General features: G+C 35.4%; 2 protein-coding genes across 2 annotated transcripts; both read left to right on the plus strand.

Moving 5' to 3' along the window:
• Nucleotides 1–36,753: 36,753 nt before the first annotated feature.
• LOC144348756 (protocadherin Fat 4-like) lies at nucleotides 36,754–55,380 on the plus strand. The gene is made up of 26 exons (XM_085490863.1): nucleotides 36,754–37,186; nucleotides 37,733–38,535; nucleotides 39,681–39,785; nucleotides 40,252–40,389; nucleotides 40,860–41,604; nucleotides 42,060–42,125; nucleotides 42,211–42,749; nucleotides 42,889–42,996; nucleotides 43,119–43,302; nucleotides 43,419–43,507; nucleotides 44,430–44,667; nucleotides 45,861–46,148; nucleotides 47,554–47,690; nucleotides 47,783–47,987; nucleotides 48,104–48,315; nucleotides 48,922–49,107; nucleotides 49,920–50,034; nucleotides 50,761–50,908; nucleotides 51,551–51,636; nucleotides 51,841–51,897; nucleotides 52,241–52,325; nucleotides 53,156–53,189; nucleotides 53,423–53,504; nucleotides 54,434–54,484; nucleotides 54,935–55,149; nucleotides 55,234–55,380. The coding sequence occupies exons 1-26, from the start codon at nucleotides 36,754–36,756 to the stop codon at nucleotides 55,378–55,380; spliced, it is 5,496 nt and encodes a 1,831-aa protein (XP_085346989.1).
• A 12,275-nt stretch (nucleotides 55,381–67,655) lies between these two features.
• Nucleotides 67,656–72,132, plus strand: LOC102803943 (15-hydroxyprostaglandin dehydrogenase [NAD(+)]-like). Its single transcript, XM_085490864.1, has 7 exons — nucleotides 67,656–67,755; nucleotides 68,281–68,403; nucleotides 68,654–68,760; nucleotides 69,476–69,572; nucleotides 69,688–69,764; nucleotides 70,030–70,178; nucleotides 72,012–72,132. The coding sequence occupies exons 1-7, from the start codon at nucleotides 67,656–67,658 to the stop codon at nucleotides 72,130–72,132; spliced, it is 774 nt and encodes a 257-aa protein (XP_085346990.1).
• The last annotated feature ends 72,047 nt before the right edge of the window (nucleotides 72,133–144,179 follow it).

The following is a 144,179-nucleotide window of genomic DNA, read 5'->3' on the forward strand; positions in this document are numbered from 1 at the left end:
TGATATACTGGTGAATCATTTGCTCATGTTGTTTGCTTTAAGGACAAATAGGAGGTAAAGTCCTGTTTGTCTGACCCTTCCTCTCTCTCTGACTAGGTCAAATCGTGTTTAAACAAGCAGAATTGGTGTTGATCTTCGACTTCCGCTACAAATAAAGATTCGACACTCAATTTAACATAAACTGTACATAATAATTACCTAGTTTGAATACTAATTATCTACTTTCAGTGTTTGCAATCAAGCTGTGCAAAGTAATTAGCAAAATTGTGTGAATAACTTATTTATTCATTCATTCATTTTTTCGGAACAAAAGTTTCTAACAGTAGAATTTGGTAATTTGCAAATTAAAACTGATTATCAATTTCTTCACAGACTTATCCAATAATTTCAACATATTGGGACTCTGGATTCAATGCTTCAACAATATATACTCTATCTGGTGATGGTCATGAAAAGTTTAAAATAGATAACAAAACAGGTGTCATCACAACAACTGATGATGAAGTTTTAGACTTAGATCGTGAAGAACGAGATCGTTATAATTTGGAAGTGATAGTGCCTGATCGTGATGGTGTAGATGATCTGAGTCTTAATTTCAGTGTTCCATTAATTATTGTACTATGTGACGTGAATGACAATTATCCACAATGTACGCAGGATGAGTATTATTACAAAATCTGGGAAAACAAGTCCACTGGATACGAGATTGACGTTACTAATGCCACGGATGAAGATATTGGAAACTATGCCACGATTAGTTTTGCGATTCATACGGGCGCTGATGGTCATTTCGAAATCAACAGAAACACTGGCGTTTTGAGCGTAACAAACACTCTTGACCGTGAAACCTAAGCAAGATATACCTTTAACATATCGGCGAGTGACCATGGCGTACCTATTCTAACTAACTACGCTGAAGTAATTATTGACTTACTCGATATCAATGACAACCAACCAACATTTACGCAAAGTGCGTATAGAGCCCAGCAAGAAGAAAGTGTTCCTATTGGAACAAGCGTGTTACAAGTAACAGCTGTGGATGCAGATGCAGGTTTGAATGGCCAAGTGATATATTCGACAAACACCAGCGATTTTATAGTTAATAATATTACAGGTAATACTATTATGTCACCAGTGTGGTCAATATTTTAACTGAAACGCTGTATTCCATCAGATAACTTGAAAAACATACAAAATAGTTGTTTCCTTTATATTTCAGAATCAAATTGAAATTGTGAACGGCGCTTATTTCGCTCGCTTACACGTGTTCATTAGTGGCAGTGAGGGCGCATTCATTAAGAGGTTGTTCGGAGCCGAGCATACTGAGTTGCGCGTTTACTTACAGGGGCAAGGCGCTTTTCCGTCGTCGTGAGTTCGAATTTCGTGTATGCGTGGTTGTATGTTTGTAATATGCCTGAACAATGGTGTTACGGAAAAGTTTCGCTGGCACAACTTCTAAAAATAGTACATTGACATCACTATCAAAATACAAAAGCAACATGTACTTATCTCAGTTATAAAACAATAACAAAACTAACGTATTATCCATGACATCTTTTTGATCATTTTAGGTGAAGTGACGACACTTGTTGCGCTTGATTACGAAGATTCAGATGGCAGAGTTTACACAATTGACGGTAAGAATGTTAATGTTATAATGGAGCTTGTGAACCCCACTCCCACTAGTTTATACTGCAGTGTTTATTATATTGTATATTTCAGTATTTGCCGAAGATTGCGGCGAACCGTCCCATATAGGTTCCAGTCAGGTTACAATCACCGTCACTGACATCAATGACAATGCGCCACAGTTTGCAAGCACGTACGAATGCACTATTGATGAAACCTTGATTGTAGGTGACATAGTTGTGATAGTAGAGGCTACAGATGCTGACAGTACTACCAACGGAGAGGTGACATACTCTCTTGACAACAATGACTTCTCAATTGATGACAAGGGTGTGATTACACTTGCTAAATACGCCAGGTTTATTATCTGTGCAAATGGAAACTCCTGTGCTGAGATAAACGTTACTGCACGGGATGGCGGTGAACATTCTCTCTACACAAGTACTGACGTGTTTGTGTCAATGACCGAGGGAGATCGTGGATTGGAATTCAATCAACAGGAATGCCGTGGTAATGTTTCAGAAGAACAAGACCCACCCATATATGTGCTAACAGTGTCAATTAGTAACGACGATACCGTGGATTACCGTTTTTTAGTTATGTGAACAGGTTTGAGATCAACTCAACAACGGTATGTACACATGTTATACACGTGTTATACCTAATTAATAAGGCGGTGTGGTACGGTGCATTGCGTTCTCGCTTGCACTATGGGTTTGAAATAACATGCAATTTTACCATACGTCTCATAATTTTATCAAAAGGGTGAAATCTTCACTGATATAAAGTTAGACAGTGAGCAAGAAGCAAGGTATTCATTTACTGTTGCGGCTACTGATCCTGATGGAGATTATTATGAAGGCTTTACTTTGATAATGTATTTTTGTTTCTTTAATTTCTTTTCAAATACAGTAACTAATATTTCAGTAGGACAATTTAGCTACTTGAAAGTGTTTAATAGGTAATGGATATTCTTGAATCTGATTTCAACAGGTAAACATTTTGGTTAATAATATCAACGACAACAGACCAATATTTGACAAAACGGATTACTGTAGTGAAGTGGATGAGGCAAATTATACTACTTGGTATGCCATAGTGACTGTTATAGCAACTGATGCAGATGCGGGTCCCAATGCTGAAATAACGTACAGAATAACAGATGGACATAATGGTATGTTGTTTATTGGTGGATGATTTGTAATTATCACTTATTAAATTATCTTTCGTTGATTTCTTGCATTGCTAAATTTGCTGTGCACATACTTTAATAAACATCTCTATTAGGTGATTTATTCATTGATTCGAATGGAACCATATATGATGTAGGTAATATTGACAGAGAAGAAATTGCTTTTTATACGCTAACAGTTATGGTATGTATTGTTTAAATTGGGCATTTGTTTCGAATTAGCAATTGTAATTGTGTTACCCCAACTTGTTCGTGTCCACGTGGTCGACAACTCCACGTGATGCTGCGTTTTGCCTTTTGTTGACGAATTTTTGTATTTTTGTCACAATTTTTGTATTTGTATCTAGCGGCAAAAAGTCTCATGTCTGAAATAATATGACTCAATTTTATGTGTAAACACCAAACACAATAAGATCATTTTTAATATATTATTACAGACCACAGACATTGGCGACAAACCACACAGAATAGTACTGTTCCTGTAGACATCATAGTTACTGATCTCAACGTTAACACGCCTGCATTCACCGAAAGTCACTACAATGGTTTTGTTGAGGAAAATGTGCAGTATTACGTAAAAATCGTCGAAGTGAGTGCAACTGATGCAGATGAAGATTCCAGTGCTGGAGTGTACTACACAATTTTGTGTGGGGACGACGGCGACTTTGTAATTGACAGTGAGTAACCATACTTTTATGAAATGAAATATAACAAACAAATCTTAGATTGACATATTATATACGAATGGACGTATTTCCTGTGTAAAAACTCCCCAAACAGACCAATTGCTATATCACGAGGACAACGTACTTTAGTGGTAACATCTGAGCGGATCGAGACGACATTGCAACACTGTTTCTGTTTATATGACAAACGAGTCACATTACTTTCAGCTAACATGGTAATCTCATACAGAACTTGAGTGGAAACAAATATCCAATCGTGGAATTACTGGTAAATCAGCGTGGGAGAGAATATCGTCCTGGAAGCATTGTCAGTGCATACATTGGTTGGCTCCAAGTGAGCGACATTAGTTATTATTTTATTAATTATATACGGGTATGCAAGGCACAATCTTTTGATGAAATGACTAAATGCACAACCTCGAAACAAGTTTACAAAAATACACACGATTAGATAAATATAGTAATACCATATTTACGCGGCAATTTATAGACTGTTCACATCCACTCACACATCCGCTTGTCGTTCTATCTCGCTGTTATCATTCATTCATTCATTCATTCATTTATTCATTCGTTCGTTTGTTCGTCCGTTCGTTTTTTCTTTCGTTCGTTCGTTCGTTTTTTCGTTCATTCATTGACATAATTTTTAGAGGATAATAGTGTCTTTTTATAAGGGAACTATTTTGGTAATTATTCATTTATCACTGGATACTATATATTCACAACATTACAATAATTAACAAAAACATGACGTAGGAGTAGGAGACAAAGAGTAGGTAGTAGCTAACTATCACCTATTACCTTGTTTTCATATTCTTGTCTTTCTCATTCGTAACTGTTTTATTTTCATTTTCAAGTTGTTTGAGAAAGTGCCTGTAGCTAGAAGTCTCAAAATGTGTGTTCTATTACTGAATAATGAAAATGTGAAAATAACTTTCAAAATGACGATCAGCCTCCTTGTTTGGCAGATAACTTGTTTTGAAATTTTGTATTATGTCTCACTCAGCAAGTTCAAATTTTTAGCTCAAATTTTTAACAGTCTGGTGTTATTACGACGAACGCAATATTTACTATTGATGTAGCAGACACGGAGTATGTGGTGAGACTTGCTATGCACAGTACTCTATTTGTGATAATTATGTGACGTATTTGATAATCTGAATGTGTGGGTGTTGCGTGAGATGTAGAATTGTCCATGTTACAAACGTCCTGCTACATCATCGAGTTACAATAAGATCGTGTTACGTAAATATCCACGCCCGAATTGTAACTCGATGTTCAATTAACAGATTTTCACGTTTTGAACAACATAGTTTATTTTGATTTTTTGAATGTTGCACGTAATTTGAACAGCGATGTACAATTTAAACAATTGAGACGTTGCTGACAGTTCCATATAATTTTTTAACATGCTTAGATTCACATAGATTCACTCAGTTTTGAATTAATTTGTGCTGCAGTATTTCGGAATTCGTTTTTGTTCACTGAAAGCATACTAATTTAGAATATCAATTAAAACATAGTGAATGCTCTCAGAAAGCAACTTTGAGCTTTGCGTCGAGGGCGTAACAAAAGTTACTCGTTGATTTTTATACTTTTCGACACGAATACTATTGTGAAACATTCCTGCTGTTCAAGTTGGTGTCTGTACAAATAGGGTGGCTTAGTCAGAGAAAATATGTGTGCTTATCCACATGTGTCGATTGCCTAAATTCATATGTGCTGATTGCCGATCGTCAAAACGGGTAATAGTTTACGGAAACGTTGCAAGTAGATGTTGGCACGTGTATTATCATGTTATATTGTTTTGAAATTCAAACTCATAAACGTTCGCATTAATGTCGTATTGTAGTAATAATCATAAATACATCTCATAAAACGAACAAATTTATATATTATAACCTTGAACTTTCAGTCGTATGTTATAGCATTAGACGGAAACTCCGACCTTGAACATATCGACACTGGGTCACGGTTAAATTACGTTATAAAGATCCAAACACAAACAGTCCGGTATTTTCAGAAGGTGAGCAATTCAACATATCAATACGTGGCATTGTACTGAACAAAAACTAAAGTCTGTCAAACTATTTAGGCAGATTATTACTCGATCCGGTTACAACGCGTATTTGACACTGGAACCGCATTCGACTTCATTCGTCCGTTTCTTCCTTACAGCACGAGGCGTTACTGAAACCATTGAAATAATTGGTTTAACCCTTATATTCCTATCAGTTCACAGTTTTAACCCCGGAGACATGCTGTAAATGCAGCTACTGTGTGTTCAAACATGTGACGGTTAAAAATATATAAGAAAATCATATTATACTGAGAGCATATAGCTTGTATAATGCACACGAATATTACCGCGCATTTCACTGTGACCGTATTTCATTATTTTGTCAGTGTAGTGTAGTATCTGGGAAGAAAATCGTCCACTGTACAACTATAGCAAGCAATTTTTAATATGCGTTGGCCATATAGCATCTGCCAAGGTGCAGTGATGACCGAATAAACGAACCTTTGCCACAAGATGCCACGATGATTGCTCCCATAAATTACTAACGCTCAAAACTGCGTTTTAAATTACATAATTCCATGCTTGAGACAATGTTGGCTTATGGTACATATTATTTGGAGATTTGTTGTTGCAGGTATACATGACGTAATGACATTATATATCCCACAGATGAATACTCCACAGTGGTACCCGAAGATCTACCACCTGGTTCAATTCTAGACTTAGACATTATAGCTATTGATATCGATGATGGTGACGATGGAAATGTGATGTATTCACTTGCATATGAAGGAAATGAGAGGGTAAATTGATCACTGTAATTAGTGTGTGTCACCGACGAGGCGATTGATTTCGTGAAAACACGTGGTTTACTATTGCTCACTTATATTCTAATCATAGTATTGACCCTCTTTATAAGTACACTTCCTCCATAACCATGTAATCGTGTGTTCTGGTATGCAGTGGTATGCAGGGAATATTTGAGATCGATCCAGTTACTGCCAATATATCCACTGTTTATTCTCTGGACCCCTTCGAGGTAACACCATTTTATAATTTGACTGTTATCGCTTCTGATGGAGGAGAACGACCTAAGTCAAGGTGGGTGATGATACTAGAATATTTCATACAGTACACGTGTCAGATTTACAGTACAATCGCCTGTAATGCATGCATATTTACAACTTTGAACGCATGCACAATTTGAATGAATATATTACATCATAAACATTTTGGTATTTCATACATTTTGCAGTCACATCTTTGAAATGCACGGGCAAAATGCCCGAGTCTTGACCCTCCAAGTTTTTCAAAATAAGTGAAAAAATTTGCTTTTCGCATCCCAAGTTTATAAAAAGGCAGATTGTTGGAAAACTTTGTATATTTATACAACATGTCGAGACTCAATTCAAATCGTTTTGTTTGCACAGATCTAATCCTTAATGGCCAACGAATAATCACTTAGTTTTAAAAAAATTGTCAATTCAGAGCAATATCTCAGATATGTCATTATCGATTGTGCTGCAAAAACGTAGCATGGATTAATGATTATAATTATTAATTTCTATTTGCAGTACTGTTCCTGTATATGTTACTGTCACAGACGTAATAGACCCAACTACACCAAGTGGTTCGGAATGCCTGTCTGAAGATGACACATGTAATACGAATTTTTACTTTAACAATAATGATATCTCATATGGCCGATTTAAACGGCAATCATTTTAAATCATAATTCATTGAAATATATTTTATTAAGTCATTTAATCATGCGGAATAATGATAATTACATATATTTGCATGTTTTTGTTAACGTAATTCCTTGCAAATAAATGCAAATAATGATCTAGCAACTGCAAATATAAGCATTAATGTTGTCAAGTTATATTTTGAGTGACTTAACAATATATTTATAAATATTTATGTTTTTCGTTACAACTATTACCAGATGTATCATTTTCCCAAACAATAATACCACTCACACCACGACTAACATACATTTTAAAAGAATTTATAATTGTATGCAATGTTTGTATATAAAGTATCTAAGCATTTTGTTTTGTTCTTTTTCAGGTGGCTGTCAAATATTAGTCACAGTTATAATACTGTTATTAGTTGTTGTTTCTGTTATTGCCCTTTATTATTGCTGTCGGTAAGTATAAATAGCAGTGTGCTTTTCAAAAGATTTTTGGTAAATGCTCAAAGTTGCATTCTGAGAGCATTCATAAGGTTTTATTGTTGTAGGAGCAAGTAGTCGTTAATGCTATGATATATACATGGATTACACATTGTTTCTCATTGTTAAGAATGTTTTTTATATTACAGACAAGTATGTCAAGAAAAAGACAGATATAATGTAAATAATTTATATAACTCAAAATTTACACACCTATAATCATTAGGTCTTAAACGCTTTAATCTTGGGTTACGTTATCTCTCTTCAATAATAGATAAGCATTGTAAAGCTCATTTTTGAAGAGAGATAGTAGAACGTCATATCGAAGCTAAACAATTTCTAAACTATTTACAATTTCGGGATGCACATGATTTAACTGTCGTAATAAATACTGTATGATCTATTTAATTGACAGTTGGGATGGAGAAAAATAAAGGGCAGTTCGAAAACATCTGAAGACGAACAGGTACCACACAAAAAAGGTAAGCTAATTGGTTTATTAATCGTTCGATGTGGCATTGCTGCTGCAGTTGTCACAATATATTCACCTATCATGTTTCTTACTTGGTCTATTTAAATGTCAATATGTATTTACCTGAATTGTGCAACACTCGGAGAGGCGTGTGGTGTAAATGTAATTTGGTAATACAATGGTCATGTGTTCTGAACTAATACATTACTGTATTTGCATGGAAAATAATCTTCGGTGTTGGTGAACAGCCATACATGATAAAGGTGACAATAACGTGTATTTGGTCGTGGATGAAGACTACATAATGTTTATTAGTTACTATTCTATGTTGATCGTTGATTGCATTGGCTTTTAAATAAGTCTGTTATAAGTTTTAATTTTAAATCCGACTTTCATTTCATAATAGATATGTTATTGCATGCATGCACATTTTTACAAATAAAATGAACATTTATAGGAATATATAGTTTCTTGACAGATACACAGTTAACATGTAATATTAATGATATTCATATTATATGTGGTATTGTTTGATACTCGTCAGGTGCAGCATTATAGAAGTGTGTACCGGTAGGTTATGTGACATCATTAACTAATCACAAATACAATTCCCAGAGGTCAATTGTTGATACACATTTACTACTAAGTGCATTTGATTGAGAAGATCTACATAAATTATTAGTTTAATTTGACACGTGACCTCATTAACTATGAATATTTATCTATTATAGAACCATATTTACTATTAAATAGACATTGTTCAATTGGATGAAGACAGTTTGTAAATGAGCTATTGAGCTACGAGCTAGTCATGTGATCTCATTAAGCACTCACGTAATTCCCAGAAATATAATATTATTCACATTGTAACATTCATAGTTTTTCAGAGCGTTCAACAAAAGCCTTATAAAGAACGCCACTTTGCAACGGGGTTTCTGTCATCAATGTAGGAGTGTATTTCCCATAAACACAATCTTATGGCACAGTTGTTATTTATTAGAGACTCCGGGAAATTGAAATCCGTGATGTAAGGAGGCAACCCAGTGACGAAAATTTGAGATAATTAAACAACAATGAACGACCGCGGGTACTTTGTGCGACATATATGTACGAGGCGTGAGCTTGAGTCCATTATGGGTTGTCGGGGAGTTCATTATTGTCATTATTTTGTAGCGTTGTCAATACCGGTGGATTTGTTGCCACTTAAAAGCGGAAAATTTTGAAAAAAAAATTACAGTGAATGAAACAGTTCACTGGCCAATGAATCTGAATAATATGAAATATCTTTCTGGATTTGTTTTTTTTCACAATCTTAGATGACAACTAAGAAACTAAGAAAGAAACTAGTTTTAATCCATCAAATATTATTGTATTTAATTCATTTACATTGCGAGTGAACGAGTGACTGACGCGTAGACTGGAACAGCATTGTAGTGATCACCCGAGCGAACGGCACACCCCCGGGGCACACCGTGAATGGTACGCCGCGGTCTTGCATTCCTGGCTTGCACAACGCTACGCTAGATCGCCGCCGTGGTCCAGTTGGATCGACTGTGCATAGGGGTGCGCACCCGGGATACATTTACGTTGTCGTATCGTTGCCCCATCTCACGAGTATTTTCAAACCATTTAGGTAGATGTTATTGGCAACTGTCTGAGTAATAGTTATTTTCAAATTCTACGGGAGGCCAGTGATTTGGTGAATACTTTGAAGGCTAACGAAGCTTACAGGTGTAGCGAACGAACAAACTCATTCGATCGTTAGTTCCATGCATATGAGATAATATTTGCTTTTGTTTAATTAATTGTAGCGGAGCATATTTTGCAGTCGACTATTACGAAGGACTAGTGGATGGTAACTACCAACTTGATGATACTCCCTAGAGAAATGATGAAATCCCCATCTGGTACGTGATAATGTTCAGATACATGAGCGGCATATTTCCATATCAATTTATTAGTGAACCATTTGCTCATGTTGTTTGCTCTCTCTGTCTGTGTCAAAACGTGTTTGAACAAGTGTTTTGACCATCAACCCCGAGCAAACTTTGTCCTTTTACACTACAAATAACGCTAGACACCCACATACACTGTACACAATAATTGTCTAATATCTGGCATATTAATTGAAACATTCTACTTTGAGTAGATACAACTATAGTCTCTAACAATACAATACAATAAACCCCTGCAAACTATAATTGATATAATTGGTAATGACCACTGGTCGGAATCAAAGTGATCTTGTGAACGGCGCCAATTTCACTTGTTTACTTATGTTCATTTAGTCGCTGTGAGGGCACGCTAATTAAGAGGTTGTTTGGAGCCAACATATGCAGATCGATGATTGAGCGTACTGATATGCACGTTTACTTACAGTGACAGGGCGCTTTGCTGTATTCGTGCGTTTTATTCGCATGTACGATGTTGCTTAGTTTTGTCGCCAGAGGGTGCTACTTCTGAAAATGGTGCATTGACATCACTATCAAAATACAAGAACAGTGTGTATTTATCTCAGTTATAAAACAATAACAATATTAATGTATAATCCATGGCATCTCTCTGATCATTTAAGCTGAAGGAACAACACTTGTGACACTTGATTATGCAGTTTAAAATGGCAGAGTTGACGGTAAGAATGTTAATATTATAATGCCGCTAGTATATTCCTCTCTAAATAGTTTTTACTGCAGTGTTTATCATATTGTATATTTTAGTATTTGCGAAAGATTACAGCGAACCGTCACACACATAGTCAAGTCAGGTTACAATCACCGCCACTGACATCAATGGCAATGCACATCAGTTTGCAAGCACGTATGGATGCACTATTGGCGAAACCATGATATTATGTGACATAGTTGTGATAGTAAAGGCTACAGATGCTGACAGTACTACCAAAGTTGACGTACTCTATTGACAAAAATAACTTCTCCATTGATGACAGTAGTGTGATTGCACTTGATACAGACGCCAGGTTTATTATCTGTGAAAATGGAGACTACTGTGCTGAGATAAAAAAAATACTTCACGGAATAACGTTGAACCTTCTCTCAACTCTAGTACTGACGTGTTTGTGTCAATGATTGACGTGAGTCGTGGATTGGTGTTCAAGCAAAATGAATATCGTGGCAATGTTTCAGAAGAACAAGACCCACTCATATATGTGCGTATAACATTGACAGTGAGTAACGACGATACTGTAGACTAATGCATTACTAGTCATGTGAACGAGTTTGTGATCAACCCAACAACGGTATGTACACATGTTATACACTTGTTATTCTTCCATTAAGGGGTCGCGGTACAGTGCATAGCGTGCGTGCTTGCTTGCATTATGCAAGTTGTATATTGAAAATGAATGCAAATTTACTATACGTCTCGTAATTTGATCAAAAAGGTGAAATCTTCACTGTTATGAAGTTGGACAGGGAGCGAGAAGCAATGTATTCATTATCTGTGGCGACTAGTGATCATGATAGAGATTGTTACGAGGGCTACACTTTGGTATTTTTTTTCAAATACTAATATTTAAGTAGGACAGTTTTACCACATGGAAGTGTTTAATAGACGACTTTGAATCTGATTATAACAGGTAAATATTCTGGTTAATAATACCAATGACAACAGTTCAATATAAGACAGACCGTCTTACAGCGGCGAAGTAGATGAGATGAAATTATACAACGTATGTTGCCATAGTGACTGTAATAGCAACATATGCAGATACGGGTCCCAATGCTGAAATAACGTACAGCATAACATATGGACATAATGGTATGTTGTTTATTGGTGGATAATTTACTTTAGTACACATCTCTATTAGGTGAGTTCTTCATCGATTCGAATGGAACAATATATGCTGTATGTAACATTGACAGTAAAGAAATTGCTTTGTATACGTTAACAGTTATGGTATGTATTGCTTAAACTGTCGCATTTGTTTCTAATTAGCTTTTGTCTATATCTTAGCCGAAATTGGTTGTGTCTCCACGTGAGCTGCAATGAACCATTCGTAGACGTTATTAACATGTTTATACTAATGCATTTTGAGAGAATTAATTCCTCATTTCTAAAACAGTATGACTAAATGTTTTGTAAAATTGAGCATTACAATGTCAGATTATTTTAAAATATTCTTTACAGACCACAGATAATGGCGAAGAACCACAGAATAGTACCGTTTTTGTAGACATCATAGTTACTGTGGCATTTGTTTCTGATTAGCATTTGTTACTGTCTTACATCGAAGTGTTCATGTTCATGTGGTCGAAAACTCCACACAATGCTGCATTTTACCATACGTTGACGTCATCAACATTTTTCAATTGATGCATTCTAGTGGAAAGAATTTCACATTTCTGAAACCACATGACTCAAAATTGATGCAAAATTAAACACTGCAATGTCAGATTATTTTAAATATATTGTTCACAGGCCACAGACAATGGGGAAGAACCACAGAATAGTACTGTTCCTGTAGACATCATAGTTATCGATTTCAATGACAACACGTCTACATTCACTGAAAGTCACTTCAATGGCTTTGTTGAGGAAAATGTACAGTATCACGTCAAAACCGTCCAAGTGATTGCAACTGATGCAGATGAAGGTTACACTGCTGATGTGTACTACACAATTTTGTGTGGGGACGACGGCGATTTTGCAATTGACAATGAATAACCATGAAGTGAAATATATAACTAACAACTCTTGGATTGCCAAAACAATCCTTCCTAATTGTCATATACAAATGGGCGTACTGCCTATGCTCAATGCTATATTATGTAAACAACGTACTCTAGCGGTAATGTGTCAAACAAAATTGATAGACGCTTGGGTGCCTTGCACACCCGTTTGAAAATTCCTACTAGTGATTCTCGACCAGTGAAAATTGAGGGTGATCAGCCGGGTGGTTGTATTAGTCTATAGAGGTACTATCACCACTCACAGCTCAAGAAACCATTCAAACCAAACCAAAGCTGTACTGAGCTTCAGACCGAAAATGCCCGGCCGCATGCCTTGCTGACGTTGCTGTTTCATTGCAAACATTGTCTGTGGAATAATCATATCATTATTCGCTTACAATTCAATAATTATCGGAGACTACACGGAGTAGTCGTCTCGTTCCACTCAAGTTTCACCGGTAGTAATTTACACACATTTTAGTATTATCCCAGATAATTGTGGAAAACTATTTGCTGAAAGTGATGTCGCGACCATCTTATGTTGCGTTGAATTGCGTTACGATTAGTTGGAACATATACCATAATTTTACTTAGGAGTCTCCAGACTTTGCACTCAATTTTGTTAATACTGCTTGTATAAATTTCGATGCGTTAATCTATTAATGTCCTATCAATATATACTTTAATGACATATTTATGTACCATTTATGAAAGTGCTCTCAAGATTTACAGTGTAGGACTTTGGACATTTCTAGGTGTACACTGACTCACAAATTGTCGGAATCTATGTAACTGATGGGCGACACAAGCACATGGGCTTGGCAATCTTAGTATGATGTTAGAAACGACAGTTTTGCCAGGAAATGATAAAAACGTCCAAAAGTGTCGATGCTACGATTCATATTATGTCGGTGGTCACAAGAGAAAACAAACTTTACAAACGTGTTTTAAAAACGGTAAATGTGATTTTGTTACTATTTATGAACATATGACAAAGTTTTTAATACATTTTAATAATTCACCATAATAAACGTTTTTTTCCTAACGCTAGCAACAAATTAAATGTAGGCCAGGTTTGACGTAGCACACAACTCTTGTAGATGAGCCGCACACATCCGTTTGCTAAAAACTACAAAACAATACAAAAATGAGCAACAGTGAAGGATAAAATGTGGACACAATTTACAAGTTACATTTATAAATTACAAGATTAACTGACAATTAAACACGGGAAAAAACATTACGATATATCTATAACTATACTGCTACTATGTGGTGATGCTTTCTTATTTCAATGCAAAGTTTAATCAATTTTACCGTCAAGATCAGTGCAGAGAAAGTATTCATTAGATAAATAAATTAACTATGAACTGACAAATTAATGAATTTATTTATTTGTTTGGTCATATCTCCAACTAGAGACAAGCATTGATTGTACAATGTTTGTAGGAGTTAAATACGCGTTCATTACGTTCATTACATAGTAAGCTGTACTATAGCGAAATTTATATCACGATTTGGGTAATAAGTGATATTGTGCAAGTGGTAAAGAAAGATGATCAAAGCAACATAAAAAGCGAGTATCACGAAGCCAATAAAGTTCAACGTCGGTTAAAGTATTGAGTAACGATTAAATGATGGAAACATAACGGAAATAATTATATTTTTTCAAATCATTTACATAAAACATAATGTACGAATACTGAATGGCTGAATTATAGATATAAACGTAGTATCTGAATGGTCATAGAAAATCAACCTAAGTTAAGCAGGAAGAAGCCCGAGTAGGGGATTCCCCTGATAACCTGACTCGGGTCAAACACCTCCGGTCGCATAGCGTACCGAAAACAGAACAGGGTACTAATCTGTTCTATATTAGTGTACATGGAATTATTATATCCCATGCTCATTGCATGGGTTTGGTATTAGAGAATTAATAATAAAATTAAAAGGACTGTTTCAAACAGCTTGTCAGACATATGTCATAAATACATTTTGTTTTTCAAATTGATCATTTTGGTTTGTGTTCCGGTCAGATTAACTTTTTTTTACATTTTGATACTCTAATATAAATATATGTTCACCCAGTATTGTCAAATGCAAGTTTTTGTATGTTCTTAATTTATTTTCTCCCGTTAGGAGTTTGTTGTCATTGTAAATTTCTTCTATCTGATGTGACATGAAGAATACTTTGAGTAGATGAATTTTTCTTATTTCCTTTACTTTTGCGTTTGAAATTACGCAAATTTTGTGTTTATAATTACAGTTTGATGTACAATTACAGTTTTCATTGCAAAGAATCATATGCTTTTTATTGGTTTATTCACTTGAATGTGTGTTTTTGAGTAGTAAAGTGTCTTTAGGTATTAGACAGTTGTAATATTTAATTTTTTACGAATAAGTCCAGTGAAAATCTACCCAGTCCTCCATAAATACCCATTTTTAGTTTTTCTTTAGAAACACCTAGAAATATTTGAATTAGGTATGGACCTCTTGAATGACAGGCTTGTGTGAGCATTCCTGCCCCCATACATCACTAACATAAGCTAGAATTGACTGGAATAATTGATCAAAAAGTAAAATAATGTAGTTTATTTTATATTTTGTGTATATGATATTCTTTTCTTTTACCCTCTATTGTAGATAGATATTGTAGATAGTTTTGAAATAGTTATCACAGATTTATAGTTATCTTTGAGTGTGAATAAAGCTGGCACTGTTGGCAAATTATAACACCCGGTATACATTATGAGCGCATATGAATATTACCTCAGACCACTTTATTTAGTGAACAAACGGAAAGGTAACAATTGAAAGGTAGATTGGCTTTATTTATAGATCTACGTTCAACATCTGCTGAACCTTTACAAATATAAATGCAAATAAAACTTCTGCAAGGGGGATGGGATAACATAACCAATTTATCCATTTTAAGTCAAAAGCTTTTCTCTGAAATCGCGTGTGTGCAGTCATTTTAAAAATGAAACATGATAAAACAGCAAATGTACTCATGTTTAGCGATTACTACATAAAAGTTGAAAGTTCGTAATTGCCTATGCACTATTGATCGTGAATCTGATTTATAATATATGAATGAGGTTCATTGGAAGTTTGATCAGTTGTAAGAGTTTTATGTTTGTGTTCTAGTGGGAATTTTTTTTTGGACTCGAGGGATAGTTATAACATGCGCAATGTATTCAATCAGTAGATACGGTACAATAAGTTGATACAAGGTTGTTACTGTGTTAGAGTCTGAAGATAGATGCACGAGTACTGGAACAACTAACCAAGACGAGCGACTGACGACGACCTAGAATCTACTGTGTACTTTCAAAAAGCAGGGGTCGTGGGTCACATGGTAGTCTAAAAGAACTTAGATTGGCTAAGTATACCCAATACGTAAATATAATAGTAATTGACATATAGTTGTATGTCATTGAAGCAAATCGTGATCGATGCCACAGACTTGGACTTTGAATGGTTGTCTGATATTTATCGTTTTAATGTACCCAAGGCTTGTAATCAGTTGATAAATATCCATGCATGCCACGTGATTTTGTTTACTGTTCAATCCTTATAAATTTCCAACTTGTCTTAAATCTATACCCTCATAATTAGAAGCACTGTGTCAAACCCAATCACTTACTAAACCGTTATAATACTGTGACATAAATTGTACGTGAAAAGAACTTTTAGAAAACAGAGCCCTTGGTGTGAGAATGAAAAGCACGTGTTTGGATACTTTGCAACAACGAAGTGCACATGTTTATTTTTAGACTACTGATACAGTCCCTGGATTGTGTTGTCAGCAGAATTTGATATACATGCATCCTGTCTCCTCCTGTGGCATAATGGTATGTCCCAGACAGTAGCGCGGGGATTGTTAAATACCTTGGAATCAGCTGAGCCCAGCGTCGTTGGCAATGATAATATATATGACATCATTGACCGGAGTCTCATACTTGATAGAGCCTGGATAAAGAGTGGTTTATTCCACTACCAAAATTGGCATCCTTGATACACTGATTTTTCTGCTATTTCGAAATAACCAATCATTTCGTTGGATACATTTTATTGTTGGCATGGTCATATTTTAGTTGTAGTAATTAAGTTGAGACATGTGTGAAAAACTTTTAGTCAGGAAGGTGACATGACTAGATCCTGTAACATCCTGTGATGCTGATTCCTGCCTCCAGCGAGCTGTAGCGTGTGCAGAGGTACATGTGCAGACGTGCTGTGCAGTAGTCCCTGCTGATCAACAGGAACAAGTGACGCTCACTGCCCGAATGGCTCCCGTTGTACAGTGCTACTAGTATCAGCAGATAGCAGTTTAGTTGCCGATACTCCTTTAACAGACCACTAGTTTAAATTGTAGTGCAGCTGCAGTGTTCCCTGCAGCATCGATCAGGTTCTAAGTTGTATTTGTTCACTGTATATTGCCTTTCCTTGCTGCTTCCAATGACTAACACCTCGTATATTTATTTACTAAAGTGAAGGAAACCTTATACATTGTGTTATTGTATTCATTACCGATATATTTCCTTTCTTGCACTGCCTCAGTTGTGGTGATATACTTTCACCAAACAATCCCCACCCTGTATAGTGAAGGAGCTGAAGGGAGAAGACGCATAAGATTAGAACGCCACCAGAGATGTATATTATTAGACCTGCATTGAGGATTAGCTCCCAGCTCCTGAATAAAACATTTAAAACACACATGGACATCGTGTTTTAACAACGGAGTCAACTAATATTGCGAATAGGTGTGTAGATAATGTCTCTTTTTGGATTAATGCTCAATGCAGTATTAGGTCGTAGCAGCGACATTTCTAGGTATTCATCACATGTGAATCCCATAGTTATTTTGTAATATGTCTATTGACAAGGGAGTTTAAGACGTTGATCAGGGGATGCCATAGCGCTAAAGAGAATGGCCTACTGCCCGAATAGCAATTTCAGGATGGAATGTGCAGTTCTAAACGAAGACGGGACAATGTTCACATACAGGTATGCGCACGATTCAATTTAGTGCGAAAACAAGTGCACATTGGTATCGCGTCACTGCAGTTAATTCTCCCAAATCAACTGCAGTTGACAAAAACGTAATTTGACAGGCAGGTATATTCCAACACAGTTTACATGTCTGTCGAAATTGCTAATAATCAAGGAGTAACTCTACGACTCATTGCAACTCAATTTCAACAGTACATACCATAACTGCATGATGCAATCAACAAAATATAATTTAATAAGTGACAGTTACAAATTAACCACCACCAATAAATAACATACCATTATGTCCATCTGTTATGTTGTACGTTATTTCAGCATTGTGACCTGTATCTGCTTCTGTTGTTATCACACTCACTATGGCCACATGCCACATTGTGTAATTTCCCTTTTTCACTTCTCCGCTGTAAGACGGTTTGTCAATATATTCATACGGACATATGATAGCGAAATAGATATGTGTACATACAGTGGAAGCTGCTGACGGAGTTAAAGAACGCGTATCAGGTAAAAAAACACCCTGTTTATAAATAGGTGTGTGAGGAGTAGCTTTTAACAATTATTTGAAGATCATGAGTGGTCAGTAATTGTGTAAACCAATCATTCGACATGCATCATCAATAGAAAATATACACTCGTCAATGAAAGAAAATGAGAACATGTCGTGATTTAATCAGTCCCTGTTTAGACAATGTTGCCACTGTGTATCGCTTGTGCATTGGATGTTGGTGTATAGTGAAGTCCAATTTATAGGGAGCCACGATGTAGAAGTCACGCACTCACGTAACTATTTTTTTGCTTTAGGTCATATTGGGATTTCAAATACCCGACTGACGATGAGACCTAAAGTTATTTTACGTCGATCAGCTTTGAACTGTGAACCGTTAATACTTGGTGGGATTTGGAATGGACACTGCATTTTTTGAGTGATTTAAATGTAATTTAATATCGGTTAGATTCAAACGATGTTGTTTTAAAATGGTAATTTTTGCCACTTGAATAAATACTTCTAATTATTTGCGTGTGATAACATGCCCCCTAAATAAAAAAGTTTAATGCAAGTTTTATCTAGAGTGATTAACTAATCGCAAATTCCCCGAACCAATCTATCCGAGGAGATAACTTTAATAATGAACTCAACAAGCCAATAAATCAGGGCTCTAGAGCTAGCCGATCTAAGGCTATGTGTGTATTGTATATTGAGAACCCTTGTAACAGTCAAAAGGTGTCGAGCAATAGTGGTTGAGAAACAGGTGAAGCATTGCAGTTTATTTTAACAGGAGAAGAATATGACGTTTAATTGTGGGTGATATGCATTCACACATGTGAAGTTTCCTACTTGCCGAAACACAAGGTTGGGCTTCAATTAATACATACAATCTCTTTTCCAGTATTATTACATTTCAATAAGACGTGATGTGCAATTAGTTCCGCAAAATATCACTATGATTTTTTAAGATAAACACAACAATCCCAGACTATAACCATGCATAATATTATTATATTTGAAATATTGAGATTTAGGACATTGATTTTTTTGTCAGTAATAATACGCATGTTATATTTGAAGTTTTCGCCAGTTATAAAATAAAAAAGGACAAAATAAGCATACATCCTGAAAATGTAATTTCAGAAGAAACTACTTCATACTACAATCATGTGCGCATCCATTAAATCAAATTCAAATATTATTAGTCCTACAAATAACGCACTTGTTTGATCAAAACATAATCATGTGTTTAACAATAAATAGAAATCTTGGTCAGAGAAGACGGTGTGTAGTAATTCCTTTCTCATAGCAAACAATTCGTTGGATTTTGGAGTTCCTCACTCTAGCACCAAGTGTCATTGCCAGGTGTCTTGGTGCATATAGGTATGAACTTAATTGTTTCTAGTTTAGTTATTGTGTAATTCAAAATGACGTGACAAAATAATGTACGTAATTGCTGTTATTATTGGTATGAATTGTTTTAGCTAAGAAAGGATATTAGTCACTTACAGTGATCCATCAACACAGTCGATCAACTACTAAACTATTAAATCGATCAACTACTAAAATCGACCTACCTTACAATTTCTCAGCTACTTGAAAATTGGTTCGCTACTTATCGGTTTGCTACATGAAACAATCGACTCGGTATTTGATATAGGTAGGTGTGTTGAAATGAACATAGAACTAATCCGAAATAATACTTGATCTAATAGTAAAACTGGTTTAATTGGTTCTAGATCTAGTGTTAAAATATACACAATACGGGGCATTGTTTTTTGTATTTTCAACGACGTTGAGAAACATCGATGGGATTTGTGCGTGTATGGTGGCCTGTGAATGGATCTGTTGCTGCCTTGAACTAGAAAAATAAAAGTGAAATCTCTTCTTGTTATCAGGTCGTTAAAGCACACTAAACCAATGGTAAATGTTCGTTCATTTAGGCCTGCTGTTACATTGTAACAAACATGACAGAAAGATAATATAACCAACAACGGTGCCAGTTACGGGTGAAAATCTGTGAATTATTTTCAATTACAATGACTAACAATATATAAAACTGAATCCAACTGAGTATAAAGTTGATAGTGAACGTGTAACTACGTTACAACAGTGAATGTCAACTTCAAAATAATCTAAAATATGCCCACACAATTACTGTAGAAGGTTTTGTGCGTGGTGGGTGTCTGGAAGAGGGGTTGTTTCCTACTCTGGATAATACTTTCTCGCCGGTATTTGTAGCTTTCCATTGAGTATAATAATGCAGAGCATTTGCCATTGATCAACAATAATAACACTTAATATTAATAATTAACTTGTTTTCGTTTATGTTGTACTTAATTCGACTTCAGTTGTGCCAATAAAACTAAGTCTCGGGATACATATAATTTCTACCTTACAACGCGCAATATCATTATGCATGAGAATATGCTGGTCAGATATTTCTCTTATAAATATTTCGAAATCGACGCTTTTTGGTCACCTTTTGATTCTGCTTTGTTCTCTTGGACTTGGGAGTAAAAACGACTGACCTCCGTATCAATTACGACTCTCAAATAATTTAACGCCAGATCGATAGTTCATGCCCCTCGAATTGTATTGTGTTAATTATTAGTGGAGAGTCAACACTGCTACTTAAGGACATACCGAATACCGTGTGGCATTCGTTCAAACACTTATCAACCACATTGACATGCCTATCACGCTGTCTATTTAGTTAAAGTGGCAATCGAGACTATATGGAGTGTTGTAAGTGTATTAAAATACGTTCGAGTTCGGCTATTTAATTTAATATGAAATATCAAACTAGGTTAACACTGGACATCATTTGTCGCGAATCTCATGGTAGACCGACGACCTACTAAACAATAACACACGAGTGACCCGAAATTACTGTTTGAATTTAGAAAAATCACGCCCTCTTCCCTGTGTTTTTATTCAAAATACAGCATTTTTGGCAGTGACACTGCGAACTGGGCGTAGTCAGTAAGGAAGCTTTATTCGCTTGGCAGACAACTCTTACACTGTAGGAATATCAGGTGGATTATTTCATTACAAAAAGTCCAGCTTTATTCAACCAAACGGTAACGCCTCGCTGTCCACTTCTATTACCAAATCTTACATACTTTTCAAACAAAACTCTAAGGCCCGGGAGACTAATCAACATATCTGCCAATGACTGCACTCGTTTAAATGATCACGTGCTTACCAGGGATGTTTGCGGTGTGTATTTGACAAGTCACGGACTTAGTCGACTGAAATCACATACTTTGTTTTTCTCCATTTGGGGTCGTATCAGTATTTAAAAAAAAACAGCTGACGGTGAGATCTAAGGTGATTTAACGTCAATCAGCTTTGCTATGCCGGCTGGGCTCTGTGAGTGCTTGTCGATTTATTTATACTTGATGAAATTTTGAATGAACTTGCATTTTCTGCTATTCGGCTATATAATTTAATATGAAATATCAAACTAGGTTAACACTGGACATCATTTTTCGCGAATCTCATGGTAGACCGTCGACCTACTAAACAATAACACATGAGTGATCCGAAATTACTGTTTGAATTTAGAAAAATCATGCCCTATTCCTTATGTTTTTATTCAAAATACAGCATTGTTGGCAATGAAACTGCGAACTGGGCGTAGTCAGTAAGGAAGCTTTATTCGCTTGGCAGACAACTCTTACACTGTAGGAATACCAGGTGGATTATTTCATTACAAAAACTCCAGCTTTATTCAACCAAATGGTAACGCCTCGCTGTCCACTTCTATTACCAAATCTTGCATACTTTTCTAACAAAACTCTAAAGCCCGGGAGACTAATCAACAGATCTACCAATGGCTGCACTCGTTTGCATGATCACGTGATTACCAGGGATGTTTGCGGTGTGTATTTGACAAGTCACGGACTTAGTCGATTGAAATCACATACATAGTTTTTCTCCATTTGGGGTCGTATCAGTATTTAAAAAAACAGCTGACGGTGAGATCTAAGGTGATTTAACGTCAATCAGCTTTGCTATGCCGGCTGGGCTCTGTGAGTGCTTGTCGATTTATATATACTTGATGAAATTTTGAATGAACTTGCATTTTCTGAATAAAAAAACCTTGATTTTATACCCAAAAATCATATTTAGCTTCATGGACAGTGAATGTGAAGGCAGAAAATGGTAATTGTATGAATGTTTGTGGTTTCAACAATGGTGTATGTTTGCTGTAGAATTGAGCATTCAAAATCCCTCACTAGCGTGCAGTTTTCTTGTTTTGTCGACACCTCATTCAATGAAAATATGTCCTTGAAAATGGGGTTGTGCTGTAAATCACAAAAGGATTTGAATTAAAAAAATATATTACAATTTCCGAGCTCCTGTGAACTTCAATGGGATTTGTGTGAATTTGCATGTGAATAAGTCTGTTGCTCAGTTTCACAATGAACTTGACACAGAAAAAAATGAACTGTCTTTTTGTTATCATGGCGTTGAACTTTAGGGAGAAACTGTCAGCCAATGGTAAATGTTTATTCATCCAGGCCGGCTGTTACATTGTATCAAAGATGACAGGAAGATAAATAATGAACACTGAGGTCAGTTACCGGTCAAATTGCGAGAATATTTTACAATAACAACGACGCGCAACATGGAAAACTGAATCCAACTGAGTATAAAATGGGTATCGATGAAAGCAGACGGTGAAAGTGTAGAACACTTAGATCAATGAATATCGACTTCAAAATAACTTAAAATATGCCCACACAACTACTGGAAAGAATTCTGTCTTGATAAATTTTCCTCGCCGTTATGTAGCATTGTAACGTTCCATTGAATACAATAATGCAGAGCATTTAACAATCAGCGTCCATAATAATTACTTTTAATACTCAACTCGTTTTCTGTGAGTTTTATTGATTGATCGACTTGTGCCAATTGAAACTAAAGCATTCATTCATACACTCATGAACCACATTGACATGCCCATTGTGCCGTCTTTCTCATTGAAAAGGCCATCTAGATTATATGGAGTATCGTAAAATGTATTTAAATATGTTTTGTTCCGCTAGTTTTTGAAATATCAAATATGGTTAACACTGGACTCATTTGTGACGCTCAGAGGTCACAACATGACCTACTGAACAACAAAACATGAGCGACCCGCAAATACAGCTTGAATGTTTGAATCATGCCCAGGGTTCCTATATTTGTAATAATTCATATTCCAGCGTTGTTGCCAGCAACCTTGTGAACTGGGCGTAGTGTGTATAGAACTTTGATTTCCTTGGCAGAAAACTCTTACACTGACGAAATACCTGGTTTGATCTAAGGAAATACAGATAGTCCAGCTTTATTCACCCATACTGTCGGGTGACTAGGTAATGCTTCGCTGTCCACTTCTATTACAAACTTTACAAACATTCCACTCAAACTCGTCATCAGTAGCGACATTACTGTTGTTATTATATGTAGTTATTATATTGCAAGTATTTTCGATAAACTTGACATTGTGGCCGGTACTATATCTGTAATTCATATGCTAATTATATTTGAAAATAGTGAATCATTTGATTGGGTCTTTCATCGGTCAACCCTCAATTTGTCTGTCTGAATAGAAAGCGGTGAATTAAGTATTTTAGCTGCTTTTCTGAGTCAGTCAAAATGTGTGTGTTTACGATTCAAAACTGTATATCGTTTCGTGTGTAATGACAGGTTAGGTAATTCTTTCAATCATTTTTATGATCCAGCCATGTCATTTAAATATTTTTGATCATAGAAATGTAGTATGAAAGGCTAGTTAATAATGTGTGTTATGGTGTTTACCTATTTTAAAGGTATGTATATACATATGGTATTTATCCATAATGCACATTCTTGAATTGTGGTGTTATTCCTGGAGTCGCAAACCAGTGTCCATTGCGCATTGTAACTGTGGATTACAATATTTCTTTCTCCGGTGCCCAAAAATTAACGAATTGTGATCTGGGTTTATGATGTTACATTGCATAATTTCTTTATATTCATTTTGGCGTCATCGTGTCAATAATGCATACATGATGCCACGTGTGTGATTCTCATAGTGACCATGATTTGACCATGTTTTTACCGAACCTCTGGTACACTTTCTGTATTTCGCTATTGAAATTCTGGATGCTTAACCCGCTATCATTGTTTTTCCTAAAATAATCGAATATTTTTTTTTAAAACGCCCACTAGTCACTTTGTTCTTGTCAAAGTCGATTCTTTGTTTAAGTCTGTAGTCTGTAGTCTGTTTTTATATATAAATGTTTTCATTACTCCTAGGAAATGGTTTGTCTCTGTTGCGGTAATATTCTCTCAAATTATTAAAAGATAGATCGAGGTTTGGGTATTGTATTTTATTACGTTGGCGCATGCGTCGTAGTAACTTTAAGCGAATTTTAGGCGTATCATTTGAATGGGCAATCAATCGTTCTTGTAAAAAATTTTCTTTAGCATGTAAACTCTATATTTCTATTATCTGTAATAATTGAAGGCGTTGAACGCCGTATTTGAACACTAAAGGAAAGCCTTGTCGGATGGCAAACATGTTTTGCCCTTAAGTTTGCAAAACTTGTTCGGTTGCAGAATATAATCCTTCCTAGTTTTGGTTGTGCCCCGCATAAAATATTTCATGTTTATTCATGGTGACATATACTTTGTATATATTTTGTAGAATGAAAATGTTTGTAAACTAATTTCTCAAAAAAGAATTATCAATTGATTTTGTTTTCTATAATAGCTTCCGTTTTTTAATTTTATTATTTAGTTGCGATTTGAATATTGTGACCTACAACTGACTCTTTCTCTAAAGCCAGCGTTGTTCGTTCGTCAACATTATTTTCCACGTATTCTGTGATTTTGGATACCGATTTTGGATTATCTTTTCGATTTTATTTTATTTTATTCGTTGTTTTGTGAATTCTGTTTTGATAGAGTCTTAACTATTTGATAATGTTCTAGTTTTTGTCGAGTAAATTGTTTTGTTTTTTATCCTCATCAATGGAACTTGTTGCATTTACTGGTTCACTAAATTATGTTTGTAGGGAGGCCTTTTTAAATTTGTTGACGTGTATCAGATTTCTAGTTGTACCGTCACTGACTCGTTGTAGCTTAAAGTTCAGTGTCGATTTTTTGCATATAATTTGAATGGTATGGACCATAAGTTTAGGCATGTTTAGGCAACTATGTTTTCTACTTCAAAATTATTTTCTTGTTCTATTTGAGCATAATTATGTTTCATATTTCTTGACCTTGTCATATATGTTTAATATTTGAAAACTGTGGAAAGAAAAGTTTGTTTTTTGATTAATAGCAACGGAGCTATGTATAAAACATATGGTTCACTTGAGTTCATGTGTAATTCGCCAGTATCCCAACCGAATAATCTGGGCAGGGGAGGGGTCACCGTATGTTACCGTTAATCAACCTTCTGCAACAGGTCAATAACTCCCAAAATAAGTCAGGTGTTAAGTGAAAACATAATCATTTGATTGTCAACAAATACAAATTATGACCGGAGGGGGTCAATGGGCACTTGGATTTAGGGGCAGCCCCTCCTTCAGGTCGCAAACAAAATTACAAATCAATTGACTCAACCCACGTCAATAGAAGCGTCCCCTTACCGAATTTCTGGATTCGCCAGTGCTTGGGAATGTTGTGTCATAATATCCGTGACTTGAAAATCAGTGAACTATTTGCTGGTTTTCGAAGTTCCCCACTCTAGCGTCAAGAGATAGTCTTGGTGGACATTCTATGTAATCGAGGGATGTATACAATTGTTGCAAGTTCAATTATTTGAATCTTTTCGAAATTATGACGTCACTTTATTTACTTGACTTGACAAATTATCGTACGTAACTGGTGTATTATTGGAAAGACTAAAAAATTACTTATCCCAAGCGATTAATTATTACCCAATAATTACAATGTCAATATTGAAAATTGAGTTAATACTTACCCTAATAGATACAATGTGTAGTATGTGTTGATACCTATTCATACGGTCCCTGGATAGCACAAGGGATAGATGCTTCTAATGGGATTGCAATACGCTTTTCAGGTAAAAAAATAATGTTTTAATAGATATCTACGCAGTCATCAATGTAACAATATATCATATGTCGTGATTTGTGTGAAGTATTATATTGTGTTTTTTCATCAGTTTCTCTTTAGACAAAGTTGCCACTTTGTATTGTATGTGTATTAGATGTAACTACATAACCTATAACTTGGGAGCCACGTTGCAGATTTCGTGTCGCAGAGTCGTGTCGTTGATTATTGTCGCATGACTATCTTTCGTTTGAGGTCATATCAGAATAAAAAAAAACGACTGGCGATGAGATCTAAGGCTATTTGTTATTCTGTCTGGGATCTGTTATCCAGTAATTAATACTTGGTGGGATTTGGATGTATGTTTCATTTTCTGAGTAAAATAAACGTTTTGCATGGTGGTTTTTACCGGAAATATAAATAACATGACTGTTATAATATCTAGACTGATTAATTAATTGTAAGTTCTTTGACCATATAAATCCGGAAAGATCAAGCAAATCAGTGAAGGCATTTGCACTAGCCTAAGCAAGTCTAAAATAATTACAAATCTTGGCCAGTGTGTTATTTAGTTTCTTAAATCTCATTACACTTAAGTTTGTATTGGTTTATGGCGTTATACTATCCGGGACTTGCCAATCAGCAGACTACTCAGACACAACGAACTAAGCATTGGCTTTTGGAGTTCCTCATTCTAGCATTAAGTTACCATGTTTGGCGGCTTTGCGGTACGAATTGTGTCGCCTAAGAATGGATACTTATCCCACGCGGTTATCATTTACTCATGTCCGTTTTGAAATAATCGGTTAATACCCTAATCTAATTGTGACATATATTTTTTGACCGAACTGAGATAGTGGAATTTGTTGTGCCCACTTTGAGTTGGAAATCAGGAGAACGCGTGACAGACAAAAAACAAAAAAAGCAAAAACATTTGTATGAATGACCTTGAGATTATTATTATACATCTGTCACTGTAATGCTATAAGTTACATCGTGCCATAATTTTGTGGTATTGCACTGAGTATTTCATCCTTTGTGGGTAGTGGGCATGCTCCTTGAGCTTGTATGAGCAGTTCTACGTTCCCGCCCCACGAGTCTACTATCTTGTGAGCATGTCACAAGAATAGCTGGTGTGCTGCCAGGTCTAGGGTTTGTCTCCCTGTATGTGGAGACTGGACTGCACTGCGCGCTGGAAACCAGCAGGTTCAATTGGCAGAAAGGTGATTCCAAGCAACGTGTAGTGGAGCGTAGGAAGGCGAGGAAGCTGCGGTCATCCACTGCACCCAACTCCATTTACAGCCGTCTCGACTATGTCTTGCTGCCGGACCAAGGTGGCTTCTGGGCGAGAGTTAGGTCGACGAGATGCGCAACTATTGTAAGTCACTGAGCAAGTCATCTTATCATCATCCATCATCACCAAATCCTGTGGCGACAGGCGAGCGATGAAACGACAGGTGTGGGTACACTGGCAGTCGTAGCTGCAAACTTGCACACATGCGGCTCAGGCCATATGATCGCTAATCACTGAACCAGAGCAGCAGTGGATTTCAGCAGCTATCTGAGCAAGTGAGCAGCCATTATTAGGTACCCACTGCTCACCTCCGTGACATAATGAGCGGACTAGAAACGGTGTCCTAAACATTGCCTGCTCTACCTACTCTACCTACCAGTTTACCACGACTGGAAGGGGCCCTACAATTTAACGCCAGACTCGACAAAGCAAGTTCTGTCTTTGGCAGATTACACAATAACATCTGGAACAGGATAGGGATCACCACGTAGACAGAGATTAAGGTGTACCGGGCTTTTATTCTCACAGTATTTCTCTATGGCTGTGAAACATAGACAGTTTATCAGCGTCACGCCAGGAAGCTGAACCACTTCCACACTACCTGCCTCAGAAAATGTTTCGGCATCAAGTAGCAAGATAGGATCCTGACACTGAGAACACGTGCTGAACTGCCGAGCATCCACACCATCCTGATGCAGTCTCAGCTTCGCTGGGCAGGTCATGTAGCTCGCATGTCAGACGAGCGTCCCCCAAAAAAACTACTGTTCAGAGAGTTACAACAAGGTAAACGCTCCCAAGAAGAAGCATTCCATGGACACGCTAAAAGCCTCACTGAAGGCTTTCAACATCGGCCATGGGCACGTGGGATCAGGCATTCCAAGACAGAGGAGCATGGCGATCAGCTATACACAAGGGTGCCAAAGCATACAAGGCCAACAGGATCGCTGTTACTGAAGATCGCAGGCAAGCCAGGAAGAACAGAGCCATCAACCCTGCAACAGATGCCACCATTTCCTGACCGTACTGCCAGAGACTATTTCGGGCCCAGATTGGCCTCACCAGTCATCTGCGAATCCAAAGAGCATGACTTCCCCAACCCCATGATGACTAGATGGTCCTTGTCGCATCGACGGATGAACAACTATTTCATCCTTCCATATTTGGAAACGCAAATTCCAAATATGGAACGATTACGCGCGTAAGCGTCCTCTAATAATAAAAACAAACATGGCTACCCCCATGGATTGACTGGGTCCCACACAAAGAAGTTCGCTAAATATGTTCTAAACTTTTTGGATTTCGGCATTTCCGTCATGTATTCCTATGAGGAAGATGTATAATAATAAGTTTGGCTTTGCGTTGATTTGTTGTACAGTCCTTATGCATACCTTGCAGTATACACGTAATAACATTAGATTAATAGTTTAAAATAAGAAGACAGCACCAATATGTCAGACACAGCAAACTATTTATTGGTTTTCAGAGTTTCCCACTTTAACGTCAAAAGATTGTATTTGTATTATTTCAAAATGATGACGTTTGTTACTTAATACTTTACTTGACGAATTATTATAAGTAATTATATTATTATTATTATTATGAATAGAAAGTTATTCTTGGCTCGCCAATTATAGTGTCAGTATTGAAATAATGAGTAAATAGCTAAACCCAGCAGGTGTATTTGTGTTTTGATATATCTATTCATACGAACCTAGGATAACCGATGACATCTGACGGGGTTTAAGAACGCTCTTCAGGTAGGAAAGATCAAGAAAGCTGTATCTCGTGCAAGTGATGATTTTTTTTCTTAAACTTGGTAGGATTAAGCCTTGTAGTCAGCTTATTTGTTTCTGACAAATTATACTTCAGACATGTAAATCGTACAAGCAATTTTATTTTATTTAGTTTATTTTAGTTTATCGATTTTCACATACACGAGTTGGCTATGCTCACTGTAGTATCCTATGGCAATTTCACTATCTCTGTTGCTTAACGATGAACACACGATCTTTGTATGTACTACTGTCGTGTTGAATCCCGGCAAACATACCACAGTAGTTAAAGCTGAATATGTTCATAGTTCATACTCCTACAATCTCGGACAGTAGAACACTATCTTGTGGTCATAGTTTATCTCATAGTAACAGAGTGTGTAACTCCCACTATCACCTAAAACATCACCAATAAATCACTCTCGCACGGTGGTACCTAAGTCACGGCGTCACGAACTCCCACTAGCGAAAATAGGGCATTCCCCACTGTAGACACGTAAAACTAAAGTCAAATTCAGTAGTCATATATCCTGTACTTTGTCTTATAAGTTTCTTCGTAGATCAAATACTTGTATATTTACAATGTCCCTATGAACAGATGATTTGGAATAATGACACGTTTGTTAAATTTAGTTCGTGAAGCTTAACGGACTATATCTTCAAAATTATGTTACAGTTAATAATTGATCTGACAGTAAGTCTAAACAAGAGTAATTCCCATATTCGCATGCAATTTCATCTTTCAACCCAGCACTATAAATGGTGCGTCTGTCTAGATTTTGTACAGCGCGAAACATGAGCGAACGCAAGCACCATTTTATTCAAACAAGTTACAGGAATACGCATTTGGTTCAGCATTTACGAAATTATTTGCTGTGATTCGGTTCAAATATAAAAAAAGAAACATGCTACGTTTGGTATAACCGTAGTTCTATTGCGCTTTGGTCCGGATAGGACTTCGTGCAACCATATTCGCAACACGGTGAAGTTGAAAGGAGTGTAAATATGGGGTTTACCAGTCCTGTAACTGGCTGAAAGAATTAATTTTCGATTTTGGTCTAACAAAATACCTTCAGTTGTTACTCATCAGCAGCTATTGAATATAAGTTTATCTTTTGAATAAGGGAGTTTCTCCAACTGGCCGGCACCTTGTGATTGTGAACTTGTTCAATTTCTACAAGGAAAAAAGTTTATTAAAGTCGTAATGTGTATTTTAACTACAATTTGAATACAAATACTTTTCATTTTGAATAAATAGTTTATTATGTGACTTACTACGTTAATTTCGTGGCTTGATACGTCATGATACCCATTTATTATGTTTATTATCGCGTGTTCCCACCCCTCTCCCAGATAATGATACGGTCCAAATCGACCACACACACAAACCCAAGCGTACGTGCTAAATTTTTTGCGAATCAGTTATCTAGATTGCCAATTAGACAGCAAATTTGACAGCCATTTTGCAAAACTGTATTTTCACGTACACGTGCCCCACCAGAGAAAACATTCCCAACTCTTTTTTGCTATAGTCATTTAGTTATTTGAGGTCATTTTATGGTATCTTGAAATACCTGGAGATCTTGTATTTCGTTTTATACAGAAATTAATTTGTATTTGTGACAAATATCGTTTTGTTATTCACTCTGATATGTAAATTAATAAAGCGTAACACTTTAATCCATATTATATCAAGTATTTGAGCAGATGTGTAAATTTGTATAAGTTATACACAAACGAAGATTACAGGAAAATGGCAAAAACATTTTCCCTGTTCTGTATTTGATCACGAAAAATAATATCATTTTTTAGCCAGCTTTGCACACATAACTAAACAGTATTGACCTATATAGTGTATACAATAAGAGAAACACTATTATATGTGATTATGCAATCAAGTTCATTACGGGGACAACCCGCTAATAACCTAGCCACAAAAGAACCCGAATTGCTGAGGCAGGTACTCGGGTGCGATAAAATGTCGATGTCAAGTGGAGTTTTTTTTTTTTTTTTGGATATGGGTCGTAAACAAGTTAGATAAGCTAGATTAGAAGGCAATGCCTGAGACGAAGTACTCATACATACTTTCTTACGCGTGTAACTATTTTTGTTTTGTTTTTCACGATGTGTTCTTTATATACTCTATATTTATGACAATAAACATATACTATTGAAAATGTTATTTAGTTTAGAGCTCCGTGGAGTTGTCTTTATCGTCAAATTTTAACATGAGTATTCAATCTGGAACGGCCTCTTCACTTCGCTCTTACGCGTAGGGATATGAAAATGTGACCTTTATGCAGTCTTAGTCTTATAAAAACAACTGGTGTCCAGTTGAATTTTCAGTTACGGCATTTCGTCGAACTTTGTAGAAGCGTACATGATTTGCTAATTTTCCCGTAATTATATCAGTATGGCCACTTTCACATATGAACGGGGAGACATCATCGAGACAGTAGATGGAGCGAGTCGATGGGCAATCAGTCGCCAACGTACGACAAATCATCACAGACGGTAACACGGAAGTGACTTTTCCAGGGTGGTCGAAACGTTATAATGTGTCTCTCCCCCTGATATTGTGCGCCAGAAAACTCCTGTAACTGAGAGAAATTATAATACTTGTACTCTTTTTCGTTTATATGATCACGAAAAATGTGTATGATTACTGTACGATCGTGCTATAGTAACACAAACGCGCACTCCCCGTGATTTTCTCCCTGGGGCACTCAATATTAAAATCTTACACCATGTGCGTTCTTGCCAAAAAGAACAATAGGCCCCTCGGGCTGGCAGCACATTGGCAAACCATACCCCCTTTTGCGGACGCAAGGTAAATTCAGTACCCCCTAGAGAAGACATATTGATGAAAAAACACCCCCTATTTCAGGCATATATTGAGAACATCCTACCCCCCTATTGCGAGGATTCTCTGCCGTTTTTTGCACTCAAGTGGAGTGTGATAAACTCAAACAAGTTACTGTGTATTCAGCTCGTGTTGGTGTCATTTGTTGTTTGATGAAGAAAGATTAGAACTATTGACATGAATGTGAATTTATTTATTTATTTATTTATTTATTTATTTATTTATTTATTTATTTATTTTATTTATTTATTTATTTATTTATTTATTTATTTATTTATTTATTTATTTATTTATTTATTTATTTATTTATTCATTGTTGATATTTAAATTTGTACATGTGTTCATTTCATTTCATTTGTTACACATATAAATCTAAGAGCATTGTACAAAATATAATTTGAAATAGGTATTGGGGAATAGAAATAGCTGCAGCTAATCTAGTCTGTTCCCCAGTCAAAACAAATATTTGAATAAATAAATTACAGAGCGAAAAGTAACTGTACATCATTGTATTAATTTGTAATGAATAAACATATATATGATATATATATATGTATATATATGTATATATATATACATAATATACATATATAAATATAATAATAATAATAATAATAATAATAATAATAATAATAATAATAATAATAATAATAATAATAATAATAATAATACAAACTCTGATGTATAAACAGAACAAAATATATCAGGAGTAGTTAAAAACTGGAAGCAAATACTAAATATGTACACTCCACATATTAGCTGTCATTTATTTGAGAGTTTAATGCACAATGCACACAACTATGCCAGGATTATTATTCCATCATATACCATTACGCAATTTTATGTTCAGCTCCGAGTGACTTTGGCATGAATACAGGGCCGAAAACCCAGAAAAAAAAACAGGAGCTGAATGCGAATGAGGACGAGGCGCGAAAGAAGTTTCGGAAGTGTGGATGACTCCGGGGGATGACTTTCTGTATGCGGTTTATCGTAATCGACGAAACGAGACGAACCGGGATAACACACATAATGGAAATTAAACTGTAATCAGTGAAAATGGGTTTTATACGCACACTGTTTACAAAATATTTGCCGGAAATAATAATATTTAATACGCATATGGCTCGTTTCGCTAATTACAGATAATCGAAAATCTGTAATAAGCGAAACAAGGGTCTGACACGTACAATACTCACAACTGTATATTTACCTTTCAGTCGTGTATTTAAAACACCATGAAACATTTATCGAAAATAACGGGATTTTAATTAGTGACTAGTTCGTTTCGCTAATTATAGATAATTGTTTTATAAAGTTTTATACACGACTGAAAAGTAAAAATACTGCGCAAGCTTCGTCCGATAGTTGTGATTATTGTACCTGTTTCGCCATGTGATTGCAAATTTCCGATTATCTATAATTAGCGAAACGAACCGTTTACTAATTAAAATCCCATTGTTTTCGGTAAATGTTTTAGGGTGTTAAATACACGACTGAAAGGTAAATATACTGGTTGAATTGTGAGAGTTTCTTTTTTTATATTTTCTTTAAGTTTTAAAAAGTTTCATATTTCGTACTTCCTTTAAGTTTTAAATTCCCTTTTTGTTCATTTATATAGTATGTGCTTTTTCTAATAATTTTATTGCAGCTCCTAATTACTAGTTAGTGAGCCCCTGATGTAAAAGGGTAGCAACAAATAAATAAATAAAAATACTGGTCAAGTTTCGTCTCCGGCGATAGTTTATTGCTTATTATTTTCAGCAAATATTTTGTTAATATTGTGCGTATTAAACCCATTTTCACTGAATACAGTTTAATTTTTAATATGTGTGTTATCCCGTTTCGTTTCGTTCCGTTTTTTTTCTTTCTTCGATTAAAATAAGCCTCCATATGCTCGTGTTGGAAGTGGCGGGAAAGTCCCGGGGGGGGGGGAGTTCAGGCGGACGTTTGCGGCCTGGTCGGAGCTATGGGCCCGCCGTTTCGGGGCCTGGGCGGTGTATTGGAGTGGTTTTTGCCTACAGCCGGCGCAGCAACCCTGTGAGTTTATTTCTGGGGCCAGGGGCGGATCTAGGATTCTGGAATAGGGGGGGGGATAAATTGGCCGAAGACCAAGTTCGCGAGCGCCGATGGCGCGAAGTCCCCTCTAAATCCGCCAATAGGGGCCTATTGCAGACATTAACATTTTAAAGGGGGCCTATTTGCTTCCCGCGCGGGCCCGCTTTAGAAGGTGAAAAACACCCCGATTTCCCGCTAAATTTGGAACGCACATGGGGTAGTAACAGCATGTAAAGTGACCCCCGGGGTTTTTCTGAACTGGCAGGTCAATCAATGTCTAAAAGTAGTTCCAGTCAGTACACATTTGTTTACACATTGTTATGTGACATAAGATAACAATCTTTATAACTAATTAAATAAGACTAATGTTTTGACCATAAACTGATAACCAAGTGAGGAAGTGAAGTTACACTGTTTTAATGGGCTATTCACGTAATGTTGAGCTATAATATTATATGAATACGGATATTATATTATATTGAACTTTATTAATCTAAGCACATCTACCCAATTAATGAATTATTTCTAAACACTTAGAATTTTTATCCTACAGTTCGATGTGGACAACTTTTAAAAACATTGGAAAAAATCATCATGGCACGGAAACTACTGTTGTCTTTTGTTAAACTCTGTACAGTCGCAATTTTCCTTTCGTGGATTCAGGGTGAGTGTTCATAAACGCTGTTTGCACGTTGGTGATAACAAAGATAATATTCGAAACGCCATATACGTTATATAATTAATTTTCAGAAGTTATTTGATATAAAAAATATAATCTGTTGTATAATTTGCACTTTAAAGATGTTAGAGTAAGCTGCCAAGTGACTACAGAACCAACTGAAACTACAGAACCAAATGTACCTACGGAATCTATGGTAACTACAGAACCAAATGTAACTACAGAATCAATGGTTACTACAGGACCAAATGTGACTACAGAACACAGTGCAACTACTAAACCCAATACAACTACAGAACCAACTGTAACTACAGAACCCGGTGTAACTACACAGCCCAATGTAACTACACAACCCAAATGAAATCACAGAACATATTGCAACTACAAAACCCGATGTAACTACGGGGCCCATGGTAACTACAGAACCCATGGTAACTACAGAACCAAATGTAACTACAGAATCAATGGTTACTTCAGGACCAAATGTGACTACAGAACCCAGTGCAACTACTAAACCCAATGCAACTACAGAACCAACTGTAACTACAGAACCCGGTGTAACTACACAGCCCAATGTAACTACACAACCCAATGAAATTACAGAACCTACTGTAAATAAAAAAACCGATGTAACAACAAAACCCACGATAACCACAGAACCCAATGTAACTACAGAACTCAGTGTAACTACAGAACCAATGATAACGACAGAACCAAATGTAACTACAGAACCCAGTGTAACTCCAGAACCAATGATAACGACAGAACCAAATGTAACTACAGAACCCAGTGTAACTACAGGACCAAGTATAACTACAGAACGCAGTGTAACTAAAGAACCCAGTGTAACTACATAACCCAGTGTAACTACAGAACCCAGTGTAACTACAGAATCAATGGTAACGACAGAACCAAATGTAACTACAGAACCCAGTGCAACTACTAAACCCAATGCAACTACAGAACCAACTGTGACTACAGAACCCGGTGTAACTACACAGCCCAATGTAACTACACAACCCAATGAAATCACAGAACCCATGATTACTACAGAACCCAATGTAACTACAGAACCAATGGCAAATACAGAACCCATTATTACTACAGAATCAAGTATAACTACACAACCCAATGTAACTACACAACCCAATGAAATTACAGAACCTACTGTAACTACAAAACCCGATGTAACAACAAAACCCACGATAACCACAGAACCTAATGTAACTACAGAACTCAGTGTAACTACAGAACCAATGATAATGACAGAACCAAATGTAACTACAGAATCCAGTATAACTACAGAACCAATGATAACGACAGAACCAAATGTAACTACAGAACCCAGTGTAACTACAGAACCAATGATAACGACAGAACCAAATGTAACTACAGAACCCAGTGTAACTACAGAACCAATGATAACGACAGAACGCAGTGTAACTACATAACCCAGTGTAACTACAGAACACAGTGTAACTACAGAATCAATGGTAACTACAGAACCAAATGTAACTACAGAACCCAGTGCAACTACTAAACCCAATGCAACTACAGAACCAACTGTAACTACAGAACCCGGTGTAACTACACAGCCCAATGTGACTACACAACCCAATGAAATCACAGAACCTATTGTAAATACAAACCCGATGTAACTGCGGAACCCATGGTAACTACAGAACCCAATGTAACTACAGAACCAATGGCAAATACAGAACCCATTATTACTACAGAACCAAATATAACTACACAACCCAATGTAACTACACAACCCAATGAAATTACAGAACCTACTGTAACTACAAAACCCGATGTAACAACAAAACCCACGACAACCACAGAACCCAATGTAACTACAGAACTCAGTGTAACTACAGAACCAATGATAACGACAGAACCAAATGTAACTGCAGAACCCAGTGTAACTACAGAACCAATGATAACGACAGAACCAAATGTAACTACAGAACCCAGTGTAACTACAGAATCAATGATAACGACAGAACCAAATGTAACTACAGAACCCAGTGTAACTACAGAACCAATGATAACGACAGAACCAAATGTAACTACAGAACCCAGTGTAACTACAGGACCAAGTATAACTACAGAACGCAGTGTAACTACATAACCCAGTGTAACTACAGAACCCAGTGTAACTACAGAATCAATGGTAACTACAGAACCCAGTGTAACTACAGAACCCAAGCTAACTACAGAACTCAGTGTAACTACCGAACCAAGTACAAGTATAGAATCAATGGTAACTACAGAACGCAGTATATCTACAGAACCCAGTGTAACTACAGAATCCATTGAATAAACTGACTAGTAACTATCGCAATCTGTTATAGCGACTGTGATATATTTTCTATCTAGAACCAATAGAATTCTTGCGTGATCAGTGTTTATATCTGAACGTGATAGTGTGCATGATTGCATCTACTCATTCAAAAATGATATCGTCAATGAAATTGACATGTATGTGTAAGTGCTTACATAACATAGTAATTGAAAATCATTTGGGTATTTCAAAAGAACATAAGGCATATCTAAATCTAATGTTCATGTTTTTAATTATGTTACATTGATACTTGAGTGTTGGTTATGTGGCATCTTTATAAAACATTTCGTTTTTTCAACAGATGTCTCGTGCGCGACCAACGTTACTTGGTATGGGAGTAACTTTTATCAGTTCCAAGTAGAAGAACATTCTCCCCCACACACGTTTGTTGGTGACATATCGGTAGAAGCGTACGATTTAGATGATCCAGTTTACTCAATATTAGAAGACTATGCTGACAGTGTATTCGACGTGACTGATGATGGTTATATTGTCACGGATGGTGATATAGACAGAGAAGTGAATCAGACCATAACATTCACTGTTGTTATTCAGAATCAATATAACACTGTCACAGTTAAATACGTTCCTGTGCACGTAACTGTGTTAGACATCAATGACAACATCCCCATATTTTCACCCACAATATATATTACAGAGATATTGGAATACTCAGCAGCGGATACCTTCATTTCCCCTGTGTATGCAACTGATTTAGACACGGGAAAAAGAGGTGAGGTCAACTACGGAGTTTACCTTGAAAACTATTTTTGGATGGACGACAATAATGTACGAAGTGCTCAGAAACTTGTCATCAGTGAAATGCTTGATGCTGGGGTGACCGTAATTAACGAAGTTGTGGATATAGATATCTATGCATTCGACGGCGAAGGACATAGAGGTCGCAACAACGCGACGGTTAGAGTGAAACTAACAGGATATACTGAAAACCACAATCGAACATATCTTGACGAATGTGTCTTTGAGAACCAGCCAGATGGCACCTATGTAGCGAATGCTGCAACAGATGCCTACGAGTCTTACAATATTCAATATGCATTTGTAGAATCCAACGTTACCGACTTCACAATTGATTCAAATACGGTAAGTTGGATAGGTTGTAGTGGAAATTTACTCATCACAAGGCACCGTGATCCCACAAAATCCTGACCAATTTCGAACCCCGACACTTCAATCAACCTTTTGAACCCACTTTTAGTTTCCAAATTTATTTTATTATTACAATTCCATTCTGTATTTGTTTTCATTTCGCTGCAACGCTGTTATATAATTATTGTCATGAATGGCACAAATTTTAGGCATTTTTGGTATTACCAACTTTGTCATTAAACCCAATAAACATTAAATAATTCTTTTTGCATTCACGAGCGACTTCGTAAAAAACACTCCTGCATGCTGGTTGTTTCATTTATTTGTTTTCACACTTCAGCCGCAGTGAAATATAAACAAATATGTCTCGACAGATATATAACTCGAATACTGTTACCATTTCTTAAGTATTTACATCCAAACTTTGTACAATTCCACCCTGTGTTCAATAACGTTCATCCTAACTGCAAAAAACAAAAGTCCCTTAAACCTATAGAACCTATTCTAGCTGCCAATGTTTGACAGAAATGTTTTGCATGTCTGTTATTCTATGTCAAATTGTGCATACATCATGTATTAATAGCCACGCACATTCGTGGTTAAACCATCAATAATTAGTGATATATGTCTTGTAAATAATGAAACCTTGTATATTATTTCTCATTTAAACGCTGCTTTAAATACAATTGTTTTTCGTCAAGCGTCTCGATATATGAACTTAGCTCACTATGTGAGCGTTCTTTAATTTCGGTCGACAATTAAATTAATTTGTGCTTGTATTCTTTGGAAGTTTATCTCAGTATGCCTTTTTTCGAGTCTTCGTTATAAGAATACGTTCACAAGCACAAGTCGATGGAAGATCAACGCCCATAAATTCACCAACAATTAAACACAATCGACAAACAAAACAATGCAGCGTACTATTTTCCTGGTTGAATAACAATTTTACGTGATTTTTTGGTAAAATGTTCGTATTCTTTTGACAAACCAAGTTCCCATTGAGACATGCTTTTTGCCTTATCAAGTCAGAGTTTTTTTGGAACAAAGAAAATGGTTTGGTTTCTCTTTCACATTGAATGCACAAGAATGAAGTTAGATGTTGTTTCAAGTTTAATATTGTTGTATGTCCATTTCATCAGGGAATAGTTACAACAGCAAAACCGCTCGACAGAGAAGACAGATCTTCATATCGATACTCAATTATGGTCTATGTTGAAGATGGATCTATATGTCTCGTGGATCCGGTGAGTAATCGTTACGGTTGGGAATAATTTGATGATAACATCATCCTGCCCTTGTTGCGCCCTCTGCCGAGGAAGTGCTTTTTTCTGACGTAAATGGGTGTTATGAGGCCGTTATATGCGTCGATAAGAAAAATCGTTATTGCTATTACTATTTATATATATCTATGACTATCACTGACATTGGTCATGCCTTAAATACCTAACCTCTGTGGTGGAGATTTGTCTAATTGAAGATTTTCTCAGTGTTGATCTTATTTGAAGTTGTTAACGATTCCCTATACTTGTGTGAACACAACTAAGCACAGTCGTCGTTTTAAACTAAATAAATTTCACCTTTTTACGTTTATTTGACGTCACATACACGTTTTGGCGTTTTGTGGTACTTGATTCATTGTAGTGGGCGCATGAAGTTCATTATTCAGAGAGTTCCATGTATATGAAATAATATTTGCTTTTGTCTAATTAGATTGTAGCGGAGCTTAAGGTCACGATCCTCGACGAGAATGACAACTCTCCATATTTTTTAAGTGATTATTATGAAGGTCTAGTGCATGAAATCAACCAGTTTGATGAGACTCCTCAGGGAAATGAAGAAGTCGAACTGGTATGTGATAATGTTCAAACACTTGAGCGCCATATTTTTCATATCAAAATATTGGTGAATATTTTGCTTGTGTTGTTTGCTTTAAGTCCAAATAGGAGGTAAAGTCCTTATTTTTGTCTGTCCTTTCCTCTCTCTGTCTGGGTCAAATCGTGTTTGAACAAGCTAAAGTGTTGTTGACCTTTGACTTCGAGCGAACTTTGACCTCTTCGGCTAAAAATAACAATTAGACACCAGATTTAACATGAACTGTACATAATAATTGTCTAATTGGCATACTAATTAACTACTCTTAGTGTGTTTTGCTTAACCTTGAAACATGCATACAGCTTGTGTATGACCGACATTGTTTGCAATCAAGCTGTAAGCAATTTTCTCAAATATATAGTGAAAATTTGTAGCTTGAATAGATAAAAACAATAGTTTCTAACAATACAATTTGCATAAGAAACTGATTATCAATGTCTTCACAGACTCCTCCAATAATGTCAACAGACTGGGACTATGGATTCAATGCTTCAACAATATATACACTCGCTGGTGATGGTCATGAACAGTTTAAAATAGATGAAAAAACAGGTGTCATCACAACGACAGATGATGAATCGATTTTAGACTTGGATCGTGAAGAACGAGATCGTTATGATTTGGAAGTGATAGTGTTTGATCGAGATGGTGTAGATGATCTGAGTCTTAACACTAGTGTCCCATTAACTATTGTATTACGTGACGTGAATGACAACTATCCACAGTTTACAAAGGATGAGTATAATTACACAATCTGGGAAAACTCGCCCACTGGATACGAGATTGACGTTATTAATGCCACGGATGAAGATATTGGAAACAATGCCACGATTAGTTTTGTGATTCATACGGGCGCTGATGGTCATTTTGAAATCAACAGAAACACTGGCGTTTTGAGCGTAGCAAACACTCTTGACCGTGAAACCAAAGCAAGATATACATTTAACATTTCGGCTAGTGACCATGGCGTACCTATTCTAACTAACTACACTGAAGTCATTATTGACTTACTCGATATCAATGACAACCAACCAACATTTACGCAAAGTGCGTATAGATCCCAGCAAGAAGAAAGTGTCCCTATTGGAACAAGCGTGTTACAAGTAACAGCTGTGGATTCAGATGCAGGTTTGAATGGCCAAGTGATATATTCGTCAAACACAACCGATTTTACAGTTGATAATATTACAGGTAATGGATAATATTTTAACTGAAACGCACTGTTCAGTCAGATAAATTGAAAAATATATAAAATAGTTGTTTCTTTTACATTTCAGATTTCTTTTAGCGCATATTTTACTCACTTACACATGTTCATTTAGTCGCTCTGAGGCGCATTCATTAAGAGGTCATTTGGAGCCGACATTTACGGATCGGTGACTGAGTATACTGAGTTACGCGCTTACTTGCAGGGGAAAGGCGTTTTGCCGTGGTCGTGAGTTCGAATTTCGTGTATACGTGGTTAAATGTTTTTAATATGCATGAACAATGATGATACGGAAGAGTTTCGTTGACAGAGGGCGCAACTTCTAAAAATGGCTCATTGACAGCACTATCAAAATACAAAAGTAATGTGTACTTATCTCAGTTATAACAACAATAACAACACTAACGTATAATCCATGACATCTCCCTGATCATTTTAGGTGAAGTAATGACACTTGTGGCGCTTGATTACGAAGATACAGATGGCAGAGAATACATATTTGACGGTAAGAATGTTAATGTTATAATTGAGCTTGTATATTCCTCCCCCACTAGTTTATACTGCAGTGTTTATTAAATTTTATCTTTCAGTGTTTGCGGAAGATTGCGGCGAACCGTCCCATACAGGTTCCAGTCAGGTTACAATCACCGTCACTGACATCAATGACAATGCACCACAGTTTGCAAGCACGTATGAATGCACTATTGACGAAACCATGATTGTAGGTGACACAGTTGTGATAGTAGAGGCTACCGATGCTGACAGTGATACCAATGGAGAAGTGACATATTTTATTGACAACAATGATTTCTCTATTGATGACAGCGGTGTGATTACTCTTGCTAAAGACGCCAGGTTTATCATCTGCGAAAATGAAGACTACTGTGCTGAGATCAACGTTACTGCATGGGATGGCGGTGAACCTCCTCTCTACTCAAGTACTGACGTGTTTGTGTCAATGACTGAGGGAAGTAGTGGATTGGAATTCAATCAAAAAGAATATCGTGGTAATGTTTCCGAAGAACAAGAACCACCCATATATGTGCTAACAGTATCAGTTAGTAACGACGATACCGTGGATTACCGCATTACTAGTCATGTGAACGAGTTTGTGATCAACCCAACAACGGTATGTAAACATGTTATACACGTGTTATACTCCCATTAAGGCGGCGTGGTACAGTGCATTGCGTTCCTGCTTGCATTATGCACGTTGTATATTGAAAATGAATGCAAACTTACTATACGTCTCATAATTTTATCAAAAGGGCGAGATATTCACTGCTATGAAGTTGGACAGGGAGCAAGAAGCAAGATATTCATTCTCTGTTGCAGCTACTGATCCTGATGGAGATTATTATGAAGGCTATACGTTGGTAATGTATTTTTGTTTCTATAATTCCTTTTCAAATACCGTGACTAATATTTTAGTAGGACAGTTTAGCTATCTCAAAGTGTTTAAATGACTTTGGATTTCATTTGAATCTAATTTTAACAGGTAAACATTTTGGTTAATAATATCAACGACAACAGTCCAATATTTGACAGACCGTATTACAGCGGTGAAGTGGATGAAGGAAATTATACTACATGGCATGTTGCAATAGTGACTGTGATAGCATTTGATGCAGATACGGGTCACAATACTGAAATAACGTACAGCATAACAGATGGACATAATGGTATGTTGTATTTTGGTGGTAGCTAATTTTTAATTATCACTTATTAAATTATCTTTCGTTGAGTTCATGCATTGCTTGAATTGCTGTGCTCATATTTTAGTACGCATTTGTATTAGATGAGTTCTTCATCGATTGGAATGGAACCATATATGCTGCTGGTAATATTGACAGAGAAGAAATTGCTTTGTATACGTTAACAGTTATGGTATGTCTTGTTTAAACTGTGGCATTTGTTTCGAATTAGCATTTATTCCTGTCTTACCTCGAATTGTTCGTGTCTACGTTATCGACAACTACACGGGCTTATTGTAATCGCAGAAACGAAACGAAACGAAACGGAACGAAACGAAACGGGACGACATACATAATAAAAAATTACCTGTAATCAGAGAAAATGGGTTTTATACGCACAATATTTACAAAATATTTGCCGAAAATAACAATATTTTAATTAATAAATGGCTCGTTTTGCTAATTAGAGAAAACTATATAAAACATTTGCCGAAAATAGCGGGATTTTAATTAGTAAATGGCTCGTTTCGCTAATTACAGATAATCGGAAATCTGTAATAAGCGAAACAAAGGTCTTACACGTACAATATTCACAACTTTCGGACGAAACTTGGCCAGTGTATTCACCTTTCAGTCGTGTATATAACTACATAAAACGTTTGCCGAAAATATCGGGATTTTAATTAGTAAATGGCTCATTTCGCTAATTACAGATAATCGGAAATCTGTAAACAGCGAAACAAGGGTCTTACACGTACAATATTCATAACTGTCGAACGAAACTTAGCCAGTATATTCACCTTTCAATCGTGTATATAACTACATAAAACATTTGGCGAAAATATCGGGATTTTAATTAGTAAATGGCTCGTTTCGCTAATTACAGATAATCGGAAATCTGTAATCAACAAACAATGGTCCTACACGTATATTACAAACAAAACAAAGTCAACTGGGACTTTCAGTCGTGAGACATGACAAAACAAAGCGGCCATTGATCGATTTCGACTCGGAGAATAAAACAACAAAATAAACTTGGTTCAATAATTTGGTTCAATTTTGGTGTGCAAATTAAACACTGCAATGTCAGATTATTTTAAATATATTGTTCACAGGCCACAGACAATGGGGAAGAACCACAGAATAGTACTGTTCCTGTAGACATCATAGTTATTGATCTCAATGACAACACGCCTACATTCACGGAAAGTCACTACAAAGGTTATGTTGAGGAAAATGTGCAGTATTACATCAAAATCGTCGAAGTGAGTGCAACTGATGCAGATGAAGGTTCCAATGCTGATGTGTACTACACAATTTTGTGTGGGGACGGCGGCGACTTTGTAATTGACAGTGAGTAACCATACTTTTATGAAATGAAATATAACAAACAAATCTTAGATTGACATATTATATACGAATGGACGTATTTTCTGTGCTTGAAACTCCTCGGATGTTATTGTTCTATCATGAGGACAACGTACTTTAGTGGTAACATCTGAGCGAAGCGGGACGACGGCAACGCTGTTTATGTTTATATGACAAACGAGTCAATGGCGCCCACATTAATTTCAGCTAACATAGTAATTTCATTCAGAACTTGATTGGGAATATAAATCCGATCTTGGGAGAGAATATCGTTCTGGAAGCATTGTTAGTGCATACATTGATTGGCTCCCAGTGAGCGACATTAATTATTATTTTATAAATTATATACGGGTATTCAAGGCAAAAAAGTTTGATGAAATGGCTTAATGCACCCCCTAAAAAGCTTTATGAAAAATCAACCCTCGAAGCAAGTTTACAAAACTTTACATAAATAAATATAGCTGCGTTGCAGCAATTTTGGGTTTCGATCCCGCTTTATTAGTATCATTGACATGAACATATTTATTGAATTGCACAGCTTACGAAACGTGTTACATGCATCTGTAAGAGTGTGCAAGATAATAAAGAGATGCATATTAATGGCGTTATATTATATGGCAAAAAGGAATGTGAGGTAATTTCTCTGGCCAGACACAATCATAAGTGCATTAGCTGCATGTCCGTATCTGTAGCAGCAATGAAGATATTAACGTCATGCATATTAATGAGGTTGTATGACTATATATGGTGATTTTATATGGTAGTCATCTCTCTTGTGCAATAGCTTCAATATTGCACTGAAGAAGATATTGTTTTAGAGCAACAATTTGTGTGGCGAGTAAAATACTTCATGTTGCCATGCATTCCATTGTTTTTTTTGGAAAATACATGATTCACTATTATATAATTATAATTGCTTGTCATTCTATCTCGCTGTTATTAATGTAACTAGTATTCACAACATTACAATAATTAACAAAAGCATAGCGTCGGGTGGTGAAGAGTAGGTAGTAAGCTAACTATCACCTATTAACACAATTATTCATCAATCTGAAAATTTTTGCAATCTATGACCATTCTTTTGCAATTCAACTCTTCCTCTATTATCATACATACATACATACTTGCATGAATTGCATATGCCGGTATTACGTTGTAACACGTTATGTAATTTACAGTGCATTCTGGAATCATCGCTCCTGCTGCAAATGCTGAAATTGATTATGAGATTAAATCGAACTACACATTGAGGGTTTCAGCGCAAGATGGTGGAACTCCTTCTTTAAGGAATGATACTAGAGTTTACATACAGGTGATCGATGTCAATGATAATGAACCTACTTTCATTGGTGAACCATACGATGCCGAGATACCTGGTGATGAAGATGTTAATACCACAGTGATTACTGTTGTTGCCACGGATGATGATTCCGGAGAGAATGGCAGAATCACATATACTATGAAAGGTGAGCTGCAGTATGAATTCCAACATGTCAGATTGACATGTGTATTCTGTTATTATACCTATAGTTTCTACCCCCTCACTCTACATGGTGCATTTTAGCATTACATATATCATACCTTCACAATTTCTACTTTTACTAAATGTAGGTTGTCATATCACACTTTCACCATTCATCATGTTTTTACATTAAATATGTATTACTGTTGTCATTGATATGTCGGGGTTTTAGTAAAGTAAAAAATATACTTACTACCAATCCTATATTCAAATGACATAACTTATTCATCTAAAAATAACGTAACCACTGAGGCAACATATTTTACCATCATTCAATTTCCATATAACACAAGTATCTTTTTCGGTGAAACATTGTTGCGTCTCTTTAGATCATGGTTCAGAGATCACTGAAATGAATCCATGTACTTAGGACAATTCAAACAAGTGTTGGTGAAAGTTCATGCCTTTACATAGTTATGTTCTGAAACGCAAAAGACTATTTGGGTTTCAAAGACGCGGGTTTGTTGGATCAGATGGTAGTTGGTGTAACATCATTGATGGATTTAGTATAACAACGAAGTGCTAAATTGTTCACTTTCTTTTGGTCTAAAATATCCACATTTTTAGGGATTCACAAGACTACACCTATTATTGTCCTGTTTTCAATTCTTCTCTTTCTCATTCATAACATTCATGTTTAATCTTCATAAAGTTGTTAGAGAAAGTGGCTGTAGCTAGAAGTCTCAAAATTTGTGTTCTATTACTGACTAATGAGGACTTGTAGAAATAATTTTCAAAATGGCGATCAGCCTCCTGGTTTGGCAGATAACTTGTTTTTATATTTTGTATTATGTCTCACTCAGCAAGTTCAAATATTCAGCTCAGTAGTCGATTAAAGAATTCAATCTGGGTTTGTTATACCCATTCTGAGGGTTTAGAGGCACTGATTTTATTTTGACATAAAATAATTTGGATTGTCACGTGGTTTGGCTGCCATAATTGATTTGTTTCAACCAGTCCCCTCAATATTGTTTGTATAGTATGTAGAGCCAATAGTTTGTATATCAAATAGTTTGTCCGCCGTCTTTGATTTTGGGAAAATCGAAAATTGTGCAATTATCTGTGGTTTATTGATGTGATTGATCTGAACTTTTTTAATTCGCTCTGGAGATGCACTCTTGCCTTGAAATGTCGCATGGGTAAGTCATGTGGCTTGGTGATCATTGGGTGAGGTCATCAGACATACAAGTACACACTAGCAGATCATTGCTGCTTGCAGCTATATATTTTATATTTAAGGCTGTGTTAAGTATTATTCATAAATTAGGTCAATTTAGAAAACAATGCATCATCAAATTGGTCCGACAGAAAGGATACTAATTGAGATTTCCTTGATTTGTTATTTACAGAAAGTGACTACTTTGATATTGGGAGTAACACTGGGGAAATACGGGTCGCGCAAAGTCTGGCTGGTGCTCTTGGTACACATGAGCTGCCAGTAAAGGCTACTGATCACGGAGAGCCGTCACGTGCAGCAACAACTCTGGTATGTTGGGATAATTTTGAGATAATACATGTAGCAATGCACCAACCATTCACACTATTTTGTTACAAACAATGTAATAATTCTGTTCCCAGGTTAGAATTACAGTACGTGAAATCAATATCTACGCACCTGTATTTGATCCATCCAATTACACTGCCGAAGTAAGCGAAGATGCACCCGATGGTACATCCGTTGTCACGGTTATTGCTACGGACAAAGATGCAGAAAATAAATCTGCATCTGAAATTGATGGGGCTGGAATTGTCTTCTATGAAATTGTTCAAGGCAACGATAATGGTATGTAGGGGTAAAATTCGTAACCGTTGCTAGTCGGAAATGAAAGCGTGCTATACCTTACTTATATTGTATGTCTACAGTTACAATAATTAAAGCTTATCTACTTTCTATTGCAGGCTTCTTTGAAATAAATAACATCACTGGAGTAATACAAACTAATGGTACGATTGACAGGGAAGTGGAAGCGATTGTGCATCTGGTAGTCTCGGCAAATGACTGTGGAGCGCCGTCAAAACAAGACAATACTACAGTTGATATCACTTTATTAGATGTCAACGATAACCCACCTACTATTGATCCAGACGAAATGTTTTCGTTTGTTTACCATGTACGTATCTGCAGTTTTGTTATCAGTGCATATATGTATTGTACCTGTTCATATAAGAAGTAGATCCTGATAAAAGCGTGTACCTAAAGTATCGTTAGTATCGCAAATGTACAAACTGAAATGTGCAAAATATTATATTGTCAACCAACTGTGCTCACAGATAATTCCTACATTTTATTGTAAACCAATATAGGAGTTATAAAAGTATATTCTCAGTAGTTATAGCGCCATCAGTCGATTGCATTGCGAAAATGGAAGATTGATTTCTAGCTCGCGCCATTTGTTTATTGGATTTTCTGGTTCCCTTCATTATGTTGATCTAGGGTATGTGTGCGCCCCTCCTACAAAAAAAAGTGGAACATTTTTGTTTCAACAAAGCGCAAAGTTTTTAAGGTAACGATGGAACTAGAAAATTGTCTATTGAATGCAAGGGACGCAAAGCGAGTGAAATACACGCTATTCGAACGAGGTGAATGATAGTGAATGCTACCCGATGCATTAGCATTAACACATGTCACTAAGTTTTCAGCTGTTAATTTATTCCATAATTTGTCAAATCTGTGTTATGCTAAATCACTATTATGTTATAATATTTTTTGCGTGTAGGATTCTCCGATAGGAACATTTGTTGTGGATGTCAATGCCACAGATCCAGACGTGATTGGAAACATCACATATTCGCTGTCACTTACAAAAGATTCTGTCCGAGTCCTGTTCGAAATCGATGAACAGTCTGGTGTTATTACAACGAACGCAATATTTACTATTGATGTAGCAGACACGGAGTATGCGGTGAGACTTACTATGCACAATATTTGTGATAATTATGTGACGTATTTGATAATCTGAATGTGTGGGTGTTGCGTGAGATGTAGAATTGCTCATGTTACAAATGTCGTACTACATCATCGAGTTACAAAAAGATCGTGTTACGTAAATATCCACGCCCGAATTGTAACTCGATGTTCAATTAACAGTTAACCGAATTTCACGTTTTGAACAACATAGTTTATTTTGATTTTTTGAATGTTGCACGTAATTTGAACAGCGATGTACAATTTAAACAATTGAGACGTTGCTGACAGTTCCATATAATTTTCTAACATGCTTAGATTCACATAGATTCACTCAGTTTTGAATTAATTTGTGCTGCAGTATTTCGGAATTCGTTTTTGTTCACTGAAAGCATACTAATTTAGAATATCAAATAAAACATTGTGAATGCTCTCAGAAAGCAACTTTGAGCTTTGCGTCGAGGGCGTAACAAAAGTTACTCGTTGATTTTTAGACTTTTCGACATGAGTACTATTGTGAAACATTCCTGCTGTTCAAGTTGGTGTCTGTACAAATAGGTTGGCAGAGAAAAGATGTGTGCTTATCCACATGTGTCGATTGCCTAAATTCATATATGCCGATTGCCGATCGTCAAAACGGGTAATAGTTTACGGAAACGTTGCAAGTAGATGTTGGCACGTGTATTATCATGTTGTATTGTTTTGAAATTCAAACTCATAAACATTAGCATTAATGTCGTCTTGTAGTAATAATCATAAATACATTTCATAAAACGAACAAATTTATATATTATAACCTTGAACTTTCAGTTGTCTGTTATAGCATTAGACGGAAACTCCGACCTTGAACACATCGACACTGGGTATGTCACGGTTAAATTACGTTATAACGATCCAAACACAAACAGTCCGGTATTTTCAGAAGGTGAGCAATTCAACATATCAATACGTGGCATTGTACTGAACAAAAACTAAAGTCTGTCGAACTATTTAGGTAGACTATTACTCGATCCGGTTACAACGCGTATTTGACACTGGAACCGCAGTCGACTTCATGCGTCCGTTTCTTCCTTACAGCACGAGGCGCTACTGAAACTATTGAAATAATTGGTTTAACCCCTATATTCCTGTCACTTCACAGTTTTAACCCCAGAGACATGCTGTAAATGCAGCTACTGTGTGTTCAAACATGTGACGGTTGAAAATATATACGAAAATCATATTATACTGACAGCATATAGTTTGTATAATGCACACGAATATTACCGCGCATTTCACTGTGACCGTATTTCATAATTTTGTCACTGTAGTGTAGTATCTGGGAAGAAAATCGTCCACTGTACAACTATAACGAGCAATTTTGCTGGGCAATGTCTAGTATCGCCAGAGAGGGCGTACTTAAATAAACGTGAGCTATATAGTATAGTACCAAGGTGTAGTGTAGTGATGAAGCGAATTACCGAATAATCGAATCTTGGCTGACGAAAATGCCATATTGATTGCTCCAATAAATTGTGGTTACTAACGCTCAAAACTGTGTTTGAAATTACGTAATTCCATGGTCGAGACAATGTTTGCCATATGGTACAGATTATTGTAGAGATTTGTTATTGAAAATATACATTACGTAATAACATTATATATCCCACAGATGAATACTCCACAGTGGTACCCGAAGATCTACCACCTGGTTCAATTCTTGACCTAGACATCATAGCTATTGACATCGATGATGGTGACGATGGAAATGTGATGTATTCACTTGCCGATGAAGGGAATGAGAAAGTAAATTTATCCCTGTAATTAGTGTGTGTCACCTAAGAGGCGATTGATTTTGTGAAAACACGTGGTTTACTATAGTTCATATCCCCCCATAAGCACACTTGATCATTGCACATTCATATAATCGTTCGCTGTTTTGATACGCAGGGAATATTTGAGATCGATCCAGTTACTGCTAATATATCCACTCTTTATTTGCTTGACCCATTCGAGGTAACAATTTGACTGTTATCGCTACTGATGGAGGTGAACGACCTAAGTCAAGGTGGGTGGTGATCCCAGTTTCTTACGGTACACGTGTCAGATTTACAATCAAATTCACTGTAATGCATGCATATTTACAACTTTGGAGGCATGCCATTTAGAATGAATAGATTACATCATAAACAATTTGGAAATCAGACATGTTGAAGTCATATTTTTGACATGCACTGGCAAGATTTCTGAGTGCTGAACGTTCTAGTTTTTTTCAAAATGAGTAAAAACTTTTCTAAAATTTCCCTATCGCATCCCAAGTTTATAAAAACGTAGAATTTTAATGGCTGACGAGAGACCATTTTGTTTTCAAAATATCCGTTTAGAGCAGACATGTCATGACCGATTGTGAGGCACACACATAGTATAAATTTATGACTATAATTATGAATTTGTATTTGCAGTACTGTTCCTGTATATGTTATAGTCACGGACGTAGTAAACCCAACAACACCAAATTATTCTGAATGCCTGTCCGAAGATAAGAAAAGTAATACGACCTATTATTATTACAATAATGATCTCATATTACAGAATTAAACCAGTTTGTCTTTCTTCTTATGTACATTTCGATAAAATATATTTTATTAATTCACTCTTGAAAATAAATAATAACCAGTTTTAAAATATAGGAGAATTATGGTTGTCAGATTATTTTTGTCTTTTACATTTTATTTGTGTCTTCATAATTCAGAGAATGACAACACAAAACTGTCAGCTAAAGAATATAAACCCACGTGGTTCGTCTCAAGTATGACAACGTAGAATAATTACACATTTTCGTTACGATACAACCCTCGCTGTAAATGCATAACATTAAATCACTTTAGTTGAAAAAAAAAACACATTAGACCTGAGAGATAGTCGACAGTCTATTGCTAATGTAATTTCTTGAATATACAAGAACTAGCAACTAAAAACTAGTTGAGAGTGGTTTAAAATTTTTTTTATAAATAATTATGTTTTTCCTGATCAGTTTTATAATTCTTCTCGAATAATGAAAACACATGAGTGCTCTTACCTTTACTAACAAATATTTGATAAGAATTTATTCTGCATGCAATATAAAGTACGAAATGATTGTTATTTTTCAGGTGGTTGTGAAAAATTAGCTATGGCTCTAATGTTGTTATCAGTTGTAGGTGTTGTTAATGCTGTGGCCATCTCGTGTTGCTGCGGGTACGTAACATCTTAACACCAAATTATCGATGAAACAACGTTGTTAATTGGAAAGAAAGAGAGATTTTTATTTCAAAAGTTGGAAAGATGCTTTATTTGACGATGTTCGTAGATCCCCAAACAGTAGAAATAAGTTACGAACGTTTCGTCAATTTAAAACAAATATTTTTTATGAGAATTATTGGATATCGTTCGTGTTCCCCGGTACAGACAAGCTTTAACTAAACTCCGGTGCTCTAATCATAAGTTACACATTGAGACCGGTAGATATTATGGAACTCCAGTGGAAAATAGAACCTGCCAAATATGTATAGATGCTGTTGAAGATGAAACTCATTTTCTGGTAGTATGTCCAGCATATAACCATATTCGAAAACCGCTTTTTGATCAAATTAACCGCATTGAACCACAATTCGAGTTCCTTTCGCCTATCCGTAAACTTACATATATTTTTTCTCAGGATAACCATGAAATCATCCAAAGTATTGCAAGATTTGTATACACAGCTTTTCAGATTAGATATAATTTGTTAGTGTGAGTTCTCCAAATAGATGAGTTGTATATGTGTGTATGTGTATATATATAATACTTTATTTTATTGAGGCGATTAAAGTCACGCCTGTAACTTTCGCATTGTAACCTGTTCCCCCAGGTTAGTGGGGTATATTTCTTTAGAGAAATGGAAATAAAATAATAATAATAATATATAAATCATTTGATACTCAAAAGATCATGTGACCACGTTATGGAATTGGTTGCAAACAAATGTATGCGAAGTATGTATTCGACAATATTATTAAAATATATTTTACATATTGTTTACATTACAGATCAAGATTTAAAGGAAAGACATTCCTATCTGATGTAAATACTCTTCTATTTCGCAAACATTACACACATAATCATTTGGTTATAATCAGGTTTTCATTGTAACTTCGATAAACATTGTAGTATTCATTTTTGGAAGAGAGATAGTCACTGATAACGTTGGAATAACACCATATCAAAGCCAAACAATTTCTACACTATTCAATACATTTGAGATGCACATGATGAAACCACTGTAAGGAATAATGTATGGTCTGTTTTATTGGCAGTTTCCACACGAACACAGAAATGTAGCTTTGAAAATGGACTGGGCAAATACACATGAATACCAAAGAATAATAGATGAGAAAGGCAAGCTGATCTGTTTTATTTCCTGATATTGTATGTAATTCAAAGTTTACGAATTGCTGGATATATTTACTTCAAATACAAATTGAACAAAATTATCTCGAGTGATGTTTGACTTGTTTGAAATCACGGAACGTATGGACATATATAAAGCGTCCATTACTGTGATTACTGCATTTTTAGTAGCTTAATGTGAAAAGAATATTTTTATTTTTTCACACTCAAATTTTGTTTACAAAATTCTTTAGCCCAACCCAGTTTTTAAAATGGAGTACACTGTCTGGGAAACCATCTGAATCGACCTGTGACCTTGATGGTCAGATAACATCGAGGCAAAAACCCCAAAATACCCCAAAGTAATTAAAATTCCTGATGTAAGTTTCCCCGTTGACGGAAAATCGGCCATAATTATAGTCAAGTGGTAATGGACATATTTTATATATAGCTAAATTGCACAGCAGAAAAAAGCGTTTGTAGTTTACACACTAAGCTATTTTTCAATAGTAAAATTCTTTATATAACTAGAGTAGACTATTTCCCTTCAGCCTAATGAGACAACAGGTCAGTGTATATTCTCTGTATTATATTATTACAGGCAAAGCACCGCCATTCATCACTCCAAACCCCTCACCTCAGCAACCTTTCAAAGTACACTTTATTTCTCATTAGGTATTTTCATAAATAAATGAAACAAGATATGTTTTAATTTATTCTCTACACATTTTACACGAATTTTGCTCGTGTACTAACGAATAAAATCACGTGACATTACTTTCCCTGATTACATTTGCGATTCTTCAGCCATCCCGTTGCCACATGTCACTACACAGCAATTTTCACAGCCTTTAAATGTTATTGCATATATTATTAACCCCCGCAACAGGATATAATAATAATAATAATAATAATTAATAATAATAATAATTTTTCAGGCGACCCCTTTTATGATTTTGCAGTGCAAGTAGGTACAGCCATCGGGAAAAGTAAGTATCCATAATATTGGTTTATTGATATTGTTTGTAGACAAATGTATTAAGTACATATTCGAAAACATGTTTATTAACTGATAACATATTTTGAATACTATTTTACAAATGCTTTATCAGTTCATGAATTGAACTTTTTTGAGTGCATCTTAAAATGAGTACGATATAATTTTAATAAAGAAAAAAAAAATAATATGGTTATCAAACTACTTGCTGCATGCAAATTAATAGAGAACCCGGTACAGATAGGGTGTGGTCAATTTGTCATGTAGCATTACGTCTTCTTGAAATTAGCATTAACGTTTTATAAGCATATTCTTCTTAACATAATTTGATAAAACAGCAAATACTTCAATTCAAATTTTGAAAAATGTAATCATTTTAATATTGCCAATGACAGTAAATTTGCAATAATATGTCTTGATACTAATATGCAATCTGTTATAGCTGAATTGGAAAATATGAAGGTTTTAAGTCAAGCACATGGGAAGAAAGGGATTATCGAAGGAATGTCTGCAGCACAATTAATAGTACACTTGATGGAAGATGGTTTAATTAAACCAAAATCGGATGATTTTCATATATTACAACACATCTTATGTGAAGCAGCTAGAACTGATCTTGCAGATAAGTTGCCATCTATTTGGAATGAATTAATGAAGGTGAGTATATTTGCTTCAAATTAATTGTTCAGAGAAGCATAAATACTATGTTAGTTGAGATAACAATTTTCACTTACATTCTAGCGTATTCCCACTGTCCCTGCGGATACAAATGTCATTCAATCATTGGAGGTGCACGGGTGTGACACAGTATCAGAAGTCACATGCAAAATAACTGGTAACAAGGAAAACGACACGAACACAGGTCAAGACGAAGATACTAGAGTGTGAATGCTATTAGGATTCCAAATTATGATTATATTGTTTTTATTCTTCTAATATGTTTCTTTATTGTCATTTCAATTATTATTGCAAGTGTAGGGGTTACTGATTTATCAATAATAATGTGCTTGTGTCACTCACTTCGTACAGTTTTCATTATGTATATGATTTTATCAACAGTTGCAATTCATAAAGATATCATGTGATGAAGTGATTACTATAATACGGTCATTAATTTTATTTTTATTTTGTTATAAAACATAGTTTTTGAAGACACTGAACAATTCAAATGAACTTGAAAATGTACAATTCTTACTTTTCACGGTTGGGTTTTGAAAGGATATAGATAGCGTTATCGACGTTTTTTAAAACTTCATAGAGTAAAATGTTGCGTTCAATATATTATGAGACAGATGCAGAATTTGTTAACAATTGTTATGATGTTGAGCATGAGAAATAATTCTTCAATGTATAATAAATATGTACTAAATTCTATTTCAATTTTAAGAAATCGGGATAAATTTGCGTTTGATTAAATCCACTGGTGACGGCACAATCACTATTGACAACCAATTCCAAACTCGTAGGAAGAACAGTTTTCTGAAAAAACAAATCGTGAAATATTTAGTTTAAGACTATTAGAATTTAGAAAAGTTGCAAAAATACGTTGGGCTTGAGAAGGTTTTTATTTCATTGAGTCGCCGCAAGGATAGACAATATTGTTACACTTAAAGTGGTACAAACACACGTTGCTGATGCCACTGTCAGGCGCTAGAAAAACAATTACATGTACTGATAGTTCGTTTTTTTGTTTTATTTAAAATAATAAGGCAAGCATAACAAAATTATATCCATTTATTAACAGAAATACATTCAACAGTTAACAATAATTCCATGTCAACACGATGCGGATAATCGCGAAATGTTGTAGTAATGACATTGTCAAATGAAATTCAATCGTCGCATATCAACGATTTTGCCCAGTGGCGATCACCCTGAAAGTCGTGAACACAACTGGCAGTAAAAATGTTACAGTTTAGATAGACTATAGACTGAAAGAAAACCTTTTCCACTAGTTTTAATTACTTTATTTTTACCAGTCTTGCTGGTAGTAAACACTACTTTCAAATACATAAAAACAATATACCAGTAAAAAATTAATCAGTATCTAAAGGTCATGCTAAAACTAAAAGAAAACCGGGAGGATTTGGTGTATATGGCGTAACGTTGAGCCACATTAAGGAGACTGCATCACACTTGTATATGGATACCTGTAATGTCATGGATATAGGTACAGGCTGTTTTGTATTATTGTCAACAATTGTAACGCTGAGAGGTGTAATTATCCTTTCATCACATTCGCTTTGACTGCAAGTTTAAATGTGACTCACTGATCGAATAAATCTTTCCTTGACCGGGAAATATATGTTTATAATCTCCACCCTAAACATGCAAGTTGTTGATTCTAAACAATAGTGCAACAGCGTGTGAAAAGAATGTGACAAATTTGAACTGTCGCCTAGTTCAAGTGAAAAACGCAGAAATTTGAAAACATTACCGAGTTACATATAATTCTAGGAATTCTAAAAAACAGCACATTAATTAACAACTCTTAAAGACTCTTAGAACCATGTGGGGCAATATCATTCCCATCATATTCCGTACTCATGAACTTTTTATAAACTTAAAAAAACCTTAAGAAACTTCAAAAACTATGTGTTTCAAATACTTCGTCTACTGCGAAATGTTTAAATTTACCATCATAAAGGACCTCAGAAAGTTATTAAATATCAGTTCAAAACGTAGAATACGGGCATTCACATAAAACAAAATTCAACATCACATAAAAAAATCATAAATTCGACAAGAGGTAGCATGCATAATGTTACACAAACTAAACAATAGTTCATAGATGATAAAGTTCATCGTTGTTGATTCCAGCATGTGTTTTCTATCTAAGTGGCATTGGTATTAACGTAGAGGTAAATTGATTCTCCACCACGTGTTATAAACAGGGGTGGATGGCACTTGCGCGTGGAGGTGCCGGTTTCGACCCACAGGAATACGCATTGGTTCATTACAGGCCAGCTTTATTCTTCCAAACGATCAGCTGAGGTAACTTTTCGCTGTCTACTTCTCTCGCTCTTCTCTCTGTTACCAAAGGTTACTAACTCTTTAAGAGGTGGCGAAGTAAACATGCGATTAGCCAATCGCTGCAGTCGTTGGCACGACCACGTAATTACAAGGTGTGTGTCTCGCGGTTAAAGCCTTGCAAAATTGCCACTACTAATTACAATAAGTAAACAATCTATTTATCTAATTCCTGTAATATATGTTTATAATCTCCACCCTAAACATGCAAGTTTGACGCGCATCTCCAATAGAAGCGAACATAAAGAAGAAATTTAATTAGACAAACCCCTGTTATGTACTACTAATAAAGCAAATACGAAACATTGGAGGACTATGTTGTACATGTTACTGTAACTGGTTATAGTTAGCTAACATGGGTTTACATCTCAACTACGATGAGTTCAGAAATAAGTGTGAAGAGCAAAATCCAATACATTCAATATACAATCTGCAGTGGTATCAACTGTCTTCGTTTCAAAAAAATACACAATTTATGGCAATTGTTGTTTATTCTACAGTTAATGTTGTAATACTGTTTCTTCCCGAGCTTCAAGGGTGAGCATCCTGTAGCAAACGAGCAGTTGCCATCACCATCTAGACCAAATGCTATGAGTAGTTAAGGACACATTATAGGGAAGTTTGAATAATTATGATGTCACAATATAATCCATGCAAAAACTAGTATAAATTAAGACGTCACAATAGAATCCGTACATAAACTAGCATAAATTACGACGTCATAATGGATGTGTGCGTTAATTAGCATAAATTATCATAAATTACCATGGACTGGAATTTCAATAATTATGACGTCAAAACAGGATTATGTGAATGAAAATGGCATAAATTAAAGATTTTAAAATCGAACGAGTAACGACGACTTCATTAATAAATTATCATAAATTAGCGTAAATTATCATTTTGTTTTTAAATCGTACGAGCAACGACGTCACACAAAGCAAAAATGTTATGATTGAACTGTAGAGGACGCTCACATACAAACACGCTAAAAATACACGGTGTTTTGCGTACTAACGGAGTTTATTACATACAAGAAGTAGAATTGATGAAACAGTTACATAGAGTATACATTTATAGCGTGGGTAAATGTTTATTTTGAGTAAGTACAAAACAAATTCGATTAAAAAACCGAGTGTATGAGTGCTGTATGAATTCTCGTGTAGTTAATGATGATTCTCGTGCTGCGACACAGACTCGGGTTTGACTTAAATCTCTCGAAAAGCATATGATAAAATCGCTGACGATTTCTCGATGAACACGCCTAAACGCTGTATAACAGGTGGCAATTTTCTCAATATCTATTTTGCGTAAAGCCTGACGGATGTATTGGTGCAGCTCATTAATCTTTGTTTCATCATCTCAAATGAGATAAGATAGACAAAGATGTTGTCGTTGGGACCTGTGATTGATCCGACTTCCTACACAGTTGATTTGGATATTTTCTCTCAAGACATAACAGATAAGTGAATAGATTATCACTTCTTGTGGAAGATTCAGCAGTTGTAGAACAAGTTGGACCTTTGGTGATAGATGATATTGAACTGCCCGCTTTGCGAGACACACGTCAGTTGACCCAGCGTATCTGGATTTTAGAATGAACTGCGTCGACATGGTGATGTGACAACTGTCTACCGGGGTCTATAGCCTGGCCTTGTTCATGCGATTGAGAGGGTATCTTAATGTTATCGTCACATAAACTCTCTGAGAAGTCATAGTCATTAATGTATGATTGGAACTGCTGAGATGCCATCCCGCTCGCTCACTGAAAATTAATCTGAATGGTTGTGCAATGGGGGGGGGTTATAATCCAATAAATCGTATTTCATCTTAAAAGCATTGTTTAGGTATCATTTCGCTATGATATGGGGGGTTTATATCCATTTCAATATACCATAATTTGTCTTATAAGCATTTTTTAGCTATCAGAAGCATTTTTTCGCCATGATAATCATGACTTGTTTTGGAATTTAATGTTCTCAAATGACCAATTTCACACATTGATATTGTGATGTTTATACCTAATACCAGTTTTTATTGGGGAGTCATTTCTTTATCCACATTCTTTTGACCATCCATCCGTCCCTTTTGGATTTTGCGTTTGCCGAAATTTCCTCATTTCATAACTGTTAATTTTAGCCATCTATCATTCATTTTGATGCAAATGTCACTGGTAAGCAATGTAATTTATATATTTTTTTCTTCAGAATTGTATTTCATGTTTTTCGACGAGAATTCATATTTCAAGTTTGTTGTCAAATCTCATCCATTGCGTTTGGACATTCATAGGTTGAGAGATTTTTTGAAATTTGTTATTAAAGTGGTGCTCGATACATTTTCTGACAACGCAATTTCTGATTTCATACTTTATGACTGTTTTGATGTAAATTTGATTTAGTGTCTAATTTATGCATTTCCATCTTGTGCATAGACTGTTAGCCGAGACCGAATTAATACTATAAAATTGAAGCTGTGTATCTTTGGCGGTTGTCTAGTTAGGGGATGTTTCGATTGTGTACTTTTTGTTGGATTATTTAAAAAAAACGTTTACTTGTTTACTTTGTCCACATTTTTATAGTATTGTTGACCATTGTGAACCTTACAATATATTTTCTAGTGAGGTTAATTACTTTGTGTTATTTTTATTGTTGTTGACAATAGTCAATCCTGAGTTTACAGTAATCTCTCATTGATTGTTTTGTATACTGATGCATGCCTGTAAACTGTATTGATTATTATATGAATTAACATATCTGACTCAGACACAGAACAGGAGGTACAAACCTTAAAGTTGATCCAACAGCTGGAGTCAGTTGTGATGGAAAGAGATGATAGTTGTATGGTACAACTTGACCCATCTTTTAAATTTGGCAGAGATTCAGTTGAAAAAACGTCTGTCTGAAGCAGTTTCTGACAAGAGCCTGAAAATGGAGTTACGTTGACTGAATGCTGACTAGCCTGGGCTTAGTTTCTTGGACACCTGTGAATGTGTTATATAGTTGATGGGACAGTGAGGCGAATTGAAAGTAAAGCGCAGTGCTGCTCTTTGGAAGTAGTAAAATTCAACTTTGATTTTGAAGCAGGGTGAACAAATAGCTGCATTACAGAAACAGTTAACTGTGAGGATAGGTGTGACTCCAAGCCTGTGAATGCAAAAACCTGTTGTTGCACCAGATGGTAAGTGACACTAGTACTGTTGGACTTGCGGGTTTATAAACCACTTACGCTGTCCTGATAAGAAGACATGCTGCAAAGAGAATGTACCTAAGCCACTAGTTAAACCTACTGCTGAGAGCCGTGTGGTGGATGAAACAATTGTTATATGCAAGTTTGATGGAGATTATCCAGAAGCTGTTGCCAAGTTTGCAGGACAGAATGTTCGATTCACACTGATGCTGAGATGTCTACAGTGACTGAATAATTCTTCAGTGAGCACCTCACTCACAGGGAGAAACTACAGAATGTCACTGCGTACATCAAGATGTACTGGTCCCAAAGGCCTGGAAATCCCCTACTTTGACGTATAACTTCCTGTGACATTGTTTAACCACACATACCATAAATTCAGTTTTTTAGTTGTGCATTATCGAGTAAATACTCCTATTGAATCACACAACTGTAGAATACCAGGTGTTTTAGGTTCTAATGTTTTCAGAGATGTGAGAATGGTATAAGCATGGTGAGTGGTTTGTTGAGAAATCATGCAAAAAGCTGATGAAGAAAATTTGCATATATTGGAGGCTTTACACAACTACAGTCGTGAATCAGGAGACTTTTGTTCAGAAACCTGAAGATAGACATGTCAAAGTTGCTAGATCATTAAAACTAAACATCATTTAGGGGTCAGTTCAACCTAGCCTAAAAGGTTATGTGTATTACCCAATGCTTGAGAGACATTCAGCCCAAACTACAGAACTGCAAAATGGAGTGACTGTTGCTACAGCTATTGTTCCGATTGATGATAGTGGTAGCATTCCCATGCAGGTAGCAAATGTCAGTGACAATGATGTTTACTTACCACCCTATACCTATACTCCTGTAGAACCAGCCATACAATTCCATACAGTGAATGTGAATGTAGGTCAAGTATCAGAGGCTAATGTGAACACACAATTGGTGAACAAACTTGTTTCCAGAATAAAAGTGGACAAGATTAATGAAGCTGAACAGTCTAATTGACAAACATTATGACAAATTCAATAAAGATGACGGAGATTGGTTATTGTGACCTGGTGAAACACAGAATAATAACCACGGACAATATACCAGTATAGGTGCCGCAAGGATGCATATCCACTCCCCAGAATAGAAGAGGCGTTAGAGGTCTAGGTGGTGCGAAGTATTTCTGCAGTTTAGATCTAGCTGATGGATTCAACTTTTTGTACTGGTACTGGTGGTTTTTACGAGTATACTAGAATGTCTTTTGGCTTGTGCAATGCTCCTGCCACCTTCATGCGACAAGGCTTTTGGTGAATTAAACTTTAAACTCTTCTGGTGTAGGATATTCTTGTATTCGGGTCAACACTCGATGAGACTCTTATCAGACTAGAAACTGTGCTCACTCGTTTAGGTGAACTGAATCTTAAGGTTAAACCGGAGAAGTGCCGTCTTTTTGGTACTAAATGTCATTACTTGCGCCACATGGTTTCAAGTACAGGTGTAACCCAAGATCCTGAAACGATCCGTGCTGTACAGGAGTGCTCTAGACCTGAAAAAAACGAATGAGAACTGAGAGCATTCCTAGGGCTGAGGGGTTACTATCGAAGGTTTGTTCCAGGGTATGCCAAAATAGCTGCCCGCTTCAAAACTTGCTGATGTAGCCTGATGAATCTGAGAGTCTCAAATGAAATGGTGAAGATGATGAAAAGTGCCAAGAATCATTTCCAGTTGTTGTCAAACAACATTAGAATGAGTCTAGTGATACAGATTTCAATAATTTGAAAAAAATAACTAATCTTTCCTCCAGTCTTAGGTTATTCGGATTTCACTCAACCTTTGATACCTGAGACTGATGCAAGTTTTCTGGGCTTACGCGCTGTACTTTACAAGATGACATACACTAGTGAAAATGTTAAAGCCAAATGAACAGCAGATCTATTCCAACATGAAACTTGAATTGTTAGCACAGAAGTGTCAGTCACAGAAACGTTTTGGGATCTGTTCATTTGTGCAGAGTTCATGATTTATACAGATAACAATCCCCTGAATTACTTACGAACAGCTGCTAGGTTGGGAGCAGCTGAGATGTACAGTTGCAGTTTACTACAAAATACCGCTCTGGTAAAAGTAATCAGAATTCTGAATCCCTGAGCAGAAAAACTATGAAGAGTGGCTGTTTTGCTGAATGTGCCTCATATGTTAGTTTATCTTCTGCACTACCCAACCCCCTTTGTATGAAAATTGAAAGAATGACTGCTACTATATTGCTTAATGAATTATGTGTGAAGGTCGCACCAAAAACCATCTCTACATCTAAATTGTGTTTTTTTACCAGCTACTACCGGCTAAGAAGTCAAATACATTAGCATGTGCTAAGGAAACGCATGAACGCTTAGCACGGGCTACGAAATGCTAAGTAAGGATTATATCTGGCTCGTTTTTAAGAACAAGTCCAGTTCCTTAGCACGGGCTAACGGACTGTATTCAATGTTCATTTGGAAGATTTGCTATTATTTTCATAACTATTGATTTCGGTATGCCATTTCTGACATGGCAATCAATTGCAACGTGAACACATACAGGAACATTGTTCTTGCGAAAAAATAAACTGACGATGACAATTTGTGATACTTCTGCATTTCTTGAATTTGCTTTCGTATTGTTTTGTAATCGTAGCACTAACATATATACATTCCTAGTTACTAACCGCGTAATCATAGTGGAAATGACTGGGGATTTGTGTTTATTCTTAACAAGTTTGTGTGTCCTTAGCCCATGCTAGCCACTGTTTCTTACCGTGCGTGAACGCATTTGGTTCTATCCGATATGCAAACATATGAGATTTGATTAAATTTTAGCCTGTACTTCGTGTAGGAAACTACTGCACTCTTATCGACAATTAGTGTTTCCGTTGTAACCTCTAATCTAATTTTCAACTTTTGTTTGAAGCCATGGATCTCTCATATGTAGAGAGTTTACTCATTCCAGGGATACTGCCAATGGTAATTCGATTGTGTATTTTGCGAAGAGTTGTTGTCCATAATTGGCAAAATTATTTTTATGGAATACATTGTTTTGACTTTTATTTTAGTATTTGTCGTCAATTATTATGCTCCTAACGAGCAGTACAAGTGGGATTTTAACAACACCACACACAAGGCAGGATGTCAGTACTCTAAGGATACTAGTATGTCAAAACACAAGGACAAATATTTCAGTCGTTTTGTACCAATTTAGTAGGATGAAGTAGCACAGCAAAAATGTCCTCTGTCGGTATTACGCAGTCATCTGTATTTTACAACATGTTCGTATTTGACAAATTTTGTTTCACACGAACCTTTCGCTTTTTCTCATTAAATACAATTACTGATTTATATGTGAAGAAGATTGTGTGAATGTTTTACTATTCAGCATATCTACGTTGAACAAGAGAATGGTTATATGGGGAGTGGCAATGCATGATAAATAAAAATCATCTTGTGAAGTCCTTGAAGCGATAAAAGCAAGTGATGAGGGCACATTAAAAATATATTATATTTTACATCCAATTAAACACAAAAATGTACAAGAAAGCTACTTGGAAATAAATCTATGCACAAACAGGTCAGGCAAAGGTACCACATATTCGCTGCAATGTAGATTAATCAGTATTTCTATGTCTCGCATTGTAGTATTTTGATGAAAAAAAAATATAATGTTATTTGTGTTTGACGGGGATCAAGTAAAGGCAAAAAGAATGAGTATCTGTTTCGCTATTCATGACTATATTGACAGGTTTTCAAGTATATTACTATGGCTCAGGAAATACAAAAAATACGTTTTATGCAAGTACTACGCGATTGTGCCGAATAAAGGTGAAACATCAATAATCGATTACTACTATACATAGCTTGTAATGAGTTAAGTTTAATAAACTGTGTACAGTCATATGGCCTGGGTAGTCTGTGTCTGAATTGCCCATTACATATTGTTAGTAGATGTTACAAAGAATAACGCCGTTGGTATACAGATTGTCACAGTGTAATGCCTGCTTACCGCAATTGAGAGTGCCACCCACAGAACTCACACTGGACAGGGGGTTCTTTCACTGCTAGTATGGGGGTAGACAAGACAATAGTACTGGAAATGAAATACACATACACCAACATATCGAGTTAAAGCTCCCGGCTTTAAAATAATTACAAGAAATAAAGCACAGAAAAATACAATGAACAGAGTCACTAAAATAGGGGATTGCTTAGGGAAGTGTGCATTGGTGATAACTCACAATTCCAGGATGTAATAATGGACGACAGTCAATGGTTTCTGCAACACAACAACGAAGAAATACAGGAGTTCTGCTTGCAGAGGAAAGCTGGTATTCTGGAGGGCACCGCTGAAAGCAGGAGATCGCAGAGCAGTTCATACAAGCCTCACAGAATGATGGTTGTAGCCTGTATCACTTGTCACACAATATCGTAGCAGCACACACTGGATACCAAATTGAAATGACCCAAACTGTCCTCAGTCTTTCCAATTTATAGGCATGATTCAGTGACATCACCTGGGTTTCCACATGAGCCAATCAGAATGTGATCTTGCTAGAAGCTGTCACGTAGGCAACTTAGAACATAAACATCCTTTGTTATTCAAATAACAGCACACCTGGTAGATTTCAGTTCTCCTTCCAAAGTTGTAAACACCCTTTGTTATGTAAATCACAAGCACACCTGGTAGATTCCAACTGTCCTTCCAGGGTTGAAAACAAGTATGACTTGTCAATCCCCTTTATGGCAGTTATCACACGGCAATGCACATCGTTTCTTCCCATGATTCCATGCACACTTCCATTTGCAGGGTTTGAGGTAATATGGCAAACACATAAAATAAAGGATGTAGGCACAGATATCATAATAACCTAGTAAATATATATCCGTAACCAGGCTGTAGTAAGAATATCCTCATAATCTATCTATCATTATAATCTATTGTTTAGATATCCTCATTTTCTATAGTACAGATATCATCCCAACCTGGCTAGACGTGTAATCATTCTACAGGCAAGTTAGTGTTGTGATAAAAGAAAATGGCTCCGAAATTAAGAGATAGCTGTTGAGTAGTCATGAGCTGGTCAAATTATAAGCTATTCAAGGCAATTGGATATGTAATTTGTGTACATCTCTGGTCATTTAATCTCCGTTATACACTAGATTTAACGCACCGGACAGAGACGCCTCCAAACTAAAAACGAGTACATTTACTGTTACTTGAGACGAACTTGATTATGTTAACATCGTGAGTGATATATAGTTGTTAGCCACATTTCGGGTAGTTAAGTGATCGTGTCGTCCCATCTATGCCATACTGAGAGAACACTGCGATCATGATAAGACAATCGAGTAAACAAATTCAAATCATTTAGACAATGTTTATGCAAGGTGTGAAGAATAGTGGTGGGTCAAGAACCAGAGTGAGTCTGTTGACAAGTTTAGCAGGAAGCAGATTGGAAAGCATGGCCTCTGCAGATGAAATGACACCTGAAAATGAGAGCTACCAGGGGGCAGTGACGGAATTGAAGCTGGACTATTTGGAACATTACGAAATAACAAGTGCCATATAATATGCCTCCTTTGAAATGGGAATGTACATGCATTTATGTAAACCATGGGTCTAACGAAAACCAAATTACACATAATTCTTGTTACTATGTTGATTGTAATTATGCTAGATGCATGTACCTTTTGTGTATGTGTATTTACTCGTATTTATTTACCAGTAAATTCCTGTAACTAATCACAACATCCACTGCGATTCTAACTGAGAATGCATATGTCTATAAATCTAACAGATGTTAGATTAAATTGTTGTAAAAAATATGCAAATAAGTCAGTTATCTAATAAGAAAAGCTGATACAAAAATTATAGTGCTTAGGCCATACTATTATTAAATATATTATTCTGGATTGACCTGGACATTATGTTCAATAGTGTATTGACAGCCTTCTAGGTTTTCGCTTATTTATTTTAAAAATGTATATCCCCCTCATATGTGAACAATGTAGGTAAAGCCTTTTCGATGCGACAAAAGTAGTCTTAATTTTGAAGTTTAATTAGAAAAAAATCATTTTTCAATTTGATATAAAAAATATTGTATCTGGAACTACATTCTAAAAAAGTGGGTATGGCTTACAGAAAGAATTGTAATTTGCAGTAATTTGTTCTCACATGAAAACTTACGCGATCACTTAAAAACAACCACGCTCGGGAAACTGTGTTGAACAACTTACAAAACAAATTGATTCAACAATAGTGGTCATATGGCTCAATAAATATTTACCCAAATTACAATGATAGACAATATGGATGAAATATGACGATTGTGTTAAATTGTTTAGCCAAATGAAATTATGCACGTGAGTGAATTATCAAATCATAATATAAATTTAGTTCCAAAATACCGTAGTATATTTTATCATTTATGTGAATGCTATCATTTCATATACTAGTAGAAAATGGCCTAGATAGCATGCCGTGTAGCACTTTGGCAGCCATGTTTATACAAATTAAAACTCTTTATATTTCTATGGAATATATCCTTGCTCATTTTGTTCACCCTCATAATATTCACAATAATTTGGGAGTAAATAAAAGGAGGTCACATGACTAAATAATATTTGTCTCAATCATTTTAAGGAAGATATCATTAATTCCATTAGTGACAATTGACTAGAATAATACACCCAGAAAGGAGATCACAAGACTTAATAACCCCAGTATTCAAATTTAAATATCCCTAATATAACAAAATTCGAAATTTACAAAACATGGACTTTCAGAGGCGTGTTCTCATGGAAATCCATTGGCAACATTTGGACTCTTGGACTATAGTTGTTTGAGACATACATGACCCGTTACTCGTGTCAAGCGATGCATGTCACGTGTTCTCATCTACATTGGAGGTTTATCACAGGGTCAGTCGCTTGAGCTTTTAGATCATGTCAGAAATTAACGGTAAGGTTGCCATAATAACTGGAGGTGCTGATGGTATTGGAGAGGCCTTGGCCGACGACTTCTTAAACCGTCAAGCAAAGGTGAGTTCAACTTATATTATTAAACGCTTCTTTTCTTCAACTCCTGAGTTGTGGCACTCACATATACGTATAGAAATAATTAGAAATTTGACCATTGCTTTTGCTACTTTGACCTGCTATCATTTTAGACAAAAAGTGAAATGTACAATGCTGGTTAATTTACTCTGTGAGTGGACGCAATTGTTGCTACTCGATGGTGACCTAAAACTACGTCATCTGTACTGTAATTTATTAACCCCGGTCAGGCGGATGACTAGCCCTGAGTACAGTCCTGCATGTTGGCCTCCTTCCACTGATCATTCGGCCTCATAGTCCTGAAAAGTCATATAGACCGGGAATTCGACACCATATGAATGGCTGTATCGGGCGATTTAATGAAAGACATTCACATTTGCATAAACAGGTCTACATACTTTTATTATAATAACAATTGTATAAAACCCCAATTCCCACGGAATAGAACTTTGAGGCTACGCGTTGAGAACAACACCATGGTAGTAAATAGACTTTCCGTTTATTTTTCAGGGAGTTTATATTATCGACATCAACGAGAAGAAGGGACAAGAAACGTTAAACACTCTTAAAAATAAGCACGGCGCTGGACGAATTCAATTCCGAAAATGTGACGTCAGATACACAGATTTACTTGAAGGTAAGTCAATGAAATTAACACACAGAGGGACCAGGGCGTTAATTTTCACATATTAGATAATATACAGTAATGAAAACATGTCAAATCGTAATCACAATTCATTGACCAACAAACACACGACTGGCGAACATACATGATGAAGTTAGAGACGAATACTTTTAATGCGCACCACTAAGCTAGATTAAACTTTACTGGACGTGTATGAAAAGTATCTATCGAGTCAATTTAATATATATACATTTGCCAACAGCTGCTTTCAAAGACTGTATGGACCAGTATGGTCAATTGGATGTCGTTTGTAACAATGCAGGTATTTTCAACGAATATACACGCAAACTGACGATAGATGTCAACTTGGTAAGAGTCGTCTTAATGTGTACAATATTGAATATTGAATATTAAAAATGTTAATAAACAAAGTCTCAGAAACATGACAGGAAACAGGAAGGAATTGGATAAAACGGAAGATCGTGTACAAATCAGTGAACGATTGATACATGGACTATACAAACAACAATTGAACATCAGTTATTTAACATTTTGCTCCACAGTGTGGGTGGCACCAATCAAATAATATACTTAGCTGACAAATACACCATACGCAATCGACTGACTAAAAAGCACACCACTCAAACCAACGGAGATGTACATTTTGCAGAAATACGTTCACATATATTTGTGGCCCTATATTAAAACCTTTAAAGTATTTTCGTAAGAAATTCGTAATGTAAAAAGGGACAGTGCCCGCAATGGTTGATGAGGTAATCTATAATCAATAATATACATACAACATTGCAATATAATCTTATATATAAATATTCACTCAATTAGACATTGTGTATCTAACATGTATACGCAGCTTCCTCTTAATGATTTGACTGTAGTGCTGTGTTTTATTAGTCAGTCGATTGTAGTATATTCTTTTCACGGTCGAATGTTTTGTCAATAATATCTTTTCACACGCGTTGTATATGTAATACAGGGCGTATATCTAACTCAGCGCGTTATACATGTCACACTGTGACGAAGTATGCGTAGAACCATTCAGTTAAAAAACAATGTATTATTTCAGGCTGCTGTCATAGAAGGGACATACCTTGCCGTGAAATACATGGGAACACAGAATGGAGGAAAAGGAGGCGTTGTAGTCAATACTGCGTCAATATATGGTAAAATGTAACATGTTCGTACTCATATGTAAACTGTAATACAATACTGTTATGCATCTTATATACTCTGATTTAAGTTAACATATATTTGTTCGAATTGTATTGTTCTTTTCAGGTTTGTGTCCACAGAAGTTATCCACCGTATATGCTGCAAGCAAGCATGGAGTTGTTGGATTCACACGAAGTGTGGCGGTGAGTTTGACATGAAAATTAGTAACTCGGAAGAACAAGGCCACTAATCTATTTTCTGTTCCTTTTTATTCTGAAAATTAGTTGTGTAAGTTTGTCCATTTGTTCTATTTTGTATATGTATTAAAATCGGGCAATTTCGTGGTGGTCATGTTGATTTCGTTGGAATAGACACGATTGTTAACTCTTATAATACACAGAAACAATAGTGTTGTAGTATGTCGTCATTTCCTACAATGACAGAATAACGCATATTTACAATTTGCAGTTTGAGCCAGACGTGGTAAGCAATGGTGTTCGTGTTGTTGCTATATGTCCGGATGCTGTTGACACAACACTGGTTCCTATTGCCTCGGAGATAGGGGTGAAGTACACAAAGGAAATAAAACAATTTACAGCAGGCAGGCCACTGCTAAAGTAAGTAGTATGTATATGCTTTTAATAAAATGAGCATTCTTTTACCCAACAATTTAAACCTAATAAGTAATACTTTTATATAAGACAGACAGCAGATGGGACAAGTAGCTTGTATTTCATATCTGGCTTTACCTGTATGTCGTTGTCTATAACTTGTGCATCTTCATCAAGTCCATGTAAGGGCCCGTTAATTAAGACGTTGTTTGCAGCCAATATTTTTGGGTCTATGATTGTGGTATACTGATATGCGAGTCCTACAGTAGCAAGACGCTCCGCCATGGTCGTGAATTTGAATCATGTGTGTGAATTTGAATCATGTGGCGCTATGGCGATTTTTTAAAGTCAATATGGACGAAAAAGATTAGTCTATATAAAAAAAATCCGGGACCTTCAGGAAGGGTTTCGAAATGGCAACTAAATTAACATCAATCCAATTTGCCTACCGAACCAGTTGTCCAATCAACAATCTGACTATTAGGATACAATAACGAGTAACATGTTTCACGCAAAATTCGAGATTACGGCCAGACCACAGACTAATCAAAATTATATAATTTTCCTCGTAAAAAGCTTTTGCCATGAATAGTCACCACATATTTTCGAACCGATTGGTTAAAGAATTGATGGAAAACTAAAACTAAAATGTTTGCCAGGAATCCAAGATGACGACCAAACCATGTGACTGATCGAATTACTTTAAAAAAAGGGTTTGACCATAGGTAGTATATACCCAATTGTTAAATTCCAATTCAAGATTATCGAATGCAGCCATTTTAGTGCTAATAAATTCAACGAAACGCATTTCTGTCATTCCAGAACTGGAATATACATGCATTGTATTAAAACTCTGAATAAAATATTTCGCTTGAGCATTATGTGGCTTGTATGCAAGTCGCTTTGTGTCGTATTTATATCAAATTCAAAATAGCTGACTGGTGACAATTTCTTTCTACCAGTGATTTACTTTTTGATAACCACATTTTCTTAACATTTCACATTATCATTGTCTGCCTGGCAGTTTTGATTAATAACTCTCATATGCGTTTAGACGACTACTGTGCCCAACTACTAAACTAACATCAAAACTGTATTCTATAAATATTCGTTATCGTTTCCAATCCAACTTGTTATATTACCAAGAAGTAAATCTGGTTGCCATATTTTCGTTCACACACCAAGAGCCGCTGTTTAACACGTCATTTACCTTACTTCATGGGCAATATATCGACTAAAATGTCCGCCAGTCAGCTATATTTGTTTTGATGGCAAATAAATGCATATGTAAATCTTTATACTTTTTAGTTCAAATGAGTATGGTCAAAACATGTCTAAAAAATGGTTTTGAACAGAAATTAAATTAATAGTTCCCTGATTTCGACAAATCTTACAATGTATACATACCATTGTTGTCGTGTGTATTTTTGTATATTGTGTTTTGTATTACTTTATCAGATTATATTTAACGAGTGTTTTATGTTCGTCCCATACATGAAAAGGAAACAAGTGTCTGGTGCGTCTCCCAACAGATAATGCTTCAAATGCTTTGTAATACAGTTCATCTTCGACGACCAAACAGAAGGCTCAAACGATACAAAAACACTGAACTGCTTGTTTTTGTTTGGCTGAGGTGGAAAATAATCACTAATTAAGAATCAGTAATACCATAGTGCATTTACTTTGTACCAGGAGTGCAAAGACATTGCTCTCATATGATACCATGTTGACTGGTCTTATTATAACCACAACACGATGAATTATTTTATTCATGTTTATATTCTAAACAGATTATCATATTATTATAAAGAGAAACTTATCTGTTGGTGTATTTTGTAGGTTAAATGACGTCACATCAACAGTGGTACACCTTATTGAAGACGGTAGTGCGAATGGAACAACCAGACTAATAAGAGTCGGTAAAGATCCCGAAAACGTATGCCCCCCAAATATCGAGTAATCGATTTAATGGTTCTCAATTGGGTGTTTCACCAGACCATATGTTTCGATTATGTTTTAATTCACAAATAATTAAATAGTTTCTTGTTTAAATAGGCAACATACATGATGATGAATACTTACTTGTAAAGTGGTAATAACAACATTGACGGCTAAATGCTCCAACATATTTTATGTTTTGAACAGCTATGCTATTATATTTTTCAACCAAATAGATACATAGATTTTTTTTTTAAAACAAAGTTGCCTTCATAGAGCCATGTGAATATTACTTATATAAAAATAAAGTTTGATACAATTACAAACGTCTGCATTTCTTTACGTCTTATACTAGTTTGATGTATGAATACAAATTACAGGCACAAACGTATAATCATGCAATATAGGGTTTAAACTTGTGACCATAATTAATATTTGTTTGGCTGTAGGTCTTGCGTGGGGGAGGGGTACACTTATTAATAACCTTATTTATGATCCTGTCAAACCGGTTCAAATTACTTATCTCTAATTGGTGTTGTTACACTTTTCAGTCGTCGCGTCTGTGACGACATTGTTTCTTTCAGATCTTGCAAAATCTAATTAGGCATCTAGAGAACCGTAACTTTATGACCTTGGCAATAATCATGAATCTTTCTAATTCATGGTTCATTTTAACAATAGATACTATATATTCATGTGTAGGTTATTTTTCGCTTTGCAGCAAGATACAAATTCCTTGACTTTATCACTTTCATAGTTCTGGCATAGAGCAGCTCCCAATTCCATAATACTTGTATCAGTGTACATTTCAAAAGGTTTTGTTTTATCCTCTAAAACTGAAGGTAAACACAATTAGTCTGCAAACAATTAAAATGCCTGTTCATAATGTGTAAGTTTTGAATATTTAATCTTTCGCATTTTCATTGGTTGACCTGTGTATCCTTGGACAAATTCGAAAAATTCAGTTAATATATGTTAATTGTTAATGGCCAGTCTTTCAGAATTGTAAATCTTTGCTGGATCGTCTTTTAAAGAAACAATATATCCTGAATATTTTACACAATCACTGAGTAATTGTCATTTTGATATGTTTAATCTTAAGGTTGACTTCTCTGAAACATTCAGAAATATTCTCCAAGTCTTCCACATTTTCGAGAATACAATCATATATGCTTGTTAATTATAAAGTTTTCTTTTCCTTTTCTATAACTTTTTTAGTCTAAATCAGCTGATATATTTTTACAGAAATTGCCAGGCCAAATAAACGTGGTCCTTTCAATCTGCTTTTCAAATAGAAAATAGAAAACAACTCCACAATTACTAATAACTTCATTCCTTCGTCTTGTACATCGCATTTCTTGTAACGGGGAATTTGTTATACGAAAATTATAATACTGAAATATAAAATTGAATAAACACTGCAGTATAAACTAGTGGGAGAGGGGCATACGTGCGGTATTATAATATTACCATTCTTACCATCAAGTATGTAAATCCTGCCATCTGTATCTTTGTAATCAAGTGCCACAAGTGTCGTTACTTCACCTGAAATGATCAGAGAGATGTCATGGATTATACATTAGTTTTTTTATTGTTTTATAACTGAGATAAGTACACCCTGCTTTTGTATTTTGATAGTCATGTCAACGCACCATTTTGAGAAGTTGCGCCCTCTGACGATGAAAATCTTCCTTAACATCTTTGTACAGACATATCATAAACATATATACTAGAGATTCAGGGGCGGATTAGATAATTATAATATACATATTTATGTTAAAGTGAGTGTCGAATCTTTATTCGTAGCGGAAGTCGAAGATCAACAACACTCCAACTTGTTCAAACACGATTTGACTAAGACAGAGAGATAATGGGACAGACAAACAATCCGCCGTCTAGTAATGTCATCATTAAGGAAGTGACGTTTTTGGGAAGCCCACATCATTTAAAACCGTAACAATTACTCACCGGATCAGCGAGACATATAGCTCCATATTCAACATAGACATAATTGAATGTCGATATGAATATCTGTCTTCTCTGTCGAGCGGTTTTGCTGTTGTAACTATTCCCTGGTGAAAAGTGCATACAAAAATATCGAACTCGAAACGACATCTAACTTGATTCTTGTGCATTCAAGATGAAAGTAGAATTATACAGGGAAAGAAAACCAAACCAGAAAACTCTGATTCCCCCCAAAAAATATCATCGCAGAAAAATCTTTTCTAGAAATGTGCGAAGGCAAAAAGCATTTCTCAGTGGGAACTTTTCACAAAAGAAAGAAAAGAAAAAGAAAATGGACATTTAACCAAAATATTGCACGTAAAAAATAGCGATTATTTGACCAGGAAAATAGTACGCTGCACTGTTTTGTCTGTCGATTTTGTTTAATGCTGGTGAATTGGTAGACGTTGTATAGTTTTACTGAAGTCTGAATTTCAAGAAATAAAAAGTCATTTTCAAAAAGAAAAAATAGCATTTTCTCGGAAAAGTGTAATGTTCAAAATCTGTGATAATTTTTTAATTTTGAAAAAGCATTCCAATATTTATCTTCCAATTATCCGGGGATACATTTGCTATACTGAGAACAACGTCCAACGAATTTGTCAGATATTGTCAGCTAGAAAAGGTAATTCATGTAATGGAGATTTGTCGTGTGCAGTTTACAGAGCACACATTATCGAATACAGGGTGAAATTTTACAAAGTTTTAGAGTAGATACTTGAGCAATGATAGCTGTTTTTGATTCGCATTTGAGCGGATTTGTATATATTGTTTTTGACGAAGTGAAGGAAAAAATGAAAAATGAATTATTTAATGGATTTAATGGAAAGTGTTGGTCGAAGTTACGAACTCGTTGACCCAAACATGGTCGGGACTTTGTGGTTTCCCGGTGCCTTGTCATGATTAAATTAAATTTCCACTACAACATATCCAACATACCGTATTTGAATTAATTGTGAAGTCGGTAACGTTGGACTCTACAAATGCATATTGAATATTGTAAGACTCGTATGCATCTGTTGCAGCATTCGCTACATATGTTCCACCTGCCTGGTTCTCAGAGACATTTTCGTACACATATTTTCGATTGTAGTTTTTAGTATTTTCCATAAGTTTCATTTTAATTTTCGCTTTGTTGCTTCCTCTATGTCAATCGCCATCAAATACATAGACATAGACATCAACATCCACAACATCGTTAATTACAGTACCCTCAGCCTCAAGCATTTCACTGATAACAGGTTTCTGTGTATATTATGGCAAACAAAAATTAAGAACAAATTTCGCTTGTTCCTGTGGTGACATCTTGATACAAGCCAATATTTAGGTATTGAAATACATACACACTGGTACTAGTGTCGACAATTGACGTTAGGGTTTCTAACTGATTCTAGTTGGTATTTTGGGGAATGGCGAGTGTCAAGTATTATTTCGTAGGTGCCCTTATTGATCGCATGTCGGAAATAAGGTTCCCGGATACGTGAGGTTTGACATGAAGCCAATATTTAGGTATTGAAATACATACACACTGGTACTAGTGTTGAAAATTGACGTTAGGGTTTATTACTGATTCTGGTGGGTATTTTGTGGGAGGGCGAGTGTCAAGTATTATTTCGCATGTGTCCTTATTAAGGTTCCCGGATACATGAAGATTGACTTTCATCAGGATTTGCGATAAAGAATCTCACTCTTCCTACTAGGATCGTTTATGTTTGGTCAGCACCTTCTCATAAAATGTGGAAGCATACATGTTGGTTTTACAGTAGTAGGATGCTTTAGTTTTGTACATACAATATGTGTTCAATAATCTAGGCTTCCTTTCAAGCATTCGTCGTATTAGGTATGATCTTTAGGTTTGCTCTTATCTTAACCTAAAAATGTGGAGAGGTTTGTTAGTTATTGTTTTTTATGTCATTAGAAGGAAAATATGTTATTCTGTAATCAATTTTCTTCAGATTTGCTGTATATGGTTAATCATGGAGTTGTCGAGTAAGTATGTATTACTCGTGTGTGTTATGCCTAAATTGCTGCAATGACTAGACCAATAGTCCAGTCCAACTCAAAAATCATTACACGTCGGATTAACGCCCTAAACTTGGGTCTACATAAAATTACCTTGCTGAATAAAAAAATGGTTACAGTCAAATTAGGAAACTTTAACTCGCTTGTCAGATAACACTCACATATAGGGATATCAGGTTTGACACATTAGTTCATTACAGATAGTCATGCTTTATTCATCCAAAAGCTGAGGTAACGCCTTGCTGTCACCTTGTCCAAATCCCCTCTTACAAAATCCTTTCAAATCTACAATCAAACTTTAAGGCATGGCAGAGTAAACGTGCTATTAGTCAATTGCTGCAGCCGGTGGCACGATCACGTGTTTACATGGATGTGTCTCATGGTTAAAGCATTGCAAGGTTGCCACTATTGAATATAATTAGTAAAAAATCTATTTCCTGTAATATATGTTCATAGTGTATACTTTAAGCATGCAAGTTGTTGATCTTAAATAATAATTCAACGTCGTGTGCATCAAATGTGCGTACGCGATGACACTATGGTCGGACACTATGTGTCGTCAAAGAATGCGATGTCACCGCACAGACATGTGTAATAAGACGCCTTGCCCATCGATTCTGGCTAAAATAGCGCTCCGACGCTTTTTCACATTAGTGTTTACACAGAAAACTTGATACTGTTTTAAGTTACTTTTTAATCACATATTTCAGTAAAATTGTGTTCAGTAATTAACATATCAATCTCATGCATAATTACTAATTCGCAAAAGCAAAAATGACACATAATAAACCTGATAATTTCTTTTAATGTCGAAAATTTCCCGCGTAAATTTCAGGTTATTAACTAGCTTGAATAAAACGTTATTGAACGCAATGAAATAATAGTTAGTTAGTTTTAAACTATATATTTCACTATTTATAGTACATTTTCAAATCGAACAACTGTTCTCCTATGAGCTGGGAAATGGGTTGTCAAAATTGACTGCGCCCTAACCAATAGATCCACTTAAACGCACCATTATCCCGATTACATAAAATGGAAGCAGAATTAAGTAACTATTGCGTATATAATTATTATATATTAAACTATTTTTTCTCAACATCATAATACAATCGTTAACACAATTTTGCACATTTCTTATAATATATAGGACGCAACATTTGACTTATATTTTTTCTGAAGTTGGTAAACGACTACGCTACCAATACCCTTTTAAAAGCTCCTCCCAGAAAATAGTACTTCTAGTTCATTTGAATTATTCAATGTCTTTAAAAATATGAATTATTCAATGTCTTCAGAAATTAAACTATTTTGATTGTATAATAATAATGACATCATCACGTGATATCCTCATCAATATCTATTGATAATATCGTTTACACAATGACAAATGTAAATGAGGACACAGGGTTTGATTTTATTTTTGATAAATTATTCATTTTTACACGCAATAATAATAATAAAATAATATTGGGAAATATTGGACAAAATAAAAATGGCATAATTATATCTTGGAATCCCAATAGCATATTGGCTGTAATTGCGAGGTTTTACCAATCACTGTGAACAGAATGAAAGAAAAAAAGTGAAGAAAACGAGTGAAAATCATTGTCAAATCTACCATGGTATCTGAGCTTACAAATTACTTACTCAATTTGTTTTTGTATCCACATGGATGGTATCTTATCTGCAAGATCATTTCTGCCAGCAGAACACAATATATCTTGTAATTTAGTAAAATCGTCGCGTTGCGGTTTGATGTAACCCATTTCCTTCAATTTTACAATAAAATTGTGTACTTCCAAAATGTCAGTATTCTCTTTAGGAAAAAATGTTAGACTTGCAGTCTTCATTTTTGCAAATTCACCTATAAAAGATTACATAATAACAGCAGAGAGATTTTCTGTCATTCGCAATATCAAAAACGGTCAAATTTGGATTACAAAATAACATTTGCTTGACTTATTAAATATGAACTATGTGAAAAAGAATACAATTTCAAGAAAAAATTATGTTAAAAAATATGGTTCACAATTAATTTGCATGCAAAAAGTCGGATTTGTTTTTACGTTTTCAAGAATATATAGTACCTAGGAGAGTGTCAACACACACACAATATTCAATTCAAGAGCTGAAAAAATATTCGTAAAATAATATGCAAAGATATGTGCGTAATTTATCAACTAAAAACATCAAACTGTTCAGAAATGTTTTGAGTACTTACGTGCAGTGATCTCTTTACTTAAATAAACCGCAAATTTATAAAAAGGGTCGCCTGAAAAATAAATATCTCGTGATAAATATATCGCAATTAAAGTATCTGTTTTGCACTGGTTACTTGAATAGTAATACTATTTCATTTAGTAAATATTATGTTTGAAAAAAAATACTTAATGAGATACCTAAACATATGAACGATAGTAAAAGAGTTACAAGCCATATTGGCACAGATTCCTAATAAACACATACTCAATTCTAATTGAATGTATTTGTCACCAGAACGTATAGGATGAGCGTAAATTTTGTAAATTCAGACGTAAAATATTGATAGAGATGATTACAAACAAAATATTAGGAATTAAAACGGATGCAATTGGTTAAATATTTCATTAGCTTACCACTTTTGCCCTCTGTTGCACTTCTTTTTCTGTGTCGCAACTAGAAATAAAACAAATCATACAATATTCATTACAACAGTCAAATCATGTGCATCCCGGGAATTTTCAATGGTGTAGAAATCGTTTGGCTCCGATATGACGTTACTCTAACCTTAGCTGTAACTATCTGTTTTCAAAAATGAGCTTCACAATGCCTATCTAATGTATAAGGGAGATAGTGAAATCCCGATGAAGAACTAGTTATTATGTGTGTAGTTTTGGAGCAATAGAAGAGTATTTACTTTATACCCCTCTTTTTCTTGACATCTTAGTCTGTAATATAAAAAATGTTCATTTTTATGAGAAACATTATGTAATACATGTGTATATCATAGCATTGACGACTACGTAGTACTACCAAAATGAAGCAGTTTGAGCATTTACCAAAACTCATGTCTGAATACCATAACGTGAACTTCTGAAACACACACCCCTGGTATCAGATGATTAATACTTACCTACAGAAATAATAGACTGCAATCGCAGCAACAATACATATTAACAGCATTATAACTGTTGCTAATATTTTACAGTTACCTGAAAAAGAACAAAAAAGGTGTGAGTGGTTTCAGTGTTTGAGAAAAGTGATATATCTGGTAATAATTGTAGCGAAAACATTATTATGTTTAAATATATTGTTAAATCACTCTCTACAAGTTATACTTTGAAACATTAATGTTTATAGTTTAGTTGCTAGATCAAAAATATGCAAATATACATAATTGATGTGGAACCTATCGTAACTATCAATGTGTAGTACAATCTACGTCATACTTGAGACGACAGTTTCGTGGTTCTCCAATATAAATTCACACAAGCGAGTAACACTTGTCGATGATGCAAAGTTACATTTACAACGTGTCTTGTACTTGAAAAAATTCAATCTGCAAACCCGTATTATTGCGTGATGTCGTGATGTCTATCAATGTATTTGACTTTATCCATTGTGTTGCCGTGTGTTTATGTCTTTGCCACTAGGAATCTGAATAATTTCTATATAATTTTATATATAATAATTTCTATATTTACATAAGTAAATATGTAAAACACAAACTTAGTTATAGTTTGCCCGTTTTGTTGATAGAAAGGAATCAATTTGAAGGCTTATTTGAAGAGGCAACATTGTGTAATTCAGCATCAATTATGCCTTTAATTACATCTCTTTTATTGTTAACTTTCCAAGCGTATATTCTATATTGTGTGCAATAGGTTGAAAATACTATTATGTATAACACGATATTGATTAAAAGAAGGGCAAGATAGTTTATTTGAGTCTAGAGGCAGTCTTGTGATTTCGCTATAACTGGCATCTTTTTTTCATTTAAAGAGGAACTGAGTAAAATCAACAATGACTAGCTGTCACACAGTTACTTTTTTGAACAACTCAGAGCACTGTTTTCATATAGCTACACGTCGTACAGGGGGAAAAACAGTTGCCGCATTTACTATATCATATCAAATTTTAAAGTTATGTACTACAGAAAATAAGAGTATTAGCGATACTGTTAATAATACAACATCCATAAAAATACTTTATATCTACCGTACTAGCATGTAAATATGGAATACCTCAAATATGAGCAAATACATAGGAAATATACTGCTCCACTGACAGCCACAAACTAGTCATGAGAGACTGCAGACACTTGTACATTTAATTACAATAAAAGACAACATGCAATTGTGTTAAAGAGGTCAGATGTGAGCAAACTCTGTTGGTGAGAAGAATTCACTGAATTCATTCAACTTTGTATGAGACCTTCACAACTAATTATAAAAACATAGGCCATTACAAAGTATAAATACACTACAAAGACCCACATGCAAATATGAACACAATTATACTACTGGAAGTTCGAAATAAACTATTCATAAAAAACACAAGCCATTGCAAAATATGTCTGAGTAGACAAAAGTAACACACATTTTCAAATAGGAAGTGCCACCTAACTTTGTATACTATTTTAAATGTTTTACCCACGGTAACTGTGGACATCGACATCTTGTAAACAAAGATAGACATTTGCAGGAAATTGTCTAAAAGAACAATTTAAGAACAGTAAAATAACTACCATCAGATAGACAAATTGATGATTTAAATGTACAAAGTAATTAGTACACTGAATATAAATATTTTCATTTCTCATTTAATGCACTCTTTGCAATATTATAAAGATATATTTTCAAGTGAGGCTAAATCAGAATAAATAAAATATATTAAAAAACATTACAATAAAATCATATTCCTCGACTGCATTTATATCAATGCTGTCTGTACAAAAGCTAATACTGGTTTACATACATTACACTTATACAAGTAGATAAATCATGCATCTTGTTAAACTTTCTAAGTCCAGTTCTTGATAGAGCATGACAACGATGAGACAGGTATTTTTCCTTATATACCTTTCTCTTCAATCGTGATTGGCAAAATTTGAGTATGATCAGATAACAATTGTTTGAATTATTAAAACCACAAGAGACAATTTTAGGAGAATTTTTTTGAAAAATAAACAAACTTTGCATACCACAATTGAACTTGGACACGATGAAAATTGCAAGAGTTATTGTATCACAAGACACAGAAATGCCGACAATGACAAGACAGACATTATATACATTTTCTTTCATTAACATTACGGGCAAGCTAAAAATGAAATGACAACCATAATTTTGTTCCGAATTATATTGATATGAATGTATTTTACAACTCATTACACGCTATGCATATAATTAGATTAGATTATATTGTAATTTGTTAACCTCATTATTCCGTTTGATTAAATGACCTAATAACATATATTTCAATGAATTATGATTTGAAATGTTTGCCGTTTAAATCGGCCATATGAGATAGCATTATTTTTAAAGTAAAAATTCGTATTACATTTGTCATCTTCAGACAGGCATTCCGAATAACTTGGTGTAGTGGGGTCATCTACGTCTGTGACAGTAACATATACAGGAACAGTACTGCAAATACAAAATAATAATTATAATCATAAATTCATACTGTGTGTGTGCAGCACAATCAGTATGCCATGTCTGATATACGGCTCTGAATCTGCAATTTTGGAAAACCAAGTGATAATTTATCGGCCATTAAGGATCACATCTGTGCAAAAAAACGACTACGTGATGTTTCATAAATATACAAAGTATGCAAACAACTGCCATTTATTAGCTTGGAATGCGACGGTAAAGTGATAGAACAGTTTTTACTTATGTTAGAACAGTTTTACTTATGTGTACTGTATGATATATTCTAGTATCATCACCCACCTTGACTTAGGTCGTTCTCCTCCATCAGTAGCGATAACAGTCAAATTGTAAAATGGTGTTACCTCGAAGGGGTCCAGCGAATAAAGAGTGGATATATTGGCAGTAACTGGATCGATCTCAAATATTCCCTGAATACCAAAACAACACACGATTACATGAATATGGAGGAAGTGTATAAAAGGGAATAATACTTTCATTAGAATATAAGTGAACTTTAGCAAACCACGTGTTTTCACAAACTCAATCGCCTCCTAGGTGACACACACTAATTACAATGATCAATTTACCCTCTCATTTCCTTCATATGCAAGTGAATACATCACATTTCCATCGTCACCATCATCGATATCGATAGCTATGATGTCTAAGTCTAGAATTGAACCAGGTGGTAGATCTTCGGGTACCACTGTGGAGTATTCATCTATGGGATATGTAATGTTATTACGTAATGTATACCTGCAACAACAAATCTCCAAATAATCTGAACCATATGGCAAACATTGTCTCGAGCTTGGAACTATGTAATTTCAAACACAGTTTTGAGCGTTAGTAATTTATTGGAGAAATCATTGTGGCATCTTCGCCAGCCAAAGTTCGTTTATGCGGACATCGCCTCATCACTGCACCTTGGCAGATTATATATACCCAACGTATATTCTAGTATGCCCTCCCCGGCAATACTAGGCATTGCCCGGAATTTTTTTTCCCAGGTAATATACTACACTGAAAAAAATTATGTTTGTGTCCATGATATATGCTGTCATTATACTATGAACATAGATTTTCAACCGTCAACATGTTCGAACACATAGCAGCTTCATTTACAGCATATAAATACTGTGAACTGATAATGATATGGGGGTTAAAATAATTAGTGATCAATGAGTCTACCTAAATAGTTCGACCGACTTCAGTACTAGGCCACATGTTATTATCTTGAATTGCTCACCTTCTGAAAATACCGGACTGTTTGTGTTTGGATCGTTATAACGTAATTTAACCGTGACATACCCAAAGTCGCTGTGTTCATAGTCAGAATTTCCGTCTATTGCTATAACAATTAACTGAAAGGACAAGGTTATAATATATAAATTATATCGCATTATGAAATGTATTTATGAATATTACTGCCATACGCCATTAATGCGAATGTTTATGAGTTTATTTACTTGCAATGTTTCCGTAAACTCCTTTTGAACGATCGGCAATCGGCACATATAGATTTATGCAATCGACGCAGGTGGAGAGGCACACATCTGTGCTGTGACAAAGACAACTTATTTGTTCGGACACCAACTTGGACAGCAGGAATGTTGCTTTCTGTCAGCATTCACAATGTTTCAGTTGATATTGTAAATGAGTGCGATTTAGGTGAACAAAAACAAATTCCAAAATACTGCAGCACAAATTAATTCAAGACTGAGTGAATCTATGTGAACTAAGCGCGTTAGAACATTATACGGAACTATTAACAAATGATAATTAACTTTTCAATTTATATGCAGAATTGTTCGAGTTACGGACAACGCCTGAATTATACATCGCTGTTCAAATTACCCTTAACCAAAACTCGAGTTACGGGCAATATTCAAAAACTTAAAATAATCTGTGTTGTTCAAAACTTTAAGTTCGTTTAAGGTAGCGAGACTATTATTTGTGTTGAAAATTACGATTTTCACATTTATTTATTAATTGATGAAATGCACCATAAACTTTCATATGATAAAGTCAATATAACATAGAATGTCATGTAAGTTGGTTAAAATGTAGATTTTCTGAAGGGAAGCAAGGCAGCCTCAGTAGTGTTTTCCAAAATCAACAACACAGGTTTAATCTGTGTGCCTATAAGTTTCAAAGATAAACTCAAGACAAAGCAATGTTAGGATGTGTTATCAGTAGCTATCTGACACACAATGAGTGTTTCCAAACATTTGAGTGGTTTGTCTCCGCCTCTGTTTGTTTCACAGATTAGTCATGTGCATATGAATGTGTCAGACACAAGGTCACACAGCCACTGAAAAAAATCATTGATTTGGTGTTTTCATATGCCGAATTTATCCAATTATAGCTATTTCATTCCTTTATTTTTTGGTTTCCAATAGCCTTACACATTTGGATGTCGCTACACATGGTAAAACAGACCATGATGGGAAAACAAATTGATTGTGCCGATAAACAAGCTTGAAAATCTTTGTTGTTACTTCATGGACGTTTTCTAGGAGTTTATGTTTTTCAAATAATAACGTATACTTATTGTCGTCGGATTAACACCAAATTTTCATAGCTTTAAGGTGACAATGAGAGGAACTTGAATGTGTCCAGACAAACTATTTCATCGATTATTTACCAACGAGTTGTGGTTTGAGTTGGGGGCAATGCGAATAAAACAGTAATTGAAATTCAGGACACTATTTTTTAAAACGCGTTGCTTGAATAAAACTACCCAGACACATTCAATTTACCAGACTATTGAACAACTAGGAAAAGTTAAAAAAATAGTTCTTATCGCCAGCATAAATGCGTAATTTTTTTTTTACAGAAAAAGTAATTGTTCACCTTTGATTGAGTAACGCGTCGTAGAATGCAGATACGGGCATGCAAAATACACTTGTGAAAAGCTTGAAGTCTGGCGATTCTAAAAATATATACTTTCCCGGGTCTATTTGTAGTCATTTAGTCACAATTAGAAGATGAAAACAAGTATGCAAATAATAGTCCCGCTACCTTAACTGTTAATTAAACATCGAGTTACAAATTCGGTCGTGAATATTTTTGTAACACGATCTTTGTGTAACTCGATGTTTGTAGCACGACGTTTGTAACATGAACTATTCAGCATCTCACGCAACACCCACACATTCAGATTATCAAATACGTCACATTATTATCAAAAATGGAGTATTGTGCATAGTAAGTCTCACCAAATACTCCGAATCTGCCACATCAATGGTAAATATTGCGTTCGTTGTAATAACGCCAGACTGTTCATCGATTTCGTACAGGACTCGGACAGACTCTTTTGTAGGTGACAGCGAATATGTTATGTTTCCAATCATGTCTGGGTCCGTGGCATTGACATCCACAACAAATGTTCCTATTGGAGAATCCTACACGGAAAAAATATTATAGCACATTAGTAACGCGTCAAGGGGCATTCATTGTCGTGCAGCTCGTTCGATGTATTTTACACTCTTTGCGCCCATTGAATTCAATATACAATTTTGAAAAGTTGTGTAAAAAATTTCAACTTTTGTTTAATAATCTCATTTCGCCGCGCAAACATACGTTAGTTCAACATAACGAAGGAAACCAGAGAAGCCAATAAACAAATGGCGCGAGCTAGAAATCAACCTTCCATTTTCGCAATGCCGATTACTGATGGCTCTATAACTACTGCAAAGGAAGTTTTTAAATGTCAAAAAGAAAATACTTTTATAACTACTATTTGTTCGTACACTTGGTTGACAAGATGATATCTCGCACTTTTCAGTTTGTATATTTGCGATACTAACAATACTTTTCGTACATGCTTTTATCATGATCTACTTCATACATTAACAGGTACAATACATATACGCAGTGATAACAAAACTGCAGATACGTACATGGTAAACAAACGAAAACATTTCGTCTGGATCAATAGTAGGTGGGTTATCGTTGACATCTAATAAAGTGATATCAACAGTAGCATTGTCTTGTTTTGATGGTATTCCCCCGTCATATGCTGAGACTATCAAATACACAATCGCTTCCACTTCCCTGTCAATCGTACCATTGGTTTGTATTACTCCAGTGTTTACATCTATTTCAAAGAAGCCTGCAACAGAAAGGAGATAAGCTTTAATTATTATAACTGTAGATATATAATTCAAGTAAGGTATAGTACGCTTTCATTTCCGGCAACAGTTACGAATTTTACTCTTACATACCGTTCTCGTTTCCTTGAACAATTTCGTAGTAGACAATTCCAGACCCATCAATTTCAGATGCAGATTTATTTTCTGCATCTTTGTCCGTAGCAATAACCTTGACAACGTAGGTACCATCGGGTGCATCTTCGCTTACTTCGGCAGTGTAATTTGAAGGATCACATACAGGTGCATAGGTATTGATTTCCCGTACTGTAACCTGGAAACATAGTTATTACATTGTTTGTAACAAGAGAGTGTGAATGTTTGATGTATTGCTACATGTATCATCTCAAAATTATCCCAACATACCCGAGTTGTTGCTGCACGTGACGGCTCTCCGTGATCAGTAGCCTTTACTGGCAGCTCATGTGTGCCAAGAGCACCAGCCAAATATTGGGCGACCCGTATTTCTCCACTGTCACTACCAATATCGAAGTAGTCACTTTCTGTAAATAACAAGAACATTTCATTTAGTATCCCCACTGTTAGATTATGCAATGTTTTTTTAATTGACCCAATTTATGAATGATATGCAACACAGCCTTAAATATAAACATTATAGCTACAAGCATCAATGATCTGCTGGTGTGTACTTGTATGTCTGATGACCTCACCCAATGATCACCAAGCCACATGACTTACCCATGCGACATTTCAAGGCAAGAGTGCATCTCCAGAGCGAATTAAAAAAGTTCAGATCAATCACATCAATAAACCACAGATAATTGCACAATTTTCACATAAGGTGTATTTTATGTCAAAAACCATTCAGTGCCTCAAAAAAGCTTTATACATCGTCACCTCCGGTTTTGGCTAAATCCAAGATGGTGGGCAAAGTTTTTTACTAATCCATATATTGCAAGTAGATTTATATAGCATCAACAAGCTCCCATGCGCTCACCAAGCTTTAGAACTAACTTCAGTTACAATTTTAAAAAAAGGTATCCATGACTGGATGCTTTAATCGACTTCTGAGCAAGTGCATAATACCAAAAATTGTGCAAGATATTTGTCAAACAAGAAGGCTGGTCGCCATTTTGAAATTTATTTGCAAAAATCTCCATGAGTCAGTATTAGCACACATAAAAGGCTTCTAGCTCCAGCCACTTTCTTAAACAACTTGATGAAGATAAAAAAGTTGTTCGTGCGAGAAAAAAGAATAATAAGAAGAAAACAGGACAATAATAAGGTGTAGTCGTGTGCCCTCTAACAGCAAAGCAATAACAATACTTTCCAAACCCAATTGACCTTGAAACCATTAAGCCAAATTAAAACAAAAGCAAAAGGTTTGTGGGTTGGACATACATTGACATTAAATGATGCCATCTCAATCCAACAACAAATTTACTGTTTTTTCTGCAAGCAAAATCATGCAAATAAGATGGAAAACAAAATGACCATCAAATATAAGCAACTTCATTTTTTCACAAAATTTAATGTGACCAAAGAGACATAATTTTCCCAGTGTAGACTACAGTTAATACTACGTCAATTAAACAAATACACGTAGTTAGGAACTAGTTGATGCTTAATTTTTTACGTAAATTCAAAATAGCGGCAAGAACACATGAACGGTAAGGTTTTTGTTATGAGTATTACTGAACTTATGCCATACATGATACACAAAATAATTTGGATGTATTAGACCCGAGAATAGTGAAACCATTGAGCACTTCCTGCTTGTACTAAATCCGTCATTCATTTTTTGGGGAAACCACGATCTGATCTTTGAAAACCAAGTCTTGTCGTTCTCGCGTTTCTGAACATAACGATATAAAGGCATCAACTTTTACCAAAACGTGTTTTAACTGTTCTGAGTACATGGATACATTCCAGTGATCTAAAGATGTGCAACAATGTCCGTCCAAAAAAAAATATTTGTGTGATATGGAAAGTGAATGATGGTAATATAGGTTTCCCCAGTGGTCACGTTTTTTTAGATGAATAAGTTGTATCATTCGAATGTTGGATTGGTAGTAAGTACTCCAGTTTTTATATTTTTTACGCTACTAAAACTCCGGCATATCAATGAAAACAGTAATCTGTAATCTGTAAAAACATGATGAATGGCGAAGGTGTCAGACGACTAAGCAGTGATAAGAGAAGCTACAGTTAGCTCACTACAGAAATAAAAATTGACAGAATTGATAGATAGATGATATGTATAATTCTAAAACGGGAAAGCACCATAAAATGTATGATACTGAAGGAAGGTAGAAAATATAAGTACAATAACATGTCAGTCTGTTATGAGGAAATTCATACTGCAGCACACCTTTCATAGTATATGTGATTCTGCCATTCTCTCCGGAATCAGCATCCATGGCAACTACAGTAATCACTGTTGTATTAACATCTGCATTACCGAGTACTTCGGCATCGTATGGTTCACCAACGAAAGTAGGTTCATTATCATTGACATCGATCACCTGTATGTAAACGCTACTACCATTCCTTAAAGAAGGAGTTCCACCATCTTGCGCTGAAACCCTCAATGTGTAGTTCGATTTCATCTCATAATCAATTGCAGCATTCGCAGTAGGAGCGATGATCCCAGAATACACTGTGAATTACATAAATTGTTACAAGGTGATACCGGTATATGCCATTCATGCAAGTATGTATGTATGGCAATAGTGGAAGAGTTGGATTGCGAAAGAATGGTCATAGATTGCTAAATTTTCAAATTGATGAATAATTGTTAATAGGTGATAGTTAGCTTACTAACTACTCTTCATTTTTATGGTTGTTACCATAGTGGTAAAAGTAGGGGTTAAACTAATATTTCGTTTGAGTTACATTAATAACAGCGAGATAGAATAACAAGCAATTATAATTATATAACAGTGAGTCATTTATTTTCTAAAAATCAATAGATTGCATGCGAAGTATTTTACACATAGTTGCTGTAAAACAATATCTTCTTACATTTACATATGAAAAATAACATATTCGTAATATTAATGTAATTCCATAGATACTTTCACAAACGGTTACCACAGCCAAGATGGTGTTTACATGATATAGAAATTGTATTGTGTATCAACTTTAAGCACAGACAGAGCGCCCATATGTATATGGTATGACAATTAGGGAGGACAATTTTGACAATCCAAGAGTTGTGTGTTATATTTATTTCATAAAAGCATGGTTACTTACTGTCAATTACAAAGTCGCCGTCGTCCCCACACAAAATTGTGTAGTACACATCAGCATTGGAACCTTCATCTGCATCAGTTGCACTCACTTCGACGATTTTGACGTAATACTGTACATTTTCCTCAACAAAACCTTTGTAGTGACTTTCCGTGAATGTAGGCGTGTTGTCATTGAGATCAATAACTATGATGTCTACAGGAACAGTACTATTCTGTGGTTCTTCCCCATTGTCTGTGGCCTGTAATAATAAATCTAAAATTGTCTGACATTGCAGGGTTTAATATTATATCTGTTTTTGCACATACAATTGAGCGAAATTGTTTCAGAAATGAGAAATGAGTGCATCAATAAAAAAATGTTTATGACGTTAAAGAGTGGTAAAATGCATGATCGCGTGTAGTTGTCGATAACGTAGACATGAAGAATTTGAGGTAAGACAGTTACAAATACCAATTTGAAACAAATGCCACAGTTTAAACAATACATACCATAACTGTTAACGTATACAAAGCAATTTCTTCTCTGTCAATATTACCAGCAGCATATATGGTTCCATTCCAATCGATGAAGAACTCACCTAATACAAATGCGTACTAAAATATGAGCACAGCAATTCAAGCAATGCATGAACTCAACGAAAGATAATTTAATAAGTGATAATTAAAAATTAGCTACCACCAAAGAACAACATACCATTATGTCCATCTGTTATGCTGTACGTTATTTCAGTATTGTGACCCGTATCTGCATCAGTTGCTATCACAGTCACTATTGCAACATACCGCGTAGTATAATTTCCCTCATTCACTTCACCGCTGTAATACGGTCTGTCAAATATTGGACTGTTGTCGTTGATATTATTAACCAAAATATTTACCTGTTCAAATCAGATTCAAAGGAAATCCAAATTCATTTATTAAACACTTTGAGGTAGCTAAACTGTCCTACTGAAATATTAAAGAAACAAATATGCATTACCAATGTATAGCCTTCATAATAATCTCCATCAGGATCTCTAGCTGCAACAGAGAATTAATACCTTGCTTCTTCCTCCCTGTCCAACTTTATAGCAGTGAAGATATCACCCTGTTGATAAAATTATGAGACGTATAATACACTTACATTCATTTTCAACATACAACGTGCATAATTCAAGCAGGAACGCAATGCACTGTACCATGCCGTCTTAATGGAAGTTCAACAAGTGTATAACATGTACATACCGTTGTTGGGTTGATCACAAACTCGTTCACATGACTAGTAATGCGGTAATCCACTGTATCGTCGTTAGTAACTGACACTGTTAGCACATATATGGGTGGGTCTTGTTCTTCTGAAACATTACCACGATATTCTTTTTGATTGAATTCCAATCCACGACCTCCCTCAGTCATTGACACAAACACATTAGTACTTGAGTAGAGAGAAGGTACACCGCCATCCCGTGCAGTAACGTTGATCTCAGCACAGCAGCCTTCATTTTCGCAGATGATAAACCTGGCGTCTGTAGCAAGTGTAATCACACCGCTGTCATCAATAGAGAAATCATTGTTGTCAAGAAAATACGTCACCTCTCCATTGGTAGTACTGTCAGCATCTGTAGCCTCTACTATCACAACTATGTCACCTACAATCATGGTTTCGTCAATAGTGCATTCATACGTGCTTGCAAACTGTGGTGCATTGTCATTGATGTCAGTGACGGTGATTGTAACCTGACTGGAACCTGTATGGGACAGTTCGCCGCAATCTTCGGCAAATACTGAAATATACAATATAATAAGCACTGCATTATAAGCTAGTGGGGGAGGAATATACAAGCGGCATTATAAAATAACATTCTTACCGTAAATCGTGTAAACTCTGCCATCTGTATCTTCGTAATCAAGCGCCACAAGTGTCATTACTTCACCTATATGATCAGAGAGATGACATGGATTATACAGTTAGTTTTGTTATTGTTTTATAACTGAGATATATACATGTTACTTTTGTATTTTGACAGTAATGTCAATGTACCATTTTTAGAAGTTGTGCATTGTACGTGCATATTACAAACATATAACAACGCATAACCACACAAAACTCGAAATTCGAAATTCGAAAATTCGAAACTCGTGGTCGTGCCACGGCAAAGCGCACACCTCAGTATACTCACTCACCAATCTGATAAATATAAAAGAAACAACTATTTTGTTTATTTTATCTGATGAAATACACTGGTGACCTAATAGTATTACCTGTAATATTATTAACTGTAAAATCGCTGGTGTTTGTCGAATATATCACTTGGCCATTCAAACCTGCATCTGAATCCACAGCTGTTACTGTACCACGCTTGTTCCAGTAGGGACACTTTCTTCTTGCTGGGCTCTATACGCACTTTGCGTAAATGTTGGTTGGTTATCATTGATATCGAGTAAGTCAATAATAACTTCAGTATAGTTAGTTAGAATAGGTACGCCATGGTCACTAGCCGAAATGTTAAATGTATATTTTGCTTTGGTTTCACGGTCAAGAGTGTGTGTTACGCTCAAAACGCCAGTGTTTCGGTTGATTTCGAAATGACCATATGTGCCCGTATGAATCGCAAAACTGATCACGGCATTGTTTCCAATATCTTTATCCGTGGCAGTAATAACGTCAATCTCGTATCCAGTGGGCGTGTTCTCACAAATTTTGTAATAATACTCATTTTCAGTAAATTGTGGATAATTGTCATTTACGTCAAGTAGTTCTATAATTAATGGGACACTAGTGTTAAGACTTAGGTCATCTACACCATCACGATCAGAAACTATCACTTCTAAGTCATAATGATCTCGTTCTTCCCGATTCAAGTTTAAAATGGATTCATCGACTGTCGTTGTGATGACGCCTGTTTTTTCATCTATTTTAAACTGTTCGTGACCATCACCAGCGAGTGTATATATTGTTGAAGCATTGAATCCATAGTCCCAGTCTGTTGACATTATTGGATAAGTCTGTGAAAAAATGATAATCAGGTTTCGGATGTGAATTAGCAAATTCTACTGTTAGAAAACTATTGTTTTACTGTTAGAAACTATAGTTTTAATCTACTCAAATTACAAAGTTCCAAACCATATTTGAGAAAATTGCTTCAAAAATGAAAAAAAAAATATAATGAATGAAGAAATAAGTTATTCATGCATTTTTTTTCTATTTACGATGCACAGCTCGATTTCAAAAAAATGTCTGTCATACTCAAGCTGTATGCATGTATCAAGGTTAAGCAGAACACACTGAAAGTAGTTAATTAGTATGCCAAGTTTGCTCAAAGTCGAAGATCAACAACACTTTATCTTGTTCAAATAAGATTTGACAGAGAGAGAAAAACAGGACTTTACCCCCTATTTATACTTTGAGCAAACAACATGAGCAAATGATTCACCAGTATTTTGATAGGGAAGAAATAGCGCTTAAATGTTTGAACATTATCACATACCAGAAGGACTTCTTCACCTCCCTGGGGAGTCTCATCAAGCTGGTCAATTTCATCCACCTGACCTTCATAATAATCACGTGCAAAATATGGAGAGTTGTCATTCTCGTCAACGACCATGACCTTAAGCTCCGCTATGATCTAATTAGACAGAAACAAAAAATATGCATGGAACTCTCAGTACAATGAATTTCGTGTGGCCGCTACAGTAAATAAAATACCACACTATACGCCAAAACGTGTATGTGACGCCAAATTAACGTTAACAGTTGAAAATAATTTAGTTAAAACGACGTCTGTGCATAGGGACGAACAGTATAGGGAATCATTAACATATTCAACAAGATCAACGTCGAAAAAAATGCTAATTAGACCATTCAAATTTACAGAGTCTAGTTATTAAAGGATGACCAACTCAGTGATAGTCATAACCATATATCGATAGTTATAGCAATATTAAAACGATATCGACGCATATGACCTCGTCTACATATCACCATTTATGTCATAAAAGCACTTCACCGCTAGAAGGCGCAACAGGAATGGCATGAACCCCCGTCTCGTAATTGATGTCATCATTAAAAAAGTGACGTATTTAAGGAAGTCAATTGTTATTAAAAAGCGTAACAATTACTCACCGGATCAACGAGACATATAGCGTCATCTTCAACATAGACCATAATTGAATATCGATATGAAGATCTGTCTTCTCTGTCGAGCGGTTTCGCTGTTGTAACTATTCCCTGGCCAAAAGTGCATACAACAATATCAAACTCCAAACACGACATCAAACTTGATTCTTGTGCATTCAATGTGAAAGATAAACGAAACCATCTTTTTTGTACTAAATATCTTTGACTTAATTCGAATAATGGTAAATTTCCAAAAACAAAACGATTATTGCAGAGGATTTTTTCCCAGAAATGTTCGGAGGCAAAAAGTGAGAACTTAGTTTGACAAAAGAATGAGAACATTTAAGCACGTAAATAAAGAAATAGTTATTGTTTGACCGGGAAACTTGTACGCTGCATAGTTTTTTGTTTTTGTTTCGATTTTGTATAATTGTTGGTGAATTTGTGGGCGTTGATTTTCCATCGACTTGTGCTTGTAAACGTATTCTTATAATGAAGTCTCGATTAGGCATACTGAGGTAAACTTTAATTTAACTGTCCACCTAAATTAAAGAACGCTCACATCGTGAGCTAAGCTTATATATCGAGACACGTGACGAAAAACTAATGTATTTCAAGCAACGTTGAAATGAGTGAAAATGCACAAGCTTTTATTAATTACAAGACATGGATCACTAATCATTAATGGTTTAACCACGAATGTGCATGACTATTAATTACATGATGTATGCACAATTCGACATAGAATAACAGACATGCTAGAATAGGTTCTATAGGTTTAAGGTTTGTCTTTTGCAGTTAAACTGAACGCTATTGAATACAGGGTGGAGTTTTACAAAGTTTGGGCGTAGATACTTAAGAACTGGTAACTGTTTTTGATTTAGATATCTGTCGAGACATATTTGTCTATATTTCGCTGCGGCTGAAGTTCGAAAAAAATAAACGAAACAGCCAGTTTGCATGAGTGTTTTTGACAAAGTTGCTTGTGAATGCAAAAAGAGTTATTCAATTTTTACTGGGTTTAATGCAAAAGTTGGTAATACAAAAATAATGTCTAGAATTTGTGTCAATCATGACAATAATAATACATGTACTGATGACAAGTTGAGTGATATGGCAAAGGATATAAAAGCGTTTCAGCGAACTGTAAACAAATAAAGGATGGAATTGTAATATTACAATAAATTTGGAAATGTCGATGTGACGAAATAGGTTAGGAATCCCGGTGCTTTGTGATTAGTAAATTTCCACTACAACATATCCAACTTACCGTATTTGAATTAATTGTGAAGTCGGTAACGTTGGATTCTACAAATGCATATTGAATATCATAAGACTCGTAGGCATCTGTTGCAGCATTCGATACATATGTGCCATTTGGCTGGTTTTCAGAGACATGTTCGTCAAGATATGTTCGATTGTAGATTTTAGTATATTCTGTTAGTTTCACTCTAACCGTCGCGTTGTTGCGTCCTCTACGTCCTTCGCCGTCGAATGCATAGATATATATATCCACAACGTCGTTAATTACGGTCACCCCAACATCAAGCATTTCACTGATGACAAGTTTCTGGGCACTTCGTACATTATTATCGTCCATCCAAAAATAGTTTGCAAGGTAAACTCCGTAGCTGACCTCACCTCTTTTTCCCGAGTCTAAATCAGTTGCATACACAGGGGAAATAAAGGTGTCCGCTGCTGAGTATTCCAATATCTCTGTAATGTATATTGTGGGTGAAAATATGGGGATGTTGTCATTGATGTCTAACACAGTTACGTGCACAGGAACGTATTTAACTGTGACAGTGTTATATTGATTCTGAATAACAACAGTGAATGTTATGGTCTGATTCACTTCTCTGTCTATATCACCATCCGTGACAATATAACCATCATCAGTCACGTCGAATACACTGTCAGCATAGTCTTCTAGTATTGAGTAAACTGGTTCTTCCATGTCGTACGCTTCTACTGATATGTCACCAACAAACGTGTCTAGGTGAGAATGTTCTTCTACTTGGAACTGATAAAAGTTACTCCCATACCAAGTAACGTTGGTTGCGCACAATACATCTGTTGAAAAACATACAACCGACACTCAAGTATCAATGTAACATCATTAAAAACATGAAGATTAGATTTAGATTTGCCGTGTGTTCTTTTGAAATACCCGAATGATTTGCAATTATTATGTTATGTAAAATAGAAACAATGATATCTACAGCGAAACTAAAGAATGTTAAATATTTCAGGAAAGTAAATTAAATCTATAATGTTCAATAAGAACTGTGTTGAATTACTAGAATGCACACCGTGGAATGATATTGCCCAGGATTATTTTCACGAACGTTGTGAAGCACACGATACTTTATCGAATTTACTCAACATTTATGTTATGTTATGTTGAAAATGAGTAAATGCGATTTATTGCCAACACAAATAATGATCTTGTGAGGTTTCAGAGACGTTATCTTTATAATCACTGGGTTATGTTTGTTGATCACAATAATAGCTCCGAGATAACAAAATTTGTATCACAAAATATACAGTTCTCTATGTAATACGCAAGCACTTATACCTACATGTTAATTCCATTGACGATATTTTTTTTGAATGAGTAGATGTAATCATGCACACTATCACGTTGAGACATAGACACTGAATTCTAGAGGTTTTAGATCGAAAAATGTATCAGAGTTGCTATAACAGATTGCGATAGTTTCAATGCAACAAACATATCTGTACAATTTTAATTTTCAAAACTGACAAGATCTGATGGATGATAAGAGAGATTATTATAATTACCTGTAGTCATCATGTATTCTGTAGTTACCATGGATTCTGTAGTTACCATGGATTCTGTAGTTACACTAGGTTCTGTAGTTATCATGGGCTCTGTAGTTACACTGGGTTCTGTAGTTACACTGGGTTCTGTAGTTACACTGGGTTCTGTAGACACCATTGATTCTGTAGTTACACTGGGCTCTGTGGTTACATTGGGTTCGGTAGTTACACTGGGTTCTGTGTTTACACTGGGTTCGGTAGTTACACTGGGTTCTGTAGTTACACTGGGTTCTGTGGTTACATTGCGTTCGGTAGTTACACTGGGCTCTGTAGTTACAATAGGTTCTGTAGTTACACTGGGTTCTGTGGTTACATTAGGTTCGGTAGTTATACTGGGTTCTGTAGATACATTGGGTTCTGTGGTTAAATTGGGTTCGGTAGTTACACTGGGCTCTGTAGTTACCAAGAGTTCTGAAGTTACATCCGGTTCTGTTGTAACCATGGGTTCTGTAGTTACACTGGGGTTTGTATTTATATTGGGTTCTGTAGTTTCTATTGCTTCTGTAATACCATTGGACTCTGTAGTTACATCTGCTTCTGTAGTAACCATGGTTTCTGTAGTTACATTGGGTTCTCTTGTTTCCATTGATTCTGTAGTTACACTGTTTTCTGTAGTTACATTGGGTTCTGTAGTTACTCTGGGCTCTGTAGTTACATTGAGTTCTGTAGTAACATTATGTTCTCTAGTTCCCATTAATTTTGTAGTTACATTGGGTCCTGTAGTTACATTTGCTTCTATAGTCACACTAGGTTCTGTAGTTACTTTGGGTTATGTAGTTACTCTGGGCTCTGTAGTTAAATTGGGTTTTGTAGTTACATTAGGTTCTCTAGTTCCCATTGATTCTGTAGTTACACTGGGTCCTGTAGTTACATTTGCTTCTATAGTCACACTAGATTCTGTAGTTACATTGGGTTCTGTAGTTACATTGTGTTCTGTAGTTACACTGGATTGTGTATATACCATTGATTCTGTAGTTACACTGGGTTCTGTAGTTACACTGGGTTCTGTAGTTACTTTGGGTTCTGTAGTTACATTGGGTTCTGTAGTTACACTGGGTCGTTTCGACACCATTGATTCTGTAGTTACACTGGGTTCTGTAGTTACACTGGGTTCTGTAGACACCATTGATTCTGTAGACACTATTGATTGTGTAGTTACGCTGGGTTTTGGACTTACCATGTGTTCTGTAGTTTTATTGGGTTTTGCAGTTACAGTTGGTTCTGTAAAAACATTGGGTCGTGCAGTTACATTGGGTTGTGTAGTTACATTGGGTTCCGCAGTTACATTGATTTCTGTAGTTACGTTATGTTCTATAGTTACGTTGGGTTTGGTACTTGCACTGGGTTCTGTAGTTACCATTAATTCTGTAGTTACGTTGGGTTCTGTAGATACCATGGGTTCTGTAGGTACATTGGGTTTTGTGGTTACCATCGGTTCTTTAGTTATATTGAGTCGTGTAGTTACATTGAGTTTTGTAGTTGCCATGGGTTCTGTAGTTACATTGCGTTCTATAGTTTCAGTTGATTCTGTAGTCACTTGGCAGCTTACTATAACAACTTTAAAGTACAAAACGTATCACAGATTATATTTTTTATAGCAAATATTCGATAATCTTTCGACATATTTTACTAATTTACTGACAGCATGCTGCCTATTACGACAGATTCATTCTACTAAAACATATCTAGTTTTGTTGGTCTACTACTGCAGTTGTTGAATATGCTTCCTTGACCATACAAAGTATAAAAATGGCATTGCGAACACTATCTTTATTACCAGCAACTTGCAAACAGCGTTTAAGAACACTCACCCTGAGTCCACGAAAGAAAAATGGCGGCTGTACAGAGTTTAACAAAATCATTTTTTATTTTCCGTGCCATGATGATTGTCTCCAACTGCAGGATAAAAATTGTAAGTGTTTAGAAATAATTAATTAATTAATTAATTAGATAATTATTAGATTAATAAAGTTCAATATAATATCCGTATTCATATAGGATGTCATTATCCTAATATTAAAGCTCAAACTTGATTGCATAATCACATATACTGGTGTTTCTCTTATTGGGTACACTATATAGATCGCCGTTTTCTTAAGCCAAAATCGAAAATTAATTCTTCCAGCCAGTTTTACGGACTAGTATACCCAAATTTACACTCTTTTCACCTTTCACCTTTTTGCGAATAGGGTTGCACAGCGACGTTAGGGTCCGACAGGTACACCCGTCGCTACCGAGCATACAGATAGACGAAGCCCTATCCAGACTAAAGCTTAATAGAACTAAGGTTATACCAAAAGTAGCCATTTTCTTTATATTTCAATATGAACCGAATCATGGATAATAAGTTTGTAAATGCTGAACCAAATGCGTAATCCTGTAACTTATTACAATAAAATGGTTCGTTTATATTTCGCGCTGTACAGAATCGAGTCTCGCACATCATTTAAGGCGCAGGCATGAAAGATGCAATTGTATGTGAATATGAGAATTACTCTTGTTTTAACTTACGGCACGATTAATTAATAATTGTCGACTTAGACGGAATTTCTGTGCAGTTTTCTCATTTTTGTTTGATAAATATAAAATTCAAATGGGTATTTTTGGTGATCCAAAATAAATGGTACAGCCTAAGTTGTTTAGATTTACGTCTCAGTTGGCTACGACTCTGTATTTTCATTGTTTGGTGTCAGTTAACTGTTTTGCAACTTGGGTAGCAAATTTGATAGCCATCTTGCTAAACTCCTGTACCGTGCTCACGTGCATCACCAGTTATATTGAAGCAAAAGAATGACGAGATAATGGGAATGACCAATATTACGAATCGCTTGAAGGTAAGGGCTTAACTAATTGGACGGTTGCAGAAGGTTGATTAACAGTAACCTCTCGCCTACCCCAGATTATTTGGTTAGAAATACTGGCAAATTACATATGAAATCAAAAACCATATATTTTACACCTAGCGCCATCGATACCGATCAAAAACGCTAACTTTTCTTTCAACAGTTGTTTCAACATTAAACATATGCCATGGTCAAGAATATGATAATTATGCTCAAATACAAGAAAGTGATTTCGAAGTAGAAGATATAGTTTACCTACACATTCCTAAACTTATGGTCCAGACAATTAAAATTATATGTAAATCTCCACTGAGCTTTAAAGCGGGGATTCGTCACCTACGCATGCGTAAGACAGCCATAGCGTGTCATTGTTTACAAAGAAGCGTCTATCCATGAGCCTTTGCATTTTTTTCGTGGGTTGTTATCGTCGCTTGGAATTCAATTTCCGCGCGTGCGCAGGTGACAACCCTCCCGCTTTAAACTACAACGAATCAGTGACAGCCACAATTGAAACTAGGAAAGATTATATGTTGTTGTTCAGTAGGTTCATGATTTAACCTCTGAGCGTCGCGAAAATTGACTCCAGTGTTAATTCAGTGTTAATTTCAAAAACTAGCGGAGCAAAACATATTTTAATATACTTAACGATAACCCATATAAATGCAAATTGCCTTTCAAACTAGAGAGACAGCACGATGGGCATGTTGATGCCTTGATAAGTGTTTGAATTAATGCCACACGGTATTCGGTTAGTTCTTTAGAAGAAGTATTGACTCTCTACTAATAATTAACAGAGAACACAATGCGAGGGGCGTGTTAATGCATCGATTTGTGGGTAAGGTATTTGACAGTCGTATTTGATACGGGGGTCAGTAGTTTCTACCCCCAAGTCCAAGTGTACATGCTGAGCTATATATAAATATATACCGAGAGGATAAAGCAGATTGAATCAAAGCGTCGACTTCGATATAATTATAAGTCTTATGAAAGAGAAATAATAAATCTGACTTAGCATATTCTCACGCATTGTAAGCATATTGGCGTTGTAAGCTGGAAATTATATGTATACCAAGATTAGTTTTTTGGTACAACTGAAGTCGAATTAAGTACTAAATCAACAAAAATAAGTTAATTATTAATATTGACTAACATTGTTAATAAAATTCGAATGCTCTGAATTATATATATATATTCAATGGAAATCTAGAAATACCGGTGAGGGTATATTATCCAGAGTAGGAAACAGCCCCCTCCCAGAAACCCACCCGGACAGAAATTAACCTCCTTCCGTAATATTTTATGTTAATTTGAAGTCGATATTCGCTAGTGTAACCGGTAACTGACCTTAGTGTTCGTTACTCTATTTTCCTGTCATGTTTGATACAATGTAACATCATATTTACATGAATCAACATCTACCATTGGCTGATTGTGATTTTCAGCCTTTACCTTCACTCTCCATAAAGCTTAATATGATTTCCCGGACGATAAACATGGAGTTGAATAACAATGAAAAGTATTACACAAGGCAACAATTACAACAATATTAAGGGGAAAAAATATTGTCAAGCATTAATTACGAGACATTCCTCGACGTCGTTGAGAATACGAAACGATGCCCCAGCATTGTGTACACTTCAGGATTGAATCTAAAGCCATTTTACCACTAGATCGACAACAGTTTTACCATTAGATTAAGTATTATTTCGGATTATGAGTATTTATATCTGTGACAAAAAACGACCAATTTTAAACCAAGATCGTCTGAATCTAAACGATATAAATTTACGTTCAGTTCATTCAGAAAATGCAGTGTCATTCAAAATCCCACCAAGTAATAATTACTCCATAACCGTTCACAAAACGTAAAACGTAAAATAACCCTGAATTATTTGAATTCCCGATCTGACCTCAAGTGATAAATAGTCATGTGATAATAATCAACAGAGTGCGTGACTTCCGCATCATGGCTCCCTATTCATTGGACTTCTTTCTACACCAACAGCCAATGCACATTCGACACACAGCGTTAACTTCGTCCACATGGACTGATAACAAATTGGCATAATACATTACACAAATCTCGTTCCCAAATTCCGTCAGCAGCTTCCACTCTATGTGCACATATCTCTTTCGCTATACTAGGGCCGCATGAATAGATATTTTAACACAGAAATACACCTTGTATCTGTTAGATTTAGGTATTAACTCATTATTTCAATAATGAAACTGTAATTGGTGAGTAAATGATAATCGCTTAGGATTATCCTGTTTACGCGATATAAATAGTACCAATAATAATTAATAATAAACATTCATTAAAGTCAGTGATTTGACGTCATCATTTGAAAAATAAACGCCTGAATTATTTTTAACATTTCAATACTTGAACTTCTAACAATTGTATTTCTCCATTAGATAGAATCTCTACAAAGACACTCAAAACTATTTCAAGACGCTAGAGTGAGGAACTCCGGAAGCCAGCAAATAGTTAACTGATTTCCAAGTCACATATATTATGACGTAGTATTGCCGATTTTGCAGAAGTCATTGCAGAAGTCACTCTTAAACGATTGTAAAAATAAATGTATCAACATGGATTCGGGAATAATGCTCCAGTATTACATACAGCATTGTAGGAACTGATCAACGGACAACAATAAGTAGGATTCCTCTTTCAGTCAGGTCTCTTCAATACGGCACTGTAAAAATAGTTTTCACAAACGCTCTCCTTGCAGTCGTGCACCTATTGACAAATGATTCACATTTTATTGTGACAATACACACGTTGATGGAGTGTATAATTCCACTTTCTTTAGGTAATTTCATATATACATGAGCACATCTCAACATTTGAGTCTCAACATGTTATATAATCCCATTCTAGTTGGTAACATTCATCATATCATATTTGTTTAACATTTTAGAGACTGAATATAGAAAAATTCACCAATGTCAATTGTACAGATTCAAGACCAAAAATAATTACGACAGCTGTGATGCTCACTCCCCCGTCTTTTCGTTGAATTTAATGCACCAAAACCGATTTCACAATTTAAATTGTTCAGATTAATGTAAAATCGCTCATTAGAAATTTCGAAAAACTCATTTCAGAGGCTTGTCATAGGTATAGCAAATATAGTATTTTAGGAAGTATGGGAAGTAGAAAATGAAAATATATTTCATTTAAAAATATAACAAGGAATAGCCACTGGAAACAAATTTCGTTCAACAAACAGAGGCGGGGAAGTTGGACTTACATGTCACTATTTCATTCTTAGTCTTTACGGGTTGAAATCGATATATGTAGCAATAAACTTCTAATGAAGGTGGTAAATGTAATCTGGTTGGTTATTTCAGTAATCGCTAATTTACAATCTATATCGAGGAAACCGATCAAATATCATTTAGAGATAAATATTCCAATATGACCTAGGAAAATCAGACTGGGCTGGGGTTTGAGCATCATAATTAATAATTCCACAAATATAAAATAAACACAAAACCATTATTTCCAAATAAATAAACCAAGAAGAAAAATCCAGAAAACGTAGATAACTGCGAAAATGAAAAAAAAATCAATCTACTGAAAACGTAAATAAAATGCTCTAAAGTGACAAGTAATTATGTACCTGATATTTTATTCAGATACAAACGATAGCGGAATATGCTCACAAATGATCTGTTACAGTAGAAGGCAAAACAAAGTATCCAAATCTAGCAGGACGCATTTTAATATAAATGCTGTCTTTAAAAAAAATCTAAATCAATACTTAGCTACAATGAAGTAAAACAATTCATTATTTCTATCTATCTTCGAACTAACGATTATAAATTTCATTTAATAAAGTTCATGTTATCTAACATATCATTTAAACACAAACAGATGCGGTTTGTTAGCACTTTTCACTTAAAATCAGTTCTAAATACGTTTGATGTCACATAATGTAACACTACAGTATATAAGTTCGAGATTATTCTACAGGTAACACACCTAAGTCATGTGATAGATACGATCATGCAAAACTCATGTTATCTGTATTTAGAGATTGAGAATTGTATGCCCGAAAAAAGTACAGTAGTTGGCGAGCATATTATTACCAGCATCGCTATCAGCTGTAGGTGATTATTTTAAAAAAATTATTATATTATTATATTATAGTACCTTTTTTCCAAACACTAAATTTAACCCAACATGTATATCATGACGAACCTTGTGATACACCCCATGCCAAGTCATAATCATGGACCTTGATTATGCCAACACCCACAAGTTCTGTCCTAATGCAATTAATATTTAATTTAACCCAATAACGTCATGCATATTTGTCCGAGCTCCAGCTAAGGTAATCCGCCCTTATGTTGTGACAACCTTTTATTGCTATAATTCGATATGATAATGATTGCAGATTGCAGATGCTATTAATAAATGTTGCACTTTTTATATATGCCAGGGGGTTTGTGATCGGTTTTGATCCAGAAACTAGCAGTGTGAGAATACTGTTGAATTTTTCTCAGACCCCAAATTAACGCAAGACATTCCTTGGCAATTACTGCATAATTTACGTCTGCTTCAGTTAATTTTCGACTTGCAAATGTCACAGGAAAGGCTACCTCATTGTAAAAAAAACGGCCCTCTAGCCCCACTTCATCTGCAATGGTTCGCAGAACAAAGACGGTTATTTGATTAAGATGGCGGAATTCTGTACAAAAACGGATCTTTTTTCTTAATCAAGACAATAGGAGCAGCATAGGATGAATCTGACCGTTCTATGATGCCCATCTTTAACATATCTTCAACTTTCGTAATAACTATTTTTTGGGTTGCGAAGGGGTTTGCATACGCCTTGCACTTAGTTGGTTGATCCATGGTCAACTTTATATCATGGCAACCAACCTTTGGCTGTCCAGGCAAGTCTGTTAGAATTTTTGTATACTTTCTCAAAATTAATTCGATCCAAGAGATCTGGATCTAAATGCACATGTCTCCTCCCCTAGTAGGGGGATAAATTCTATTATGTCAGGAGACCGACACTCATCTCCCTGATCATCTGGTGGAGTTACAATCATGCCAGTAGAGACGCATGTTAATAGCCCTGCAGCATCTACTTGTGTATGTATAATAGTCTAATCTTCCTCATACTTATTCAAGATCTTTCTTTCCTCATACCTTTTTAACATGTTGATATGGTATAACTTACCATGTTTGCCTATGAAATTATAAATTTATATGGCCCCTACCATTGCATACACAGTTTATCTACAGAGGTGGGCAACGAAAGCAAAAAAGGTCACCTACATCAAACTTTCGAGGTTTATTTTTTGGGGTAAAATGCGATCTATACCTCTCACTCGACATTCTAAATTCACGCTGCGCTATCTGGCAGGTGGTTTCTAAGTACATACTCATAAGTATTGCGGACCTCTGGACTAGTGGCCTACCCTGCCCTAAATTTTCTAAACTATGATCATAGGACCTCTTACGGTCTTGGCATACAATGGTTCAAAATGAGGAAAAGCCTAAACTATTCTAAGGAACCTCACCGTACGCAAACAACAGATGCATTGTATACTGGTGCCAATCCTTCGGGTTTTCGGTAAGCAAGCCCTTTAAAGTGGTGTTAAAACGCTCTACAAGGCTATTGCATTGTGGGTGGTATGGAGTAGTCGTTAGCTGATGGATTGCCAACAGCCTATTGATCTCCCTCATCACTCACAAACTGTGTACTCTGTTTTTTTTTCTGGGAATCCTACCCATGATCGACATTATCTTTTAATTTGTTCGTGCATTGCTGGCCAATAAAACTAGGTGAAAATAGTTTTCTGGGTGCCCGAATGGCCCGAAAGTTTTGAATCATGCCCCAACTTCATGACTTCCAAACCAAAAGCTGAAGTCACCATCATAGCAGGCACAGGAATGACCTTCTCATTTCCAATTGTGTTGGTCGTTTGTATCTGTTTTCTCTCGGTGGTCGCCATCGTGGAAGTTACACAATTAGCCACAGCAGATTTGTCAGATGAGCTATTAGTTGACCAACATTTAGTCTTCACGTGCCCCAACTTACCATACTGGCGACTCTATATCCTTCCTCAGTAAGGTGGTATGCCTTTATGCTTTTAACATAGCGCATTTCACGCTTCCCCAATCCTTAGTCTGCTCAAAATCTAATGCATTATATATAGTCAATGCTTTCCCCGACAACTGTCCACTAAATGCAACCCCCAAACATTATGGTTCCATTGGCAATTATTAGCAAATATTTTAAATATTTCAAAAGCAAATATTTCTATTTTTAGCCTTGTCGTTTCTAGTTCTTTTTCAACCAAGGAGCTTGGCTTTCTCATTCAGCCGAACGTTCCTCATAGTTTCTTTCTTATTGAGCCAAACGTTCAGTTCGTTAATATCTAAATCTGCCCCCTGATAACCCAGTTTTTCGCCTTCGCCGATAGTACTAGAAGCAGTGTTCCGAAATGAAGTCGATAATACTATACCACGTCCCTTTGGCGTTGTAATAGCGTTTGTTGCCATAGTGCACACGTGTTATTTAATGACTATTCACTAAGTCGACTAAGTCGCAATTCCCAAGTACGACCTCCACTGACTTCAATTCGCCCAAGCGAGACTGGCAGGCGTAGAGTTAAAATAATTTTCCTCACACTGTTAATTATCTATTTTTTTTCATAAAGCAGATGCCACTTCTGACACAATTTGTCACGGGGTAGGCTAGCATCTGACCACATAGGTGATAAGCGGCACGCCTTCATTTCGCCAGCTGATAAGTTTGTTTATCCCTGTATAAAATATTATCGTACCAGACCAGCTCGCACACAATGAGATGCACAGTAATATTGTAAATGTTGTTTTAGTTGTACAACCGTTTTATGATATTAATAGTACACAGGTAAATATGTATTCACTGTACCATAGGAAACATTAACCCACATGTCAGGGAAGAATAAAGCAGCGGCGTTCCGTAGGTAACCCATATACTCAACCCCAAACAATGGAACAGTTGCCACATCACCATGTCGAGGCAGCTTGCGAGTCACGCAATGCGGGCAATTCAATATTATCTATCACCAAAGGTCGAACTTATTCTGCTGAATCTTCTACAAGAAGTGAGAATCTTTTCACTTATCTGTTATGTCATGAGAGGAAATATCCAAATCAACTGTGTAGGATGTCTGATCAATCACAGATTCCAACGACAACATCTTTGTCTATCTTATCGTATTTGAGATGATGAAACACAGATTAATGAGCTGCACCAATACATCTGTCAGGCTTAACGCAAAAAATTGTCACAGCGTTTAGGCGCATTCATCGAGAAATCGTCAGCGATTTTATCATATGCTTTTCGAGAGATTTAAGTCAAACCTGAGTCTGTGTCGCAGCACGAGAATCATCATTAACTACACGAGAATTCATACAGCACTCATACACTCGGTTTTTTAATCGAATTTGTTTTTTACTTACTCAAAATAAACATTTATCCACGCCGTAAATGTATACTCCATGTAACTGTTTCATCAATTCTACTTCTTGTATATAATAAACTCCGTTAGTATGCAAAACACCGTGTATTTTTAACGTAAGCAGTGTAAATGTATATGTTATATTGTGACATCGTAATTATTCAAACTTCCCTATAGTGTGTCCTTAACTACTCATAGCATTTGGTCTAGATTGTGATGGCAACTACTTGTTTGCTACAGGATGCTCACCCTTGAATCTCTGGAAGAAACAGTATTACAGCATTAACTGTAGAATAAACAACAATTGCCGGAAATTGTGTGTTTTTTTTTTGAAACGAAGACATTTGATACCACTGCAGATTGTATATTGAATGTATTGGATTTTTTTCACACGGATTTATGAACTCATCGTAGTTGCGATGTAAACCCATGTTAACTAAAAAGTTCATGAGTACGGAATATATTGGGAAGGATATTGCCCCACATGGTTCCAAGAGAATTTAAGAGTTGTTAATTAATGTGTTGTTTTTAGAATAATTCTTATACTTTGCGAGTTTAAACATATTGATTTGAGAGGCACTTTTGTATTGTTTTGAAATCATTTTGAAATAGAAGTGGTGCGCCCACGTAATTGATAATCGCAAACATTTGTTCATGATCGATAGAATTATATGTAACTCGGTAATGTTTTGTAATTTCAGCTTTTTTAATTTGAACTAGGAGATGGTTCAAATTTGTCACATTCCTTTCACACGCTGTTGCACTATTGTTTAAAATCAACAACTTGCATGTTTAGGTGGAGATTATAAACATATATTTCCCGGTCAGGGAAGAATTATTCGATGAGTGAGTCACACTTAAACTTGCAGTCAAAATGAATGTGATAAAATGATGATTACACCTCTCACCGTTACAATTGTTAACAATAATACAAAACAGCCTATATCCATGACAATACATGTATCCCTATACAAGTGTGATGCAATCTCCATAATATGGCTCAACGTTACGCCATATAAACCAACCCCTCCAGCTTTTCCTTTAGCTTTAGCATGACCTAATAGATACTGATTAAATTCTTACTGATATTTTTATGTATTTGAAAGTAGTGTTTACTACCAGCAAGACTGACAAAAATAAAGTATTTAAAACTAGTGCAAAAAGGTTTGCCTTCAGTCTATTTTGTTTGGCATTTGGGACTTTTTCCCATTATGTGTAATTGCATCAATAAACTGTTAAATCTTTACTGCCAGTTGTGTTCACGACTTTCAGGGTGATCGCCACTGGGCAAAATTCATTTGACAATGTCATTACTACAACATTCTGCGATCACCCACATCGTGTGGACATGGAATTATTGTTAAATGTTGAATGTATTTCTGTTAATAAATGGATATAATTTGTGTCATGCTTGCCGTTTTATTTTAAATAAAATAAAAAAACGAGCTATCTGTACATATAATTGTTTTTTTCTAGCGCCTGGCAGTGGCATCAGCAACATGTGTTTGTACCACTTTAAGTGTAACAATATTGTCTATTTTTGTGGCGGCTCAATGAAATAAAAACCTTCTCAAGTCCAACGTATTTTGGCAACTTTCCTAATTTTGGTTGTAGCAGCGTTATTGCTTATTACACAGTTTTAGGTCAGTGTAACAATACATGCTAAAAACGCAAAGGCTCATGGTGGCCGTCTGTCGCATGCGCAAGTGGTGACTCTCCCGCTTTAACAAGTACATAATTTTCACGCAGCACCAAGGAGATCGCAGCTTTGGTTTCTATGGTCGCCTGTTTTTTACAGTTGCTGTACAATGATAATGCGATAGTCCTAAACTAAATATTTCACGATTTCTTGAACTGTTTCAGAAAACTGTTCTTCCTATGAGTTTGGAATTGGTTGTAAAAAGTGATTGCGCCGTCACCAGTAGATTTACTCAAACGCAAACTTATCTCGATTTGTTAAAATTGAAATAGAATTTCGTACATATTTATTATACATTGAAGAATTATTTCTCGTGCTCTACATCATAACACAATTGTTAACAAATTCTTTACCTGTCTCATAATATATTGAAGGCAAAATTTTACTCTTTGAATGTGTAAAAGACGTTGACAACCTTCAATATCCTTTCAAAACCCAACCGAAAAAAGTGAGAATTGTACATTTTCAAGTTCATTTGAATTATTCAATGTCTTCAAAAACTATGTTTTATAACAAAATAAAACTAAAATTAATGACCGTATAATAGTAATCACTTCATCACATGATATTTTTTTATGAATTGCAACTGTTGATAGAATCATATACATAATGAAAACTGTACGAAGTGAGCGACACAGACACATTATTATTGATAAATCAGTAACCCCTACACTTGCAATAATAATTAAAATGATAATAATGAAACATATTAGAAAGAACAAAAAACAATATAATCTTAACTTGGAATCCTAATAGCATATACACTGTTGTAGATTGAGTTATTCGTTCGTGTTCATGTCGTTTTACTTAACCGCTCATTTTGCCTGTGACCTCTGTTACTTCGTCACATTCATGCACCTCCAATGATGTAGCCGTCGGGTCAGTGGGAGTAGGCTAGAAAGTAAGTGAAAATTGTTGTCACAACTAACATAGTATTTATGCTTCTCCGAACAATTAATTTGAAGCAAATATACTCACCTCCATTAATTGATTCCAAATACATAGCAAATCATCTGCAAGATCAGTTCTATTTGCTTCACATAAGATGTGTTTTAATATATAGAAATCATTCTTTTTGGGTTTAATGAAACCACGTTCCATCAAGTGTATTATTAATTTTATTGCAGACATGTTTTCGATAGTCCCTTTCTCCACATATGCTCGACTTGCAACCTTCATATCTTCCAATTCAGCTATAACAGATTGCATATTAGTATCAAGACATGTTATTGCAAATTTGGTGTCATTGGCAATATTAAAATATGACGAATTTATTTACATTTTTCAAAATTTGAATTGAAGTATTTGCTGTTTTATCAACTATGTTAAGACAAATAAGCTTATAATGCGTTATTACACATTTCAAGAAGACGTTCTCGATTAATTTGCATACAACAAGTAGTTTGATAATCATATTAAATTTGTTTTTGCTTTATTAAGATTATATCGTACTCATTTTAAGATGCACTCAAAAAAAGTTCAATTAATGAACTGATAAAACATTAGTAAAATAGTATTCAAAATATTTTATCAGTTAATAAACATGTTTTTTTTGAATATGTACTTATGTATATTTGTCTACAAACGAAATCAATAAACCAATATTATGGATACTTACACTCCGTGATGTCTTTGCCTACTTTCAACACAAAATCATAAAAGGGGTTTCCTGAAAATTATTATTATGATTGTTATTATTATCAATTTGCAGGGGTTATTAGTATATTCAATAACATGTGGCAACGAAAGAGCTGAAGAATCTCGAACGTAATCAGGGTAAGTAATCCCACGGGATTTTATTGGTTAGCACACGCGCGCAATTCATGTAAAATGTGTAGGGAATATATTAAAACATATCTTGTTTCATTTATTTAAAAAAATACCTAAAGAGAAAGAACGTGTATTTTGATAAGTTGTGGGGGTGAAGGGTTTGGAGTGGTGAATGACGGTGCTTTATCTGTAATAATGAAATACGGATAATATACACTGACCTGTGGCCTCATTGAGCTTGAGGGAAATGGTCTACTCTAGTCATACACAATTTTACTATTGAAAAATGAATTAGTGTGTATACTACAAACGCGGGGTATTTTGATAAATAAATGCAGAACTGAATTTATATTCTCAACAAAAAGACGAAAAAGGGTAGTTGTTTGCGAGGTTACCCGATTTTCAAGGACACAGGTCGATTCATACAGTTTCCTAAAAAGTGTATCCCATTTGAAAACTGGGTTGGGCTAGAATATTTTATAAACAAAATTCGAGTGTGAAAAATAAAAATATTCCTTTCACATTAAGCCAATAAAAAAAGCAGTAATCACAGAAATGCACGCTTTATAGATGTTCATATGTCTCAGGGTTTCAAACAAATCCAACATCACTCAAGATAATTTTGTTCAATTTGTATTTAAAGTAAATAACTCCGGCAATTTGTAAACATTGATGTACTATTTATATACTCTCTACATGTAAAATTTCAAACTAATAACGTTAGTACCCCGAAATGGGAACGATAACAAAAATGTCCCAAGTCCTATTGCCATGGAGTCCTAACAAATGAAATCAATTCAAGTTGAATGTTTTTGTCTTCAGGACCAGATGAGTGAGCACATAATTTCAATCAAACAGCATTGGTGAATTGTGCCGTAAAATGTTCATAGAAATGATTATAAACACAATATTTGGAAATAAAATGAGCTTACCTTTTATTTGTTTTATTCTTTGGCATTCATCCATATTTTTATTTTGTCGGACTACCTTTCCATTAAACCTTGATCTGTAATGTAAACAAACGTTATTTTATGAGAAAAATATGTAAAATATATGTTAATAATATTGACGAATACATACTTCGCATACATTTTTTCAACCAATTCCTTAATGTGATTATATGATCTTCGAATATTAAATGATTTATATAAGATATTATGTACCCGCAGCAACACGAGATGACCACAGCATTAACAACACCTACAACTGCTAACAACGTCAGAGCCATGGCTAATTTTTCATAACCACCTGAAAAATAACAACACGAAATGCTTTCGTACTTTATATTGCATGCAGAATAAATTCTTATCAAATATTAGTTAGTGAAGATAAAAGCACTCATGTTCATTGAGAACAATTATAAACTTTATAGGGAAAAACCTAATTATTTACAAATAAATTGTTAAATCACTCTCAACTAGTTTTTAGTGCTAGTTCTTGTATATTCCAGGAATTACGTTAGCACTATACTGTCGACTATCTAATGTTTTTTTTCAGCTAAAATGATTTAATTTTATGCATTTTCAGCGAGGGCCTTATCATGACAAATGTGCAATTATTCTACGTCGTCATAATTGAGACGACCAACGTGGGTTTCTATTCATGCGCTGACAGTTTTATGTTGCACACAATCATTCTATGACTTATGGAGATACAAATAAAATGTAAAACACAAAAATAATCTGACAACCATAATTCCCTTATATTTTAAAACTGGTTATAATTTATGTTCATAATTAGGTTTGTTATTTGTTATCCTCATTATTTGGTCTGATGGAATGGCTTAATAAAATATATTTCATCGAAATATACATAACGAGAAAAACAAACTTGTTTAATTCGGTAATATGATATCATTATTGTAAAAATAATAGGTCGTATTACTTTTCTTATCTTCAGACAGGCATTCAGAATAATTTGGTGTAGTTGCGTCTACTACGTTCGTGACTATAACATATACAGGAACAGTACTGCAAATACAAATTATTAATTATAATCATCAATTCATACTATGTGTGTGCCTCACAATCGGTCATGACATGTCTGATATACGGCCCTAAACGGATATTTTGATAACAAAATGGTCACCCATCGGCCATTAAAGATCAGATTTGTACAAGCAAAACAATTTGTATTAGAGTCTCGATATAAACGTTTGCCAAAATCCCACCTTTTTATAAGCCTGGGATGCGACAGGGAGATATTAGAAAAATGTTTTACTTATTTTGAAAAACTAGAATGTTCCGCACCAGTGCATGTCAAAAATATGACTTCAACATGTCTGATTTCCAAAAGGATTATGATGTAATCTATTCATTCTAAATGCCTCCCCCTAAGTTGTAAATATGCATCCATTACAGGGGATTGATTCTATTTTAAATCTGACACGTGTACTGTTTGAAATGTTCTAAGATCATCACCCACCTTGACTTAGGTCGTTCACCTCTATCAGTAGCGATAACAGTCAAATTGTAAAATGGCGTTACCTCGAATGGGTCAAGCGAATAAAGAGTGGATATATTAGCAGTAACTGGATCGATCTCAAATATTCCCTGAATACCAAAACAACACACGATTACATGAATAAGTGTATTTATAAATGGGGATAACACTATCATTACAATATATGTGAACTATAGTAAACGACGTGTTTTCACAAAATCCATCACATACTAATTACAGTGATCAATTTACCCTCTCATTTCCTTCATATGCAAGTGAATACATCACATTTCCATCGTCCCCATCATCGATATCAATAGCTATGATGTCTAGGTCGAGAATTGAACCAGGTGGTAGATCTTCGGGTACCACTGTGGAGTATTCATCTGAGGGATATATAATGTTATTACGTCATGTATATCAGCAACAACAAATCTCCAAATAATCTGTACCATATGCCAAACATTATCCCGCACATGGAATTATGTAATTTCAAACACAGATTTGAGCATTAGTAATTTATGGGAACAATCGTTGTGGCATCTTCGCCGGCCAAGGTTCGTTTATTTGTACATCGCCTCATAACTGCAATATGGCAGATGCCATATACCAAACGTATATTCAAGTATGCTCTCTGGCAATACTAGACATTGCCCGGCAAAATTGCTCGTATAGCCGTTTTCACCGTAAAATGCGCGGTATTATTTGTGTGCATGATATATGCTATTATTCTATTATGAACATAGATTTTCAACCGTCGACCGTGCATATAGCAGCTGCATTTACAGCATGTCTCTGGGGTAAATACTGTGAACTGAGAAAAATATGGGGGTTGAAACAATTAGTGATAGTCTTCCTAAATAGGTCGACCGACTTCAGTACTATGCCACGTATTGATATGTTGAATTGCTCACCTTCTGAAAATACCGAACTGTTTGTGTTTGGGTCGTTATAACGTAATTTAACCGTGACATACCCAAAGTCGCTGTGTTCATAGTCAGGGTTTCCGTCTATTGCTATAACAATTAACTGAAAGGACAATGTTATAATATATAAATTATATCGTATAATGAAATGTGTTTATGAACTTTACTACCATACGACATTAATGCGAATGTTTATGAGTATATTTACTTGCAATGTTTCCGTAAACTATTACTCGTTTTGAACGATCGGCAATCGGCACATTTAGATTTATGCAATCTACGCAGGTGGATTGGCACACATCCGTGCTGTGACAAAGACAACTGATTTGTTCGGACACCAACTTGGACAGGCAGAAAAGTTACTTTCTGAGAGCATTAACAATGTTTCATTTGATATTCTAAATGAGTGCGATTTAGGTGAACAAAAACAAATTCCAAAATACTGCAGCACAAACTAATTCAAGACTCAGTGAATATATGTGAACTAAGCGCGTTAGAACATTATACCGAACTATTAACGAATGATAATAAACTTTTCAAATTATATGCAAAATTGTTCGAGTTACGGACAACGCCTGAATTATACATCGCTGTTCAAATTACCCTTAACCAAAATTCGAGTTACGGGCAATATTCGAAAACTTAAAGTAATATGTGTTGTTCAAAACTTTAAGTTCGTTTAACTGTTAATTAAACATCGAGTTACAATTCGGTCGTGAATATTTTTGTAACACGATCTTTTTGTAACTCGATGTTTGTAGCACGAAGTTTGTAACATGAACTATTCAGCATCTATCGCAACACCCACACATTCAGATTATCAAATCTGTCAAATTATTATCAAAAATGGAGTATAGTGCATAGTAAGGCTCACCAAATACTCTGAATCTGCCACATCAATGGTAAATATTGCGTTCGTTGTAATAACGCCAGACTGTTCATCGATTTCGAACAGGACTCGGACAGACTCTTTTGTAGGTGACAGCGAATATGTTATGTTTCCAATCATGTCTGGGTCCGTGGCATTGACATCCACAACAAATGTTCCTATTGGAGAATCCTACACGGAAAAAATATTATAGCACAATAGTAATTTAGCAAAACACAGACTTGACAACCTATGGAATAAATCATCAGCTGAAAACTATGTGACGCGTGTTAACAAATGCATCAGGTGGCATTCATTGTCGTGCAGCTCGTTCGATGTATTTTACACGCTTTGCGCCCCTTGCATTAAATATACAATTTTGAAAAGTTGTGTGCTTTGTTGAAAAAAAAATTCAACTTTTGTTTAATAGAAGGGGATCATTTCGCTGCGCAAACATACGTTAGTTCAACATAACAAAGGAAACCAGAAAAGTCAATAAACAAATTGCGCGAGCTGGAAATCAACCTTCCATTTTCGCAATGTAATCGACTGATGGCTCTTTAACTACTGCAAAGGAAGTTTTTAAATGTCAAAAATGAAAATACTTTTATAACTACTATATATGTATGTAAACTTGGTTGACAAGATGATATCTCGCACTTTTCAGTTTGTATATTTGCGATACTGACAATACTTTTCGTACATGCTTTTATCAGGATCTACTTCTTACATTAACAGGTACAATACATATACGCAGTGATAACAAAACTGCAGATACGTACATGGTAAACAAACGAAAACATTTCGTCTGGATCAATAGTAGGTGGGTTATCGTTGACATCTAATAAAGTGATATCAACAGTAGCATTGTCTTGTTTTGATGGTATTCCACCGTCATATGCCGAGACTACCAGATACACAATCGCTTCCACTTCCCTGTCAATGATACCATTAGTTTGTATTACTCCAGTGTTTACATCTATCTCAAAGAAGCCTGCAACAGAAAGGAGATAGGCTTTAATTATTGTAACTGTGGATATATAATTCAAGTAAGGTATAGTACGTAAGGTATAGTACGCTTTCATTTCTGACGAGCAACGGTTACGAATTTACTCCAACATACCATTATCGTTGCCTTGAACAATTTCGTAGTAGACAATTCCAGACCCATCAATTTCAGATGCAGATTTATTTTCTGCATCTTTGTCCGTAGCAATAACCTTGACAACGTAGGTACCATCGGGTGCATCTTCGCTTACTTCGGCAGTGTAATTAGATGGATCAAATACAGGTGCGTAGGTATTGATTTCCCGTACTGTAATTCTAACCTGGGAACAGAGTTATTACATTGTTTGTAACAAAAGAGTGTGAATGTTTGGTGTATTGCTACATGTATTATCTCAAAATTATCCCAACATACCCGAGTTGTTGCTGCACGTGACGGCTCTCCGTGATCAGTAGCCTTTACTGGCAGCTCATGTGTACCAAGAGCACCAGCCAAATATTGGGCGACCCGTATTTCTCCAGTGTCACTACCAATATCGAAGTAGTCACTTTCTGTAAATAACAAGAACATTTCATTTAGTATCCCCATTGTTAGATTATGCAATGTTTTTTTAATTGACCCAATTTATGAATGATATGCAACACAGCCTTTAATATAAAAATTATAGCTACAAACAGCAATGATCTGCTAGTGTGTACTAATATGTCTGATGACCTCACCCAATGATCACCAAGCCACATGACTTACCCATGCGACATTTCAAGGCAAGAGTGCATCTCCAGAGCGAATTAAAAACGTTCAGATCAATCACATCAATAAACCTCAGATAATTGCACAATTTTCACATAAGGTGTATTTTATGTCAAAAACCATTCAGTGCCTCAAAAAAGCTTTATACATCGTCAATTCCGGTTTTGGCTATATCCAAGATGGCGGGCAAAGTTTTTTACCAATCCATATATTGCAAGTAGATTTCTATATCTGCATCAACAAGCTCCCATGCGCTCACCAAGCTTTAGAACTAACTTCAGTTACAATTTTAAAAAAAGTATCCGTGACTGGATGCTTTTTTCGACTTCTGAGCAAGTGCATAATACCAAAAATTGTGCAAGATATTTGTCAAACCAGAAGGCTGGTCGCCATTTTGAAAGTTATTTGCAAAAATCCCCACGAGTCAGTATTAGCACACATAAAAGGCTTCTAGCTCCAGCCACTTTCTTAAACAACTTGATGAACATAAAAAAGTTGTTCGTGCGAGAAAAAAGAATAATAAGAAGAAAACAGGACAATAATAAGTGGTGTAGTCATGTGCCCTCTAACAGCAAAGCAATAACAATACTTTTCAAACCTAATTGGCCTTGAAACCATTAGGCCAAATTAAAACAAAAGCAATAGGTTTGTGAGTTGGACATACATTGAGATTAAATGATGCCACCTCAATCCAACCCGTCTGTCTGTGCCAACAAAATTTCTGTTTTTTCTTCAAGCAAAATCATGCAAATAAGATGGAAAACAAAATGACCATAAAATATAAGCAACTTCATTTTTTCACAAAATTTAATGTGACCAAAGAGACATAATTTTCCCAGTGTAGACTACAGTTAATACTACGTCAATTAAACAAATACACGTAGTTAGGAACTAGTTGATGCTTAATTTTTTACGTAAATTCAAAATAGCGGCAAGAACACATGAACGGTAAGGTTTTTGTCATGAGTATTACTGAACATATGCCATACATTATACACAAAACAATTTGGATGTATTAGACCCGAGGATAGTGAAACCATTGAGCACTTCCTGCTTGTACTAAATCCGTCATTCACTTTTTGGGGAAACCACCATCTGATCTTTGAAAACCAAGTCTTGTCGTTCTCGCGTTTCTGAACATAACGATATAATGGCATCAACTTTTACCAAAACGTGTTTTAACTGTTCTGAGAACATGGATACATTCCAGTGATCTAAAGATGTGCAACAATGTCCGTCCAAAAAAAATATTTGTGTGATATGGAAAGTGAATGATGGTAATATAGGTTTCCCCAGTGGTCACGTTTTTTTAGATGAATAAGTTGTATCATTCGAATGTTGGATTGGTAGTAAGTACTCCAGTTTTTGACTCCCATGTGCGAAGCAGTTAGTGTGTCTGTATGTGTGTGTGTATGTGTGTATGTGTGTATGTGTGTATGTGTGTATGTGTGTATGTGTGTGTGTGTGTGTGTGTATGTGTGTCCGACTGTTCCACTGCTATCTCAAGAACCATACATCGGTTTTTGATGAAACTTGGTGCATAGATGCTCTGGGCCAATGCGCAGATTTGATTAGGTTTTGGTAAAAATCCATGCTCGTTAATTACCTAATTTGCATGATAATTAGCTAATTTTTAGCTGTTCTATGACTGTTCCACTGATATCTAAAGAACCACTCATTGGATTTTGATGAAACTTGGTACATAGATGCTCTGAACATATGCGCAGATTTGATTAATTTTTGGTAAAAATCCGTGCATATTAATTACCTAATTTGCATGATAATTAGCTATTTTTTAGTGGTTCCATGACTGTTCCACTGATATCTAAACAACCACTCATTGGATTTTGATGAAACTTGGTACATAGATGCTCTGAACTAATGCTAGGTTTTGATTAGTTTTTGGTAATAATCCGTGGATACTAATTACCTAATTTGCATAATGATTAGTCAATTTTCGGTTTTTCCACTGATATCTCAAGTACTAATCATCACATTTCAATGAAACTTGGTACATAGATGTCATACGACACTGCACAGACCTGATAGTTTTTATGGTAATATCAGTACATATTAATTACCTAATTTGCATAATTAATTAATTTTCAGCATTTGATATAAGTAGTTAGCATTACATTTCAATGAAACTTGGTACTTACATACTCAAGGACTATGCAGAGATTGATTGTTTTCGATAAATATTTGTGCATATTAATCACCTAATTTGCATAATCAGTTAATTTTCAGCTTTTCCACGGGTATCTCAAGTACTAATCATCGCATTTCAATGAAACTTGGTACATAGATCCTTTAGGACTATGCAGAGACCTGATTAGTTTTAGGGTAAATAATTGTGCATATTAATTACCTAATTTGCATAATTAATTTTCAGCTTTTCTACTGATATCTAAAGTACTAATCATCACATTTCAATGAATCTAGAATTATGCAGACCCAATTAGTTTCCGGTAAATATTTGTGCATATTAATCACCTAATTTGCATAATTAACCAACTTTCACACTGATATCTCAGGTACTATACATCACATATCAATGAATGTACATGGATGCTGTAGGACAATAGACAGACCTGAATAATTGTGGGTTAAAATCTGTACATATTAATTACCTAATTTGCATAATTAACCAATTTTAAGCTTTCACACTGATATCTAAAGTACCGTAAAAACTCCAAAATTTCGACCGGTTTTAAATAGTTGGTGTTAGATATGTGACGTGTTTTTAGAGTCAAAATTAAGGTGCATTTTCGGACGGTCGAATTTTTCAGAATAGAAATCAGCAAATGAAAAAATGGGGATGATAGACAGTGTGCTTCATTAGTTTTTAAAAAATGCAATGTCCGTCAATTGACGTAAACTTCCTCATGTTTCACGGTAAAAGCAAAGGTCGTGGCCGAGTTGTAACTTAAAATCTAAACAAAGTCATCAATCAGTGAGTATTATGACAAGCAAAACAAAACATCAAGACGCGGAGAAGAGGTCAGCACAAAACTAATAGGTCAAAAGACAAAGCTGTCTCGCACTACCTAGAAAAACTTGCGAATGTTCGAAGTACAGGTACCCATTGGACAAAAGATGCATGGAAGTTTAGCAAACTATCTCCCCGACCCAGTGCAATGTATCCGGTTAGAATCAAAGCTCACGTGTCCCTTATTTGAGGGACCAAATTCTGCCGTAAATTCGCCCTTGGATTAAAAAATAAAATGGGATTTAAGAAAATAAAATGGGACTTTTAAGGTGTATTTTGGCGTCATTTTTCGGACATTTCAATTAATCCTGCCGGCTAAAATAGAGTCTAAGTTTTACCGTAGTCATTGACGTTTGTCTATTCAAGAGTACACGTGTATGATTTTTATCGTGACTAGCGTGAGCGGGTAAGCTTCCTTTCGAGAATGAGCTGTTATCACTGTGAACAATGTTAAATTATTCTTTAGATGACCAGTTTATTTTTTAAAAACAACTAATTTTTTTATTTAAAAAAAATTATGCCGTTTTCGCATCAAAATCCAAGCCAAAATATCGTACTACAACATCAATCTCTTCCGCATTGCGTTCAATAACATTAACATATTTAAATAAGCTATGGTAATTTGAACACGTTGGCATCATCCAGCTTTTTGATTGGTTAATTAGCGATTTGACCTATTTGACCTAAGAGAACATGGCGGATATCCTACAGCATCAAACGTTTATACGAGACCGGAATCATTCGCTTACGATGAAACTAAGTTGACTTTTATTTGTATTTCATAACCATTCAACAAATTTATTTTGTGTACATTATTATAATCACTACTGAGTACAGTAATAGTCAACAATTCAGAAACGCAGCATGCCGAGATTTTTGTGTTCGTTTTTATTTGAAACTTCGTTTATTTAGAATATATTTTCGTTACCAATAAAATAAAAATCTCTCAGTCAATCAGAAACCCGGATTCATGCCTTCGAGGAAGGTCCCGTTTGAACGCTCACACCGTTTTTTTTTCGTTTGGGGGAAAACTAAAACTGGTCGAAATTTTCGAGTAAGAATGAGTCGGCAATTTTTAGTGGAGTCGAAAATTTGGAGGTAAATAAAACACCGAAACCCGGCAAATAAATAGGCGGACGAATTTTTAGAGGGGTCGAAATTTTGGAGTGTTCACGGTACTAATTATTCCATTTCAATGAAACTTAGTACAAAGATGCTCTAGGACAATGTACAAACCTAATTAGTTTGGGGTAAAAATCTGTTCATATTAATTCCCTAATAAGCATAATAATTCATAATTGTTTGGTTCTAATCACATTTCAATTAAACTTGGAGACATAGATTTTCTGTTACATTGCGCAGACCTCATTAGTTTTACACTCAAATCTGGTCATATTAATTTTCTGATTTGCATAATTAGTTTTCAGCTAAGTAATTTTGAATTATATTTAATGTGTCTCCAATACTCTCAGCACATGGGAGTTCTTTCTAAGCTTTCTTTGATTATATTTATTACGCTACTAAAACTCCGGTATATCAATGAAAACAGTAATCTGTAATCTGTAAAAACATGATGAATGGCGAAGGTGTCAGACGACTAAGCAGTGATATGAGAAGCTACAGTTAGCTCACTACAGAAATAAAAATTGACAGAATTGATAGATAGATGATATGTATAATTCTAAAACGGGAAAGCACCATAAAAATGTATGATACTGAAGGAAGGTAGAAAATATAAGTACAATAACATGTCAGTCTGTTATGAGGAAATTCATACTGCAGCACACCTTTCATAGTATATGTGATTCTGCCATTCTCTCCGGAATCAGCATCCATGGCAACTACAGTAATCACTGTTGTATTAACATCTGCATTACCGAGTACTTCGGCATCGTATGGTTCACCAACGAAAGTAGGTTCATTATCATTGACATCGATCACCTGTATGTAAACGCTACTACCATTCCTTAAAGAAGGAGTTCCACCATCTTGCGCTGAAACCCTCAATGTGTAGTTCCATTTCATCTCATAATCAATTGCAGCATTCGCAGTAGAAGCGATGATCCCAGAATACACTGTGAATTACATAAATTGTTACAAGGTGATACCGGTATATGCCATTCATGCAGATATGTATGTATGGCAATAGTGGAAGAGTTGAATTGCGAAAGAATGGTCATAGATTGCTAAATTTTCAGATTGATGAATAATTGTTAATAGGTGATAGTTAGCTTACTAACTACTCTTCATTTTTATGGTTGTTACCATAGTGGTAAAAGTAGGGGTTAAACTAATATTTCGTTTGAGTTACATTAATAACAGCGAGATAGAATAACAATCAATTATAATTATATAACAGTGAGTCATTTATTTTCTAAAAATCAATAGATTGCATGGGAAGTATTTTACACATAGTTTCAGTAAAACAATATCTTCTTACATTTACATATAAAAAATAACATATTCGTAATATTAATGTAATTCCATAGATACTTTCACAAACGGTTACCACAGCCAAGATGGTGTGTACATGATATAGAAATTGTATTACGTATCAACTTTAAGCACAGACAGAGCGCCCATATGTATATGGTATGACAATTAGGGAGGACAATTTTGACAATCCAAGAGTTGTGTGTTATATTTATTTCATAAAAGCATGGTTACTTACTGTCAATTACAAAGTCGCCGTCGTCCCCACACAAAATTGTGTAGTACACATCAGCATTGGAACCTTCATCTGCATCAGTTGCACTAACTTCGACGATTTTGACGTAATACTGTACATTTTCCTCAACAAAACCTTTGTAGTGACTTTCCGTGAATGTAGGCGTGTTGTCATTGAGATCAATAACTATGATGTCTACAGGAACAGTACTATTCTGTGGTTCTTCCCCATTGTCTGTGGCCTGTAATAATAAATCTAAAATTGTCTGACATTGCAGGGTTTAATATTATATCTGTTTTTGCACATACAATTGAGCGAAATTGTTTCAGAAATGAGAAATGAGTGCATCAATAAAAAAATGTTTATGACGTTAAAGAGTGGTAAAATGCAGGATCGCGTGTAGTTGTCGATAACGTAGACATGAACAATTTGAAGTAAGACAGTTACAAATACCAATTTGAAACAAATGCCACAGTTTAAGCAACACATACCATAACTGTTAACGTATACAAAGCAATTTCTTCTCTGTCAATATTACCAGCAGCATATATGGTTCCATTCCAATCGATGAAGAACTCACCTAATACAAATGTGTACTAAAATATGAGCACAGCAATTCAAGCAATGCATGAACTCAACGAAAGATAATTTAATAAGTGATAATTAAAAATTAGCTACCACCAAAAAACAACATACCATTATGTCCATCTGTTATGCTGTACGTTATTTCAGTATTGTGACCCGTATCTGCATCAGTTGCTATCACAGTCACTATTGCAACATACCGCGTAGTATAATTTCCCTCATCCACTTCACCACTGTAATACGGTCTGTCAAATATTGGACTGTTGTCGTTGATATTATTAACCAAAATATTTACCTGTTAAAATCAGATTTAAAGGAAATCCAAAGTCATTTATTAAACACTTTGAGGTAGCTAAACTGTCCTACTGAAATATTAAAGAAACAAATATGCATTACCAATGTATAGCCTTCATAATAATCTCCATCAGGATCTCTAGCTGCAACAGAGAATGAATACCTTCCTTCTTCCTCCCTGTCCAACTTTATAGCAGTGAAGATATCACCCTGTTGATAAAATTATGAGACGTATAATACACTTACATTCATTTTCAACATACAACGTGCATAATTCAAGCAGAAACGCAATGCACTGTACCATGCCGTCTTAATGGAAGTTCAACAAGTGTATAACATGTACATACCGTTGTTGGGTTGATCACAAACTCGTTCACATGACTAGTAATGCGGTAATCCACTGTATCGTCGTTAGTAACTGACACTGTTAGCACATATATGGGTGGGTCTTGTTCTTCTGAAACATTACCACGATATTCATTTTGATTGAATTCCAATCCACGACCTCCCTCAGTCATTGACACAAACACATTAGTACTTGAGTAGAGAGAAGGTACACCGCCATCCCGTGCAGTAACGTTGATCTCAGCACAGCAGTCTTCATTTTCGCAGATGATAAACCTGGCGTCTGTAGCAAGTGTAATCACACCGCTGTCATCAATAGAGAAATCATTGTTGTCAAGAAAATACGTCACCTCTCCATTGGTAGTACTGTCAGCATCTGTAGCCTCTACTATCACAACTATGTCACCTACAATCATGGTTTCGTCAATAGTGCATTCATACGTGCTTGCAAACAGTGGTGCATTGTCATTGATGTCAGTGACGGTGATTGTAACCTGACTGGAACCTGTATGGGACGGTTCGCCGCAATCTTCGGCAAATACTGAAATATACAATATAATAAGCACTGCATTATAAACTAGTGGGGGAGGAATATACAAGCGGCATTATAAAATAACATTCTTACCGTAAATCGTGTAAACTCTGCCATCTGTATCTTCGTAATCAAGCGCCACAAGTGTCATTACTTCACCTAAATGATCAGAGAGATGTCATGGATTATACAGTTAGTTTTGTTATTGTTTTATAACTGAGATATATACATGTTACTTTTGTATTTTGACAGTAATGTCAATGTACCATTTTTAGAAGTTGTGCATTGTACGTGCATATTACAAACATAACCACACAAAACTCGAAATCACGACCACGGCAAAGCGCACACCTCAGTATACTCAGTCACCAATCTGATAAATATAAAAGAAACAACTATTTTGTATATTTTATCTGATGAAATACACTGGTGACATAATAGTATTACCTGTAATATTATTAACTGTAAAATCGCTGGTGTTTGTCGAATATATCACTTGGCCATTCAAACCTGCATCTGAATCCACAGCTGTTACTTGTACCACGCTTGTTCCAATAGGAACACTTTCTTCTTGCTGGGCTCTATACGCACTTTGCGTAAATGTTGGTTGGTTATCATTGATATCGAGTAAGTCAATAATGACTTCAGTGTAGTTAGTTAGAATAGGTACGCCATGGTCACTAGCCGAAATGTTAAATGTATATATTGCTTTGGTTTCACGGTCAAGAGTGTGTGTTACGCTCAAAACGCCAGTGTTTCGGTTGATTTCGAAATGACCATATGTACCCGTATGAATCGCAAAACTGATCACGGCATTGTTTCCAATATCTTTATCCGTGGCAGTAATAACGTCAATCTCGTATCCAGTGGGCGTGTTCTCACAAATTTTGTAATAATACTCATTTTCAGTAAATTGTGGATAATTGTCATTTACGTCAAGTAGTTCTATAATTAATGGGACACTAGTGTTAAGACTTAGGTCATCTACACCATCACGATCAGAAACTATCACTTCTAAGTCATAATGATCTCGTTCTTCCCGATTCAAGTTTAAAATGGATTCATCGACTGTCGTTGTGATGACGCCTGTTTTTTCATCTATTTTAAACTGTTCGTGACCATCACCAGCGAGTGTATATATTGTTGAAGCATTGAATCCATAGTCCCAGTCTGTTGACATTATTGGATAAGTCTGTGAAAAAATGATAATCAGGTTTCGTATGTGAATTAGCAAATTCTACTGTTAGAAAACTATTGTTTTACTGTTAGAAACTATAGTTTTAATCTACTCAAATTACAAAGTTCCAAACCATATTTGAGAAAATTGCTTCAAAAATGAAAAAAAAAATGAATGAATGAATAAGTTATTCATGCATTTTTTTTTCTATTTACGATGCACAGCTCGATTTCAAAAAAATGTCTGTCATACTCAAGCTGTATGCATGTATCAAGGTTAAGCAGAACACACTGAAAGTAGTTAATTAGTATGCCAAGTTTGCTCAAAGTCGAAGATCAACAACACTTTATCTTGTTCAAATAAGATTTGACAGAGAGAGAAAAACAGGACTTTACCCCCTATTTATACTTTGAGCAAACAACATGAGCAAATGATTCACCAGTATTTTGATAGGGAAGAAATAGCGCTTAAATGTTTGAACATTATCACATACCAGAAGGACTTCTTCACCTCCCTGGGGAGTCTCATCAAGCTGGTCAATTTCATCCACCTGACCTTCATAATAATCACGTGCAAAATATGGAGAGTTGTCATTCTCGTCAACGACCATGACCTTAAGCTCCGCTATGATCTAATTAGACAGAAACAAAAAATATGCATGGAACTCTCAGTACAATGAATTTCGTGTGGCCGCTACAGTAAATAAAATACCACACTATACGCCAAAACGTGTATGTGACGCCAAATTAACGTTAACAATTGAAAATAATTTAGTTAAAACGACGACTGTGCATAGGGACGAAGAGTATAGGGAATCATTAACATATTCAACAAGATTAACGTCGAAAAAAATGCTAATTAGACCATTCAAATTTTTAGAGTCTAGTTATTAAAGGATGACCAACTCAGTGATAGTCATAGCCATATATCGATAGTAATAGCAATATTAAAACGATATCGACGCATATGACCTCGTCTACATATCACCATTTATGTCATAAAAGCACTTCACCGCTAGAAGGCGCAAAAGGAATGGCATGAACCCCCGTCTAGTAATTGATGTCATCATTAAAAAAGTGACGTATTTAAGGAAGTCAAATGTTATTAAAAAGCGTAACAATTACTCACCGGATCAACGAGACATATAGCGTCATCTTCAACATAGACCATAATTGAATATCGATATGAAGATCTGTCTTCTCTGTCGAGCGGTTTTGCTGTTGTAACTATTCCCTGGCCAAAAGTGCATACAACAATATCAAACTCCAAACACGACATCAAACTTGATTCTTGTGCATTCAATGTGAAAGATAAACGAAACCATCTTTTTTGTTCTAAATATCTTTGACTTAATTCGAATAATGGTAAATTTCCAAAAACAAAACGATTATTGCAGAAGATTTTTTCCCAGAAATGTTCGGAGGCAAAAAGTGAGAACTTAGTTTGACAAAAGAATGAGAACATTTAAGCACGTAAATAAAAAAATAGTTATTGTTTGACCGGGAAACTTGTACGCAGCATAGTTTTTTGTTTTTGTTTCGATTTTGTATAATTGTTGGTGAATTTGTGGGCGTTGATTTACCATTGACTTGTGTTTGTAAACGTATTCTTATAATGAAGTCTCGATTAGGCATACTGAGGTAAACTTTAATTTAACTGTCCACCTAAATTAAAGAACGCTCACATCGTGAGCTAAGCTTATATATCGAGAAACGTGACGAAAAACAGTTGTATTTCAAGCAACGTTGAAATGAGTGAAAATGCACAAGCTTTTATTAATTACAAGACATGGATCACTAATCATTAATGGTTTAACCACAAATGTGCATGACTATTAATTACATTTGACATAGAATAACAGACATGCTAGAATAGGTTCTATAGGTTTAAGGTTTGTCTTTTGCAGTTAGACTGAACGCTATTGAATACAGGGTGGAGTTTTACAAAGTTTAGGCGTAGATACTTAAGAACTGGTAACTGTTTTTGATTTAGATATCTGTCGAGACATATTTGTCTATATTTCGCTGCGGCTGAAGTTCGAAAAAAATAAACGAAACAGCCAGTTTGCATGAGTGTTTTTGACAAAGTTGCTTGTGAATGCAAAAAGAGTTATTCAATTTTTACTGGGTTTAATGCAAAAGTTGGTAATACAAAAATAATGTCTAGAATTTGTGTCATTCATGACAATAATAATACATGTACTGATGACAAGTTGAGTGATATGGCAAAGGATATAAAAGCGTTTCAGCGAAATGTAAACAAATAAAGGATGGAATTGTAATAATACAATAAATTTGGAAATGTCGATGTGACGAAATAGGTTAGGAATCCCGGTGCTTTGTGATTAGTAAATTTCCACTACAACATATCCAACTTACCGTATTTGAATTAATTGTGAAGTCGGTAACGTTGGATTCTACAAATGCATATTGAATATCATAAGACTCATAGGCATCTGTTGCAGCATTCGATACATATGTGCCATTTGGCTGGTTTTCAGAGACATGTTCGTCAAGATATGTTCGATTGTAGATTTTAGTATATTCTGTTAGTTTCACTCTAACCGTCGCGTTGTTGCGTCCTCTACGTCCTTCGCCGTCGAATGCATAGATATATATATCTACAACGTCGTTAACTACGGTCACCCCAACATCAAGCATTTCACTGATGACAAGTTTCTGGGCACTTCGTACATTATTATCGTCCATCCAAAAATAGTTTTCAAGGTAAACTCCGTAGCTGACCTCACCTCTTTTTCCCGAGTCTAAATTAGTTGCATACACAGGGGAAATAAAGGTGTCCGCTGCCGAGTATTCCAATATCTCTGTAATATATATTGTGGGTGAAAATATGGGGATGTTGTCATTGATGTCTAACACAGTTACGTGCACAGGAACGTATTTAACTGTGACAGTGTTATATTGATTCTGAATAACAACAGTGAATGTTATGGTCTGATTCACTTCTCTGTCTATATCACCATCCGTGACAATATAACCATCATCAGTCACGTCGAATACATTGTCAGCATAGTCTTCTAGTATTGAGTAAACTGGTTCTTCCATGTCGTACGCTTCTACTGATATGTCACCAACAAACGTGTCTGGGGGAGAATGTTCTTCTACTTGGAACTGATAAAAGTTACTCCCATACCAAGTAACGTTGGTTGCGCACAATACATCTATTGAAAAACATACAACCGACACTCAAGTATCAATGTAACATCATTAAAAACATGAAGATTAGATTTAGATTTGCCGTGTGTTCTTTTGAAATACCCGAATGATTTGCAATTATTATGTTATGTAAAATAGAAACAATGATATCTACAGCGAAACTAAAGAATGTTAAATATTTCAGGAAAGTAAATTAAATCTATAATGTTCAATAAGAACTGTGTTGAATTACTAGAATGCACACCGTGGAATGATATTGCCCAGGATTATTTTCATGAACGTTGTGAAGCACACGATACTTTATCGAATTTACTCAAAATTTAAGATTGTTATGTTGAAAATGAGTAAATGCGATTTATTGCCAAGACAAATAATGATCGTGTGAGGTTTCAGAGACGTTATCTTTATAATCACTGGGTTATGTTTGTTGATCACAATAATAGCTCCGGGATAACAAAATTTGTATCACAAAATATACAGTTCTCTATGTAATACGCAAGCACTTATACCTACATGTTAATTCCATTGACGATATTTTTTTGAATGAGTAGATGTAATCATGCACACTATCACGTTGAGACATAAACACTGAATTCTAGAGGTTTTAGATCGAAAAATGTATCAGAGTTGCTATAACAGATTGCGATAGTTTCTAGTAATTTTATTCAATGCAACAAACATATCTGTACAATTTTAATTTTCAAAACTGACAAGATCTGATGGATGATAAGAGAGATTATTATAATTACCTGTAGTCATCATGTATTCTGTAGTTACCATGGATTCTGTAGTTACCATGGATTCTGTAGTTACACTAGGTTCTGTAGATATCATGGGCTCTGTAGTTACACTGGGTTCTGTAGTTACACTGGGTTCTGTAGTTACACTGGGTTCTGTAGACACCATGGATTCTGTAGTTACACTAGGTTCTGTAGTTATCATGGGCTCTGTAGTTACACTGGGTTCTGTAGTTACATTGGGTTCTGTAGACACCATTGATTCTGTAGTTACACTGGGCTCTGTGGTTACATTGGGTTCGGTAGTTACACTGGGTTCTGTGTTTACACTGGGTTCGGTAGTTACACTGGGTTCTGTAGTTACACTGGGTTCTGTGGTTACATTGCGTTTGGTAGTTACACTGGGCTCTGTATTTACAATAGGTTCTGTAGTTACACTGGGTTCTGTGGTTACATTAGGTTCGGTAGTTATACTGGGTTCAGTAGATACACTGGGTTCTGTGGTTAAATTGGGTTCGGTAGTTACATTGGGCTCTGTAGTTACACTAGGTGCTGTAGTTACCATGGAGACTGTAGTTACACTGGATTCTGTAGTTACATTGGGTTCTGTGGTAATACTGGGTTCTGTAGTTACCAAGAGTTCTGAAGTTACATCCGGTTCTGTTGTAACCATGGGTTCTGTAGTTACACTGGGGTTTGTATTTATATTGGGTTCTGTAGTTTCTATTGCTTCTGTAATACCATTGGACTCTGTAGTTACATCTGCTTCTGTAGTAACCATGGGTTCTGTAGTTACATTGGGTTCTCTTGTTTCCATTGATTCTGTAGTTACACTGTTTTCTGTAGTTACATTGGGTTCTGTAGTTACTCTGGGCTCTGTAGTTACATTGAGTTCTGTAGTAACATTATGTTCTCTAGTTCCCATTAATTTTGTAGTTACATTGGGTCCTGTAGTTACATTTGCTTCTATAGTCACACTAGGTTCTGTAGTTACTTTGGGTTCTGTAGTTACTCTGGGCTCTGTAGTTAAATTGGGTTTTGTAGTTACATTAGGGTCTCTAGTTTCCATTGATTCTTTAGTTACACTGGGTCCTGTAGTTACATTTGCTTCTATAGTCACACTAGATTCTGTAGTTACATTGTGTTCTGTAGTTACATTGTGTTCTGTAGTTGCACTGGATTGTGTATATACCATTGATTCTGTAGTTACACTGGGTTCTGTAGTTACACTGGGTTCTGTAGTTACTTTGTGTTCTGTAGTTACAGTAGGTTCAGTAGTTACATTGGGTTCGGTAGTTACACTGGGTCGTGTCGACACCATTGATTCTGTAGTTACACTTGGTTCTGTAGTTACACTGGGTTCTGTAGACACCATTGATTCTGTAGACACTATTGATTTTGCAGTTACACTGGGTTTTGGACTTACCATGTGTTCTGTAGTTTTATTGGGTTTTGCAGTTACAGTTGGTTCTGTAAAAACATTGGGTCGTGCAGTTACATTGGGTTGTGTAGTTACATTGCGTTCCGCAGTTACATTGATTTCTGTAGTTAAGTTATGTTCTATAGTTACGTTGGGTTTGGTACTTGCACTGGGTTCCGTAGTTACCATTAATTCTGTAGTTACGTTCGGTTCTGTAGGTACATTGGGTTCTGTGGTTACCATCGGTTCTTTAGTTATATTGAGTCGTGTAGTTACATTGAGTTTTGTAGTTGCCATGGGTTCTGTAGTTACATTGCGTTCTATAGTTTCAGTTGATTCTGTAGTCACTTGGCAGCTTACTATAACAACTTTAAAGTACAAAACGTATCACAGATTATATTTTTATATAGCAAATATTCGATAATCTTTCGACATATTTTACTAATTTACTGACAGCATGCCGCCTATTACGACAGATTCATTCTACTAAAACATATCTAGTTTTGTTGGTCTACTACTGCAGTTGTTGAATATGCTTCCTTGACCATACAAAGTATAAATATGTCATTGCGAACACTATCTTTATTACCAGCAACTTGCAAACAGCGTTTATGAACACTCACCCTGAGTCCACGAAAGAAAAATGGCGGCTGTACAGAGTTTAACAAAATCATTTTTTATTTTCCGTGCCATGATGATTGTCTCCAACTACAGGATAAAAATTGTAAGTGTTTAAAAATAATTAATTAATTAATTAATTAATTAATTAATTAATTAGATAATTATTAGATTAATAAAGTTCAATATAATATCCGTATTCATATAGGATGTCATTATCCTAATATTAAAGCTCAAACTTGATTGCATAATCACATATACTGGTGTTTCTCTTATTGGGTACACTATATAGGTCGGCGTTTTCTTAAGCCAAAATCGAAAATTAATTCTTCCAGCCAGTTTTACGGACTAGTATACCCAAATTTACACTCTTTTCACCTTTCACCTTTTTGCGAATAGGGTTGCACGGCGGCGTTAGGGTCCGACAGGTACACCCGTCGCTACCGAGCATACAGACAGACGAAGCCCTATCCAGACTAAACCTTAATAGAACTAAGGTTATACCAAAAGTAGCCATTTTTTTTATATTTCAATATGAACCGAATCATGGATAATAAGTTTGTAAATGCTGAACCAAATGCGTAATCCTGTAACTTGTTACAATAAAATGGTTCGTTTATATTTCGCGCTGTACAGAATCGAGTCTCACACATCATTTAAGGCGCAGGCATGAAAGATGCAATTGTATGTGAATATGAGAATTACTCTTGTTTTAACTTACGGCACGATTAATTAATAATTGTCGACTTAGACGGAATTTCTGTGCAGTTTTCTCATTTCTGTTTGATAAATATTAAATTTAAATGGGTATTTTTGGTGAGCCAAAATAAATGGTACAGCCTAAGTTGTTTAGATTTACGTCTCAGTTGACTACGACTCTGTATTTTCCTTGTTTGGTGTCTGTTAACTGTTTAAATTTGCAACTTGGAGTATCAAATTTGATAGCCATCTTGCTAAACTCATGTCCCGTGCACACGTGCATCACCAGTTATATTGAAGCAAAAGAATGACGAAATAATGGGAATGACCAATATTACGAAATGCCTCATGTCTTTGATTTTGATATTTCATGTTTGTCGTATAATTTTTTCCAATGAAAAAAATATAAAAGCATTGTCGCATACGACTTGTTACCACTTCCGTGTGACTGAGAATGTTCTAGAACTGTACTGTGTATGGGTGGAATTTTTAGAAACTGGTTGAATAGGTAATAGAACACTGTAGGAGGCAATAGAAGGTAATGGAACATTCTAGAAATTTGTAGTAAGTTCCAGACTCATTATGTATGCTGATGTAATGGTCTATTTATAGACAGTGTGGGTATATATAGGGGAGTTGTTCAGCACTGAGATCAGATCGGATATTGTATTGGAGTTTAAGTATCTAGTTTTGGAGGTTTGGAGTTTCACCGCCTTATTGTACTTGATGTTTGCAGAGTATAATAATACCAGTACCAGTTGAAACCTCATCTGTTGGCTCCGTGTTCGTATTTTATCATCGCCGCCAGGGAAGTCTTTCTGTTACTGTTGCCATTTTGGTATTTGAACCATCAACCTGTACTATACCAATTACGGTAATATTACGTTGCGTGTGACAAGCATCAACAAGTAGCGGTTATCAGTAACGGTAAATGTAAATCATCCTTGATTTATACAATATCCATATGGAGAAAGAATTCCAGATACCTCGTCCGAATCGCACGGTCCCGTGTCTTCGATCTATAGGCCTCCACACGATACCGTGCGGGATCGCATAGGCTAATTGCGTATCTTAAGGAGTGAGATCTGATTGGGCGCGCCTCGAAACAGGGCCCCCAGTCAGCTTGGACGTACCAAATTATATAACAAAATTCCACTTTATCGTTATGAAGACATCCTTTCCACACAAAGCTGCGTCGATTGCCGTACCTGATGAGACTTTAGGGCACCAACACCGAAAACTTTCGCAATTATATCATCAAAAATATCACGGTTCATGAGCGCCGCCATTTTGTTTAAAATGAAACGCCAAAGAAGATTTGTGAAATTTGTAAACACCCAAACTGATTGGACAATGATTAGCCGCATCTGACTACTGGGGGCGCTGTTAGAATACGCATATTTGATAGTCGTTTAGCCAAGGTCTGTTTAGAGGCTTGGCCGAATAAATTTAGACCTTGGCTAGCGAAGATGGTCCAGATAAAGCTGAATAGACAACAAATAAAAATGATATTTGCTGACACAAAAGTTGTAATACTAATGTAAAAATGGATAATTTTAAAAATTTGTTCCGGAATTTATAATGTGTCTCATATATAATTCTGAAGATATCGTCCGTCAAGTTTCACGACCTAAATTTAACAAACGTGTCCATGATCGTTTGGTTATTATTCCAAATCATCTGTTCATATGGACATTGTAAATAAATTGTAATATAAATATATTGTAAGTATCTAATCTACGAGGAAACTTATAGGACTAAATACAGCATATACGACTACTGAATTTGACTTGAGTGTTACGTATCTACAGTGGGAATGCCCTATTTTCGCCGTATCTGCTGACTGCCAGTGGGAGTTCGTGACGGCGTACATTGGTATCACCGTGCGGGCGTGATTTATTGGTGATGTGTTAGGTGATAGTGGGAGATACATACTGTGGTACTATGAGATAAACTGTGACCACGACATAAAATTCTACTGTCCGGCGTTGTAGGACTATGAAGAAATTGAACTTATTCAGCTTTAACTACAGTGGTATGTTTGCCGGGATTTAACACGACAGCAGTGCATCCAAATATTGTGTATTCATCGCTAAGCAACAAAGATAGTGGAATTGACATTTGATACTACAGTGAGCAGAGCCATGTCGTGTGTGTAAAAATCGATCAACTGTGTTAGTTAGTCATCTACAATACCCTGATGTAACGTGATTCATCTCTTTGTACATACAGTCTTTTCTACATGAAAAACGATCTCGAACTCTGTCAGTAGCTTCTATTCCAATTGCACATATCTCTCCCAATATCCTAGATTCGTGTGAATTTATATTTCAACATACAAATACCTTTAATAGGTTTAGGTATTTACTCATTATTTCAAAACTGACACTATAATTGGCGAGCCTAGAATAATTATCTATTACTAATAATAATAACAACATAATTCGTCAAGTAAAGTATTAAGTAATGTGACGTCATCATTTGAAATAGATGCCACAATAACTAACATAACAAATACAAAATCTTTCGACGTTAAAGTGGGAAAATCTGAAAACCAATAAAGAATGTGATGCGTCTGAAATCTTGTTGTTGTCTGCCTATTTCAAATTCACGGCCATTATGACGCCTTAAATCATTACAAACCTAAATGTAATAAGATTTAAGAAACCAAATAACACATTTGCGAGTCCACATCGACTCTTCTGTCCACGATTTGTAGTTATTGGCTAACATGTGATTATGTTTTGACAAAACAACTTTGTTTGATTCAAGGAATGTATACATGATTATAGTATAAAGTAATATTTCTAAAATCCTATTTTTTACATTTCGAAGATTGTCTCGTTTCAAATTTTATAACTCACAAAATCGTCAAATAAGTTGTACTTAATATTACTCGTAAATAATTCAATGTCTTATTATTTCTACTGTATTATTACTAGGGGACGGTATATGTATTTTGTATAGCTTGTATTTCCGGAAAGTATGGAACTCTGGCATATTGCCCCCATTTACATGTGTGAATGCATATCCTCCAAATTAACCATCTACTGTTACAATGTATTTTAATACTTGGTCAGTTTTTTTATCCACCATTAAAACGATTCAAACGTACATGTAGCTTTGCTTAGGCTAGTGCCATTGCCCTCACTGATTGATTAAAGTTAACTACTCGGATTGATTGGTTCGGAGAATTTGAAATTAGTTAATCACTCTAGAAAAAAACTTGCATTAAAATTTTTTTAGGAGTTTGTTAGGAGTTTTATATTTCTGGTAAAAAAAATGAAATATTCATCAAAATCCCATCCAGTATTGATTGCTCGATAACAGCTCCCAGACAGAATGACACAATTTATTGGCGTAAAATAACCTTAGATCTCATCGCCATTTTTTTTTAAAGTCCGAAATGACCTCAAGCGAAAAATAGTCAAGTGACAATAAACAACTGAGTGCACGACTAGTGAAATCTACATCGTGGCTCCCTATTTCTCGGTTATATAGTTACATCTAATACACATACAATACACAGCGGCAACTTTGTCCAAAGAGGAAGTAATGAAAATATAATACCTCACACAAAGCACGACATGTCCGCCTCTTGTTTTATTGACGATTGCCAATTGTCGATTGTCGATGCATGGCGAATGATTGATATAAATACTGAAGCCAATCACAGATCTTCAATTAACAGTTAACAACCCCTATTTGCGTAGCTATCTATAAAAAAAATTAGTTTTTACCTGAAAAGCGTTGTACAACTCCGTCAGTAGCTTCTTTCTCTTTTGCTATCCAAGGTTCATATGAATAACTATGCCAACACACAAATACACCTTGTATCTGATTTAGATGTTAACCCATTCCTCATTATTGACATTGTCAATGGGGGGGACAATTAATCGCTTTGGATAAGTATATTTAGCCAATCCAATAATACATTAATTACGTACAATCATTTGTCAAGTCAAGTAATTGACGTGACGTCATCATTTGGAAATATGTGCCATAATTATTTGAGACATTCAAATAATTGAACTTGCAGCAATTGTATATATTCCTCGATTACATAGAATGTCCACCAAGACATCCCCTAAAATCGCTTGAAGGTAAGGACTTAACTAATTGGCCGGTTGCAGAAGGTTGATTAACAGTAACCTCTCGCCTACCCCAGATTATTTGGTTAGAAATACTGGCAAATTACATATGAAATCAAAAACCATATATTTTACACCTAGCGCCATCGATACCGATCAAAAACGCTAACTTTCGTTCAACAGTTGTTTCAACATTAAACATATGCCATGGTCAAGAATATGATAATTATGCTCAAATACAAGAAAGTGATTTCGAAGTAGAAGATATAGTTTACCTACACATTCCTAAACTTATGGTCCAGACAATTAAAATTATATGTAAATCTCCACTGAGCTTTAAAGCGGGGATTCGTCACCTACGCATGCGTAAGACAGCCATAGCGTGTCATTGTTTACAAAGAAGCGTCTATCCATGAGCCTTTGCGTTTTTTTCGTGGGTTGTTATCGTCGCTTGGGATTCAATTTCCGCGCGTGCGCAGGTGACAACCCTCCCGCTTTAAACTACAACGAATCAGTGACAGCCACAATTGAAACTAGGAAAGATTATATGTTGTTGTTCAGTAGGTTCATGATTTAACCTCTGAGCGTCGCGAAAATTGACTCCAGTGTTAATTCAGTGTTAATTTCAAAAACTAGCGGAGCAAAACATATTTTAATATACTTAACGATAACCCATATAAATGCAAATTGCCTTTCAAACTAGAGAGACAGCACGATGGGCATGTTGATGCGGTTGATAAGTGTTTGAATGAATGCCACACGGTATTCGGTTCGTTCTTTAGAAGCAGTATTGGCTCTCTACTAATAATTAACAGAGAACACAATGCGAGGGGCGTGTTAATGCATCGATTTGTGGGTAAGCTATTTGACAGTCGTATTTGATACGGGGGTCAGTAGTTTCTACCCCCAAGTCCAAGTGTACATGCTGCGCTATATATAAATATATACCGAGAGGATAAAGCAGATTGAATCTAAGCGTCGATTTCGATATAATTATAAGTCTTATGAAAGAGAAATAATAAATCTGACTTAGCATATTCTCACGCATAATGATATTGGCGTTGTAAGTTAGAAATTATATGTATACCAAGATTTAGATTTTTGGCACAACTGAGGTCGAATTAAGTACTAAATCAACAAAAATAAGTTAATTATTAATATTGACTAACATTGTTGATAAATGTCGAATGCTCTGAATTATATTATATATGTATATTCAATGTAAATCTACAAATACCGGTGAGGGTAAATTATCCAGAGTAGGACACAGCCCCCTCCCAGACACCCGCCTGGACAGAAACCTCCTTCCGTAATAGTGTGGGCTTATTTTATGTTAATTTGAAGTCGCTATTCGCTAGTGTAACCGGTAACTGACCTTAGTGTTCGTTACATTATTTTCCTGTCATGTTTGATACAATGTAACATCATATTTACATGAATCAACATCTACCATTGGCTGATTGTGATTTTCAACCTTCACCCTCACTCTCCATAAAGCTTAATATGATTTACCGGACGATAAACATGGAGGTGAATAACAATGAAAAGTATTACACAAGGCAACAATTACAACAATTTTAAGGGGAAAAAATATTTTCAAGCATTAATTACGAGACATTCCTCGCATTGTGTACATTTCAGGATTGAATCTAAAGCCATTTTACCACTTGATCGACAACAGTTTTACCATTCGATTAAGTATTATTTCGGATTATGAGTATTTATATCTGTAACAAAAAACGACCAATTGTAAACCAAGATCGTCTGAATCTAAACGATATAAATTTACGTTCAGTTCACACAGAAAATTTAGTGTCATTCAAAATCCCACCAAGTAATAATTACTCCATAACCGTTCACAAAACGTAAAACGTAAAATAACCCTGAATTATTTGAAATCCCGATCTGACCTCAAGCGATAAATAGTCATGTGATAATAATCAACAGAGTGCGTCACTTCCGCATCATGGCTCCCTATTCATTGAACTTCTTTATACACCAACTGCCAATGCACATACGACAGCGGTAACTTCGTCCACAGGGACTGATAACAAATTGGTATAATACATTACACAAATATCGTTCCAAAATTCCGTCAGCAGCTTCCACTCTATGTGCACATATCTTTTTCGCTATACTAGGGCCGTATGAATAGATATTTTAACACAGAAATACACCTTGTATCTGTTAGGTTTAGGTATTAACTCATTATTTCAATAATGACACTGTAATTGGTGATTAAATGATAATCGCTTAGGATTATCCTGTTTATGCGATATAGATAGTACCAATAATAATAATAATTACGTACAACATTCATTAAAGTCAGTGATTTGACGTCATCATTTGAAAAATAAACGCCTGAATTATTTTTAACATTTCAATACTTGAACTTCTAACAATTGTATTTCTCCATTAGATAGAATCTCTACAAAGACACTCAAAACTATTTCAAGACGCTAGAGTGAGGAACTCCGGAAGCCAACAAATAGTTAACTAATTTCCAAGTCACATATATTATGACGTAGTATTGCCGATTTTGCAGAAGTCATTGCAGAAGTCACTCTTAAACGATTGTAAAAATAAATGTATCAACATGGATTCGGGAATAATGATCCAGTATTACATACAGCATTGTAGGAACTGATCAACGGACAACAATAAGTAGGATTCCTCTTTCAGTCAGGTCTCTTCAATACGGCACTGTAAAAATAGTTTTCACAAACGCTCTTCTTGCAGTCGTGCACGTATTGACAAATGATTCACATTTTATTGTGACAATACACACGTTGATGGAGTGTATAATTCTCTAGGTAATTTCATATATACATGAGCACATCTCAACATTTGAGTCTCACCAGGTTATATAATCCCATTCTAGTTGGTAACATTCATCATATCATATTTGTTTAACATTTTAGAGACTGAATATAGAAAAATTCACAAATGTCAATTGTACAGATTCAAGACCAAAAATAATTACGACAGCTGTGATGCTCACTCCCCCGTCCTTTCGTTGATTTTAATGCACCAAAACCGATTTCACAATTTAAATTTTTCAGATTAATGTAAAATCGCTCATTAGAAATTTCGAAAAACTCATTTCAGAGGCTTGTCATAGGTATAGCAAATATAGTATTTTAGGAAGTATGGGAAGTAGAAAATGAAAATATATTTCATTTAAAAATATAACAAGGAATAGCCACTGGAAACAAATTTCGTTCAACAAACAGAGGCGGGGAAGTTGGACTTACATGTCACTATTTCATTCTTAGTCTTTACGGGTTGAAATCGATGTATGTAGCAATAAACTTCTAATGAAGGTGGTAAATGTAATCTGGTTGGTTATTTCAGTAATCGCTAATTTACAATCTATATCTAGCAAACCGATCAAATATCATTTAGAGATAAATATTCCAATATGACCTAGGAAAATCAGACTGGGCTGGGGTTTGGGCATCATAATTAATAATTCCACAAATATAAAATAAACACAAAACCATCATTTCCAAATAAATAAACCAAGAAGAAAAATCCAGAAAACGTAGATAACTGCGAAAATTAAAAAAAATCAATCAACCGTAAACGTAATTAAAATGCTCTAAAGTGACAAGTAAATATGCACCTGATATTTTATTCAGATACAAACGATAGCGGAATATGCTCACAAATAACCTGTAGAAGGCAAAAAAAGTACTAGTATCTAAATCTAGTAGAATGCATTTTAATATAAATGCTTTCGTTAAAAAATCTAAATCAATACTTAGCTACAATGAAGTAAAACAATTGATTATTTCTATCTATCTTCGAACTAATGATTATAAATTTCATTTAATAAAGTTCATATTAATCTAACATATCATTTAAACACGAACAGATGCGGTTGGTTAGTATTTTTCACTTAAAATCAGTTTTAAATACGTTTGATGTCACATAATGTAACACTACAGTATATAAGTTCGAGATTATTCTACAGTAACACACCTAAGTCATGTGATAGATACGATCATGCACAGTGTTATCATGTTATCTGTATTTAGAGATTGGGAATTGTATGCCCGAAACAAGTACAGTCATTGGCGAGCATATGATTACCAGCATCGCTATCAGCTGTAGGTGATTATTTAAAAAAAAATATTATATTATAGTACCTTTTTTCCAAACACTAAATTTAACCCAACATGTATATCATGACGAACCTTGTGACACACCCCCATGCCAAGTCATAATCATGGACCTTGATTATGCCAACACCCACAAATTCTGTCCTAATGCAATTAATATTTAATTTAACCCAATAACGTCATGCATATTTGTCCGAGCTCCAGCTAAGGTAATCCGCCCTTATGTTGTGACAACCTTTTATTGCTATAATTCGATATGAAAATGATTGCAGATTGCAGATGCTATTAATAAATGTTGCACTTGTCATATATGCCAGGGGGTTGTGATCGGTTTTGATCCAGAAACTAGCAGTGTGAGAATACTGTTGAATTTTTTTCAGACCCCAAATTAACGCAAGACATTCCTTGGCTATTACTGCATAATTTACGTCTGCTTCAGTTAATTTTCGACTTGCAAATGTCACAGGAAAGGCTACTTCATTGTAAAAAAACGGCCCTCTAGCCCCACTTCATCTGCAATGGTTCGCAGAACAAAGACGGTTATTTGATTAAGATGGCGGAATTCTGTACAAAAACGGATCTTTTTTCTTAATCAAGACAATAGGAGCAGCATAGGATGAATCTGACCGTTCTATGATGCCCATCTTTAACATATCTTCAACTTTCGTAATAACTATTTTTTGGGTTGCGAAGGGGTTTGCATACGCCTTGCACTTAATTGGTTGATCCATGGTCAACTTTATATCATGGCAACCAACCTTCGGCTGTCCAGGCAAGTCTGTTAGAATTGTTGTATACTTTCTCAAAATTAATTCGATCCAAGAGATCTTGGTCTACATGCACATGTATCCTCCCCTAGTATGGGCATAAATTCTATTATGTCAGGAGACCGACACTCATCTCCCTGATCATCTGGTGGAGTTACAATTATGCCAGTAGAGACGCATGTTAATAGCCCTGCAGCATCTACTTGTGTATGTATAATAGTCTAATCTTCTTCATACTTATTCAAGATCTTTCTTTCCTCATACCTTTTTAACATGTTGATATGGTATAACTTACCATGTTTGCCTATGCAATTATAATTTTATATGGCCCCTACCATTGCATACACAGTTTATCTACAGAGGTGGGCAACAAAAGCAAAAAAGGTCACCTACTTCAAACTTTCGAGGTTTATTTTTTGGGGTAAAATGCGATCTATACCTCTCACTCGACATTCTAAATTCTCGCTGCGCTATCTGGCAGGTGGTTTCTAAGTACATACTCATAAGTATTGCGGACCTCTGGACTAGTGGCCTACCCTGCCCTAAATTTTCTAAACTATGGTCATAGGACCTCTTACGGTCTTGCCATACAATGGTTCAAAATGGGGAAAAGCCTAAACTAGCCTAAGGAACCTCACGGTACGCAAACAACAGATGCGTTGTATACTGGTGCCAATCCTTCGGGTTTTCGGTAAGCAAGCCCTTTAAAGTGGCGTTAAAACGCTCTACAGGGCTATTGCATTGTGGGTGGTATGGAATAGTCGTTAGCTGATGGATTACCAACAGCCTATCGATCTCCCACATCACTCACAAACTGTGTACTCTGTTTTTTTTCTGGGAATCCTACCCATGATCGACATTATCTTTTAATTTGTTCGTGCATTGCTGGCCAATAAAACTAGGTGAAAATAGTTTTCTGGGTGCCCGAATGGCCCGAAAGTTTTGAATCATGCCCCAACTTCATGACTTCCAAACGAAAAGCTGAAGTCACCATCATAGCAGGCACAGGAATGACCTTCTCGTTTCCAATTGTGTTGGTCGTTTGTATCTATTTTCCCTCGGTGGTCGCCATCGTGGAAGTTACACAATTGGTGATTAAATGATAATCGCTTAGGATTATCCTGTTTATGCGATATAGATAGTACCAATAATAATAATAATTACGTACAACATTCATTAAAGTCAGTGATTTGACGTCATCATTTGAAAAATAAACGCCTTAATTATTTTTAACATTTCAATACTTGAACTTGCAGCAATTGTATTTCTCCATTAGATAGAATCTCTACAAAGACACTCAAAACTATTTCAAGACGCTAGAGTGAGGAACTCCGGAAGCCAACAAATAGTTAACTGATTTCCAAGTCACATATATTATGACGTAGTATTGCCGATTTTGCAGAAGTCATTGCAGAAGTCACTCTTAAACGATTGTAAAAATAAATGTATCAACATGGATTCGGGAATAATGATCCAGTATTACATACAGCATTGTAGGAACTGATCAACGGACAACAATACGTAGGATTCCTCTTTCAGTCAGGTCTCTTCAATACGGCACTGTAAAAATAGTTCTCACAAACGCTCTCCTTGCAGTCGTGCACCTATTGACATATGATTCACATTTTATTGTGACAATACACACGTTGATGGAGTGTATAATTCCACTTTCTCTAGGTAATTTTATATATACATGAGCACATCTCAACATTTGAGTCTCAACAGGTTATATAATCCCATTCTAGTTGGTAACATTCATCATATCAAATTTGTTTAACATTTTAGAGACTGAATATAGAAAAATTCACCAATGTCAATTGTACAAATTCAAGACCAAAAATAATTACGACAGCTGTGATGCTCACTCCCCCGTCTTTTCGTTGATTTTAATGCACCAAAACCGATTTCACAATTTTAATTTTTCAAATTAATGTAAAATCGCTCATTAGAAATTTCGAAAAACTCATTTCAGAGGCTTGTCATAGGTATAGCAAATATAGTATTTTAGGAAGTATGGGAAGTAGAAAGTGAAAATATATTTCATTTAAAAATATAACAAGGAATAGCCACTGGAAACAAATTTCGTTCAACAAACAGAGGCGGGGAAGTTGGACTTACAGGTCACTATTTCATTCTTAGTCTTTACGGGTTGAAATCGATGTATGTAGCAATAAACTTCTAATGAGGGTGGTAAATGTAATCTGGTTGGTTATTTCAGTAAACGCTAATTTACAATCTATATCGAGCAAACCGATCAAATATCATTTAGAGATAAATATTCCAATATGACCTAGGAAAATCAGACTGGGCTGGGGTTTGAGCATCATAATTAATAATTCCACAAATATAAAATAAACACAAAACCATTATTTCCAAATAAATAAACCAAGAAGAAAAATCCAGAAAACGTAGATAACTGCGAAAATTAAAAAAAAATCAATCAACCGTAAACGTAATTAAAATGCTCTAAAGTGACAAGTAAATATGCACCTGATATTTTATCCAGATACAAACGATAGCGGAATATGCTCACAAATAACCTGTAGAAGGCAAAAAAAGTACTAGTATCTAAATCTAGTAGAATGCATTTTAATATAAATGCTTTCGTTAAAAAATCTAAATCAATACTTAGCTACAATGAAGTAAAACAATTGATTATTTCTATCTATCTTCGAACTAATGATTATAAATTTCATTTAATAAAGTTCATATTAATCTACCATATCATTTAAACACGAACAGATGCGGTTGGTTAGTATTTTTCACTTAAAATCAGTTTTAAATACGTTTGATGTCACATAATGTAACACTACAGTATATAAGTTCGAGATTATTCTACAGTAACACACCTAAGTCATGTGATAGATACGATCATGCACAATGTTATCATGTTATCTGTAATTAGAGATTGGGAATTGTATGCCCGAAACAAGTACAGTCATTGGCGAGCATATGATTACCAGCATCGCTATCAGCTGTAGGTGATTATTTTAAAAAAAATATTATATTATAGTACCTTTTTTCCAAACACTAAATTTAACCCAACATGTATATCATGACGAACCTTGTGACACACCCCCATGCCAAGTCATAATCATGGACCTTGATTATGCCAACACCCACAAATTCTGTCCTAATGCAATTAATATTTCATTTAACCCAATAACGTCATGCATATTTTGTCCGAGCTCCAGCTAAGGTAATCCGCCCTTATGTTGTGACAACCTTTTATTGCTATAATTCGATATGAAAATGATTGCAGATTGCAGATGCTATTAATAAATTTTGCACTTTTCATATATGCCAGGGGGTTGTGATCGGTTTTGATCCAGAAACTAGCAGTGTGAGGATACTGTTGAATTTTTCTCAGACCCCAAATTAACGCAAGACATTCCTTGGCTATTACTGCATAATTTACGTCTGCTTCAGTTAATTTTCGACTTGCAAATGTCACAGGGAAGGCTACCTTATTGTAAAAAACGGCCCTCTAGCCCCACTTCATCTGCAATGGTTCGCAGAACAAAGACGGTTATTTGATTAAGATGGCGGAAGTCTGTACAAAAACGGATCTTTTTTTCTTAATCAAGACAATAGGAGCAGCATAGGATGAATCTGACCGTTCCATGATGCCCATCTTTAACATATCTTCAACTTTCGTAATAACTATTTTTTGGGTTGCGAAGGGGTTTGCATACGCCTTGCACTTAATTGGTTGATCCATGGTCAACTTTATATCATGGCAACCAACATTCGGCTGTCCAGGCAAGTCTGTTAGAATTTTTGTATACTTTCTCAAAATTAATTCGATCCAAGAGATCTGGATCTAAATGCACATGTCTCCTCCCCTAGTAGGGGCATAAATTATATTATGTCAGGAGACCGACACTCATCTCCCTGATCATCTGGTGGAGTTACAATTATGCCAGTAGAGACGCATGTTAATAGCCCTGCAGCATCTACTTGTGTATGTATAATAGTCTAATCTTCCTCATACTTATTCTTTCCTCATACCTTTTTAACATGTTGATATGGTATAACTTACCATATTTGCCTATGCAAGTATAATTTTATATGGCCCCCTACCATTGCATAC

Source organism: Saccoglossus kowalevskii, chromosome 16 (genome assembly GCF_978046115.1).
Source record: "Saccoglossus kowalevskii chromosome 16, keSacKowa6.1, whole genome shotgun sequence".
In the NCBI taxonomy this organism is placed as follows: domain Eukaryota; kingdom Metazoa; phylum Hemichordata; class Enteropneusta; family Harrimaniidae; genus Saccoglossus; species Saccoglossus kowalevskii.

Bases quoted from the DNA above. Each gene is read 5' to 3' on its own strand.
- LOC144348756 (XM_085490863.1), top strand. From the start codon at position 36,754: ATGGTAACTACAGAACCCAATGTAACTACAGAACCAATGGCAAATACA. The intron at 41,605-42,059 runs GTAATGGATAAT...TGATCATTTTAG, and splicing joins TACAGTTGATAATATTACAG to GTGAAGTAATGACACTTGTG. The intron at 42,750-42,888 runs GTATGTAAACAT...TTTTATCAAAAG, and splicing joins TTGTGATCAACCCAACAACG to GGCGAGATATTCACTGCTAT.
- LOC102803943 (XM_085490864.1), top strand. From the start codon at position 67,656: ATGTCAGAAATTAACGGTAAGGTTGCCATAATAACTGGAGGTGCTGAT. The intron at 68,404-68,653 runs GTAAGTCAATGA...ATTTGCCAACAG, and splicing joins ATACACAGATTTACTTGAAG to CTGCTTTCAAAGACTGTATG. The intron at 69,765-70,029 runs GTGAGTTTGACA...TACAATTTGCAG, and splicing joins GATTCACACGAAGTGTGGCG to TTTGAGCCAGACGTGGTAAG.